This window comes from Coregonus lavaretus (genome assembly GCF_964263955.1).
Source record: "Coregonus lavaretus genome assembly, chromosome: 8".
NCBI classification, from domain to species: Eukaryota; Metazoa; Chordata; class Actinopteri; order Salmoniformes; family Salmonidae; genus Coregonus; species Coregonus lavaretus.
Window position 1 is genome coordinate 61,137,590 of NC_139995.1, and position 144,179 is coordinate 61,281,768.

At 45.4% G+C, this 144,179-nt stretch overlaps 2 protein-coding genes across 2 annotated transcripts in view; both read left to right on the top strand.

Annotated features, from left to right (window-relative positions):
- The first annotated feature begins 2,136 nt into the window (after positions 1–2,136).
- LOC311133332 (constitutive coactivator of PPAR-gamma-like protein 1 homolog) lies at positions 2,137–70,975 on the top strand. Its single transcript, XM_084166835.1, has 17 exons — positions 2,137–2,927; positions 8,658–8,904; positions 9,870–9,952; positions 11,582–11,710; positions 12,143–12,233; positions 18,186–18,295; positions 19,446–19,762; positions 30,189–30,492; positions 31,171–31,386; positions 37,416–37,587; positions 42,368–42,617; positions 45,384–45,498; positions 47,235–47,444; positions 48,945–49,149; positions 52,375–52,513; positions 55,732–55,828; positions 64,660–70,975. The coding sequence occupies exons 1-17, from the start codon at positions 2,454–2,456 to the stop codon at positions 65,110–65,112; spliced, it is 3,612 nt and encodes a 1,203-aa protein (XP_084022961.1). The 5' UTR covers positions 2,137–2,453; the 3' UTR covers positions 65,113–70,975.
- A 3,042-nt stretch (positions 70,976–74,017) lies between these two features.
- phf2 (PHD finger protein 2) overlaps positions 74,018–144,179 on the top strand; it is a 131,214-nt gene continuing 61,052 nt past the window's right edge. The window contains exons 1-11 of the mRNA XM_084167705.1: positions 74,018–74,406; positions 98,579–98,664; positions 104,254–104,365; positions 119,509–119,669; positions 123,435–123,576; positions 127,800–127,986; positions 128,260–128,422; positions 129,566–129,653; positions 129,899–130,005; positions 136,724–136,815; positions 137,697–137,786. Of these exons, the coding sequence (XP_084023831.1) occupies positions 74,309–74,406; positions 98,579–98,664; positions 104,254–104,365; positions 119,509–119,669; positions 123,435–123,576; positions 127,800–127,986; positions 128,260–128,422; positions 129,566–129,653; positions 129,899–130,005; positions 136,724–136,815; positions 137,697–137,786 (1,326 nt within the window). The 5' untranslated portion in view covers positions 74,018–74,308. The remainder of the gene's footprint in view (positions 74,407–98,578; positions 98,665–104,253; positions 104,366–119,508; positions 119,670–123,434; positions 123,577–127,799; positions 127,987–128,259; positions 128,423–129,565; positions 129,654–129,898; positions 130,006–136,723; positions 136,816–137,696; positions 137,787–144,179) is intronic.

Sequence of the window (144,179 nt, forward strand, 5' to 3'; positions counted from 1 at the left end):
CCTGCACCAGGCTGGGAAGACTGAATCTGCAATAGGTAAGCAGCTTGGTTTGAAGAAATAAACTGTGGGAGCAATTATTAGGAAATGGAAGACATACAAGACCACTGATAATCTCCCTCGATCTGGGGCTCCACGCAAGATCTCACCCCGTGGGGTCAAAATGATCACAAGAATGGTGAGCAAAAATCCCAGAACCACACGGGGGGACCTAGTGAATGACCTGCAGAGAGCTGGGACCAAAGTAACAAAGCCTACCATCAGTAACACACTACGCCGCCAGGGACTCAAATCCTGCAGTGCAGACGTGTCCCCCTGCTTAAGCCAGTACATGTCCAGGCCCGTCTGAAGTTTGCTAGAGTGCATTTGGATGATTCAGAAGAGGATTGGGAGAATGTCATATGTCATATGGTCAGATGAAACCAAAATAGAACTTGTCGTGTTTGGAGGACAAAGAATGCTGAGTTGCATCCAAAGAACACCATACCTACTGTGAAGCATGGGGGTGGAAACATCATGCTTTGGGGCTGTTTTTCTGCAAAGGGACCAGGACGACTGATCCGTGTAAAGGAAAGAATGAATGGGGCCATGTATCATGTGATTTTGAGTGAAAACCTCCTTCCATCAGCAAGGACATTGAAGATGAAACGTGGCTGGGTCTTTCAGCATGACAATGATCCCAAACACACCGCCCGGGCAACGAAGGAGTGGCTTCGTAAGAAGCATTTCAAGGTCCTGGAGTGGCCTAGCCAGTCTCCAGATCTCAACCCCATAGAAAATCTTTGGAGGGAGTTGAAAGTCCGTGTTGCCCAGCGACAGCCCCAAAACATCACTGCTCTAGAGGAGATCTGCATGGATGAATGGGCCAAAATACCAGCAACAGTGTGTGAAAACCTTGTGAAGACTTACAGAAAACGTTTGACCTGTGTCATTGCCAACAAAGGGTATATAACAAAGTATTGAGAAACTTTTGTTATTGACCAAATACTTATTTTCCACCATAATTTGCAAATAAATTCATAAAAAATCCTACAATGGGATTTTCTGGATTTTTTTCCCTCATTTTGTCTGTCATAGTTGACGTGTACCTATGATGAAAATTACAGGCCTCTCTCATCTTTTTAAGTGGGAGAACTTGCACAATTGGTGGCTGACTAAATACTTTTTTTCCCCACTGTATACTAAGGATCAGAAAGGTAATTGTGTTACAGTCCTGTTTTGACCATTTTGTATCATAGCAAAACACACAGCAACACAGTCAAAACACACACAGACAACACAGACAACACAGACAACACACACACAGACAACACAGACAACACACACACAGACAACACAGTCAAAACACACACAGACAATATGCAGACAACACAGTCAAAACACACACAGACAATATGCAAAACAACACCAGGCTCTGTCGTAGCCGGCCGCGACCGGGAGACCCATGGGACGGCGTGCAATTGGCCCAGCGTCGTCCAGGGTAGGGGAGGGAATGGCCGGCAGGGATGTAGCTCAGTTGATAGAGCATGGCGTTTGCAACGCCAGGGTTGTGGGTTCGATTCCCACAGGGGGTATGAAGAAGAAAAAAAATGTATGCACTAACTGTAAGTCGCTCTGGATAAGAGCGTCTGCTAAATGACTAAAATGTAAAATGTAAACACAGTCAAAACACAGCAACAGACAATATGCAGACAACACAGTCAAAACACAGCAACAGACAGACAACACAGTCAAAACACAGCAACAGACAGACAACACATTAGAACTCTATCGCCCTCAGGTGGTATCGAGTCCCTCAACAATAAACTGTTTTTGGAGAGAGATTGCCTGCCCCATACCTGGTTGACATGAATAGACCAGAACAGTGTATCCTTTGGGAGTTGGGCCACAATAAATACTCTACAGGACAGGAAAGCTTATCTGTGTGGGCAACTTCAGAACCTATTTCTCACCATGTTTGCTCTGTGTGCGGTTGTCATGTATCCCCATATTTAATGGATTTGACATGAAAATCATTCCTTTGCCACCCTGCTTTCATTTGAATGGCTAGGAACAACAGGTTGTCATTCATACCCACGGACTCCTCCTCTCTCTGGGGCACGGCGGTACGTGTCCTTGCGTCACCGGGCTTCTTTCTCTGCCACAGACCGACACACATCCACAGATATGGCTCTGTGAGAAGGCACATGGCGGCGGCGGCTAACCATGAACCAAAAAAATAAATCACCAAAAAACAGTTCATGCATCAGTGGCAACCCGATTTCGTTTATTTTGGATTCAACCATTGCAACAACTGCCTTAGACATACAATTGGTTTTAACTGTCACGGGGAGAGAAGCTAGCTAGCAACTTGGAACCACCCCCCCCTCTCTCTCTTCTCCAGTTTTACTGAGCTATTTTACTCGGTTTTTAAACAGTTTTTGATTGCAATCGCTCTTTTTTTAAAGACAGTCATCATGGGTGTGCAAGGTTTCCAAGAATACATAGAAAAGCACTGCCCTACTGCCGTGGTACCGGTGGAGCTCCAGAAGCTAGCCCGGGGAAGTCTCGTCGGAGGAGGCAGGCAGAGACCACCTCAGAGCCCGCTACGGCTGCTGGTTGACGCGGAGAACTGCCTCCACCGGCTCTATGGGGGCTTCTACACCGACTGGGTGAGCGGCGGGCAGTGGAACCACATGCTTGGGTACCTGGCCGCCCTCGCCAAGGCCTGCTTCAACGGTAACATTGAGCTGTTGGTGTGCTTCAATGGCGCCATGGAGAAGGGCCGTCTTCACGAGTGGGTCAAACGACAGGTGAACGAGAGACAGACGGCGCAGCAGATTGTCAGCCACATCCAGAATAAGGGGACCCCTCCGCCGAAGGTCTGGTTCCTTCCCCCGGTGTGCATGGTCCATTGTATCCGGCTGGCCCTACTCAGGTTCCACATTGGGGTAAGTTAGCTAGCCGGCCGCTCGGTGCTTTTCCTCCCAAATGTAGCTGGCTGGCTAGTTTACCTTGCTATCTAGCAAGCTAGTGTTATGGATGTTATCTAGCGAGCTGTCAACTACTAGCAGAGACTTATACTTGTCTGAATCTTAACGAACCTTTTCGCGAACTTGGATAATTGTGATGGATGGCGAACAAGCTACTGCCAGTTAGCCATGTTAACCAGGCAAGCGCAAAACTAGTAGCCTATCAAGTGAGAACTTGGATAAGGCCGGGCCTTCCTATAAATTTACTCGACACAAAAACAACGTTTAACATTGCAATCCGTGCATTTACCCAAAGTTCATGCAAGGTCAGATCGACATTTTGCACGACTTGACCTAACTAAAACTCCAGGAATTAAAACAGTAGACACGTAATTAGGTATCCAAGATAACTAGATACAATATACTTTTTTTTTTTTTGCTGCAGTCTCTCTTTCTCAGGCATTTAGTTCTTAATCAAGGAGGGCTGTACATAAAAGTACTTGTATTGTCTCTTGGTCACAGTGTAACTGAAAGTGCAATGAAAGCACAGGAACTCACTATGAATAATATAATAATAATATAATATGCCATTTAGCAGACGCTTTTATCCAAAGCGACTTAGTCATGTGTGCATACATTTTATGTACGGGTGGTCCCGGGGATCGAACCCACTACCCTGGCGTTACAAGCGCCGTGCCAATTGAGCTACAGAGGACCACATAGAACATATATACCACCTCTTAGACTTACTTTCAATGAGAATGACAGATCTACAACTTACATTTGTATGTGAATTTGGTCAGGTTGCCCAACAAGTTACAAATTGCAGCTATAAGCAAAACATACTTTTTTTTGTGTGTTCAGTATGACACTGAACAATCCACCAAATATACTATAGTTTTGTGCAATGTCTCATCCAGAAATCAATGCTCACTCCCCCCAAAATCCTAGACAAAACATTCAATCTAGACAATCATTGTATGTGTTAGGTGAGTCCATAACAAAGTTTCACTGGTGTCCTGTTCAGTGTTCGACTGAACTGGAAGTCCCACCCTTTCAGCGCTTCTATAGGCTGTCTGGAATCAGTGGCTATTGGCTGTCCCTGGGAGGCTGTCCCTGCGATTGGCTGTCCGTCCCTGGCATGGCACCGTCACTGCTGGGAGGGCTCCATGATCCTTTCCCAGCCCACAGGCCTGCTGGTTCAACTCTAGGACCCTCCCTCTCACCCTACCTTCGTCTCCGCTTCCTTCCCTGCTTCTCACCCTCCCTCTCACCCTCCCTCTCTCCCTGCTTCTCACCCTCCCTCTCACCCTCTCTCCCTCCCTGCCCCTCTCTCTCCCTGCCTCTCTCCCTCCCTTCCTCTGACCCTCCCTCCTCTCACCCTCACTGCCACCCTCTCACCCTCACTGCCTCCCTCCCTCCCTCCCTGCCTCTCACCCTCCTTCCACCCTCCCTCCCTGCCACTGACCCTCCCTGCCTCTCTCCCTCTCTCCCTCCCTTCCTCTGACCCTCCCCCCTCTCACCCTCACTGCCTCCCTCCCTGCCTCTCACCCTCCTTCCACCCTCCCTGCCACTGACCCTCCCTGCCTCTGACCGTCCCCCTGCATTTCACCCACCCTCCATGCCGCTCACCCTCCCTCCCTCCCTGCCTCTGACCCTCCCCCTGCATTTCACCCACCCTCCATGCCGCTCACCCTCCCTCCCTGCCTCTGCCTCTGACCCTGCCAGTCTGCCATGTTGCATCTCTCTGAAATGTACATATTAGACAAACTGGACCTGCATCAGGGATTCACGGAATAAAGGCCTTGCTGTAGCAACGAGCCAGACTACAGTGTTATGAAGGCCTTGCTCTAGCAACGAGCCAGACTACAGTGTTATGAAGGCCTTGCTCTAGCAACGAGCCAGACTACAGTGTTATGAAGGCCTTGCTGTAGCAACGAGCCAGACTACAGTGTTATGAAGGCCTTGCTGTAGCAACGAGCCAGACTACAGTGTTATGAAGGCCTTGCTGTAGCAACGAGCCAAACTACAGTGTTATGAAGGCCTTGCTCTAGCAACGAGCCAGACTACAGTGTTATGAAGGCCTTGCTCTAGCAACGAGCCAGACTACAGTGTTATGAAGGCCTTGCTGTAGCAACGAGCCAGACTACAGTGTTATGAAGGCCTTGCTGTAGCAACGAGCCAAACTACAGTGTTATGAAGGCCTTGCTCTAGCAACGAGCCAGACTACAGTGTTATGAAGGCCTTGCTGTAGCAACGAGCCAGACTACAGTGTTATGAAGGCCTTGCTCTAGCAACGAGCCAGACTACAGTGTTATGAAGGCCTTGCTCTAGCAACGAGCCAGAATAGGCGGAGACTCAATCAAGCTAGTCGTCTTGACTACTCTCTTATGTCATTTTCACTGGCACCGAAAGTTAAGTGTTGATAGGGGACAGAATGCGGTCAGACTATCAAATAATTGGTATACACATTACTCTTACAGAATGTCCACGTGGGCGAGGATATTGGACATTTAATCAAAGCCTATTATAATAAATAATAATAATATGCCATTTAGCAGATGCTTTTATCCAAAGCGACTTACAGTCATGTGCGCATACATTTTTACGTATGGGTGGTCCCGGGGATCGAACCCACTACCCTGGCGTTACAAGCGCCGTGCTCTACCAGCTGAGCTACAGAGGACCACCCATACGTAAAAATTGGATGATCACTTGTTTTTAACCAGGACAGAATCATTTTTAACTGACGTTTCCCTACATAACATAGGTACAGCATATCCCCTTATTGTATGGGACACTTTTAAATGTGCCTTTAGAGGCTTTGGAATTCAATACTCATCTTTAAAACAAAAGCAATTTACGTCAAAATAGTTAATCTTAAAGGAAATAGAAAGTCTAACAGTACAGATAGATAGCAATAAAAACTGTAACATAGAGGCACAGAATACGTTAGAGTAAAAACAAAAAGAAATGGAGGAACTTATTCAAGAAAGATCAAGTGTAATATATTATAAAAATAAAGCAAACTGGATGGAATATGGGGGAAAAAATGCACCAAATTATTTTGTCATTTTCAACCCAATTTTTTTTTTTTTACAGTAACTTGTTACAAATGACGGCATCATCCATGATTCACCAAACAATATTTTGAAAGAGGTAGCAAAGTACTTTAAGCATATGTTTTCATTTGTCTCCTCCATTTCCACTAACTGAAGTTAATTGTAGAGATTTTTTTTCTATTGATAATGTAAAATTAACTAAATTGTAAGGATTTTATTATATTAATAGTCTACACAGAAAGACTCATGTGAAGGCCTAATTACAGAGGGGTTACTTCTAGATGCAATTAAAGCCTTCAAGTCCAGGAAAATTCCAGGGCTGGATGGCATACCAGTTGAGGTATATCAAATATTTGTCGATGTACTCAGGTCCGTTATTAACATGTTTTAACCGCCCCTATAAAAATGGTAGACATCAGATACTCAGCAAGAAGGTCTGATTTCACTGTTACTGAAACAGGACCCAGGTGGTAAATATAAAGATCCAGTCCACCTAAAAAAAACTGGAGACCCTTTACACTTCAGTGTTGTGATGACAAAATCCTAGCAAAATGCATAGCGCATAGAATTAAAAAGGTATTGTCGGATGTTATTCATTCTAATCAGACAGGTTTTTTACAAGATAAGTACTAGAAACAATAGAACACTATGAAAAATCTGGGAAACCAGCTTGGTATTCATAGATGACTTTGAAAAGGCCTTTGATCAAGTATGACTGGAATTTATACACTGCTCAAAAAGATAAAGGGAACACTAAAATAACACATCCTAGATCTGAATGAATGAAATAATCTTATTAAATACTTTTTTCTTTACATAGTTGAATGTGCTGACAACAAAATCACACAAAAATTATCAATGGAAATCAAATTTATCAACCCATGGAGGTCTGGATTTGGAGTCACCCTCAAAATTAAAGTGGAAAACCACAGGCTGATCCAACTTTGATGTAATGTCCTTAAAACAAGTCAAAATGAGGCTCAGTAGTGTGTGTGGCCTCCACGTGCCTGTATGACCTCCCTACAACACCTGGGCATGCTCCTGATGAGGTGGCGGATGGTCTCCTGAGGGATCTCCTCCCAGACCTGGACTAAAGCATCCGCCAACTCCTGGACAGTCTGTGGTGCAACGTGGCGTTGGTGGATGGAGCGAGACATGATGTCCCAGATGTGCTCAATTGGATTCAGGGCTGGGGAACGGGCGGGCCAGTCCATAGCATCAACGCCTTCCTCTTGCAGGAACTGCTGACACACTCCAGCCACATGAGGTCTAGCATTGTCTTGCATTAGGAGGAACCCAGGGCCAACCGCACCAGCATATGGTCTCACAAGGGGTCTGAGGATCTCATCTCGGTACCTAATGGCAGTCAGGCTACCTCTGGCGAGCACATGGAGGGCTGTGCGGCCCCCCAAAGAAATGCCACCCCACACCATGACTGACCCACCGCCAAACCGGTCATGCTGGAGGATGTTGCAGGCAGCAGAACGTTCTCCACGGCGTCTCCAGACTCTGTCATGTCTGTCACATGTGCTCAGTGTGAACCTGCTTTCATCTGTGAAGAGCACAGGGCGCCAGTGGCGAATTTGCCAATCTTGGTGTTCTCTGGCAAATGCCAAACGTCCTGCATGGTGTATACCACCCTCATGGAGTCTGTTTCTGACCGTTTGAGCAGACACATGCACATTTGTGGCCTGCTGGAGGTCATTTTGCAGGGCTCTGGCAGTGCTCCTCCTTGCACAAAGGCGGAGGTAGCAGTCCTTGCGTGGAGCCCCAGATCGAGGGAGATTATCAGTGGTCTTGTATGTCTTCCATTTCCTAATAATTGCTCCCACAGTTGATTTCTTCAAACCAAGCTGCTTACCTATTGCAGATTCAGTCTTCCCAGCCTGGTGCAGGTCTACAATTTTGTTTCTGGTGTCCTTTGACAGCTCTTTGGTCTTGGCCATAGTGGAGTTTGGAGTGTGACTGTTTGAGGTTGTGGACAGGTGTCTTTTATACTGATAACAAGTTCAAACAGGTGCCATTAATACAGGTAACGAGTGGAGGACAGAGGAGCCTCTTAAAGAAGAAGTTACAGGTCTGTGAGAGCCAGAAATCTTGCTTGTTTGTAGGTGACCAAATACTTATTTTCCACCATAATTTGCAAATAAATTCATTAAAAATCATACAATGTGATTTTCTGGAGAGAAAAAAATCTCATTTTGTCTGTCATAGTTGACGTGTACCTATGATGAAAATTACAGGCCTCTCTCATCTTTTTAAGTGGGAGAACTTGCACAATTGGTGGCTGACTAAATACTTTTTTCCCCCCACTGTATGTCAGTATGTGGTCCTCTGTAGCTCGGTTGGTAGAGCATAGCGCTTGCAACTCCAGGATAATGGGTTCAATTCCCGGGACCACCCGTACGTAAAATGTACGCACTCATGTAAAATGAATGCACGACTGTAGTCGGACCATTGCTCATGGATATAGCCTAATGCAAGTCACCTTGGATAAAACCGTCTGCCAAATGGCATATATTATTATATATTAGTATTCAGTGCTTGTGTTTACTGTCGCTCATTTTAACTGGGATCCCTGTGAGTGTTTGTCTCTATGCATGGTTAGGGTGCGCTGTTAGTAACAGCATAATGTGTTTGTCTCCAGGTCGTCCAGAGTATCGAGGACCACCACTTGGAGGTGATATCTCTGTGCAGGGAGAACGGGTTCCACGGCCTGGTGGCGTACGACTCGGACTACGCGCTCTGTAACATCCCCTACTACTTCTCTGCCCACGCCCTGAAGCTGAGTCGCAACGGGAAGAGCCTGACCACCTCCCAGTACCTGATGCATGAAGTGGCCAAACAGCTGGACCTCAACCCCAAGCGCTTCGCCATCTTCGCTTCTCTTTTAGGTGGGTTGGTAACAGAGCTAACATGTATGGAGGTTGCTAACTAACATTTAGGTGGGTTGGTAACAGAGCTAACATGTATGGAGGTTGCTAACTAACATTTAGGTGGGTTGGTAACAGAGCTAACATGTATGGAGGTTGCTAACTAACATTTAGGTGGGTTGGTAACAGAGCTAACATGTATGGAGGTTGCTAACTAACTTTTAGGTGGGTTGGTAACAGAGCTAACATGTATGGAGGTTGCTAACTAACATTTAGGTGGGTTGGTAACAGAGCTAACATGTATGGAGGTTGCTAACTAACATTTAGGTGGGTTGGTAACAGAGCTAACATGTATGGAGGTTGCTAACTAACATTTAGGTGGGTTGGTAACAGAGCTAACATGTTGGGAGGTTGCTAACTAACTTTTAGGTGGGTTGGTAACAGAGCTAACATGTTGGGAGGTCGCTAACTAACATTTAGGTGGGTTGGTAACAGAGCTAACATGTATGGAGGTTGCTAACTAACATTTAGGTGGGTTGGTAACAGAGCTAACATGTATGGAGGTTGCTAACTAACATTTAGGTGGGTTGGTAACAGAGCTAACATGTTGGGAGGTTGCTAACTAACTTTTAGGTGGGTTGGTAACAGAGCTAACATGTTGGGAGGTCGCTAACTAACATTTAGGTGGGTTGGTAACAGAGCTAACATGTATGGAGGTTGCTAACTAACATTTAGGTGGGTTGGTAACAGAGCTAACATGTTGGGAGGTTGCTAACTAACATTTAGGTGGGTTGGTAACAGAGCTAACATGTTGGGAGGTTGCTAACTAACTTTTAGGTGGGTTGGTAACATCACTTCTAAGAAGGTAGGTAACTTATGGGTCGGTTTGCCAGACTGATATCAAGCCTATTGATCGCTAACGTAGAGATTTACTGTCAGTGCTAATTCTGTTAGCCTCGTGGTGTCATGCAACTGTTCTGCTTTAGGTAACCACATACTGCCTGATGAAGACTTGGCTGCCTTTCACTGGAGTCTCCTGGGTCCAGAGCATCCACTAGCATCGCTCAAGGTAAACTAACTTCACAGTCAAATGTAGTGCCAGGGAATTTGTTAGTCCCAGTAGCAGCTGAAATGATGTCTGTTGGTTGGTATCTGTTCAAACTGGCTAGTTGACGTGACCAAAACAAAAGCACAAAAAAACAACAATCTAAACGTAAAGTATAAAAAGCATTTACAATAGTTGCAATAAACTATGTCTAAACAACTCAATGTCATTTGGCCACCTTCAATTTTCAGTTTATATCCTATTTAATTATGCATTTCATGCATTTTAGTGCCTTGAATTTGCCCTCTGGTGTGACATCACAATTCATGTTAATATAAAGATTTAATGATTCCCAAATAGACAAGAACATGATTTTTTCCTCTGTTTAGTTACTTCGGTCTTTAAATCAGTAATTCTGGCATTTCAAAATGAGAAACACAATTTCTTTGTATAATGATGATAACCAAGTGTCTCGCTATTACATTTTGGGTATAACTCACATTTCACTAAACCAGATAAAAAGCAATTATCTTACTTGTATAGTGATATAATGTTTTTATATTTTGTCCCAAGACACCTTTTTTCTCTTTCATTTATTGGCGTCACCACGATGGACGTTATGTCACCCCGATGGACGTTATGTCACCCCGATGGACGTTATGTCACCCCGATGGACGTTATGTCACCCCGATGGACGTTATGTCACCCCGATGGATAATACACAACAGGCAGTCAAATGTGACTGTTAAAACAGAACTAATGACACTTTCAGAAGTTTCTGACCACTGTAAAAATGCTTTTTAAACATCAGTAATCGATCCTCATTTAAAGGATTTGAAGTGTACTTATTCCAATAACAGGGACTGTATTGTTATTTTACGACACTATCTCCCTAAAAAAAAGGGGCATCATGTCAACTACCCTATTGAACTTCAAATCTCACAAATTCCATCTGAAAACCAAGGTTATATTCATCCATCTCAATAGTGTGCTGCATAATTTGTCCTTGGCAACTAGTAAGATTTGTCCTGAAACTTTAGTCGGTACTTCGCTGCAGTCCTCCTCAACTAGGAAAGATCAAATTGCTGAAATGATATTGAAGAGCACTTTGCCCTGTGCTTTAGGATGGCGGGTGGTTGTGTTGTGCTTTAGGATGGCGGGTGGTTGTGTTGTGCTTTAGGATGGCGGGTGGTTGTGTTGTGCTTTAGGATGGCGGGTGGTTGTGTTGGGCTTTAGGATGGCGGGTGGTTGTGTTGGGCTTTAGGATGGCGGGTGGTTGTGTTGTGCTTTAGGATGGCGGGTGGTTGTGTTGTGCTTTAGGATGGCGGGTGGTTGTGTTGTGCTTTAGGATGGCGGGTGGTTGTGTTGGGCTTTAGGATGGCGGGTGGTTGTGTTGTGCTTTAGGATGGCGGGTGGTTGTGTTGTGCTTTAGGATGGCGGGTGGTTGTGTTGGGCTTTAGGATGGCGGGTGGTTGTGTTGGGCTTTAGGATGGCGGGTGGTTGTGTTGTGCTTTAGGATGGCGGGTGGTTGTGTTGGGCTTTAGGATGGCGGGTGGTTGTGTTTGGTGAAACATGCAGCCAGAGAGAGGGAGAGTTGAATGTAATCTTCACATATTTCTTGGTTTGTCTGCGCGTTGTTTGTTTGTTTTCTAGGTGCGCGCCCACCAGCTAGTGCTTCCGCCGTGTGACGTGGTGATTAAGGCAGTGGCTGACTATGTTCGAAACATGACGGACTTCTGCGACCTGGAGGCCATCGCTAACGACATCTTCAGACACTCACAGGTACACACAGACATCTTCAGACACACACAGGTACTCACAGACATCTTCAGACACACACAGGTACTCACAGACATCTTCAGACACACACAGGTACACACAGACATCTTCAGACACTCACAGGTACTCACAGACATCTTCAGACATTCACAGGTACTCACAGACATCTTCAGACATTCACAGGTACTCACAGACATCTTCAGACATTCACAAGTACTCACAGACATCTCCAGACATTCACATGTACTCACAGACATCTCCAGACACAGGTACAGAACACCTGACATAGCTATATTGAGGTACATGCATCACCTAGCAGGGTCTTCAAGCATTCACAGGTACATTACCGGAGTGCCGAGATATCAGGACTTTTTAAAAACCTTTTGTGTTGATTTATTGCTTTTGATTGAGTAACATGGCTGTTCCTGATTCCAGTCCAGGACTGATGACAAAGTTGTCCGCTTTAAGAAAGCAGTGGAATACTACTCAGCAGCCAGCAAGTCGCCACACTTCTCACCTTACCAAGGTAAGTTCGCACACCTCACCTTCTCTCCTCACCCCTCTCTCTATAGCCCGGTAGACTGAGGCAGAGAGCGAGACTGAGGCAGAGAGAGCGAGACTGAGGCAGAGAGAGTGAGACTGAGGCAGAGAGAGCGACTGACTGAGGCAGAGAGAGCGACTGACTGAGGCAGAGAGAGCGACTGACTGAGGCAGAGAGAGCGACTGACTGAGGCAGAGAGCGAGACTGACTGAGGCAGAGAGCGAGACTGACTGAGGCAGAGAGCGAGACTGACTGAGGCAGAGAGCGAGACTGACTGAGGCAGAGAGCGAGACTGACTGAGGCAGAGAGAGCGACTGACTGAGGCAGAGAGAGCGACTGACTGAGGCAGAGAGAGCGACTGACTGAGGCAGAGAGAGCGACTGACTGAGGCAGAGAGAGCGACTGACTGAGGCAGAGAGCCCGACTGACTGAGGCAGAGAGAGCGACTGACTGAGGCAGAGAGAGCGACTGACTGAGGCAGAGAGCGAGACTGACTGAGGCAGAGAGCGAGACTGACTGAGGCAGAGAGCGAGACTGACTGAGGCAGAGAGCGAGACTGACTGAGGCAGAGAGAGCGAGACTGACTGAGGCAGAGAGCGAGACTGACTGAGGCAGAGAGCGAGACTGACTGAGGCAGAGAGCGAGACTGACTGAGGCAGAGAGAGCGAGACTGACTGAGGCAGAGAGAGCGAGACTGACTGAGGCAGAGAGCGCGACTGACTGAGGCAGAGAGAGCGAGACTGACTGAGGCAGAGAGAGCGAGACTGACTGAGGCAGAGAGAGCGAGACTGACTGAGGCAGAGAGAGCGACTGACTGAGGCAGAGAGAGCGACTGACTGAGGCAGAGAGAGCGACTGACTGAGGCAGAGAGAGCGACTGACTGAGGCAGAGAGCGAGACTGACTGAGGCAGAGAGCGAGACTGACTGAGGCAGAGAGAGCGACTGACTGAGGCAGAGAGAGCGACTGACTGAGGCAGAGAGAGCGACTGACTGAGGCAGAGAGAGCGACTGACTGAGGCAGAGAGAGCGACTGACTGAGGCAGAGAGCGAGACTGACTGAGGCAGAGAGCGAGACTGACTGAGGCAGAGAGCGAGACTGACTGAGGCAGAGAGAGCGAGACTGACTGAGGCAGAGTTCGAGACTGACTGAGGCAGAGAGCGCGACTGACTGAGGCAGAGAGCGCGACTGAATGAGGCAGAGAGAGCGACTGACTGAGGCAGAGAGAGCGACTGACTGAGGCAGAGAGAGCGAGACTGACTGAGGCAGAGAGAGCGACTGACTGAGGCAGAGAGCGAGACTGACTGAGGCAGAGAGAGCGCCTGGCAGACAGGGGAACCCAAGGCAGAGAGAGCGCCTGGCAGACAGGGGAACCCGAGGCAGAGAGCGCGACTGGCAGACAGGGGAACCCGAGGCAGAGAGAGCGCCTGGCAGACAGGGGAACCCGAGGCAGAGAACCAACTAGCAGAGTAGCTCTCAGTAATGTGAGAGATTCTCCCACTCTCCCAGGCATTGTGCGCACTCTGGAATGGCTGCTAGTCTCTTTGCATACAAATAGGCTGCTTTAGAAAGGCTTCTTGCATCGCGGCTCTGGAACTAAAAACACGTCCCCCCCTCCACACTGGCCTGGAGCAGACTGGTCTAACTAGTCCCCCTCCACACTGGCCTGGAGCAGACTGGTCTAACTAGTCCCCCTCCACACTGGCCTGGAGCAGACTGGTCTAACTAGTCCCCCTCCACACTGGCCTGGAGCAGACTGGTCTAACTAGTCCCCCCCCTCCACACTGGCCTGGAGCAGACTGGTCTAACTAGTCCCCCTCCACGATGGCCTGGAGCAGACTGGTCTAACTAGTCCCCCTCCACACTGGCCTGGAGCAGACTGGTCTAACTAGTCCCCCTCCACACTGGCCTGGAGCAGACTGGTCTAACTAGTCCCCCTCCACACTGGCCTGGAGCAGACTGGTCTAACTAGTCCCCCCCCCCTCCACACTGGCCTGGAGCAGACTGGTCTAACTAGTCCCCCTCCACACTGGCCTGGAGCAGACTGGTCTAACTAGTCCCCCTCCACACTGGCCTGGAGCAGACTGGTCTAACTAGTCCCCCCCCCCTCCACACTGGCCTGGAGCAGACTGGTCTAACTAGTCCCCCCCCCCCTCCACACTGGCCTGGAGCAGACTGGTCTAACTAGTCCCCCCCCCCTCCACACTGGCCTGGAGCAGACTGGTCTAACTAGTCCCCCTCCACACTGGCCTGGAGCAGACTGGTCTAACTAGTCCCCCTCCACACTGGCCTGGAGCAGACTGGTCTAACTAGTCCCCCTCCACACTGGCCTGGAGCAGACTGGTCTAACTAGTCCCCCCCTCCACACTGGCCTGGAGCAGACTGGTCTAACTAGTCCCCCCCCTCCACTCTGGCCTGGAGCAGACTGGTCTAACTAGTCCCCCCCCCCTCCACACTGGCCTGGAGCAGACTGGTGTAACTAGTCCCCCTCCACACTGGCCTGGAGCAGACTGGTCTAACTAGTCCCCCCCCCTCCACACTGGCCTGGAGCAGACTGGTCTAACTAGTCCCCCTCCACACTGGCCTGGAGCAGACTGGTCTAACTAGTCCCCCTCCACACTGGCCTGGAGCAGACTGGTCTAACTAGTCCCCCCCCCTCCACACTGGCCTGGAGCAGACTGGTCTAACTAGTCCCCCTCCACACTGGCCTGGAGCAGACTGGTCTAACTAGTCCCCCCCCCCTCCACACTGGCCTGGAGCAGACTGGTCTAACTAGTCCCCCCCCCCCTCCACACTGGCCTGGAGCAGACTGGTCTAACTAGTCCCCCCCCCTCCACACTGGCCTGGAGCAGACTGGTGTAACTAGTCCCCCTCCACACTGGCCTGGAGCAGACTGGTCTAACTAGTCCCCCTCCACACTGGCCTGGAGCAGACTGGTCTAACTAGTCCCCCCCCTCCACACTGGCCTGGAGCAGACTGGTCTAACTAGTCCCCCCCCTCCACACTGGCCTGGAGCAGACTGGTCTAACTAGTCCCCCCCCCTCCACACTGGCCTGGAGCAGACTGGTCTAACTAGTCCCCCCCCCTCCACACTGGCCTGGAGCAGACTGGTCTAACTAGTCCCCCCCCCTCCACACTGGCCTGGAGCAGACTGGTCTAACTAGTCCCCCTCCACACTGGCCTGGAGCAGACTGGTCTAACTAGTCCCCCCCCCTCCACACTGGCCTGGAGCAGACTGGTCTAACTAGTCCCCCCCCCTCCACACTGGCCTGGAGCAGACTGGTCTAACTAGTCCCCCCCCCTCCACACTGGCCTGGAGCAGACTGGTCTAACTAGTCCCCCTCCACACTGGCCTGGAGCAGACTGGTCTAACTAGTCCCCCTCCACACTGGCCTGGAGCAGACTGGTCTAACTAGTCCCCCTCCACACTGGCCTGGAGCAGACTGGTCTAACTAGTCCCCCTCCACACTGGCCTGGAGCAGACTGGTCTAACTAGTCCCCCTCCACACTGGCCTGGAGCAGACTGGTCTAACTAGTCCCCCTCCACACTGGCCTGGAGCAGACTGGTCTAACTAGTCCCCCCCTCCACACTGGCCTGGAGCAGACTGGTCTAACTAGTCCCCCTCCACACTGGCCTGGAGCAGACTGGTCTAACTAGTCCCCCTCCACACTGGCCTGGAGCAGACTGGTCTAACTAGTCCCCCTCCACACTGGCCTGGAGCAGACTGGTCTAACTAGTCCCCCTCCACGATGGCCTGGAGCAGACTGGTCTAACTAGTCCCCCTCCACGATGGCCTGGAGCAGACTGGTCTAACTAGTCCCCCTCCACGATGGCCTGGAGCAGACTGGTCTAACTAGTCCCCCTCCACACTGGCCTGGAGCAGACTGGTCTAACTAGTCCCCCTCCACACTGGCCTGGAGCAGACTGGTCTAACTAGTCCCCCTCCACACTGGCCTGGAGCAGACTGGTCTAACTAGTCCCCCTCCACACTGGCCTGGAGCAGACTGGTCTAACTAGTCCCCCTCCACACTGGCCTGGAGCAGACTGGTCTAACTAGTCCCCCTCCACACTGGCCTGGAGCAGACTGGTCTAACTAGTCCCCCTCCACACTGGCCTGGAGCAGACTGGTCTAACTAGTCCCCCTCCACACTGGCCTGGAGCAGACTGGTCTAACTAGTCCCCCCCCTCCACACTGGCCTGGAGCAGACTGGTCTAACTAGTCCCCCTCCACACTGGCCTGGAGCAGACTGGTCTAACTAGTCCCCCTCCACACTGGCCTGGAGCAGACTGGTCTAACTAGTCCCCCTCCCCTCCACACTGGCCTGGAGCAGACTGGTCTAACTAGTCCCCCTCCACACTGGCCTGGAGCAGACTGGTCTAACTAGTCCCCCTCCACACTGGCCTGGAGCAGACTGGTCTAACTAGTCCCCCTCCACACTGGCCTGGAGCAGACTGGTCTAACTAGTCCCCCTCCACACTGGCCTGGAGCAGACTGGTCTAACTAGTCCCCCCCTCCACACTGGCCTGGAGCAGACTGGTCTAACTAGTCCCCCTCCACACTGGCCTGGAGCAGACTGGTCTAACTAGTCCCCCTCCACACTGGCCTGGAGCAGACTGGTCTAACTAGTCCCCCTCCACACTGGCCTGGAGCAGACTGGTCTAACTAGTCCCCCTCCACACTGGCCTGGAGCAGACTGGTCTAACTAGTCCCCCTCCACACTGGCCTGGAGCAGACTGGTCTAACTAGTCCCCCTCCACACTGGCCTGGAGCAGACTGGTCTAACTAGTCCCCCTCCACACTGGCCTGGAGCAGACTGGTCTAACTAGTCCCCCCCTCCACACTGGCCTGGAGCAGACTGGTCTAACTAGTCCCCCTCCACACTGGCCTGGAGCAGACTGGTCTAACTAGTCCCCCTCCACACTGGCCTGGAGCAGACTGGTCTAACTAGTCCCCCTCCACACTGGCCTGGAGCAGACTGGTCTAACTAGTCCCCCTCCACACTGGCCTGGAGCAGACTGGTCTAACTAGTCCCCCTCCACACTGGCCTGGAGCAGACTGGTCTAACTAGTCCCCCTCCACACTGGCCTGGAGCAGACTGGTCTAACTAGTCCCCCTCCACACTGGCCTGGAGCAGACTGGTCTAACTAGTCCCCCTCCACACTGGCCTGGAGCAGACTGGTCTAACTAGTCCCCCTCCACACTGGCCTGGAGCAGACTGGTCTAACTAGTCCCCCCCCTCCACACTGGCCTGGAGCAGACTGGTCTAACTAGTCCCCCTCCACACTGGCCTGGAGCAGACTGGTCTAACTAGTCCCCCTCCACACTGGCCTGGAGCAGACTGGTGTAATGATTAATGAATATTACTCCGGTGAAGCTGAACATCTCTGTCATCTGTCAGACTGTTAACCCATGGGTTCGAATCCAGGCCGCGACCGGGAGACCCATGGGGCAGCGCACAGTTGGCCCAGCGTCCTCCAGGGTAGGGGAGGGAATGGCCGGCAGGGATGTAGCTCAGTTGGTAGAGCATGGCGTTTGCAACGCCAGGGTTGTGGGTTCGATTCCCCCGGGGGGCCAGTATGAAAAATAAAATAATGTATGCACTCACTAACTGTAAGTCGCTCTGGATAAGAGCGTCTGCTAAATGACTAAAATGTAAATGTAAAATGTTAACAGGTTTAACTGAACTGAAAGGACCAGTAGAATCTCAAATGACCACAGTTAAGAAGAGAACTTGAACATTATTCTGTCAGAAGGTAGTTGAGGTACATTGCTGTGTTTAAAAGCTGTATGACCATGTCGTTTCTCTGTGTGTGTGCGCGTCTCCCCTCCAGTCAGTTTTGTGTTTGTCTGTTACGCTGTATTAACAGTGTGTGTGTGTGTGTGTGTGTGTGCGTGTGCGTGTGCGTGTGTGTGTGTGTGTGCGCGTCTCCCCACCAGTTGGACCAAACCATACAGGAGCTCCTGCAGTTCAGCCACACTATGCAGCTCTAACTCCGCCTCCTCAGACGTTCCACATTCCACGTCCTCCCCCGACTGGGAAACCTGGGGTGAGACTCCTTCAGACTACACTCTGGACCTCAAGGCCCAGTTCCACTGCATGTTTTCACTGTTCCCCTCTCATCAGGGACTGATCTGGACCTGGGACACCAGGTGGTCAGGTAGAACAAGCAGCAGGCTCCGGACCTCGTAGGGTCAGAGTTGAACAGCTCTGCTGTAGGGGATAGAGTGGCTCCGGACCTCGTAGGGTCAGAGTTGAACAGCTCTGCTGTAGGGGATAGGGTGGCTCTGGACCTCGTAGGGTCAGAGTTGAACAGCTCTGCTGTAGGGGATAGGGTGGCTCTGGACCTCGTAGGGTCAGAGTTGAACAGCTCTGCTGTAGGGGATAGAGTGGCTCCGGACCTCGTAGGGTCAGAGTTGAACAGCTCTGCTGTAGGGGATAGGGTGGCTCTGGACCTCGTAGGGTCAGAGTTGAACAGCTCTGCTGTAGGGGATAGGGTGGCTCTGGACCTCGTAGGGTCAGAGTTGAACAGCTCTGCTGTAGGGGATAGGGTGGCTCTGGACCTCGTAGGGTCAGAGTTGAACAGCTCTGCTGTAGGGGAGAGGATGGCTCCGGACCTCGTAGGGTCAGAGTTTAACAGCTCTGCTGTAGGGGATAGGGTGGCTCTGGACCTCGTAGGGTCAGAGTTGAACAGCTCTGCTGTAGGGGAGAGGATGGCTCCGGACCTCGTAGGGTCAGAGTTGAACAGCTCTGCTGTAGGGGATAGGGTGGCTCTGGACCTCGTAGGGTCAGAGTTGAACAGCTCTGCTCTATATAGTGCGTTACTTTTGACCAGAACCCAAACAATGAATGAATGGTGGATTTGCCACTGTGGGTGAAAATCCAGTACTTGAAAAAAGCGATTTATTTTAAACAGGACTCAAACAAACCTCTTAACTAGATCAGAGTGGCACACTGCTCTTAGCTAAACACTCAACCAATGCTTAGCTCACAGCTACAGACACAACTGGTTTGTGATATGCTTGTTTTGTAATATTCATATGGTGTATAAACATATATATGTGGTTATATTTTTCCACAAATGTCAAACAATCTTGCTATCTAATAGTAAAAAACGAACCCTGATTTTCAAACTCTTAGAGAAAGCTTAATGTTGGTGAGATGAGACTAACATGTTGTTGGTCCCGGTTGATCCCCAGGTCCAGCCTGCCTACACAGCCCCGCCGGTCGTAGAGCCTGGCCCGGGGACTGGCCCTAGTGGTGACCCTGGTCCTGGTCCTGCTGTCTCTGCTTCTGGTCTGGCTGTGGAGCCAGCGGTGGGGAATGCCCTGGCAGAGCAGATTCCAAGCAGCTTCGGCAACATTCCGCCTAAAGAGAAGCACACACCGCTGTACGAGAGGTCTTCTCCCATCAACCCCTCTTTTCCCCCGGGGGGCACGGTCTCCACCAGCCCCGTCTCCTCCACCAGCCCCGCCTCCTCCTCGGAGAACGAGGACAACACAGGCTTCACTGCCAAGTAGGTTTTGTTATAGTACCTATTACCCTACACATGTCAGTGCTGTTACGTTTACCATGTGAAGTCAGTACCGTTACACTACACACTGCCAAAATCAATGATGTTACGTTTACATTACCTTACATTACTATGCACTGGCAAGTCAGTTCTGTTACATGACCTACTGCCGAGTCAGCACCGTTACATGACCTACTGCCGAGTCAGCACCGTTACATGACCTACTGCCAAGTCAGTACCGTTACAATACCTGCTAAGCGCTGCCAAGTTTAACACTAGAACCGCTGGGTCTCGATGGACCGCCCCCTTCAAGCTAACGAACCGCTGGGTCTCGATGGACCACCCCCTTCAAGCTAACGAGCAGTCATTCTGACTGCAACATTCTAACAGTGTAATTAAAATATTTATTATATGCTATCGCTAAAATAATCATTTGGTTGTGTTTATGAAGGTCTTAGGTAACATTAGAATACTTAAACAAATTAAAATACACTAGCATTTTCATTAGCTTATGTTACATTTACGTCATTTAGCAGACGCTCTTATCCAGAGCGACTTACACATTGGTGCATTCACCTTATAGCCAGTGGGATAACCACTTTACAATATGTTATTTTTAATTTTATGGGGGGGTAGAAGGATTACTTTATCCTATCCCAGGTATTCTTTAAAGAGGTGGGGTTTCAAGTGTCTCCGGAAGGTGGTGAGTGACTCCGCTGTCCTGGCGTCGTGAGGGAGCTTGATCCACCATTGGGGTGCCAGAGCAGCGAACAGTTTTGACTGGGCTGAGCGGGAACTGTGCTTCCGCAGAGGTAGGGGGGCTAGCAGGCCAGAGGTGGATGAACGCAATGCCCTCGTTTGGGTGTAGGGACTGATCAGAGCCTGAAGGTACGGAGGTGCCGTTCCCCTCACAGCTCCATAGGCAAGCACCATATAATATAATATATAATAATATAATATAATATGCCACTTAGCAGACGCTTTTATCCAAAGCGACTTACAGTCATGCGTGCATACATATATATATATTTTTTTTTGTGTATTGGTGGTCCCGGGGATCGAACCCACTACCTTGGCGTTACAAGCGCCGTGCTCTACCAGCTGAGCTACAGAGGACCACCATGATCTTGTAGCAGATGCAAGCTTCAACTGGAAGCCAGTGGAGTGTGCGGAGGAGGGGGGTGACGTGAGAGAACTTGGGAAGGTTGAACACCAGACGGGCTGCGACATTCTGGATGAGTTGTAGGGGTTTAATGGCACAGGCAGAGAGCCCAGCCAACAGCGAGTTGCAGTAATCCAGACGGGAGATGACAAGTGCCTGGATTAGGACCTGTGCCGCTTCCTGTGTAAGGCAGGGTCGTACTCCGAATGTTGTAGAGCATGAACCTACAGGATCGGGTCACCGCCTTGATGTTAGCGGAGAACGACAGGGTGTTGTCCAGGGTCACGCCAAGGCTCTTTGCACTCTGGGAGGAGGACACAACGGAGTTGTCAACCGTGATGGCGGGATCATGGAACGGGCAGTCCTTCCCCGGGAGGCAGAGCAGCTCCGTCTTGCCAAGGTTCAGCTTGAGGTGGTGATCCGTCATCCACACTGATATGTCTGCCAGACATGCAGAGATGCGATTCGCCACCTGGTAATCAGAAGGGGGAAAGGAGAAGATTAGTTGTGTGTCGTCTGCGTAGCAATGATAGGAGAGGCCATGTGAGGATATGACAGAGCCAAGTGACTTGGTGTATAGCGAGAATAGGAGAGGGCCTAGAACTGAGCCTTGGGGGACACCAGTGGTGAGAGCACGTGGTGCAGAGACAGATTCTCGCCACGCCACTTGGTAGGAGCGACCTGTCAGGTAGGACGCAATCCAGGAGTGAGCCGCGCCGGAGATGCCCAACTCGGAGAGGGTGGAGAGGAGGATCTGATGGTTCACAGTATCAAAGGCAGCAGACAGGTCTAGAAGGACAAGAGCAGAGGAGAGAGCGTTAGCTTTAGCAGTGCGGAGAGCCTCCGTGACACAGAGAAGAGCAGTCTCAGTTGAATGACCAGTCTTGAAACCTGACTGGTTTGGATCAAGAAGGTCATTCTGAGAGAGATAGCAAGAGAGTTGGCTAAAGACGGCACGCTCAATAGTTTTGGAGAGAAAAGAAAGAAGGGATACTGGTCTGTAGTTGTTGACATCAGAGGGATCGAGTGTTGGTTTTTGAGAAGGGGTGCAACTCTCGCTCTCTTGAAGACGGAAGGGACATAGCCAGCGGTCAAGGATGAGTTGATCAGCGAGGTGAGGTAAGGGAGAAGGTCACCGGAGATGGTCTGGAGAAGAGAGGAGGGGATAGGGTCAAGCGGGCAGGTTGTTGGGCGGCCGGCCGTCACAAGTCGCAAGATTTCATCTGGAGAGAGAGGGGAGAAAGAAGTCAAAGCATAGGGTAGGGCAGTGTGAGCAGGACCAGCAGTGTTATTTGACTTAACAAACGAGGATCGGATGTCGTCAACCTTCTTTTCAAAATGGTTGACGAAGTCATCCACAGAGAGGGAGGAGGGGGAGGAGGATTCAGCAGGGAGGAGAAGGTGGCAAAGAGCTTCCTAGGGTTAGAGGCAGATGCTTGGAATTTAGAATGGTAGAAAGTGTCTTTAGCAGCGGAAACAGAAGAAGGAAATGTAGAGAGGAGGGAGTGAAAAGATGCCAGGTCCGCAAGGAGTCTAGTTTTCCTCCATTTCCGCTCGGCTGCCCGGAGCCCTCTTCTGTGAGCTCGCAATGAGTCATCAAGCCACGGAGCAGGAGGGGAGGACCGAGCCGGCCGGGAGGATAGGGGACATAGAGAGTCAAAAGATGCAGAAAGGGAGGAGAGGGTTGAGGAGGCAGAATCAGGAGATCGGAGGGAATAGGATTTAGCAGAGGGAAGAGATGATAGGATGGAAGAGGAGAGAGTAGCGGGAGAGATGGAGCGAAGGTTGCGACGGCACATTACCATCTGAGTAGGGGCAGAGTGAGTAGTGTTGGAGGAAAGCGAGAGAGAAAAGGATACAAAGTAGTGGTCGGGGACATGGAGGGGCGTTGCAGTGAGATTAGTAGAAGAACAGCATCTAGTAAAGATGATGTCAAGCGTATTGCCTGCCTTGTGAGTAGGGGGGGACGGTGAGAGGGTGAGGTCAAAAGAGGAGAGGAGTGGCAAGAAGGAGGCAGAGAGAAATGAGTCAAAGGTAGACGTAGGGAGGTTAAAGTCACCCAGAACTGTGAGGGGTGAGCCATCCTCAGGAAAGGAACTTATCAAGGCGTCAAGCTCATTGATGAACTCTCCAAGGGAACCTGGAGGGCGATAAATGACAAGGATGTTAAGCTTGAATGGGCTAGTGACTGTGACAGCATGGCATTCTCCACTGTAGGCTATATCTAAAAACACACACAAACACAAATTCAAGCAGCACATGTGTTGGAACGCGTTGTTAACAGATTTTAAAAAAAAAGAGAACGACTGATAATTGGCCGAGCCGATATATCGGGCTGATATTGGCCTTTTTATAGTCTGTCGGCCCTTCGCTGTCGATTTTTGCCGATAGTTCCTCTACATAGCAAAGCTGCTTTGCCAGCCGCCACTCACCGCCTGAGTCATGAGCACTGAACACTGGGAAGAGCAGCAGCTCATTCTACAACAGAAAGGTTCAGTATTGAGAAACAGATGAATTGACACAGTGACCAAAATCAAACTCCTGTTGCAAATATTAGTTTAGTTATTTCACTAATAATAAGGCTCGTCTCGACGTGCTCGGACATGCAATAAGCAAGCTAGCTAAGCAGATGTCTATGTGACCTGTTACTATGCTAGCTGGCTTGATATACATATACGTGCTAAGATATCAGATAGGAGCTAATAGCCATCTGACTTGCAGTCCAACGTTAGCTATTTACTGGTGTGTTGATCTGACCAGCCGCAATCGTATCCATAAATTGACAGTTGATGATTGTCGGAAAGAAGTGAGTGTTTTAAATTGTCTAAATGAAGGTTGGCAATAGGTTTAGCTACCTAAGGATCTTCCCGCATGTTTATGGACCTAGAGAGCTGTAGATCAGCGCGTCTGTGTGCGTTCTCACTTCTCAAACTATGGGCGGATTTGAGTCATTCAGGCACGATGTGCAGCGTCATTTCATATTTTCTCATACCGTCGCTCTTCCTGTTAGATATTATGCACATTTATGGCTTGGTAGCAAATATCATCGCCTTTGAGCTAGTTCTCATAGCAGCAGTAAACGGCAGCAAGTGATATGAGCGGAGGAGGGAGATGTGAAAGGGAGCGGAGTTACAGCCTCACTCTATCCAATCGTAGCAGTAGGATCAAGTTACAACCTACCCTAATAATTAATTAAATTAATAATGGCGCGGAGGAGATGGCTGCCGTTTCACGGGCTCCTAACCAATTGTCCTATTTTATGTGTTTTTTCGTGTTATTTGTAACTTATTTTGTACATAATGTTTCTGCCACCGTCTCTTATGACCGAAAAGAGCTTCTGGATATCAGAACATCCACTACTCACCTCGAACTGGACAAATATTTTTTTCTTTGACGAGTCGGACGCAAAGGATTTACTCCGGATACCCGACAAGGGCCAAATCCCCATCATTCGCGTGAAGAGAAGACGCAGGTCCGGGTGCCTTGTGAGAATTGGTCGGCGAGTGGGTAACCCGCCTCTACCATCCGTCCTATTGGCCAACGTGCAATCACTGGAGAATAAACTGGATGAGCTCCGTTCAAGACTATCCTACCAAGGGACATAGAAAACTGTAATATCTTATGTTTCACCGAATCGTGGCTGAACGACGAGTTAGCTGTTTTTTTCGTGCATCAGCAAGACAGAACTGCTGCCTCCGGTAAGAGAAGGGGTGGCGGTCTGTGTCTATTTGTCAATAACAGCTGGTGCGCAAAATCAAATTTTAAGGAAGTCTCAAGGTTTTGCTCGCCTGAGGTAGAGTATCTCATGATAAGCTGTAGACCACACTATTTACCAAGAGAGTTTTAATCTATATTTTCCCTAGCTGTCTATTTACCACCACAAACCGATGCTGGCACTAAGACCGCACTCAACGAGCTGTATAAAGCCAAAAGCAAACAAGAAAATGCTCATCCAGAGGTGGCGCTCCTAGTGGCCGGGGACTTTAATGCAGGGAAACTGTAATCCAATTTTCCCTAATTTCTACCAGCATGTTAAATGTGCAACCAGAGGAAAAATAAACTCTAGACCACCTTTACTCCACACAGAGACGCATACAAAGCTCTCCCTCGCCCTCCAGTTGGCAAATCTGACCATAACTCTATCCTCCTCATACAAAGCTCTCCCTCGCCCTCCATTTGGCAAATCTGACCATAACTCTATCCTCCTGATTCCTGCTTGTAAGCAAAAACTAAAGCAGGAAGCACCAGTGACTCGGTTAATAAAAAAGTGGTCAGATGACGCAGATGCTAAGCTACAGGACTGTTTTGCTAGCACAGACTGGAACATGTTCCGGGATTCTTCAGACAGCATTGAGGAGTACACCACATCAGTCACCGGCTTCATCAATAAGTGTATCGATGATGTTGTCCCCAAAGTGACCGTACATACATACCCCAACCAGAAGCCATGGATTACAGGAAACATCCGCACTGAGCTAAAGGGTAGAGCTGCCGCTTTCAAGGAACGGGACTCTAACCCGGACACTTATATGAAATCCCGAAATCCCGTTATGCCCTCAGACGAATCAACAAACAGGGAAGGTGTAAATACAGGACTAAGATTGAATCCTACTACACCGGCTCCGGCGGCAGTCGGATGTGGCAGGGCTTGCAAACTATTACGGACTACAAAGGGAAGCCCAGCCGCGAGCTGCCCAGTAACACAAGCCTATCAGACGAGCTAAATTATTTATATGCGCGCTTCGAGGCAAGCAACACTGAAGCATGCATGAGAGCACCAGCTGTTCCGGATGACTATGTGATCACGCTCGCCGTAGCCGATGTGAGTAAGACCTTTAAACAGGTCAACATTCACAAGGCTCATCACTAAGCTAAGGACACTGGGACGAAACACCTCCCTCTGCAACTGGATCCTGGACTTCCTGACAGGCCGCCCCCAGGTGGTAAGGGTAGGCAACAACACATCTACCACGCTGATCCACAACACTGGGGCCCCTCAGGGGTGTGTGCTCAGTCCCCTCCTGTACATTCTGTTCACTCATGACTGCATGGCCAGGCACGACTCCAACACCATCATTAAGTTTGTCGACAACACAACAATGGTAGGCCTGATCACCGACAATGATGAGACAGCCTATAGGGAGGAGGTCAGAGACCTGGCAGTGTGGTGCCAGGACAACAACCTCTCCCTCAACGTGACCAAGACAAAGGAGATGACCGTGGACAACAGGAAAAGGAGGGCCAAGCACGCCCCCATTCACATCGACGGGGCTGTAGTGGAGCAGGTTGAGAGCTTCATGTTCCTTGGTGTCCACATCACCAACAAACTATCATGGTCCAACAATGTAGAAAATAGCAAAAATAAAGAAAAACCCTTGAATGAGTAGGTGTTCTAAAACTTTTGACCGGCAGTGTACATATTACCTCAATTACCTGGACTACCCCGCACATTGACTCGGTACCGGTACCCCCTGTATATAGCCTCATTATTGTTATTTTATTGTTACTCTTTAATTTTTTACTTTAGTTTATTTTGTACAAAAATTAATAATCGTAACTCTTATTTTTCTTAACTGCATTGTTGGTTAAGGGCTTGTAAGTAAGCATTTCATGGTAAGGTCTACACCTGTTGTATTCGGCGCATGTGACAAATACAATTTGATCTTATTTGAACTAGCCAACTGAGTTGTTTTGAATTTCGTCCTGGCAGCTGAGTTGTTTAGAGATGCATCCTGACAGCTGAAAAAAATACATTTTCCCGATCATATGACTAAAAATACTAGTTTCTTAATCCGTAATCCGTGATCACAAATCATGACGTTACGTTGAACATTGAATAGATGTTATTTTATATTATGAAACTAACAGCAGTGGCTATATGATGTCCTTCCATACGGGCGTGACATGCTGGAGGGATGAACATTTTGTTGATCAGTAGGTTAATCTAAGTCCCAAGTGGAAGGCAAACAGATTGTTTGTCAGCTGTAGCACCATAGACTGATCAGCCAAAACAAGCCAGATCAGCTGTAGCACCATAGACTGATCAGCCAAAACAAGCCAGATCAGCTGTAGCACCATAGACTGATCAGCCAAAACAAGCCAGATCAGCTGTAGCACCATAGACTGATCAGCCAAAACAAGCCAGATCAGCTGTAGCACCATAGACTGATCAGCCAAAACAAGCCAGATCAGCTGTAGCACCATAGACTGATCAGCCAAAACAAGCCAGATCAGCTGTAGCACCATAGACTGATCAGCCAAAACAAGCCAGATCAGCTGTAGCACCATAGACTGATCAGCCAAAACAAGCCAGATCAGCTGTAGCACCATAGACTGATCAGCCAAAACAAGCCAGATCAGCTGTAGCACCATAGACTGATCAGCCAAAACAAGCTCAATACACTCCTATTGAATATACATTCACCCATATTGTGAGTAGGCCTATGCCATCTTAATTTACCAAGTTTATCAAAAGATTTACCATTCAAATAAAATGATCACCATTATGTTATGTAGTTAGATTGATTACAGTTATGTAGTTAGATTGATTACCATTATGTAGTTAGATTGATTACCATTATGTTATGTAGTTAGATTGATTACCATTATGTTATGTAGTTAGACTGATTACATTACATACATACATGACATTTGTCATTTAGCAGACGCTCTTATCCAGAGCGACTTACATACATTTTCATACTAATCTCTTCAAATTCAATACAATATTCAGGGTCTCGCGAATGAGCTGCTTAGTTTGATACACCGACCACACGGTTAACAGCTATAGGCAGTAACCTGCCCTTCAGGGTCTGGAGAACATGTTGGGAGTAGGTCAGCAACCTGATTCTGCACCGCAACGCGTCAAGAGAAAACACAGGACGGGCAGCCATTATGGTGGGAAGCCCCTCCACCTCTCTATGGAACCAGAGGGCTGTGTGTGATGGAGGAGTCTGGGCCGTAGGCTACAGGTCATGTGGTCTCAGACTGACCAACCAGACTGCAGCACACCTGAGGGATGGGGTGAGAGCAGTTCACATAGACTGACACCAGACTGCAGCACCCAACTCCTGAAGAGGTGATGGCAGCCTCGGATATCATCGACTTCCTACAGCCGCCCTTGTAGGCAGACCGAAAGCCTCATTTCAGAACAGACCAGCCTCAGTGCCATCAGAACCCCAAAGGTATCGGGTCATTGTATTTTCTGTACGGCTGCCAAAGACAAACTCGTTTTATAATGACAGCCATAACGTAATCAACAGACAGTCTTGAATCTGCAGCAGTGAAAAAAACCATTATGTTATGTAGTTAGACTGATTACCATTATGTTATGTAGTTAGATTGATTACCATTATGTTATGTAAACTCAGCAAAAAAAAAGAAACGTCCCTTTTTCAGGACCCTGTCTTTCAAAGATAAGTCGTAAAAATCCAAATAACTTCACATATCTTCATTGTAAAGGGTTTAAACACTTTCCCATGCTTGTTCAATGAACCATAAACAATTAATGAACATGCACCTGTGGAACGGTCGTTGAGACACTAACAGCTTACAGACGGTAGGTAATTAAGGTCAGTTATGAAAACTTAGGACACCAAAGAGGCCTTTCTACTGACTCTGGAAAACACCAAAAGAAAGATGCCCAGGGTCCCTGCTCATCTGCGTGAACGTGCCTTAGGCATGCTGCAAGGAGGCATGAGGACTGCAGATGTGGCCAGGGCAATAAATTGCAATGTCCGTACTGTGAGACGCTTAAGACAGCGCTACAGGGAGACAGGACGGACAGCTGATCGTCCTCGCAGTGGTAGACCACGTGTAACAACACCTGCACAGGATCGGTGCATCCGAACATCACACCTGCGGGACAGGTACAGGATGGCAACAACAACTGCCCGAGTTACACCATGAAAGCACAATCCCTCCATCAGTGCTCAGACTGTCCGCAGTAGGCTGAGAGAGGCTGGACTAAGGGCTTGTAGGCCTGTTGTAAGGCAGATCCTCACCAGACATCACCGGCAACAACGTCGCCTATGGGCACAAACCCACCGTCGCTGGACCAGACACGACTGGCCAAAAGTGCTCTTCACTGACGACTCGCGGTTTTGTCTCACCAGGGGTGATGGTCGGATTTATGTTTATCGTCGAAGGAATGAGCGTTACACCGAGGCCTGTACTCTGGAGCAGGATCGATTTGGAGGTGGAGGGTCCGTCATGGTCTGGGGCGGTGTGTCACAGCATCATCGGACTGAGCTTGTTGTCATTGCAGGCAATCTCAACGCTGTGCGTTACAGGGAAGACATCCTCCTCCCTCATGTGGTACCCTTCCTGCAGGCTCATCCTGACATGACCCTCCAGCATGACAATGCCACCAGCCATACTGCTCATTCTGTGCGTGATTTCCTGCAAGACAGGAATGTCAATGTTCTGCCATGGCCAGCGAAGTGCCCGGATCTCAATCCCATTGAGCACATCTGGGACCTGTTGGATCGGAGGGTGTGGGCTAGGGCCATTCCCCACAGAAATGTCAGGGAACCTGCAGGTGCCTTGGTGGAAGAGTGGGGTAACATCTCACAGCAAGAACTGGCAAATCTGGTGCAGTCCATGAGGAGGAGATGCACTGCAGTACTTAATGCAGCTGGTGGCCACACCAGATACTGACTGTTACTTTTGATTTTTACCCCCCCTTTGTTCAGGGACACATTATTCCATTTCTGATAGTCACATGTCTGTGGAAGGCAGCCTAAACATCACTATAAACATCAGTATAATCATCAGTAGCCTAAACATCATTATAATCATCAGTAGCCTAAACATCATTATAATCATCAGTAGCCTAAACATCATTATAATCATCAGTAGCCTAAACATCATTATAATCATCAGTAGCCTAAACATCATTATAAACATCAGTAGCCTAAACATAATTATAAAACATCATTATAATCATCAGCAGCCTAAACATCATTATGTCCGCAGTCAAAAGTAGTCTGTCAGCTCGTGTTTACATGGTGTGCATCTTCACACAATGGCATTCAGTTGGATCATGTCCATGTTACATAAACAATATCCTAAACCCTGCCATGTCAGTAACATTATTTTACCTTCTACATTACTCACTGGCAAGTCAGCACTGTTACAATACAGCAAGTCAAGTCAAAACCGTTATTATACATTATCCTAATACATTATCATATTCCTATCCTCTCAAAACCGTTATTATACATTATCCTAATACATTATCATATTCCTATCCTCTTGTTCCTATAGTCATGTAAGTGACCATAAAGGAGGATGGGACAAACCATCAGAGAGCACGGCAGAGGGGGAGCTGGGAGGATGGGACAAACCATCAGAGAGCACGGCAGAGGGGGAGCTGGGAGGATGGGACAAACCATCAGAGAGCACGGCAGAGGGGGAGCTGGGAGGATGGGACAAACCATCAGAGAGCACGGCAGAGGGGGAGCTGGGAGGATGGGACAAACCATCAGAGAGCACGGCAGAGGGGGAGCTGGGAGGATGGGACAAACCATCAGAGAGCACGGCAGAGGGGGAGCTGGGAGACCAAACCAAGGTATGGTTCAACAGAGTCTGATAAAACAAACAGTCATCTTACATCATAGCATGATGTTTACAATGAACGACGGTAGTGTCAGTTCCAAATAAAGTGAAATGCCTGGAGATCCGATGTACAGCCTTCAGAAAGTATTCAGACCCCTTCACTTTTCCACATTTTGTTACGTTACAGCCTTATTCTAAAATGGATTCAATAAATACAAATCCTCATCAATCTACACACAATACCCCATAACGATAAAGTGAAAACAGGTTTTTAGACATTTTTGCCAATGTTTTTTTCTGATGAAATTCTCTATTGAATGAACATATTTTCAGAAACATTGAATTAAATAATAATTTTAAGGATGAACACCCTATAATTTGAACACATTTGTAAAAACATAATGCCATTTTGACATTATGGGGTATTGTGTGTAGGCCAGTGACAATCTCAATTTAATAAATTTAAATTCAGGCTGTAACACAACAAGATGTGGAAAAAGTCGAGGGGTATGAATACTTCCTGAAGGCAGTGTTTTTAGTAAATATTCTGTTATCAGTCATATGGATGTTTGGTTCCATCTCAACCCGGAGGTTTTGATGTGACGACTAGTAGGCTGTAGAAAACTATTTGAAACAGCACTATCTGAACTCGTCCAATGAGAACCCTGACAGCCCTCTTCTCCCCTCCCAGGCTGTCCCAACGGTGACCTCTCCTGTGGGTCAGGGCTTAGAGGTCATGGGTCATCTGAACGCCCAGATCCCGTCTTTGCTGTCAATGCCAACCAGGAACCACATGGACATCACTACCCCCCCGCTCCCCACAGTGGCTCCAGAGGTCCTCAGAGTGGCCGAGCACAGACACAAGAAGGGCCTAATGTACCCCTACATCTACCACATCCTTACTAAGGTACCCCTACATCTACCACATCCTTACTAAGGTACCCCTACATCTACCACATCCTTACTAAGGTACCCCTACATCTACCACATCATTACTAAGGTACCCCTACATCTACCACATCCTTACTAAGGTACCCCTACATCTACCACATCATTACTAAGGTACCCCTACATCTACCACATCCTTACTAAGGTACCCCTCTATTTACCACAACCAACATCTACCAAGGTACCTCTACATTTACCACAACCTACATCTACCATATTCTAAGGTATCCCAACATCTACCATATTCTAAGGTATCCCAGCATCTACCATATTCTAAGGCATCCCAACATCTACCATATTCTAAGGTATCCCAACATCTACCATATTCTAAGGCATCCCAACATCTACCATATTCTAAGGTATCCCAGCATCTACCATATTCTAAGGCATCCCAACATCTACCATATTCTAGGGTATCCCAGCATCTACCATATTCTAGGGTATCCCAACATCTACCATATTCTAAGGTATCCCAGCATCTACCATATTCTAAGGTATCCCAACATCTACCATATTCTAGGGTATCCCAGCATCTACCATATTCTAAGGTATCCCAACATCTACCATATTCTAGGGTATCCCAGCATCTACCATATTCTAAGGTATCCCAACATCTACCATATTCTAAGGTATCCCAACATCTACCATATTCTAGGGTATCCCAGCATCTACCATATTCTAAGGTATCCCAACATCTACCATATTCTAAGGTATCCCAGCATCTACCATATTCTAGGGTATCCCAACATCTACCATATTCTAAGGTATCCCAACACCTACCATATTCTAAGGTCAGGGTATAGCCTAATGCATTAGCAATACACATATTTTACTCATTCTTTTAAGATGGCATCATAGCATGAAGATGATGATCATCTTTTCTGATTTTGTTTTTATTTATTTCAAGTAAATTGTAGCGGTTACTAGCATGTCTAAGTAATGTCTGGTGGCTAGCTGTCCTTTCCATCCTACAGGATGGTATGTTAACAGTCTGTGTTGTGTAGTGTGTGTGTGTGTGTGTGTGTGTGTGTGTTGTGTAGTAGCTGTGTGTGTGTGTGTGTGTTGTGTAGTAGCTGTGTGTGTGTGTGTGTGTGTGTGTAGTGTGTGTGTGTGTGTGTGTGTGTGTGTGTGTGTGTGTGTTGTGTAGTAGCTGTGTGTGTGTGTGTGTTGTGTAGTAGCTGTATGTGTGTGTGTGTGTGTGTGTGTTGTTACAGTGTAACTATACTGTACACAAATGTAAACGCAACATGCAACAATTTCTAAGATTTTACTGAGTTACAGTTCATACAGTGAGGGAAAAAAGTATTTGATCCCCTGCTGATTTTGTACGTTTGCCCACTGACAAAGACATGATCAGTCTATAATTTTAATGATAGGTTTATTTGAACAGTGAGAGACAGAATAACAACAACAAAATCCAGAAAAACGCATGTCAAAAATGTTATAAATTGATTTGCATTTTAATGAGGGAAATAAGTATTTGACCCCTCAGCAAAACATGACCTAGTACTTGGTGGCAAAACCCTTGTTGGCAATCACAGAGGTCAGACATTTCTTGTAGTTGGCCACCAGGTTTGCACACATCTCAGGAGGGATTCTGTCCCACTCCTCTTTGCAGATCTTCTCCAAGTCATTAAGGTTTCGAGGCTGACGTTTGGCAACTCGGACCTTCAGCTCCCTCCACAGATTTTCTATGGGATTAAGGTCTGGAGACTGGCTAGGCCACTCCAGGACCTTAATGTGCTTATTCTTGAGCCACTCCTTTGTTGCCTTGGCCGTGTGTTTTGGGTCATTGTCATGCTGGAATACCCATCCACGACCCATTTTCAATGACCTGGCTGAGGGAAGGAGGTTCTCACCCAAGATTTGACGGTACATGGCCCCGTCCATCGTCCCTTTGATGCGGTGAAGTTGTCCTGTCCCCTTAGCAGAAAAACACCCCCAAAGCATAATGTTTCCACCTCCATGTTTGACGGTGGGGATGGTGTTCTTGGGGTCATAGGCAGCATTCCTCCTCCTACAAACACTGCGAGTTGAGTTGATGCCAAAGAGCTCGATTTTGGTCTCATCTGACCACAACTCTTTCACCCAGTTCTCCTCTGAATCATTCAGATGTTCATTGGCAAACTTCAGACGGCCCTGTATATGTGCTTTCTTGAGCAGGGGGACCTTGCGGGCGCTGCAGCATTTCAGTCCTTCACGGCGTAGTGTGTTACCAATTGTTTTCTTGGTGACTATGGTCCCAGCTGCCTTGAGATCATTGACAAGATCCTCCCGTGTAGTTCTTGGCTGATTCCTCACCGTTCTCATGATCATTGCAACTCCACGAGGTGAGATCTTGCATGGAGCCCCAGGCCGAGGGAGATTGACAGTTATTTTGTGTTTCTTCCATTTGCGAATAATCGCACCAACTGTTGTCACCTTCTCACCAAGCTGCTTGGCGATGGTCTTGTAGCCCATTCCAGCCTTGTGTAGGTCTACAATCTTGTCCCTGACATCCTTGGAGAGCTCTTTGGTCTTGGCCATGGTGGAGAGTTTGGAATCTGAATGATTGATTGCTTCTCTGGACAGGTGTCTTTTATACAGGTAACAAGCTGAGATTAGGAGCACTCCCTTTAAGTGTGTGCTCCTAATCTCAGCTCGTTACCTGTATAAAAGACACCTGGGAGCCAGAAATCTTTCTGATTGAGAAGGGGTCAAATATATATATTTCCCTCATTAAAATGCAAATCAATTTAACATTTTTGACATGCGTTTTTCTGGATTTTGTTGTTGTTATTCTGTCTCTCACTGTTCAAATAAACCTTAAAATTATAGACTGATCATTTCTTTGTCAGTGGGCAAATGTACAAAATCAGCAGGGGATCAAATACTTTTTTCCCTCACTGTATAAGGTAGCCCTAATCTATGGATTTCACATGACTGGGAATACAGATAACCATCTGTTGGTCACCTTTAAAAAAAGAAAGGTAGGTGCGTGGATCAGAAAACCAGTCAGTATCTGGTGTGACCATTTCTCTTTCACATAGAGTTGATCAGGCTGTTGATTGTGGCCTGTGGAATGTTGTCCCACTCCTCTTCAATATCTGTGTGTAGTTGTTGGATATTGGCAGGAACTGGAACACGCTGTGGTACACGTCAATCCAGAGCATCCCAAACATGCTCAATGGGTGACATGTCTGGCGAGTACGCAGGCCATGGAAGAACTGGGACATTTTCAGCTTCCAGGAATTGTGTACAGATCCTTGCGACATGGTGCCGTGCGTTATCATGCTGATGGCGGTGGATGAATGGCATATCAATGGGCCTCGGGATCTCGTCATGGTGTCTCTTGTGCATTCAAATTGCCATCGATAAAATGCAATTGTGTTCGTTGTCCGTAGCTTATTCCTGCCCATACCATAACCCCACCGCCACCATGGGGTACTCTGTTCACAATGTTGACATCAGCAAACTGCTCGCCCACATGACGCCAAACACATGGTCTGCGGTTGTGAGGCCAATTGGATGTACTGCCAAATTCACTAAAATGACGGAGGCAGCTAATGGTAGAGAAATGAACATTCAATTCTCTGGCAACAGCTCTGGTGGATATTCCTGCAGTCAGCATGCCAATTGCACACTCCCTTATAACTTGAGACATCTGTGGCATTGTGTTGTGTGACAAAACTGCATATTTTTGTGGCATTTTATTGTCCCCAGCACAAGGTGCACCTTTGTAATGATCATGTTGTTTAATCAGCTTCTTGATATGCCACACATGTCAGGTGGATGGATTATCTTGGCAAAGGAGAAATGCTCACTAACAGGGATGTAAACAAATTTGTGCACACAATTTGAGATAAATACGCTTTTTGTGCGTATGGAACATTTCTGGGATCTTTTATTTCAGGTCATGAAACATGGGACCAACGCTTTACATGTTGTGTTTTTGTTCAGTGTGTTTGTTAGTGTGTTAATGGGGTGTGTGTTGTGTGTTAGTTTAGTGTGTTAATGGGGTGTGTGTTGTGTGTTAGTTTAGTGCCAAATATAAGGGGTTAACACACCATCTCCATATACAGAGTGTACAAAACATTAAGAACACCTGCTCTTTCCAAGACAGACTGACCAGGTGAAAGCTGATCATCCCTTATTCACTTCAATCAGTGTAGATGAAGGGGAGGAGACAGGTTAAATAAGGATTTTCAAGCCTTGAGGCAATTGAGGTATGGATTGTGTATGGATTGTGCCATTCAGAGGGTGAATGGGCAAGACAACACATTTAAATGCGTTTGAACGGGGTCTGGTAGTAGGTGCCAGGCGTATCGGTTTGTGTCAAGAACTGCAACGCTGCTGGGTTTTTCACGCTCAACAGTTTCCTGTGTGTAACAAGAATGGTCCACCACCCAAAGGACATCCAGCCAACTTGACACAACTGTGGGAAGCATTGGAGTCAACATGGGCCAGCATCCCTGTGGAACGCTTTCGACACCTTGTTGAGTCCATGCACCCGACGACTTGACGCTGTTCTGAGGCCAACTCAATATTAGGAAGGTGTTCCTAATGTTTTGTACACTCAGTGTATACTTCCATTAGTTTTTTAAACTGGTACCCGGCTACCTTCAGACTAGTCTTGTGAGGCTTGTGGGCAAAACAACCGACATGTACGTTGTTCGTGAGAGACTCACCTTTCCACAGAGGGGTCATATTAGTGTGTAGCTCAAACTGTTCAGACAGAAGTTGGCAGGTGATCGGATGTACCGACTTCAAACGAGTCCCGTGACGCTTTGTGGGAAGCTACAGATGTTTTCCACGAGAAGACCGATTTTCAGGATGTCTCATGGTCTGACAAACACCTCTCTAGCTCTGTCACCTTTCACCGCAGATGCTGAAGGCCGACATTGGCGGATGCAGTAGATTGAGACGTAACCCATGCAAAAAAAAAACATATATCTCTAGCTTAAACTGTCAGATTTTAATGGAGACCTTTTGTTATTATGCTAATTTGATTGATGCAGGGCCGTTGACATCGACTCTAGGGTTTTTTTAACAGTGTGTGTTGTGTTTTCAGGGGGTTTTAACAGTGTGTGTTGTGTTTTCAGGGGGTTTTAACAGTGTGTTGTGTTTTCAGGTTTTTTTTAACAGTGTGTGTTGTGTTTTCAGGGGGGTTTTAACAGTGTGTGTTGTGTTTTCAGGGGGTTTTAACAGTGTGTGTTGTGTTTTCAGGGGGTTTTAACAGTGTGTGTTGTGTTTTCAGGGGGTTTTAACAGTGTGTGTTGTGTTTTCAGGGGGTTTTAACAGTGTGTGTTGTGTTTTCAGGTTTTTTTTAACAGTGTGTGTTGTGTTTTCAGGGGGTTTTAACAGTGTGTGTTGTGTTTTCAGGGGGTTTTAACAGTGTGTGTTGTGTTTTCAGGGGGTTTTAACAGTGTGTGTTGTGTTTTCAGGTTTTTTTTAACAGTGTGTGTTGTGTTTTCAGGGGGTTTTAACAGTGTGTGTTGTGTTTTCAGGGGGTTTTAACAGTGTGTGTTGTGTTTTCAGGGGGTTTTAACAGTGTGTGTTGTGTTTTCAGGGGTTTTTTAACAGTGTGTGTTGTGTTTTCAGGGGGTTTTAACAGTGTGTGTTGTGTTTTCAGGGGGTTTTAACAGTGTGTGTTGTGTTTTCAGGGGGTTTTTAACAGTGTGTGTTGTGTTTTCAGGGGGTTTTAACAGTGTGTGTTGTGTTTTCAGGGGGTTTTAACAGTGTGTGTTGTGTTTTCAGGTTTTTTTTAACAGTGTGTGTTGTGTTTTCAGGGGGTTTTAACAGTGTGTGTTGTGTTTTCAGGGGGTTTTTAACAGTGTGTGTTGTGTTTTCAGGGGGTTTTAACAGTGTGTGTTGTGTTTTCAGGGTTTTTTTAACAGTGTGTGTTGTGTTTTCAGGGGGTTTTAACAGTGTGTGTTGTGTTTTCAGGGGGTTTTAACAGTGTGTGTTGTGTTTTCAGGGGGTTTTTAACAGTGTGTGTTGTGTTTTCAGGGAGAGATAAAGCTATCCGTCACCATTGAGGATGAGGCCAACCATGAGCTCCCGTCAGCAGTGCAGCTGTTCAGGCCCATCCGGCAATATGTTTACGGGGTTCTCTTCAGCCTGGCTGAAGCCAAGAAGAAGGCTGATAGACTAGCCATGAGGCGCAACCGTCTGCCTGAATGTAAGACACTGCTACCTACCTACACTATACTACTAATGGAAGACACTGCTACCTACCTACACTATACTACTAATGGAAGACACTGCTACCTACCTACACTATATTACTAATGTAAGACACTACTACCTACCTACACTATACTACTAATGTAAGACACTACTACCTACCTACACTATACTACTAATGGAAGACACTGCTACCTACCTACACTATACTACTAATGGAAGACACTGCTACCTACCTACACTATACTACTAATGGAAGACACTGCTACCTACCTACACTATACTACTAATGGAAGACACTACTACCTACCTACACTATACTACTAATGGAAGACACTGCTACCTACCTACACTATACTACTAATGGAAGACACTGCTACCTACCTACACTATACTACTAATGGAAGACACTGCTACCTACCTACACTATATTACTAATGTAAGACACTACTACCTACCTACACTATACTACTAATGGAAGACACTGCTACCTACCTACACTATACTACTAATGGAAGACACTGCTACCTACCTACACTATACTACTAATGGAAGACACTACTACCTACCTACACTATACTACTAATGGAAGACACTGCTACCTACCTACACTATACTACTAATGGAAGACACTGCTACCTACCTACACTATATTACTAATGTAAGACACTACTACCTACCTACACTATACTACTAATGGAAGACACTGCTACCTACAGTGGGGGAAAAAAGTATTTAGTCAGCCACCAAATCTTTACCAACAGTCCTTGATTACCAATCAATTAGGCATGAAAGTCTTTGCAAGACATGTTTTTAAAGTTGTATTGTGTACACAGAAGCCCCTTCAGTGACTCAACAGACAAGTGATTCCTTTCCTTTGTCCACTGGCTTTGCATCAGTGAAAAAAACTCTCTCTGCATTTGCATTGTGAGAAGGAATAGCAAAGAGAAACTGTGCAATCTTCAGTAGCTCTGAATGAAAATCTATGCTTTTGGATCTTTCAAAATATTTGGTCCACTTCTTGTGTGCTTGCTGATTACTGAACTCTCTATCACTGTTACACCTTTCTGTGAATTTCTTCAGGTTGGTGACCTGATCAAAGCACTTTGCATCATCAATTGGCACCCCCCTTTTCTCCCAGGTGTTTGATGCAGGCTTCTATGTCATTCCAGTCAGGTGTCTCACTCAGATCCATCCATATGAAAGAGGAGATCTCCTCCGTGGGTGCCGTCCATTTCTCCAGATACTCCAGGCATGAACTGTACAGACCCTGTACTTGAGCACTGAAATGGTCACAATTCTTACCAAGTCCATCCTTGTGCTTTTGTGCCAATAGTCCCTTAACTTTAAGGGACATGAAGTTATTGGTCTTGCGTTCAAGAAGCATGGTGTGGACTTTGTTCAAAAGATTCTTCACTTCCACAATTGAATTGCTCTCCCTTTCCATCTCCTGAATGTGTGAATGAAACACACACACGAGTGAGTGCATGTGCCAGAGGTACATTTCACTGAACTCATCTTCAAAAAACCTCTTGATCAAGGAGGGTGTTATTTCCTGTGACAAAAATAATGCTTTCAAGGCTGGAAACAACTGTAGCAGCCTCTCAATACCTGGGAATAATGACAGACATCGCGTCTTGCTGTGAGAAAGGAGACTTCTGTATTCAACATCAACAAATTCACAGTACTCCTTCAGATTCTCTGTGCGCACAGTGTAGATGTGAAAGTATTGACATATTTTGAAGATGATGTTCTCAATATCGACATCTAGTGTGTCTGCCCCGTAATTAACACATCTAGTGTGTCTGCCCCGTAATGAACACTAATGTCCAGGACGAGTGCTGGGCAGCCCACGCCGATTAAAGACTTGTTCTGCAATGACTTCTTTAAGTTTGCGAAAACATTATTTCCTTCTTCATCACGCCGGATTCCCCCGAACATTGTATTGCAGTTGTCACCTGTAAATGCAATACATTTTGAAATAATCCCATTATTTTCCAGTGTTTCTTTGATGTATCGTATCAGCTGTCTCATTTGGTGTGTTTTTAACTTCTGACTAATTTACTTTGCACGCCACCGTTCTTCCAATCAAAATACTGAATAAGCAGAGGGAATATTTTCCCAGCACCCTGATTGCTCCCATCAGTAGAAACACCACAGTATGTCTTCCGGTGCTTTCAGAGCCATGTTGACAGAATGTGGTGCTATCACAGCGTTAACAATTGCTTCGGTACGAGCGCTTGAAAATGTTCGCGCAGTCTCGGAATCAGGGAAAGCCTTTTTTAACAAGGCAGACGTGCAGTCCATTGATCTGTAGCTATTGTAAGGATCCGACGGCGAGCGAGTAAACTGCCTCTCCCATCAATCCTATTAGCCAATCTTCAATCATTGGAGAACAAATTGGATGACCTAAGATTACGGTTATCCTACCAACGGGACATTAAAAGCTGTAATATCTTATGTTTCACCGAGTCGTGGCTGAACGACGACATGGATAACATACAGCTAGCGGGATATACGCTACATCGTCAGGATAGAACGGCTGACTCCGGTAAGACAAGGGGTGGCGGTCTGTGTATATTTGACAGCTGGTGCAAAAAAGTCTCAAGGTTTTGCTCGCCTGAGGTAGAGTATCTCATGATCAGCTGTAGACCACACTATTTACCAAGAGTTTTCTTCTATATTTTTCGTAGCTGTTTATATACCACCACAAACCAATGCTGGCACTAAGACTGCACTCAATGAGCTGTATAAGGCCATAAGTAAACAGGAAAACGCTCATCCAGAGGCAGCGCTCCTAGTGGACCGGGACATTAATGCAGGGAAACTTAAATCCGTTCTACCTAATAGCTAGCTACCATGCAGTAAATGCTGAAGTATGAATCTGCAGGTAGCTAAAGCTAACCAACTAGGTTCAATGCTAGCTAGCTTGCTAATATTAGGCTATAACTAGCAATGCAAATGTCTTTTTGAGATACAAATAATGTTACTACACCGATCATACTCTTAACGTTAGCTAGCGAGCCAGAAAGTTAACATTCGCTAGCTAGCTAACAGTACTCTTTAACTTACAATGAAAACGACTTTCTGACAAAATTAGAAACGTATAATATCTGAAAATGTATCTAGACTCTTACTCGTATTACCGTGCATTCAGAAAGTATTCAGACCTCTTGACTTTTTCCACATTTTGTTAAGTTACAGCCTTATCCTAAAAGATATATATTTTTAAATGTCCTCATCAATCTACACTCCCTATAATGACAAAGCAAAAAAAGGGTTTTTGAAATTTTAGCAAAAAAACAAGCAAACTGAAATAGTCTTCTTGGGTATGACGCTACAAGCCTGGCACACCTGTATTTGGGGAGTTTCTCCCATTCCTCTCTGCAGATCGTCTCAAGCTCTGTCAGGTTGGATGGGGAGCGTAGCTGCACAGCTATTTTCAGGTCTCTCCAGAGATGTTCGATCGGGTTCAATTCCGGGCTCTGGCTGGGCCACTCAAGGACATTCAGAGACTTTTCCCGAAGCCACTCCTGCGTTGTCTTGGCTGTGTGCTTAGGGTTGTTGTTTTCATCAAGGATCTCTCTGTACTTTGCTCCGTTCAGCTTTCTATCGATCCTGACTAGTCTCCCAGTCCCTGCCGCTGAAAAACACCCCCACAGCATGATGCTGCCACCACCATGCTTCACCGTAGGGATGGTGCCAGGTCTCCTCCAGACGTGACGCTTGGCAGTCAGGCCAAAGAGTTCAATCTTGGTTTCATCAGACTAGATAATCTTGTTTCTCATGGTCTGAGTCCTTTAGGTGCCTTTTGGCAAACTCCAAGCGGGCTGTCATGTGCCTTTTACTGAGGAGTGGCTTCCCTCAGGCCACTCTACCATAAAGGCCTGATTGGTGGAGGGCAGCAGAGATGGCTGACCTTCTGGAATGTTCTCCCATCTCCAGAGAGGAACACTGGAGCTCTGTCCCCCGATTGCTCCGTTTGGCCGGGCGGCCAGCTCTATGAAGAGTCTTGGTGGTTCCAAACTTCATCCATTTAAGAATGATGGAGGCCACTGTATTTTTTGTGACCTTCAATGCTGCATAAATGTTTTGGCACCCTTCCCCAGATCTGTGCCTCGACACAATCCTGTCTCGGAGCTCTACAGACAATTCCTTTGACCTCATGGCTTGGTTTTTGCTCTGACATGCACTGTCAACTGTGGGACATTATATAGACAGGTGTGTGCCTTTCCAAATCATGTCCAATCAATTTAATTTACCACAGGTTGACGCCAATCAAGTTGTAGAAACATCTCAAGGGTGATCAATGGAAACAGGATGCACCTAAGCTCAATTTTGAGTCTCATAGCAAAGGGTCTGAATACTTATGTAAATAAGGTATTTCTGTTTTTATAAATTAGCAAATAAAATCTAAAAACCTGTTTTCGCTTTGTCATTATGGGGTATAGATTGATGAGGAAATTGTTTTAATAATTACAGATGGCATACAAGTTTGTTATTAAGGCACATGAAAGTTTACATGTTCCAGAAGCCATTTCTGCCCCAAAACGCATTGTTGATAAACCATTTTTTTTTTAAACACTTCAAATGCCTCTCCTGTGAAGTAGTGATGTGCGACATGCGCCTAACTTCCTGAAACGGGTCACATTTCCTAATTTCTCTCCAGACCTCCCTGTGGTACTGAAGGAGTGGGCGGCCTACAAGGGGAAGTCTCCCCTCATCCCAGAGCTGGGTTAGAGATCAGGGTTCATGTTATTCATGTTGTGTTTCAGACCCCCCCGTGGTAGTGAAGGAGTGGGCGGCCTACAAGGGGAAGTCCCCACACACCCCAGAGCTGGTGGAGGCCCTGCCTTTCAGAGAGTGGACCTGTCCTAACCTGAAGAAGCTGTGGCTGGGCAAGTCTGTGGAGGAGAAGAATGGGAGGATGAGAGCCTTCCTGGCCTGTATGAGGTCAGACTCCCCAGCCATGCTCAACCCAGCCTGCGTTCCCACACAACTCTTGGTTCTCTGCTGTGTGTTGAGGTGAGGAGGGGAACACACGCACATATTGACAGGCAGACAAATGATGTGTAGTTTTCTGCTGAATGTGTAATGTATTGTTCTGTGTTGAGAGATGACGGTTGTAATGTATTGTTCTGTGTTGAGAGATGATGGTTGTAATGTATTGTTCTGTGTTGAGAGATGATGGTTGTAATGTATTGTTGTGTTGAGAGATGACGGTTGTAATGTATTGTTCTGTGTTGATGGATGTAATGTATTGTTATGTTGAGAGATGACGGTTGTAATGTAATGTATTGTTCTGTGTTGAGAGATGATGGATGTAATGTATTGTTCTGTGTTGAGAGATGACGGTTGTAATGTATTGTTCTGTGTTGAGAGATGATGGATGTAATGTATTGTTCTGTGTTGAGAGATGATGGTTGTTGTAATGTATTGTTCTGTGTTGAGAAATTATGGATGTAATGTATTGTTCTGTGTTGAGAGATGATGGTTGTAATGTGTTGTTCTGTGTTGAGAGATGATGGTTATAATGTGTTGTTCTGTGTTGAGAGATGATGGTTGTAATCAATCACATTTATTTATAAAGCCCTTTTTACATCAGCAGATGTCACAAAGTGCTTATACAGAAACCCAGCCTAAAACCCCAAACAGCAGCAATGCAGATGTAGAAGCACGGTGGCTAGGAAAAACTCCCTAGAAAGGCAGGAACCCTAGGAAGAAACCTAGAGAGGAACCAGGCTCTGAGGGGTGGCCAGTCCTCTTCTGGCTGTGCCGGGTGGAGATTATAACAATACATGGCCATTAAGGCCAGATTTTTTCTCCAAGATGTTCAAACGTTCATAGATGACCAGCAGGGTCAAATAATAATCACAGTGGTTGTAGAGGTTGCAACAGGTCAGTACATCAGGAGTAAATGTCACTTGGCTTTTCATAGCCGGGCATTTAGAGGTTGAAATAGCAGGTGCGGTAGAGAGAGAGAGTTGAAAACAGCAGGTCTGGGACAAGGTAGCACGTCCGGTGAACAGGTCAGGGTTCCATAGCCGCAGGAAGAAGAGTTGAAACTGGAGCAGCAGAACGACCAGGTGGACTGGGGACGGCCAGGAGTCATCAGGCCAGGTAGTCCTGAGGCATGGTCCTAGGGCTCAGGTCCTCCGGGAGGGGAGGGAGAGAGGGAGGGAGAGAGAATTAGAGGGAGCATACTTAAATTCACACAGGACACCAGATAAGACAGGAGAATTACACCAGATATAACAGACTGACCCTAGCCCCCTGGCACATAGTAATGTATTGGTCTGTGTTGAGAGATGACGGTTGTAATGTAATGTATTGTTCTGTGTTGAGAGATGATGGTTATAATGTATTGTTCTGTGTTGAGAGATGATGGTTGTAATGTATTGTTCTGTGTTGAGAGATGATGGATGTAATGTATTGTTCTGTGTTGAGAGATGATGGTTGTAATGTATTGTTCTGTGTTGAGAGATGATGGATGTAATGTATTGTTCTGTGTTGAGAGATGATGGATGTAATGTATTGTTCTGTGTTGAGAGATGATGGATGTAATGTATTGTTCTGTTGAGAGATGATGGTTATAATGTATTGTTCTGTGTTGAGAGATGATGGTTGTAATGTATTGTTCTGTGTTGAGAGATGATGGATGTAATGTATTGTTGTGTGTTGAGAGATGATGGTTGTTGTAATGTATTGTTCTGTGTTGAGAGATGATGGTTATAATGTATTGTTCTGTGTTGAGAGATGATGGATGTAATGTATTGTTCTGTGTTGAGAGATGATGGTTATAATGTATTGTTCTGTGTTGAGAGATGATGGTTGTAATGTATTGTTCTGTGTTGAGAGATGATGGATGTAATGTATTGTTCTGTTGAGAGATGATGGTTATAATGTATTGTTCTGTGTTGAGAGATGATGGTTGTAATGTATTGTTCTGTGTTGAGAGATGATGGATGTAATGTATTGTTGTGTGTTGAGAGATGATGGTTGTTGTAATGTATTGTTCTGTGTTGAGAGATGATGGATGTAATGTATTGCTCTGTGTTGAGAGATTATGGTTGTAATGTATTGTTCTGTGTTGAGAGATGATGGATGTAATGTATTGTTCTGTGTTGAGAGATGATGGATGTACTGTATTGTTGTGTGTTGAGAGATGATGGATGTAATGTATTGTTCTGTGTTGAGAGATGATGGATGTTGTAATGTATTGTTGTGTGTTGAGAGATGATGGTTATAATGTATTGTTCTGTGTTGAGAGATGATGGATGTACTGTATTGTTGTGTGTTGAGAGATGATGGATGTAATGTATTGTTCTGTGTTGAGAGATGATGGATGTTGTAATGTATTGTTGTGTGTTGAGAGATGATGGTTATAATGTATTGTTCTGTGTTGAGAGATGATGGATGTAATGTATTGTTGTGTGTTGAGAGATTATGGATGTAATGTATCGTTCTGTGTTGAGAGATGATGGATGTAATGTATTGTTCTGTGTTGAGAGATGATGGATGTTGTAATGTATTGTTGTGTGTTGAGAGATGATGGTTATAATGTATTGTTCTGTGTTGAGAGATTATGGATGTAATGTATTGTTGTGTGTTGAGAGATTATGGATGTAATGTATTGTTGTGTGTTGAGAGATGATGGATGTAATGTGTTCTGTGTTGAGAGATGATGGTTGTAATGTATTGTTGTGTGGAGAGATGGTCATTGTATGGAAGAGCAGATCAGACAGTTCCTGTATGTTGTCATGCTGTATTTGACCTTCTGTTCTGCTCTAGGTTTATGTTGCAATGGCCAGGAGTAAGAGTTTTGCGTGGTAAGGAACTTGACGCGTTCCTATCCCAAGCACTTTCTCCTAAACTGTATGAGCCTGAACAGCTGCAGGAACTCAAGGTGATTTTGTAGTGAGTCTGAGGAGTGTTCTGGAACTACCCAGTGCTAGACAGGGTGTTCTGGAACCACCCAGTGCTAGACAGGTGTGTTCTGGAACCACCCAGTGCTAGACAGGTGTGTTCTGGAACCACCCAGTGCTAGACAGGAGTGTTCTGGAACCACCCAGTGCTAGACAGGAGTGTTCTGGAACTACCCAGTGCTAGACAGGGTGTTCTGGAACCACCCAGTGCTAGACAGGAGTGTTCTGGAACCACCCTGTGCTAGACAGGAGTGTTCTGGAACTACCCAGTGCTAGACAGGAGTGTTCTGGAACCACCCAGTGCTAGACAGGAGTGTTCTGGAACTACCCAGTGCTAGACAGGAGTGTTCTGGAACCACCCAGTGCTAGACAGGTGTGTTCTGGAACCACCCAGTGCTAGACAGGTGTGTTCTGGAACCACCCAGTGCTAGACAGTGGTATTCCACTATTCTTTCACACCCACATTAACAATACTCCTGGACCAGGGTTCCAAAACATTGATAACTACCCAGGTTTTCACAGAATGACCTGATTCCGGGAATTTTCCAAACAGGATTTCTGGAAAACCTGGTAATTTTGGGAAAGTTATGGGAATTTTCCAACCCTATCCTGGACTAAACAGCAATTGCTGTGGAGGTTATCTTCTGTAGTCCAGTAGGATGCGTACTCTGGGTCCAGGAAACGGGCACCATGAGTTTGACAACATATCAGATCCTCCCAACGCTCCGCTGGGCTGTTCTGAGTTGGTCCATTTGAACATCTTTCTCAGAGAGGGCTGATGAGGCTCTAGGCTGGTTCCACATGACACTTCATATTGTCACAACGATAACATGCTTAACAACCTTAAACATCAACCAGCTGCTTCTGTTCTGCTAGTCTGTGTGTGTGGCTCTGTCATCTGTGGCTGGCTATCTGTGTGTGGTTGGCTGGCTGTGTGGTTGGCTGGCTGGCTATGTGACTGACTGGCTGTGTGTGGTTGGTTGGGTGTGGCTGGCTGGGTGTGGCTGGCTGGCTGGCTGTGTGGTTGGTTGGCTGGCTGTGTGTGGTTGGTTGGCTGGCTGTGTGGTTGGTTGGTTGGCTGTGTGTGGTTGGCTGGCTGGCTGTGTGTGGTTGGCTGGCTGGCTGGGTGTGGTTGGTTGGTTGGCTGGCTGGGTGTGGTTGGCTGGCTGGCTGGGTGTGGTTGGTTGGTTGGCTGGCTGGGTGACTGGTTGGCTGGTAGATTGTCAGCTAGTGTCCTGTGTGTTGGCAGACTGGGTGAATGGGCTGCTACCTCTGTGCTTGCACTGCTTTGCTCTGTGGGATGCTGTTGATGGGGGATTTATTACTGTAGCTTATGCAACTCAGTGGTTCTCTATCCTCTTCTGGGGAACACTTAGAGGGTACACCTTTTTGTTTTAGCCCAGCACTATCACACCTGATTTAACTGACCCAAGGGTTTGATGATTCGCTAGATGAATCAAGTGTGTTATTGCTGGACTAGAGCAAAAACCTGCACCCCTTTGGTGGGGTCCCCCAGGAGTTTATCTGAGATCCCTAGGAATAGTTCCGGTAACTTTCCCCAAATTCCCAGGGTTTCTCCTGGAGTTCCTGCAGATTCCCTCCTGATTCCAGGAATCTTACAATCAGGATTCTGGAACACCTGGGGATTTTGGGGAAGTTACCAGAATACTTAGTTACTGTCACTGTGAGTTGTTCTATAACTAGTCTCTCCCTGTAGATTGATAACCTGGACCCTCGCGGCGTCCAGCTGGCTGCTCTCTTCATGAGCGGCGTGGACATGGCCTTATTGGCCAACGACGTGTGTGGCCAGCCAATCCCCTGGGAGCACTGCTGCCCCTGGATGTACTTTGATGGCAAGCTGCTGCAGAGCAAACTGATCAGGGCCATTCGGGACAAGGCCCCGCTCATCGACCTCTGTGATGGTCAGGTATCTACACAGAGACAAACCCAGTCCCATTCTAGTCTAGCTCTTTAACCAAGACCAGTCCCATTCTAGTCTAGGATCTTTAACCAAGACCAGTCCCATTCTAGTCTAGGATCTTTAACCAAGACCAGTCCCATTCTAGTCTAGGATCTTTAACCAAGACCAGTCCCATTCTAGTCTAGGATCTTTAACCAAGACCAGTCCCATTCTAGTCTAGGATCTTTAACCAAGACCAGTCCCATTCTAGTCTAGGATCTTTAACCTCAGGCATCCCTGAGGAGAGGTTTGAACAACCTTTAACTTCAACCATCCACCTCTGTCCCCTCTCTCTCTGTTTCCTCTCTGTCCCCTCTCTCTCTGTTTCCTCTGTCCCCTCTCTCTCTGTTTCCTCTCTGTCCCCTCTCTCTCTGTTTCCTCTCTGTGCCCTCTCTCTGTTTCCTCTGTCCCCTCTCTCTCTGTTTCCTCTCTGTCCCCCCTCTCTCTGTTTCCTCTCTGTCCCCCCTCTCTCTGTTTCCTCTCTGTCCCCCCTCTCTCTGTTTCCTCTCTGTCCCCTCTCTCTGTTTCCTCTCTGTCCCCCCTCTCTCTGTTTCCTCTCTGTCCCCTCTCTCTGTTTCCTCTCTGTCCCCTCTCTCTCTGTTTCCTCTCTGTCCCCTCTCATCTCTGTTTCCTATCTGTCCCCCCTCTCTCTGTTTCCTCTCTGTCCCCCCTCTCTCTGTTTCCTCTCTGTCCCCTCTCTCTGTTTCCTCTCTGTCCCCTCTCTCTCTGTTTCCTCTCTGTCCCCTCTCTCTCTGTTTCCTCTCTGTGCCCTCTCTCTCTGTTTCCTCTGTCCCCTCTCTCTCTGTTTCCTCTCTGTCCCCTCTCTCTCTGTTTCCTCTCTGTCCCCTCTCTCTCTGTTTCCTCTGTCCCCTCTCTCTCTGTTTCCTCTGTCCCCTCTCTCTCTGTTTCCTCTCTGTCCCCTCTCTCTCTGTTTCCTCTCTGTCCCCTCTCTCTCTGTTTCCTCTGTCCCCTCTCTCTCTGTTTCCTCTCTGTCCCCTCTCTCTCTGTTTCCTCTCTATCCCCTCTCTCTGTTTCCTCTCTGTCCCCTCTCTCTGTTTCCTCTGTCCCCTCTCTCTCTGTTTCCTCTCTATCCCCTCTCTCTGTTTCCTCTCTGTCCCCTCTCTCTGTTTCCTCTGTCCCCTCTCTCTGTTTCCTCTGTCCCCTCTCTCTGTTTCCTCTCTGTCCCCCCTCTCTCTCTGTCCCCTCTCTCTCTGTTTCCTCTCTCTGTGTTTCCTCTCTGTCCCCTCTCTCTCTGTTTCCTCTCTGTCCCCTCTCTCTCTGTTTCCTCTCTGTCCCCTCTCTCTCTGTTTCCTCTCTGTCCCCTCTCTCTCTCTCTGTTTCCTCTCTGTCCCCTCTCTCTCTGTTTCCTCTCTGTCCCCTCTCTCTCTGTTTCCTCTCTGTCCCCTCTCTCTCTCTCTGTTTCCTCTCTGTCCCCTCTCTCTCTCTCTGTTTCCTCTCTGTCCCCAGGTGGATCAGGTGAACAAGGTGAAGAAAATGAGGCAGAGCATCCTGGAGGGGCTTAACTTCTCCCGCCCCCCCCACCCCATGCCTTTCCCCCCCCCTCCTCCCCCCCACCCCCACGCCATGCCTTTCTACCCCCCAGGGGGAGCCTTCTACCCCCCACCCCACATGATGCCGCTACAGGGCAGGAGCAGGGGCATGGGCATGCCTGGTAAGAGACCAATCATTTATACTAATTTCCAGATTGTAGTGTACATAGAGACCACTATGTAGTGCTCTCCATCATGGGGTTCTCCATCATGGGGCTCTCCATCATGGGGCTCTCCATCATGGGGCTCTCCATCATGGGGCTCTCCATCATGGGGTTCTCCATCATGGGGCTCTCCATCATGGGGCTCTCCATCATGGGGCTCTCCATCATGGGGTTCTCCTGAGTGGCGCAGTGGTCTAAGAGATCCTGGTTCGAATCCAGGCTCTGTCGTAGCCGGCCGCGACCGGGGGACCCATGGGGCGGCGCACAATTGGCCCAGCGTCGTCCAGGGTAGGGGAGGGAATGGCCGGCAGGGATGTAGCTCAGTAGGTAGAGCATGGCGTTTGCAACGCCAGGGTTGAGGGTTCGATTCCCACGGGGGGCCAGTATGGAAAAAAAATTATAAAATGTATGCACTCACTAACTGTAAGTTGCTCTGGATAAGAGCGTCTGCTAAATGACTAAAATGTAAAATGGGGTTTCTATGTAGTATTATGGTTATTCTGTCCTCTGTTATTAGACTTCACCTGATCTACTGTGTAGCCTAATCTACTAGCCATGTTTATCTGATTATGTTCTGAACCACTCCATAAAGAAGTTCCCTTGCCATAAAAATACAGTTCTATCTATCGTCTATGTTACTATGGAGACTACTATGCATAAATTACACTGAACAAAAACATAAACGCAACATGTAAAGTGTTGGTCCCATGTTTGAAATGAATAAAAGATCCCAGAAATGTTCCATACGCACAAAAAGCTTATTTCTCTCAAATGTTGTGCACAAATTGATTTACACCCCTGTTAGTGAGCATTTCTCCTTTGCCAAGATAATCCATCCACCTGACAGGTGTGGCATATCAAGAAGCTGATTAAACAGCATGATCATTGCTGAGGAGTATTTCTGTCTGTAAGAAAGCCGTTTTGTGGGGGAAACTCATTATGATTGGCTGGACCTGGCTCCCAAGTGGCTGCGCCCCTGCCCAGTCATGTGAAATCCATAGATTAGGGCCTAATGAATTTATTTAAATTGACTGATTTCCTTTATATGAACTGTAACTCAGTAAAATCTTTATTGTTGCATGTTGGGTTATATTTTTGTTCAGTAGAAGTACATTACTAAATAGATATGTCTATAAGTACATACAGTGAGGGGAAAAAAGTATTTGATCCCCTGCTGATTTTGTACGTTTGCCTACTGACAAAGAAATGATCAGTCTATAATTTTAATGGTAGGTTTATTTGAACAGTGAGAGACAGAATAACAACAAATAAATCCAGAAAAACGCATGTCAAAAATTTTACAAATTGATTTGCATTTTAATGAGGGAAATAAGTATTTGACCCCCTCTCAATCAGAAAGATTTCTGGCTCCCAGGTGTCTTTTATACAGGTAACGAGCTGAGATTAGGAGCACACTCTTAAAGGGAGTGCTCCTAATCTCAGCTTGTTACCTGTATAAAAGACACCTGTCCACAGAAGCAATCAATCAATCAGATTCCAAACTCTCCACCATGGCCAAGACCAAAGAGCTCTCCAAGGATGTCAGGGACAAGATTGTAGACCTACACAAGGCTGGAATGGGCTACAAGACCATCGGCAAGCAGCTTGGTGAGAAGGTGACAACAGTTGGTGCGATTATTTGCAAATGGAAGAAACACAAAATAACTGTCAATCTCCCTCGGCCTGGGGCTCCATGCAAGACCCCACCTCTTTAAGGAATACCTGGGATAGGATAAAGTAATCCTTCTACCCCCCCCTTACCCCAACCCCCCCCCCCCCCCCCCCAAAAAAATAAAATAATAATAATAATAAAAAATTGAATTGAAATATATACATAAATAAAAGTTTAATAACAAATTATAAATAAAATATGAATAAAATAGGAAGATAAAAAAAAAAGTACAAGAATTAAAAATAAATAAAAAAAGAACTTTGTAATGTGGTTATCCCACTGGCGATAAGGTGAATGCACCTATTTGTAAGTCGCTCTGGATAAGAGCGTCTGCTAAATGACGTAAATGTAAATCTCACCTCGTGGAGTTGAAATGATCATGAAAACGGTGAGGAATCAGCCCAGAACTACACGGGAGGATCTTGTCAATTATCTCAAGGCAGCTGGGACCATAGTGACCAAGAAAACAATTGGTAACACACTATGCCGTGAAGGACTGAAATCCTGCAGCGCCCGCAAGGTCCCCCTGCTCAAGAAAGCACATATACAGGGCCGTCTGAAGTTTGCCAATGAACATCTGAATGATTCAGAGGAGAACTGGGTGAAAGTGTTGTGGTCAGATGAGACCAAAATCAAGCTCTTTGGTATCAACTCAACTCGCCGTGTTTGGAGGAGGAGGAATGCTGCCTATGACCCCAAGAACACCATCCCCACCGTCAAACATGGAGGTTGAAACATTATGCTTTGGGGGTGTTTTTCTGCTAAGGGGACAGGACAACTTGACCGCATCAAAGGGACGATGGACGGGGCCATGTACCGTCAAATCTTCGGTGAGAACCTCCTTCCCTCAGCCAAGGCATTAAAAATGGGTCGTGGATGGGTATTCCAGCATGACAATGACCCAAAACACACGGCCAAGGCAACAAAGGAGTGGCTCAAGAAGAAGCACATTAAGGTCCTGGAGTGGCCTAGCCAGTCTCCAGACCTTTTTTTAATCCCATAGAAAATCTGTGGAGGGAGCTGAAGGTTCGAGTTAGTTGCCAAACGTCAGCCTCGAAACCTTAATGACTTGGAGAAGATCTGCAAAGAGGAGTGGGACAAAATCCCTCCTGAGATGTGTGCAAACCTGGTGGCCAACTACAAGAAACGTCTGACCTCTGTGATTGCCAACAAGGGTTTTGCCACCAAGTACTAAGTCATGTTTTGCAGATGGGTCAAATACTTATTTCCCTCATTAAAATGCAAATCAATTTATAACATTTTTTACATGCGTTTTTCTGGATTATTTTGTTGTTATTCTGTCTCTCACTGTTCAAATAATAAATAAATCATGTCTTTGTCAGTGGGCAAACGTACAAAATCAGCAGGGGATCAAATACTTTTTTCCCTCACTGTATATTGTTCACCATAAAGGCGGACCAGTATTATACTCAGATTTCTCTTAACTTTCTTAGAAGTTTTATTTCACAACCTCTCTGTGTGTGTCCCTACTGTTGGTCCGTGGTCTGCAGGCCTGCCAAGCATGTCCTCCCAGGGCGGGAAGCTGGAGATAGCGGGCACGGTGGTGGGCCAGTGGGCTGGCATCAGACGGGGCCGAGGTAGAGGAGGCTTCCCCATCCAGGTGGTCTCTGTCGGGGGACCAAGCAGAGGGTAAGAGGTCATACAATAACTTTTGTAGTGATTCTTATGTTGATGCTGTAAATATAATTTGTTGGTCTGTGGTGTGTAATGACGAGCAACCAGATGCCGCACTTGACACATGTATGGAATTGCTTATTCCAGTTACTAATAAGCATGCACCCATTAAGAAAATGACTGTAAATACTGTTAAATCCCCTTGGATTGATGAGGAATTGAAAAACTGTATGGTTGAGAGGGATGAGGTAAAAAGAATGGCAAATAAGTCTGGCTGCACAACCGATTGGCAAACGTACTGCAAATTGAGAAATCATGTGACTAAACTGAATAAAAGGAAGAAGAAACTCCACTATGAAACAAAGATAAATGACACAAAGAATGATAGTAAAAAGCTTTGGAGCAGCTTTAATGAAATGTTGGGCAAAAAGGCAAACTAAGCTCCATCATTCATTGAATCAGATGGCTCATTCATCACAAAACCCACTGATATTGCCAACTACTTTAATGATTTTTTCATTGGCAAGATTAGCAAACTTAGGCATGAAATGCCAGCAACAACGCTGACACTACACATCCAAGTATATCTGAACAAATTATGAAAGACAAGATTTATACTTTTGAATTCTGTAAAGTGAGTGTGGAAGAGGTGAAAAAAGTATTGTTGTCTATTAAAAATGACAAGCCACCGGGGTCTGACAACCTGGATGGAAAATTACTGAGGATAATAGTGGATGATATTGCCACTCCTATTTGCCATATCTTCAATTGAAGCCTACTAGAAAGTGTGTGCCCTCAGGCCTGGAGGGAAGCAAAAGTCATTCCGTTACCTAAGAATAGTAAAGCCCCCTTTACTGGCTCAAATAGCCGACCAATCAGCCTGTTACCAACCCTTAGTAAACTATTGGAAGAAATGGTGTTTGACCAGATACAATGCTATTTTACAGTAACCAAATTGACAACAGACTTTCAGCATGCTTATAGGGAAGGACATTCAACAAGCACAGCACTTACACAAATGACTGATGATTGGCTGAGAGAAATTGATGATAAAAGATTGTGGGGGCTGTTTTGTTAGACTTCAGTGCGGTTTTTGACATTATCGATCATAGTCTGCTGATGGAAAAACGTATGTGTTATGGCTTTACACCCCCTGCTATATTGTGGATAACGAGTTACCTGTCTAACAGGACACAGAGGGTGTTCTTTAATGGAAGCCTCTCCAACATAATCCAGGTAGATTTAGGAATTCCCCAGGGCAGCTGTCTAGGCCCCTTACTTTTTTGAATCTTTACTAACGACATGCCACTGGCTTTGAGTAAATGTATGCGGATGACTCAACACTTCACACGTCAGCAACTACAGTGAGTGAAATGACTGTAACACTTAACAAAGAGCTGCAGTTAGTTTCAGAGTGGGTGGCAAGGAATAAGTTAGTCCTAAATATTTCAAAAACTAAAAGCATTGTATTTGGGACAAATCATTCACTAAACCCTAAACCTCAACTAAATCTTGTAATGAATAATGTGGAAATTGAACAAGTTGAGGTGACTAAACGGCTTGGAGTAACCCTGGATTGTAAACTGTCATGGTCAAAACAACAGTAGCTAAAATGGGGAGAAGTCTGTCCATAATAAAGCGCTGCTCTGCCTTCTTAACAGCACTATCACCAAGGCAGGTCCTACAGGCCCTACTTTTGTCGCACCTGGACTACTGTTCAGTCGTGTGGTCAGGTGCCACAAAGAGGGACTCAGGAAAATTACAATTGTCTCAGAACAGGGCAGAACAGGGCAGCACGGCTGGCTCTTAAACGTACACGGCTGAACAGTAGTCAAAGTAGAGGAGAGATTGACTTCATCACTACTTGTTTTTGTAAGAAGTGTTGACCAGCTGAATGCACCGAGCTGTCTGTTTGAATGACTGGCACACAGCTGACACCCATGCATACCCCACAAGACATGCCACCAGAGGTCTCTTCACAGTCCCCAAGTCCAGAACAGACAATGTTATAGAGCCATGACTTCATGAAACTCTATTCCACATCAGGTAACTGATGCAAGCAGTAGAATCAGATTTAAAAGAAACAGGTAAAAATACACCTTATGGAACAGCGGGGACTGTGAAGAGACACACACCGGTACAGAAACACACACACACACACACACACACACACACACACAAGCGCTAGCACGCGCACTCTAAACACACGCTCATTGTGATATTGTTGTATGGTGGTATTATACATGTTGTATTGTAGATATGTAGTGGTGTAGTAATGTTATATGATGGACTGTTTTATATTTTGTTTTACATGTAATGTAAGTGCCTTAATGTGTTTGGACCCCAGGAAGAGAAGTAGTAATGGGGATCCCTAATAACATTTTACATTTAAATACAAATACTTGTCTGTCTGTGGGAACAGGGTAAGGGGCTGTCCATGATTTGTCTAAATGCTGTCTTTTACATAAAATGTGTCACATTTTTCTCAGCTGGTTGTGTGTTTCTAAACTGGTTGTGTGTTTCTAAACTGGTTGTGTGTTTCTAAACTGGTTGTGTGTTTCTAACTGGTTGTGTGTTTCTAACTGGTTGTGTGTTTCTAAACTGGTTGTGTGTTTCTAAACTGGTTGTGTGTTTCTAAACTGGTTGTGTGTTTCTAAACTGGTTGTGTGTTTCTAACTGGTTGTGTGTTTCTAACTGGTTGTGTGTTTCTAAACTGGTTGTGTGTTTCTAAACTGGTTGTGTGTTTCTAAACTGGTTGTGTGTTTCTAAACTGGTTGTGTGTTTCTAAACTGGTTGTGTGTTTCTAACTGGTTGTGTGTTTCTAACTGGTTGTGTGTTTCTAAACTGGTTGTGTGTTTCTAACTGGTTGTGTGTTTCTAAACTGGTTGTGTGTTTCTAAACTGGTTGTGTGTTTCTAACTGGTTGTGTGTTTCTAAACTGGTTGTGTGTTTCTAAACTGGTTGTGTGTTTCTAAACTGGTTGTGTGTTTCTAACTGGTTGTGTGTTTCTAACTGGTTGTGTGTTTCTAACTGGTTGTGTGTTTCTAACTGGTTGTGTGTTTCTAACTGGTTGTGTGTTTCTAAACTGGTTGTGTGTTTCTAAACTGGTTGTGTGTTTCTAAACTGGTTGTGTGTTTCTAACTGGTTGTGTGTTTCTAACTGGTTGTGTGTTTCTAAACTGGTTGTGTGTTTCTAACTGGTTGTGTGTTTCTAAACTGGTTGTGTGCTCCCTAGGCGTCTGCGGGGTGTGATCTCCACTCCTGTCATCAGGACCTTCGGTCGAGGAGCCAAATACCCCCTCAGAGGCTTCAAGAGCCAGGGAACATACCAGGTGGGACAGGGCACATACCAGGTGGGACAGGGCACATACCAGGTGGGACATGGGACATACCAGGTGGGACAGGGCACATACCAGGTGGGACATGGGACATACCAGGTGGGACAGGGCACATACCAGGTGGGACAGGGCACATACCAGGTGGGACAGGGGACATACCAGGTGGGACAGGGAACATACCAGGTAGGACAGCTCGTTGATGAGAGAGGTCGAGGAAGAATGGCAAGAATCGTGCAAGTTAACAGGTGGGCCACAAACGGGCAAATAACTGCGCGGTACAACAGCGGCCATTGTCACGGATGGGCTATTGCAGCAGACGACCACACCGGGTTCCACTCCTATCAGCTAAAAACAAGAAGCGACTCCAGTGGGCACATGATCACCCACACTGGACAATTGAGGAGTGGAAAAACATTGCCTGGTCAAGAGGCAAAGGGAGGTCCGACCCGGTCCTAGATGGGTGTACCTAATAAACTGTCCACCGAGTGTACACAATAACAGAACTAACTATATCCATAAAAATGATGCCAGCTGATTCATGATTTCGACTGGATGAGAAACGCTGCTTGCCTGTCTGTCTCGTCCAGACTCCCGTTCATTACTATGGGACAGCTGGAGATCGAATTTGAATATTGAAACAATGTTGCAAATGTCGGAGAGACAGACAGCAAGGTTTATACAAATCTCAGCTGTTAAAAATGAAATGTTATTCTGAAAGAAATGTGAGAATTTCTAGATGCTTTTTATAGTGGAGATCAAGTTTATAAATAGCCTGGCTGGGCTGATGAGACGGTGGATTGGGCAGTCAGATGGAACAGAGTAAATAGGCATTTTAACGTCATAGATTTAGCCGTTGGTAACTTGTGGAATGGACACCGGCTGGAATCCGGTTTTAACCAATCAGCATTCAGGATTAGACCCACCCGTTGTATAAATAATGAATAATGGGTTGACATTGATGCTGCATTGTTAAAACACATGGGGGTGCTCTTCTATAATTAATATTAATACATGAATATGTATTGTCTCAGGCTGCAGCATGGGGGTGCATTGTGTGATATGTCATTACAGTGTTCTGTGTGATATGTCATTACAGTGTACTGTGTGATATGTCATTAGTGTACTGTGTGATGTCATTACTGTGTGATATGTCATTACAGTGTACTGTGTGATATGTCATTACAGTGTTCTGTGTGATATGTCATTACAGTGTACTGTGTGATATGTCATTAGTGTACTGTGTGATGTCATTACTGTGTGATATGTCATTACAGTGTACTGTGTGATATGTCATTACAGTGTTCTGTGTGATATGTCATTACAGTGTTCTGTGTGATATGCCATTACAGTGTACTGTGTGATGTCATTACAGTGTACTGTGTGATATGTCATTACAGTGTACTGTGTGATATGTCATTAGTGTACTGTGTGATGTCATTACTGTGTGATATGTCATTACAGTGTATTGTGTGATATGTCATTACAGTGTACTGTGTGATATGTCATTAGTGTACTGTGTGATGTCATTACTGTGTGATATGTCATTACAGTGTACTGTGTGATATGTCGTTACAGTATACTGTGTGATATGTCATTACAGTGTACTGTGTGATATGTCATTACAGTGTACTGTGTGATATGTCATTACTGTGTGATATGTCATTACAGTGATCTGTGTGATATGTCATTACAGTGTACTGTGTGATATGTCATTACAGTGTACTGTGTGATATGTCATTACAGTGTACTGTGTGATATGTCATTACAGTGTACTGTGTGATATGTCATTGCAGTGTGCTATGTCATTGTAGTGTGCTGTTTGATGTGTCATTAGTGTTTTGTGTGATGTGTCATTACAGTGTACTGTGTGATATGTCATTACAGTGTTCTGTGTGATGTGGCATCACAGCGTTCTGTGTGATATGTCATTACAGTGTACTGTGTGATATGTCATTATAGTGTACTGTGTGATATGTCATTACAGTGATCTGTGTGATATGTCATTATAGTGTACTGTGTGATATGTCATTACAGTGTACTGTGTGAAATTTCATTACAGTGTACTGTGTGATATGGCATTACAGTGTACTGTGTGATATGGCATTAGTGTACTGTGTGATATGGCATTAGTGTACTGTGTGATATGGCATTACAGTGTACTGTGTGATATGTCATTACAGTGTACTGTGTGATATGCCATTGCAGTGTGCTGTGTGATATGTCATTGCAGTGTGCTGTGTGATATGTCACTGCAGTGTACTGTGTGATATGTCATGACAGTGTACTGTGTGATATGTCATGACAGTGTACTGTGTGATATGTCATGACAGTGTACTGTGTGATATGTCATTAGTGTACTGTGTGATATGTCATGACAGTGTACTGTGTGATATGTCATGACAGTGTACTGTGTGATATGTCATGACAGTGTACTGTGTGATATGTCATGACAGTGTACTGTGTGATATGTCATGACAGTGTACTGTGTGATATGTCATGACAGTGTACTGTGTGAGATGTCATGACAGTGTACTGTGTGAGATGTCATGACAGTGTACTGTGTGATATGTCATGACAGTGTACTGTGTGATATGTCATGACAGTGTACTGTGTGATATGTCATGACAGTGTACTGTATGAGATGTCATGACAGTGTACTGTGTGAGATGTCATGACAGTGTACTGTGTGATATGTCATGACAGTGTACTGTGTGATATGTCATTACAGTGTACTGTGTGATATGTCATTACAGTGTACTGTGTGATATGTCATTACAGTGTACTGTGTGATATGTCATTACAGTGTACTGTGTGATATGTCATTACTGTGTGATATGTCATTACAGTGATCTGTGTGATATGTCATTACAGTGTACTGTGTGATATGTCATTACAGTGTACTGTGTGAAATGTCATTACAGTGTACTGTGTGATATGTCGTTACAGTGTACTGTGTGATATGGCATTACAGTGTACTGTGTGATATGTCATTACTGTGTGATATGTCATTACAGTGATCTGTGTGATATGTCATTACAGTGTACTGTGTGATATGTCATTACAGTGTACTGTGTGAAATGTCATTACAGTGTACTGTGTGATATGGCATTACAGTGTACTGTGTGATATGGCATTAGTGTACTGTGTGATATGGCATTACAGTGTACTGTGTGATATGCCATTGCAGTGTGCTGTGTGATATGTCATTGCAGTGTACTGTGTGATATGTCATTACAGTGTACTGTGTGATATGGCATTACAGTGTGCTGTGTGATTTGTCATTGCAGTGTACTGTGTGATATGTCATTGCAGTGTGCTGTGTGATGTGTCATTAGTGTTTTGTGTGATGTGTCATTACAGTGTACTGTGTGATATGTCGTTACAGTGTACTGTGTGATATGTCGTTACAGTGTACTGTGTGATATGGCATTACAGTGTACTGTGTGATATGTCATTAGTGTACTGTGTGATATGTCATTACAGTGTACTGTGTGATATGTCATTACAGTGTACTGTGTGATATGTCATTAGTGTACTGTGTGATATGTCATTACAGTGTACTGTGTGATATGTCATTACAGTGTACTGTGTGATATGTCGTTACAGTGTACTGTGTGATATGGCATTACAGTGTACTGTGTGATATGTCATTACTGTGTGATATGTCATTACAGTGATCTGTGTGATATGTCATTACAGTGTACTGTGTGATATGTCATTACAGTGTACTGTGTGAAATGTCATTACAGTGTACTGTGTGATATGGCATTACAGTGTACTGTGTGATATGGCATTACAGTGTACTGTGTGATATGGCATTAGTGTACTGTGTGATATGGCATTACAGTGTACTGTGTGATATGCCATTGCAGTGTGCTGTGTGATATGTCATTGCAGTGTACTGTGTGATATGTCATTACAGTGTACTGTGTGATATGTCATTACAGTGTACTGTGTGATATGGCATTACAGTGTACTGTGTGATATGCCATTGCAGTGTGCTGTGTGATATGTCATTGCAGTGTACTGTGTGATATGTCATTACAGTGTACTGTGTGATGTGTCATTACAGTGTACTGTGTGATATGGCATTACAGTGTACTGTGTGATATGGCATTACAGTGTACTGTGTGATATGTCATTACTGTGTGATATGTCATTACATTGATCTGTGTGATATGTCATTACAGTGTACTGTGTGAAATGTCATTACAGTGTACTGTGTGAAATGTCATTACAGTGTACTGTGTGATATGGCATTACAGTGTGATATGTCATTACATTGATCTGTGTGATATGTCATTACAGTGTACTGTGTGAAATTTCATTACAGTGTACTGTGTGATATGGCATTACAGTGTACTGTGTGATATGGCATTAGTGTACTGTGTGATATGGCATTAGTGTACTGTGTGATATGGCATTACAGTGTACTGTGTGATATGGCATTACAGTGTGATATGTCATTACATTGATCTGTGTGATATGTCATTACAGTGTACTGTGTGAAATTTCATTACAGTGTACTGTGTGATATGTCATTACAGTGTACTGTGTGATATGTCATTACAGTGTACTGTGTGATATGCCATTGCAGTGTGCTGTGTGATATGTCATTGCAGTGTGCTGTGTGATATGTCACTGCAGTGTACTGTGTGATATGTCATTGCAGTGTACTGTGTGAAATGTCATGACAGTGTACTGTTTGAAATGTCATGACAGTGTACTGTGTGAAATGTCATGACAGTGTACTGTGTGATATGTCATTAGTGTACTGTGTGATATGTCATTACAGTGTACCGTGTGATATGTCATTACAGTGTACTGTGTGATATGTCATTACAGTGTACTGTGTGAAATGTCATTACAGTGTACTGTGTGATGTCATTACAGTGTACTGTGTGATGTCATTACAGTGTACTGTGTGAAATGTCATTACAGTGTACTGTGTGATATGGCATTACAGTGTACTGTGTGATATGGCATTACAGTGTACTGTGTGATATGGCATTAGTGTACTGTGTGATATGTCATTGCAGTGTACTGTGTGATATGTCATTACAGTGTACCGTGTGATATGTCATTACAGTGTACCGTGTGATATGTCATTACAGTGTACCGTGTGATATGTCATTATAGTGTACTGTGTGATATGCCATTACAGTGTACTGTGTGATATGTCATTGCAGTGTACTGTGTGAAATGGCATTACAGTGTACTGTGTGATATGGCATTACAGTGTACTGTGTGATATGGCATTACAGTGTACTGTGTGATATGGCATTAGTGTACTGTGTGATATGTCATTGCAGTGTACTGTGTGATATGTCATTACAGTGTACCGTGTGATATGTCATTACAGTGTACCGTGTGATATGTCATTACAGTGTACCGTGTGATATGTCATTATAGTGTACTGTGTGATATGCCATTACAGTGTACTGTGTGATATGTCATTGCAGTGTACTGTGTGATATGTCATTACAGTGTACTGTGTGATATTTCATTACAGTGTACTGTGTGATATGTCATTACAGTGTACCGTGTGATATGCCATTACAGTGTACTGTGTGATATGGCATTACAGTGTACTGTGTGATATGTCATTACTGTGTGATATGTCATTGCAGTGTACTGTGTGATATGTCATTACAGTGTACTGTGTGAAATGTCATTACAGTGTACTGTGTGATATGGCATTACAGTGTACTGTGTGATATGGCATTACAGTGTACTGTGTGATATGGCATTAGTGTACTGTGTGATATGGCATTACAGTGTACTGTGTGATATGCCATTGCAGTGTGCTGTGTGATATGTCATTGCAGTGTACTGTGTGATATGTCATTACAGTGTACTGTGTGATATGGCATTACAGTGTACTGTGTGATATGCCATTGCAGTGTGCTGTGTGATATGTCATTGCAGTGTACTGTGTGATATGTCATTGCAGTGTGCTGTGTGATGTGTCATTAGTGTTTTGTGTGATGTGTCATTACAGTGTACTGTGTGATATGGCATTACAGTGTACTGTGTGATATGGCATTACAGTGTACTGTGTGATATGTCATTACTGTGTGATATGTCATTACATTGATCTGTGTGATATGTCATTACAGTGTACTGTGTGAAATGTCATTACAGTGTACTGTGTGAAATGTCATTACAGTGTACTGTGTGATATGGCATTACAGTGTGATATGTCATTACATTGATCTGTGTGATATGTCATTACAGTGTACTGTGTGAAATTTCATTACAGTGTACTGTGTGATATGGCATTGCAGTGTGCTGTGTGATATGTCATTGCAGTGTACTGTGTGATATGTCATTGCAGTGTGCTGTGTGATGTGTCATTAGTGTTTTGTGTGATGTGTCATTACGGTGTACTGTGTGATATGGCATTGCAGTGTGCTGTGTGATATGTCATTGCAGTGTACTGTGTGATATGTCATTGCAGTGTGCTGTGTGATGTGTCATCAGTGTGTTGTGTGATATGGCATTACAGTGTACTGTGTGATATGGCATTACAGTGTACTGTGTGATATGTCATTACTGTGTGATATGTCATTACATTGATCTGTGTGATATGTCATTACAGTGTACTGTGTGAAATTTCATTACAGTGTACTGTGTGATATGGCATTACAGTGTACTGTGTGATATGGCATTAGTGTACTGTGTGATATGGCATTACAGTGTACTGTGTGATATGGCATTACAGTGTGATATGTCATTACATTAATCTGTGTGATATGTCATTACAGTGTACTGTGTGAAATTTCATTACAGTGTACTGTGTGAAATTTCATTACAGTGTACTGTGTGATATGTCATTACAGTGTACTGTGTGATATGTCATTACAGTGTACTGTGTGATATGCCATTGCAGTGTGCTGTGTGATATGTCATTGCAGTGTGCTGTGTGATATGTCACTGCAGTGTACTGTGTGATATGTCATTGCAGTGTACTGTGTGAAATGTCATGACAGTGTACTGTTTGAAATGTCATGACAGTGTACTGTGTGAAATGTCATGACAGTGTACTGTGTGATATGTCATTAGTGTACTGTGTGATATGTCATTACAGTGTACCGTGTGATATGTCATTACAGTGTACTGTGTGATATGTCATTACAGTGTACTGTGTGAAATGTCATTACAGTGTACTGTGTGATGTCATTACAGTATACTGTGTGATGTCATTGCAGTGTACTGTGTAATATGTCATTACTGTGTACTGTGTGATATGTCATTACAGTGTACTGTGTGATATGTCATTACAGTGTGTTCTGTGTGATATGGCATTACAGTGTGTTCTGTGTGATATGGCATTACAGTGTACTGTGTGATATGGCATTACAGTGTACTGTGTGATATGTCATTACAGTGTGTTCTGTGTGATATGTCATTACAGTGTACTGTGTGATATGGCATTACAGTGTGTTCTGTGTGATATGGCATTACAGTGTGTTCTGTGTGATATGGCATTGCAGTGTACTGTGTGATATGGCATTACAGTGTGTTCTGTGTGATATGGCATTACAGTGTACTGTGTGATATGTCATTACAGTGTACTGTGTGATATGGCATTACAGTGTACTGTGTAATATGTCATTACAGTGTACTGTGTGATATGGCATTACAGTGTACTGTGTGATATGGCATTACAGTGTGTTCTGTGTGATATGGCATTACAGTGTGTTCTGTGTGATATGGCATTACAGTGTGTTCTGTGTGATATGGCATTACAGTGTGTTCTGTGTGATATGGCATTACAGTGTACTGTGTGATATGGCATTACAGTGTGTTCTGTGTGATATGGCATTACAGTGTGTTCTGTGTGATATGGCATTACAGTGTACTGTGTGATATGGCATTACAGTGTGTTCTGTGTGATATGGCATTACAGTGTACTGTGTGATATGGCATTACAGTGTACTGTGTGATATGGCATTACAGTGTACTGTGTGATATGGCATTACAGTGTGTTCTGTGTGATATGGCATTAGTGTACTGTGTGATATGGCATTACAGTGTACTGTGTGATATGGCATTACAGTGTGTTCTGTGTGATATGTCATTACAGTGTACTGTGTGATATGGCATTACAGTGTACTGTGTGATATGGCATTAGTGTACTGTGTGATATGGCATTACAGTGTACTGTGTGATATGGCATTACAGTGTTCTGTGTGATATGTCATTACAGTGTGTTGTGTGATATGTCATTACAGTGTACTGTGTAACAGTAGTATACCAAAGCATTGTCTCTGGCACCCATCCCCCCCCCAGCAGGTTTTATACATTAGAATCCACTAATTATGGTTGTTATTGACTCTGAGCCTGTCTTTGTTTTTCGCTGTTCCCCAGTAGAACAGCCTAGCATCTGACTTTATCCCCGTTTCTGCATGATACGAAAGGCTTTCTCTCGTCAGTCATAAATTAATGAATTCGCTTTTTCTCCCAGTTCTTTGAGGTTCTGTATAAGATGCTGGAATATAAGTCATTTCATGCTGTTCTGCCCTTGGTGTAGTGCTGATCTGTACTTAGTGATATAAATATTCCTTGTTTCTTCTCCCACCCACCATCTTTCTCTCCCTCCCTCCCCTTTCTCTCCCTCCCTCCCTCCCCTCTCTCTCCCCTCCCTCCCCTCTCTCTCCCCTCCCTCCCCTCTCTCTCCCTCCCTCCCCTCTCTCTCCCCTCCCTCCCCTCTCTCTCCCCTCCCTCCCTCCCCTCTCTCTCCCCTCCCTCCCCTTTCTCTCCCTCCCTCCCCTCTCTCTCTCCCTCTCTCCCCTCTCTCTCCCCTCCCCTCTCCCCACCAGAGTAAGCCTGCCTACTCCTTAGCCAGTGAGGTGAAGGAGAGGAAGAAGCTCAAGACGGAGGAGAAGGAGAAATCCCCCGTTCTGCTGTCCTCTGACGGGTCCACTACGGAGAATGGACTGGAGGAGAGGGAGGAGGAGGGAGTGGAGGAGAGGGAGGAGGAGGGAGTGGAGGAGAGGGAGGAGGAGGGAGTGGAGGAGAGGGAGGAGGAGGGACTGGAGGAGAGGGAGGAGGAGGGAGTGGAGGAGAGGGAGTTGGAGCAGCTGAAAGGTCAGGCTGCGGAGGAGCGAGAAAGCAGGGCTCCGAATATCCAACCAGAAAGTGCCTTTAGCAGCGACTCCAAGATGTGCAATACTAACCCCCATCTAAATGCACTAAACACAGGCAGCGCCTGTCTCAGAGACGCAGCAGAACCTCTGAGCGCCGCCGACTCTGTCTTGCAAACAGAAGAGTAAAAATAAAAAAATATTTTTGTAGAGAAGGACAAGTGAGAGGGTCTATGTAAGGAATATCTGGAAGCCTACCATCACTGTTACATATTTATGCATCCCAAATGGCTCCCCATGCAGTGCACTGCTTTTGACCAGAGACCCCAGGGTTATACTTCCCAGAGGGCTCTGGTCTAAAGTAGTGCACTACGTAGGGAACAGGGTGCCATTTGGAAGACATCCATCTTTTCCTCTCGGTAGAGAAAACATGAGGACATGAAATTCAGACCCCTTTTCGATGATGTCAGCCAGATAAAAACCAGAATTATGAGGATTTCTCCTTTTAATAAGCCGAGTGATATGACCAGACCAGTCCTAAACAGAATAAATACTACTACTATAAAGAGCACTATGCCAGTCAGTCCACTCTACACTCTCTCCACTGATATCAACATGATACTACCATGATACAACCATGGGGCCGTGTCCCAAATGTGACACCCTATTCCCTATATAGTGCACTACTTTTGACCAGGGACCATAGGGTTGACAAGAGCGTTTGACAGGGACCATAGGGATAATTATACTTCCCACAGGGCTCTGGTCAAAAGTAGTGCACTATATAGGGAATAGGGTTCCATTTGAGACACGATCCCATGTCTCAGACTAGTAAAGAGAACGTTCATTTTTATCATTTTTCTTAAGCTAATTCTGAAGCCGGAACTACAATGCTTTTGTCTCTTTTAGTTCCTTATAGGTTGAGATGCTCTTCCAGTACTTACTTGGCGCCATATATTTGCCATTGTAACTTTGTTGTCACAGTAAATAACGTTTTGAGACTTAAACAACCGAGAAGCGGATAGAGCCACAGATTGCTTCCCAAATGGCACCCTAGTCCCTATATAGTGCACTACTTTAGACATAGATAGATGAAAATTGATAGATTTATTTGATAATTTAAAACACAACCACACGTGGATAATGCATTTAAAAATCATGAAAACGTATTTCCATTGTGGTCCTCTTAAATAAATACAACAAGTAATTGAAAAAGAAATATAGGTTACAATTGTAGCAACTGGCTAGATCAGTCTGTTTAGATCTGCTAGATCCAGTCTGTTTAGATCCACTAGATCCAGTCTGTTTAGATCCGCTAGATCCAGTCTGTTTAGATCCACTAGATCCAGTCTGTTTAGATCCACTAGATCCAGTCTGTTTAGATCCACTAGATCCAGTCTGTTTAGATCCACTAGATCCAGTCTGTTTTAGTTATTCTTGAAGCCTCCAGCAGATGGGAGGCCACGGTCTTGAGGATCTGGAAGTTCATAGCTGTACGGTAGAGGGTCAGAGGAGGTGGTGGTCACTCTGGTCAGAGGAGGTGGTGGTCACTCTGGTCAGAGGAGGTGGTGGTCACTCTGGTCAGAGGAGGTGGTGGTCACTCTGGTCAGAGGAGGAGGTGGTCACTCTGGTCAGAGGAGGAGGTGGTCACTCTGGTCAGAGGAGGTGGTGGTCACTCTGGTCAGAGGAGGTGGTGGTCACTCTGGTCAGAGGAGGAGGTGGTCACTCTGGTCAGAGGAGGTGGTGGTCACTCTGGTCAGAGGAGGAGGTGGTAGTCACTCTGGTCAGAGGAGGAGGTGGTCACTCTGGTCAGAGGAGGAGGTGGTCACTCTGGTCAGAGGAGGAGGTGGTCACTCTGGTCAGAGGAGGTGGTGGTGGTCACTCTGGTCAGAGGAGGAGGTGGTCACTCTGGTCAGAGGAGGAGGTGGTCACTCTGGTCAGAGGAGGAGGTGGTCACTCTGGTCAGAGGAGGAGGTGGTCACTCTGGTCAGCATGTCCAAGGGCAGGCAGGCAGTTCCATGTCATCAAGGCGTCCCCCGTCGTCTGTATTGGGGATCTGAGATGAAGTTTGATCTTCCCTCAGAGTACAGCCCGCTCCTTATAACATCAGAAGCAATGAAAAAGCCGTCCCACTGACAACTCTGCATGCATAGCCTACAGTCCTCCTCTTGGGTCGCCGTTGGTGGAAAACCAGTAATGTCACCCTTGATACAAGTCAGTATTCGACGTCCATCAATGTCTGAGGACGTCGGGAGATGACATGGAAACCGGCCACTAGGGGCAACAGTGAGCACTGCTACCTTCAAGTAGGTTTCGGTTTTGCTAGGACGTTGTGGACGGGGATGGTGGATGGGCCTAACCTTGATTCCAAAGGTTGCAAGTTCGAATCCAGCGATAGAAAGTTGTTTTAGATTTTTTAGTTTTAAGCCTATCCCAAACCTTTACCCTTAACCATTCGGAATTAATGCCTAACCTTAAGATTTTGGAGTTCATGCCTAAAGTTAACCTTAAACACTTCGAAATTTGACAGAAACATGGATGAACGTCTAATTGTGATGTGAGACTGAGACCTAGTTGGGAAAACAACCCAAAGCCAGTAGGTGTAATCTGAATAAAGCATTTTCATACATTTATGATATCAAGACTTGATCTGCACTCATTTAGCAATTAAAAAACAAAACGTTTGCCACTAGGCAACAATGATTTGAAAGTAATAACAATAATAATTTATTCAACTTGAACAGCACTATTCATTACATACAGAAATCTTAGTGCTGTAGAGAAACTACAAAAAAACAACATAATTAATCATCATGAGTAGATTGATGGTCAAGAGACTTACGGGTTGAGAAAGTTCATGGCTTGAGTGAGGTCAGCGGAGGGAGGAGTCGGTTAAAGGGGAGAGCCGGCAGCAGGCAGCACGTTGTCATCGCGGTGTCTTGCCATCCATGGCTTTGTAGTAGGACTCAGTCAAATCAAGTTAGTGTTCCGTACTAGCCACTGGACTAGCTAGCTAGCGACTACTACCGAAACACAGCACCCACTTGGGCGACGCTACGGCAGTCACGAGGCGCCAGAAAGCACACCCCACGCTTCGGGAGTAGCCTTACAATTTATGCCCCGTTCACATCGTGACGTTTCATTACGCCGTACTTCTAATATCGTTCCGCTACAGGACGGAGAGCGTAGAGCACAATGCAAGACTAGTCTTTCGTCAGGGATCACATTTATTTTGGGAGATTGTAAAATATGTCATTTTCATTCAAGACAGGAGAAACATATTGTTTCAGTTGATAATAAAACAGGTTTTGTTTAGTACATTTTTCATCAACTTGTTTCTATATCTTTCTAGCAAGTCAAATATATTTTACAGAGCAGCTATCTTACACAGCAGCTAGCTAGCTAAAAGCTAGGCTATACTGTAGCTAGCGACCTCCACCTAATAATTATCAAAAAAACTGTCATTTCCATCATAATAAACTAAAACAGGAGGCAACAGTCAAAGTATAATTGGTTTAACAGCCCATGTGTATTATTTTTAACATACTATTACAAAAGTACTCACTTATAGGAATGGGTAATTGTTTCCAAGTTGCTAGCTATCCCATAAACGCATCGTTGAAAACCACATCTTCTTCTGTGGTTTGGTAACTTTGTGTTCTTCGAAGGGACTGAAGAAGACGCACAGTGTTTGGAAAAATTCAAATTATGCAGTGTCCATCTCGCAACGGCGCCTTTAACCTCAAGGGGCCGTTGCAAATCCACTCTGTTGTGGACGGTCCCCATTCAAATGAATGACATCCAGCCCAATGTAGCAGAGTGCTTACGGTTAATGTGAATGGGGCATTAGCCCCCCATACAGTCATGGCCATCTATCATCTCTGTACACCTCTGTATTCAGGCTTCTCTCCATCCTCAACCTCCGGACAGTTGGCATAATTGAATCAAAACATTACATGCTAGCCAGCTAACATTAGCTAGCCAAAAACCAACCGCCAACAAATATTACAAATATTTACAAAATGTACAGGAGCTTTCTGCCTAGGCTGCTAATAGGGCACCATGGCAACTATAGTAGTGCACTATAAGGAATAGGGTGCTATTTGGGACGCATTCCACCCAGAGTCATCACAGTTACAGCCAATAGGATATATATATATATATATACAGTGCCTTCAGAAAGTATTCACAACCCTTGACTTTTTCCACATTTTGTTGTGTTACAGCCTGAATTTAAAATAGATTAAATTGAAATGTTTTGTCACTGGCCTACACACAATACCCCATTATGTCAAAGTGGAATTATGTTTTTTTTTTTTTATATATTTACAAATTCATAAAAAATGAAAAGCTGAAATGTCTTGAGTTAGTAAGTATTCAACCCCTTTGTTATGACAAGCCTAAATAAGTTGCATGGACTCTGTGTTCAATAATAGTGTTTAACATGATTTTTGAATGACTACCTCATCTCTGTATCCCACACATTCAATTATAGGTAATGTCCACAGGAGGCTGGTGGCACGGGCTCGTGGTAATGGATGGAGCAGAATGACTGGAATGGTACATGGTTTCCATGGTTTCCATGTGTTTGTTGCCATTCCATTTGCTCCGTTTCAGCCATTATTATGAGCCGTCCTCCCCTCAGGAGCCTCCACTGGTAAGGTCCCTCAGTCGAGCAGTTTATTTCAAACATAGATTTAACCACAAAAAACAGGGAGATTTTTCAATGCCTTAGCAAAGAAAGGCGCCTATTGGTAGATGGGTAAAAAAAATGCAGACATTGAATATCCCTTTGAGCATGGTGAAGTTATTAAGCACACTTTGGATGGTGTATCAATACACCCAGTTACTACAAAGATACAGGTGCCCTTCCTAACTCAGTTGCCGGAGAGGAAGGAAACCGCTCAGGGATTTCGCCATGAGGCCAATGGTGACTTTAAAACAGTTACAGAGTTTAATGGCTGTGATAGGAGAACTGAGGATGGATCAACAACATTATATTTACTCCACAATACTAACCTAATTGACATAGTGAAAAGAAGGAAGCCTGTACAGAATACAAATATTCCAAAACATGCATCCTGTTTGCTATAAGGCACTAAAGTAAAACTGCAAAAAATATGGCAAAGAAATGAACTGTTTGGGGCAAATCCAACACGTCACTTAGTACCAATCATATTATCAAGCATGGTGGTGGCTGCATCATGTTATGGGTATGCTTGTCAAGGACTAGGGATTTTGTTATGATGAAATGAAACGGAATAGAGCTAAGCACAGGAAAAATCCTAGAGGAAAACCTGGTTGTCTCCTTTCCAACAGACACTGGGAGACAAATTCACCTTTCATCGGGACAATCACGTGAAACACAAGGCCAAATATACACTGGAGTTGCTTACCAAGACGATATTGAATGTTCCTGAGTGGCCTAGTTAAATTTTTGACTTAAATCGGCTTGAAAATCTATGGCAAGACTTGAAAATGGCTGGCTAGCAATGATCAACAACCAACCTGACAGAGCTTGAAGAATTTTAAAAATAAAAATGTGCAAATATTGTACAATCCAGGTGTGCAAAGCTCTTAGAGACTTACCCAGAAAGACTCACAGCTGTAATCGCTGCCAAAGGTGATTCTAACATGTATTTATTTTCCATAAATTTTTTACAAATGTTTTAATCTTTCTTCCACATTGACATTAGACTATTTTGTGTAGATCGTTGACAAAAAAAAATCACAATTAAATCCATTTTAATCCCACTTGGTAACACAACAAAATGTGGAGAAAGTCAAGGGGTGTGAATAATTGCTGAAGCCACTGTATGTTATATACCATTAGATTATATACATATATTAACGTATATACAAGGTTATATATAGGGCTCTGATCACAGTGGTTCGTATATTGTGTTCAGATCTGCAGACGTTGTTTAAATTATTAATTACTGTAGTAGATTAAAACTCCTGCATCTTCAGTTACCTAGCCTATATGTCATACTTTAGCTATTATAAAATAAACATTTCAAGAAATAAACTGTTATTAAAAACAAATCAAAAAGATGCTAAAAGTTCAACCAACCAACCAACCCTGATGTTGTGTGTGTCAAACCGCCATGCGTCAGCGATCAACGTGGTTTCCTTGACGATCAAACATAGTTACTACTTCTATCTGTTTCAGCTCGACTTCCTGCATGGTTCACAATTTTTAAAGCTGTGTAGTTATGATGCATGTTGTCCTTTTCCCCCCTGGCCTGACGCACTGTGGCCACTGGCTCATCCAAATAAAGAGGTGATTGGTCAGTGAGTCAGTCCTTCAATGCATTACCAAGCTGTTTATAACTGTTATAGTCACCAATCAAATGATCTGCTCTAACCTTTTAAATGTACCGTGATATTGGATAAAAAATAAAAAAAATAAAAAAAAGACTACATTATCTATTCTAGCCACTTTGAATATTATTAATAACCCTGGTGTACTACTCATTACGGTAAACATGATGACTGTGCTCTGCCGTTTTTCTGCTACATTCATATTAGTAACACATCTCTCTGGATTCTCAAACTATGGAACCCTGTTCCCTATGTGGTGCACTACTTTTGAATGCTGGGAGATTCAGCATCACCTTTTGTGTTTTACTTTTTTTTTTAAACATGTTGACTTTGACTGTTCTCTGTTGCCAGGGGGGAGGAGAGTTGTGATATGGGTCAAGTGGGACTCTGTAAAGTAGTGTCCTATGGGCCCTGGTCTAAAGGAGTGTCCTATGGGCCCTGGTCTAAAGGAGTGTCCTATGGGCCCTGGCCTAAAGGAGTGTCCTATGGGCCCTGGCCTAAAGGAGTGTCCTATGGGCCCTGGTCTAAAGGAGTGTCCTATGGGCCCTGGTCTAAAGGAGTGTCCTATGGGCCCTGGTCTAAAGTAGTGCACTACGTAGGGAATAGGGTGCCGTTTGGGACACAAGTCATATATAAAACCCTGTTATAAAAAGCTTTGATCTGAACAAGCCCCTTTATGTAGCTGAGATGTGTCGGCACGATGCCCGTCCCTCAGAGAGACTTTAGCATAAAGCAAGTAAATTTGGATGTTTACTTTTAGTGTTTAATTCAGACTTATTGTACTTCTGTTACCAGAATCATTAATAACTACTTTTCCATGTAATTCTCCTCCTGAAGCTTTTCGTCACACCTTAGTGAACAGAGAAACGGTGTACCCCCCAGCCACCCTGCAAGAGCTATATAGGATACCTGTATGTAAGAGCTATTTAGGATACCTGTATGTAAGAGCTATATAGGATACCTTGAAGTAAGTTGACAAGAGTTTTCTGCCAAACTCATGGGTTGTAAAAGAATGAACTACTGCTGGGTTGGAGATTGTTGATTGTGGTGTATTTGAAGGCAATTGAATGCAACTTACAATGCTTAATAAAAGTATATTATTTTAGTATAACTTCAATGTATATGTGCTTTTTTATTGTCATATAATACATCCTATCATTGGGGGTTTTGCCTATCTGTTTTTTTTGTGATCAATCTTTGACATTTTTCACAAAGTATAACAAAAAGAGATAATATACATTATGATACAATTCAACTATACAACACAGTAATACCGTTGTTATCGTCACCATCAGGGTTTGACCCTGACCTGTGTAGCAGGGTCATTCATCATAATACAAAGTATCAATGTCATTTTAAATGTACAGTAGCTATTCACATCTATCCACTGTAGCTATTTTATTTATTTATTTATTTCACCTTTATTTAACCAGGTAGGCCAGTTGAGAACAAGTTCTCATTTCCAACTGCGACCTGGCCAAGATAAAGCAATGCAGTGTGATTTAAAAACAACAACAACACAACTATCCAGTCAGTGAAACAATCGGATGACCGTTATTCATTTGTAATGATCTAAGGAAAAGTCAGTTGCACTTCAAACCACTAATGATAATATCAGTCTCTACCCCCATTTGATCTCATAGTGTGTCTTAGCCCAAGATGTGTTCTTAAGGAGCCTTCCACTATTCCTTAAGGACCTAGTATCTTTATTTTCAGAGGTAGACTTGCTCTGACAGCCAAAGCAGCCAAATACTCCATCTAAACGTGAATCGTTCTCAATTGCGGTACGGTTCTAGAAACATAAAGCCCTTAACTTTCATATCACATCAAAATAATTTCACAAATGCAAAATATACACTTACTGCGCTGTTTTTTAACCGGCTTTATCACAGTTGCAGCGGACGCGTTTCTGGCCGCCTTCCATTATTCCACACAGGTGTTAGGAGCACGCTAGATAGCTCATTAGCACAGGTGGTCCCTCTGTCTTCTGTCGGGCTTCGTAAACGCTGTAACATGGCGATGTGGCTGCGTGGGAGCACAAACACTAACCCTATAAATGTGTGTATCAATTTAACCTTTTTTTTTATATATATATTATTTCTGGCTGAAATGAAAGATAAGGTCCTTCTGCATTCAAAACCGTCCTGCAAGCGATGCGTGTTAATGTTCTGACCGAGCTTCGGGGCTCTTAGCAAAACTCCCCAGTACAGAAGACGTCTAATGTAATGGAACTGAAAGTCATGATCAAGGGCTAAGTGTGTCAATGCCACAAACTGGAAAATAGATTGTCTTTTACTTCGTTTTGATCCATCACTTTTATTAGATTTAATAAATAAAAAAATTCTGAAATGGATAATTACATTTTGATATTGCCTTTTTGTTGTTGCATGCAGCTCAGTACAAACAGAGGACAATGGGGATAAACAGTTGATGTGATCTTTATTTTAGATTACATAATATATTTACATGAATTCAAACGGATTGATATAAGACAAATATAGATTATATATGGATGCATTATAATCATGAGAACGGTTGGCTCCATCTCATCTCCGTTATGTTCCTCGGTGATACGGACACAATCCGTATTTGATCGAGCAGGTAAAAATCGGTAAATTTCTCTACCGACAACCGTACGAACGCTTAACGGTTTGGAACGTCCCGGGATCCCCGCTGAAACAGCTGCACCGTTCACGAGATTCATTAATCTGATGCGAGCCAGCGACGACGAATTCACGGTTTTCCACGCTGACGTAACAGATATTACAATGCAACAACGATAGAGTTTCTGTTGGTTTATGAGCGGCTCAATACTGTACAGGGACCAGGGGGCAGGAAAACAATGATGCCCTTCAGGAACGTTATCGACCTCGGCACTACATCCTCAGCACGATAACCAACTCAATGCAACATCAGCGGATGGTGGATTTTGGGATTTAAATTCACGTCCAGCGGAACGGGCTAGCTTCTGCTTGTGGAAGATTTTCATATTGTATTTTGTTGCAGGAGAGTTCCTGCTCCGGCTCTCCCTCCTATCCAACGTTGTTGTGAATGATCAAACATGGCGACTGTACCAGTATATTGCATCTGCAGATTGCCGTACGACGTTACTCAGTTTATGATCGAATGTGATGCCTGCAAGGACTGGTTTCACGGAAGGTAATTGTTTGAACCTATTGGGGTGATTTTGTGTCCGTTTGCATTGTATTTTGTAGTGTGTTTTTCGCGTTTGACAGCTTTATGTTGAACATTCGCTGTCCACATCTGAATTGCAACAAGAGCGAGGCCGCTTGAAGAAGGCGGAGTTAAATATAGATGACTCGGGTTGTGACATTAGCGCTAAAATATTTTTGCGAACAATGTAGTCATATAAATATTTAAGTGTGTGTTTGGATAATTCTGTTTGTATTTACATAATCGTTTCGCAGCTATATCTCGTGTGGCTACGGTAGCGTTGTTGTGGCGAGGCAGCGACCGACCGTAGGACAGAACGGAACAGTCGGTGTCTGAACCGACAGCCGCGACGCTGCACTTTTCAATCTACTTCATGTTCACATTGACCCGCGGATAAAATCACAACGTACAATGGTGTTTTATTTGTCCGTTTATTGTTTTATTGCTTGGTGACGTTCTAAAAGCGTTTAGAAAAGTAGGAGCCCAACTCTCCTGTGACAATAGCCCGCTCCCCTCCAGCCAGGCGGGTTGAATACCAGCCCGTTGATAGCCGACTAAACTCAACCGCACCGTTTAGATGGAGTTGTGCAGCGACTAGTGTGGGCGGACTGGAGTTCCGATGTCACATCAAATTACGTTTTTATTTTTAAAAAACTACGGATTTCAGCCCCCAAAGAATAACCGGTATTTACACAGGATAATGTCATGTGTAAATGCGTGCTTTTCTTTGGGTGCTGAAACCCCTCGTTTTTGATAACTTAAATGTGATGTGACATCGGAAGTCCAGTCCGCCCACACTAGTCGCTGCACAACTCCATCTAAATGGTGCGGTTGACTTTAGTCGGCTAGCCCATTGATAGACATTGCAGCGTTGTCTAGATTTTTACTGGGAAAATGTCTAGATTTTTACTGGGAAAATGTCTAGATTTTTACTGGGAAAATGTCTAGATTTTTACTGGGAAAATGTGCAAATTACTTGAAGATTACATCTTCACGGCGTGTATTTGAAACCACTCTATTCGCGGATAATAATGCAGGTCTGCCGCTTTTTTTTTTATTGATCCATTTTGATTTTGTTTTGATGTCCTTTGTACGTTTTAATGGCCCATTATAGGGCAGTCATCCCTTACTAGTGGTGGGAATCGGATCATTTTCTATTTCGATCACTTATTGCAAACAGAAAATAGTAAACTGGCGTTTCAAATCAAAGGAAGATATTTACGCGCGTTAACGTTAACCCTTTTGTGCAAGGCTGGATAGATACAACGTATAATTCCGTGTCCCGCTGCCTGCTACAATGTACTGGATCATCGGCCGAACATTCGTTTAGAATAAATGTATCTCTCAAATATCATCGATACGAGTTTAGCGATGCCTTATTATTTGTGTGATTTGTAAGTTGCTCTGGATAAGAGCGTCTGCTAAATGACGTAAATGTGTGAATATCACGAAACTTGGCGGATACGAGAAAGCATCAAAGCAATGCAGGTCCACCCGGAGGTCTCAGCTGAGATATTGTGCTTATTTATGGACGCGGTCTAGTCTGATGATGATGGCACATTAGCTATTGTCCCTAGCTTGACACTGTTGAATCTACTAGCCTAATAGCCCATAATATGGTCTCTATAATTCACTCTTCATACTAAGGGTTTGCCCTTACAGAACTAGCTAGATACAATATCTTATTAAACTACTATTACGCTACGTGGGCTAGGCTATTAGTTCATCATGCATGCCTGGTACTGTGCATACTTAATAGCTGATAAGTGATCAATGTATTTACATAATTGATTGATCAGGTCAGACATGATGATCCCTGTCCCCTCTCCCTCTCTCCTGCATCTCCTTTGCTGTCTGTCTGTCTGTCTGTCTGTCTGTATGTCTGTATGTCTGTCTGATTACTACATGATTTAATGTACTGGGAAGACTGGGACTATTGACAGTAGAGCAGGGTGTTCATGGTAGACACACTAACCTGGTCTGGCTTGCAGCATCAAGCTAAACCAATATGGACGTTTCAGTTTCTCCACTGTATCACATTTGTAGACCATGATGAGATATTACATTGAATTGAGCTGATGTGAGGTGTGGGCAGCTTCCCTATCAGTTTATGTTTACCCATGGTTGTTTGCTCTTTTTTTATTTATTGTTTTTACAGTTTCTGTCATAAATAGAGTTGGAGTTGTAATCTCCCTTGGCCTGCAGTCTACGCTACGGTCTCTGTCAGTGTCCGGCTGCTCTCAGTAACATTACATCAATATTCTGTCATAATGACATGATTTAGAGCTATGAACCACGTCTATCAGATCAGACGCGTTATTGTTTCGTCAGATTACAGTAGCATGTTGCTTTGCTTTCCGTTTCAATCCTAAAACACTGCTACATCTGTTAACTCTCCTGGCCGTTTCGTTGGGGAGTGAGACGGGGTAGGCTGAGGTCTGCCGTGTCCGGCTGCTCTCACTAACATTGCATCGTAATGTTCTATCTATCATAATGACATAAGGCTGTTATTGACATGTATTAAAGGCTATTACTGCAAATTAAGCACATTAGACTAGCCTATATGAACCATCAAGGCCTATCCGATCTGACATGTTACTGATGTTTTAATTAGTGTGTTATGCAGTGTGACCATAGGCCTAATAAGATGGGATATGAACCCGTGTCTCCCATTGGGGGAAAAAACAACGTCTTGACCATTAGACCAAGATAAAATTGTCTTATGGCTTATGGTCATACAGATTTGGAAGTCGCAGGCGGGGCTACGTCATGACGTGACCATGAGCAACCGTGACCGACTCATGTCCACTACACAAATTCATGGCGAACAGAGACAGTACCTTCCGAAAGTATTCATACCCCTTGATTTAAATCTGTGTCAGTCTGTTCACTCCCACCTGTCAGTTAAAATGATGTCTCAGAAAATACAGTTTTATAATATTTACAGGATTAGTTGTTACAGCCTGAATTCAAAATTCAAAATTGATTAAATAGTATTTATTTCTCCCCCATCTACACACAATACGCCATAATGACAAAGTGAAAACATGTATTTTCGAAATTTTTGCTAATTTATTGAAAATGAAAATATATAGAAATATCTCATTTATGTACAGTGCCTTGGAAAAGTATTCATCCCCCTTGGCGTTTTTCCTATTTTGTTGCATTATGACCTGGAATTTAAATGGATTTTTATTTGGATTTCATGTAATGGACATACACAAAATAGTCCAAATTGGTGAAGTGAAAATAAAAAAATAACTTGTTTCAAAAAATTCTAAAAACCCATTTGCGACCAAGCTTTAACTTCCTGACTGATGTTGCTTCAATATATCCACATAATTTTCCTTCCTCATGATGCCATCTATTTTGTGAAGTGCACCAGTTCCTCCTGCAGCAAAGCACCCCCACAGCATGATGCTGCCACCCCCGTGCTTCACGGTTGGGATGGTGTTCTTCGGCTTGCAAGCAACCTCCTTTTTCCTCCAAACATAACGATGGTCATTATGGCCAAACAGTTCTATTTTTGTTTCATCAGACCAGAGGACATTTCTCGAATAAGTACGATCTTTGTCCCCATGTGCAGTTGCAAACCGTAGTCTGGCTTTTTTATGGCGGTTTGGGAGCAGTTGCTTCTTCCTTGCTGAGCGGCCTTTCAGGTTCTGTCGATAGATACTTTTGTACCTGTTTCCTCCAGCATCTTCACAAGGTCCTTTGCTGTTGTTCTGGGATTGATTTGCACTTTTCGCACCAAAGTACGTTCATCTCTAGGAGACAGAACGCGTCTCCTTCCTGAGCGGTATGACGGCTGCGTGGTCCCATGGTGTTTATACTTGCGTACTATTGTTTGTACAGATGAACGTGGTACCTTCAGGCGTTTGGAAATTGCTCCCAAGGATGAACCAGACTTGTTGAGGTCTACAATTTATTTTCTGAGGTCTGATTTCTTTTGATTTTCCCATGATGTCAAGCAAAGAGGCACTGAGTTTGAAGGTAGGCCTTGAAATACATCCACAGGTACACCTCCAATTGACTCAAATGATGTAAATTAGCCTATTAGAAGCTTCTAAAGCCATGACATCATTTTCTGGAATTTTCCAAGCTGTTTAAAGGCACAGTCAACTTAGTGTATGTAAACTTCTGACCCACTGGAATTGTGATACAGTGAATTATAAGTGAAATAATCTGTCTGTAAACAGTTGTTGGACAAATTACTTGTGTCATGCACAAAGTAGATGTCCTAACTGACTTGCCAAAACTATAGTTTGTTAACAAGAAATTTGTGGAGTGGTTGAAAAACTAGTTTTAATGACTCCAACCTAAGTGGATGTAAACTGTCATTTTTTGAGTCTATCTGGGTAAGTCTCTAAGAGCTTTGCACACCTGGATTGTACAATCTTTTCATATTATTATTATAAGTTAGGTCAAGTTGGTTGTTGATCATTGCTAGACAGACATTTTTAAGTCTTGCCATAGATCTTCCAGCCGATTTAAGTCAAAACTGTAACTAGGCCACTCAGGAACATTCAATGTCGTCTTAGTAAGCAACTCCAGTTTAGATTTGGCCTTGTGTTTTAGGTTATTGTCCTGCTGAAAGGTGAACTCATCTCCCAGTGTCTGTTGGAAAGCAGACTGAACCAGGTTTTCCTCTAGGATTTTGCCTGTGCTTAGCTCTATTCCGTTTCTTTTTATCCTAAAAACCTCCCTAGTCCTTGCCGATGACAAGCAATACCTATAACATGATGCAGCCACCACCATGCTTGAAAATATGAAGAGTGGTACTCAGTGATGTGTTGTGTTGGATTTGCCCCAAACATAACACTTTGTATTCAGGACATAAAGTTAATTTCTTTGACACATTTTCTGCAGTTTTACTTTGGAGCCTTATTGCAAACAGGATACATGTTTTGGAATATTTTTTATTCTGTACAGTGGTATTTTCACTCTGTCATTTAGGTTAGTATTGTGGAGTAACTACAATGTTGTTGATCCATCCTCAGTTTTCTCCTATCACAGCCATTAAATCTGTAAATGTTTTAAAGTCAACATTGGCCTCATGGTGAAATCCCTGAGCGGTTTCCTTCTTCTCCGGCAACTGAGTTAGGAAGGACGCCTGTATCTTTGTAGTGATTGGGTGTATTGATGCACCATCCAAAGTGTAATTAATAACTTCACCATGCTCAAAGGGATATTCAATGTCTGCATTTTATTGTATTTTTACCCATCTAACAATACTACCAAGCAAAAGAGCAGTAACTGCATATTTGGTCAAAAATTAGTTATTTATATTTTTTTATACATTAAATGCATGCTTTATCATGTGAACAAATATCCTGCCTCCATTGTGTTATGGAGAAAATGGGGGTGTCATATTTGCAGTAACTGCAAAGAGTTAAGTTATAACCACATCTCCAATGATCTGCCTATAATTCATTTGGCTGGACAAGAAAAAAAGTTTGAAGTAATCTTTCTCAGTTTCACTCTGAGCAGTTACTGCTGTTTTGCTTAATAGGGCAGAATAGGTGCCCTTCTTTGCGAGGCGTTGGAAAACCTCCCTGGTCTTTGTGGTTCAATCTGTGTTTGAAATTCACTGCTCGACTGAGGGACCTTACAGATAATTGTATGTGTGGGGTACAGAGATGAGGTAGTCATTCAAAAATCCTGTTAAACACTATTATTGCACACAGTGAATCCATGCAACTTATTATGTGACTTGTTAAGCATTATTTTACTCCTGACCTTATTTAGGCTTTCCATAACAAAGGGGTTGAATACTTATTGACTCAAGACATTTCAGCTTTTCAGCTTTTTTAATTTGTAAATTAAAAAAAAAACATAATTCCACTTTCACATTATGGGGTATTGTGTGTAGGCCAGTTTCACACTGTAGGCCAGTGACACACTGTAGCTTTGTTTGACTGATGGTTGTTATGACAGTGGGTTAGCCTACAGCCCTCAAACTCAACTCTGGACCTCACAGCCAGTTCCACTGTTCCCCTCTAATCAGGGACTGATTTAGACCTGGGACACCAGGTGGGTGATTCCCCTCTAATCAGGGACTGATTTAGACCTGGGACACCAGGTGGGTGATTCCCCTCTAATTAGGGACTGATTTAGACCTGGGACACCAGGTGGGTGATTCCCCTCTAACCAGGGACTGATTTAGACCTGGGACACCAGGTGGGTGATTCCCCTCTAATCAGGGACTGATTTAGACCTGGGACACCAGGTGGGTGATTCCCCTCTAATTAGGGACTGATTTAGACCTGGGACACCAGGTGGGTGATTCCCCTCTAATCAGGGACTGGTTTAGACCTGGGACACCAGGTGGGTGATTCCCCTCTAATCAGGGACTGATCTAGACCTGGGACACCAGGTGGGTGCAATTAATTATCAGGTAGGACAGAAAACCAGCAGGCATCAGACCTCATAAGGTAAGAGTTGAATACCATCTGGCCTATAGGCTATGTGAAACACTTGATGAAAGTAGGATCTTTGCTGAGAACGAGATGAAGCTCTTGTTGTTATTATGTTGATCTGCACTGAAGCATTGATAAACAAACACTAAACCATAGTTTGGTGCTCTGCCGAGGTCTGTAGTTTGGTGCTCTGCCGAGGTATGTCGTTTTGGTGCTCTGCCGAGGTCTGTCGTTTTGGTGCTCTGCCGAGGTCTGTCGTTTGGTGCTCTGCCGAGGTCTGTAGTTTGGTGCTCTGCCGAGGTCTGTAGTTTGATGCTCTGCCGAGGTCTGTAGTTTTGGTGCTCTGCCGAGGTCTGTCGTTTGGTGCTCTGCCGAGGTCTGTAGTTTGGTGCTCTGCCGAGGTCTGTCGTTTGGTGTCGTTTGGTGCTCTGCCGAGGTCTGTAGTTTGGTGCTCTGCCGAGGTCTGTAGTTTGGTGCTCTGCCGAGGTCTGTCGTTTTGGTGCTCTGCCGAGGTCTGTAGTTTGGTGCTCTGCCGAGGTCTGTCGTTTTGGTGCTCTGCCGAGGTCTGTCGTTTGGTGCTCTGCCGAGGTCTGTCGTTTTGGTGTTCTGCCGAGGTCTGTCGTTTGGTGCTCTGCCGAGGTCTGTCGTTTGGTGCTCTGCCGAGGTCTGTCGTTTTGGTGCTCTGCCGAGGTCTGTCGTTTTGGTGCTCTGCCGAGGTCTGTTCTGTCATCCAGTCAACACATCCAACACAGGCTGTATCAGAGTAGGAGTGCTGATCTAGGAACAGGTGTCCCCTGTCCATGTAATCTTATTCATTGTGATCTAAAAGGCTAAACTGATCCTAAATCAGCACTCCTACACTTGAGATGCTTTCTACATACGGCCACTGGTCTGTCATTCAGTGATCACATCCAACATATTTTATTGTGTTGCAATGCACTCCCCTAACCCAGACGACGCTGGGCCAGTTGTGCGCCGCCCTGTGGGACTCTCGGTCATGGCCGGTTGTAACACAGCCTGGGATGGAACCAAGGTCTGTAGTGACGCCTCCAGCACTGCGATGCAGTGGCTTAGACCGCTGCGCCACTCGGGAGGCCGCAATGCACTTTCAATAAAGTTCCTACCAGTCAGTCTGTCATATAAATATTACAAAACATTAATCAAAGTAAGTTTGAGTGATTGATTGAGTAAACCTGATCCAGCCAGAACGGTCCATAGGGCAAGAGCCTAAACCTGGTCCAGCCAGAACGGTCCATAGGGCAGGAGCCTAAACCTGGTCCAGCCAGAACGGTCCATAGGGCAGGAGCCTAAACCTGGTCCAGCCAGAACGGTCCATAGGGCAGGAGCCTAAACCTGGTCCAGCCAGAACGGTCCATAGGGCAGGAGCCTAAACCTGGTCCAGCCAGAACGGTCCATAGGGCAGAAGCCTAAACCTGGTCCAGCCAGAATGGTCCATAGGGCAGGAGCCTAAACCTGGTCCAGCCAGAACGGTCCATAGGGCAGGAGCCTAAACCTGGTCCAGCCAGAACGGTCCATAAGGCAGAAGCCTAAACCTGTTTTTGTAGGGTGAGGAAGCTTGGACTGGCTGTTGGCTAATAGACACATGGTTAATTCTACTGTAGGGTGTGTTGCTCCACATGGACAGATGGGTCTCAAAATCATTATCATTGTTATCAGAGCATTTAATACAGGTATTGATTAAAACAGGTATTTATTAAAACAGGTATTGATTGCTATGCTGACGCCCTCTTTTGACTTTGTTTCAGCTGTGTTCACGTAGCCTAGTATCTCTGTGTGTTTCAGCTGTGTTCACGTAGCCTAGTATCTCTGTGTGTTTCAGCTGTGTTCACGTAGCCTAGTATCTCTGTGTGTTTCAGCTGTGTTCATGTAGCCCAGTATTTCTGTGTGTTTCAGCTGTGTTCACGTAGCCTAGTATCTCTGTGTGTTTCAGCTGTGTTCATGTAGCCCAGTATTTCTGTGTGTTTCAGCTGTGTTCATGTAGCCCAGTATCTCTGTGTGTTTCAGCTGTGTTCATGTAGCCTAGTATCTCTGTGTGTTTCAGCTGTGTTCATGTAGCCTAGTATCTCTGTGTGTTTCAGCTGTGTTCATGTAGCCTAGTATCTCTGTGTGTTTCAGCTGTGTTCACGTAGCCTAGTATCTCTGTGTGTTTCAGCTGTGTTCACGTAGCCTAGTATCTCTGTGTGTTTCAGCTGTGTTGGTTCAAAGTTACACCTTTGTAAACAGAAGGTGTAACTTAGACTAACAGTGAAATATTTACGGGTTCTTCCCAACAATGCAGAGAATTTTTTTTTTTAAACAAGAGGAATAAATACACAATGAGAAACAATAACTTGGCTATATACACAGGTTACCAGTACCGAGTCGACGTGCAGGGGTACGAGGTAATAACTTGGCTATATATACAGGTTACCAGTACCGAGTCGACGTGCAGGGGTACGAGGTAATAACTTGGCTATATATACAGGTTACCAGTACCGAGTCGACGTGCAGGGGTACGAGGTAATAACTTGGCTATATATACAGGTTACCAGTACCGAGTCGACGTGCAGGGGTACGAGGTAATAACTTGGCTATATATACAGGTTACCAGTACCGAGTCGACGTGCAGGGGTACGAGGTAATAACTTGGCTATATATACAGGTTACCAGTACCGAGTCGACGTGCAGGGGTACGAGGTAATAACTTGGCTATATACAGGTTACCAGTACCGAGTCGACGTGCAGGGGTACGAGGTAATAACTTGGCTATATATACAGGTTACCAGTACCGAGTCGACGTGCAGGGGTACGAGGTAATAACTTGGCTATATATACAGGTTACCAGTACCGAGTCGACGTGCAGGGGTACGAGGTAATAACTTGGCTATATACAGGTTACCAGTACCGAGTCGACGTGCAGGGGTACGAGGTAATAACTTGGCTATATATACAGGTTACCAGTACCGAGTCGACGTGCAGGGGTACGAGGTAATAACTTGGCTATATATACAGGTTACCAGTACCGAGTCGACGTGCAGGGGTACGAGGTAATAACTTGGCTATATATACAGGTTACCAGTACCGAGTCGACGTGCAGGGGTACGAGGTAATAACTTGGCTATATATACAGGTTACCAGTACCGAGTCGACGTGCAGGGGTACGAGGTAATAACTTGGCTATATATACAGGTTACCAGTACCGAGTCGACGTGCAGGGGTACGAGGTAATAACTTGGCTATATATACAGGTTACCAGTACCGAGTCGACGTGCAGGGGTACGAGGTAATAACTTGGCTATATATACAGGTTACCAGTACCGAGTCGACGTGCAGGGGTACGAGGTAATAACTTGGCTATATATACAGGTTACCAGTACCGAGTCGACGTGCAGGGGTACGAGGTAATAACTTGGCTATATACAGGTTACCAGTACCGAGTCGACGTGCAGGGGTACGAGGTAATAACTTGGCTATATATACAGGTTACCAGTACCGAGTCGACGTGCAGGGGTACGAGGTAATAACTTGGCTATATATACAGGTTACCAGTACCGAGTCGACGTGCAGGGGTACGAGGTAATAACTTGGCTATATACAGGTTACCAGTACCGAGTCGACGTGCAGGGGTACGAGGTAATAACTTGGCTATATATACAGGTTACCAGTACCGAGTCGACGTGCAGGGGTACGAGGTAATAACTTGGCTATATATACAGGTTACCAGTACCGAGTCGACGTGCAGGGGTACGAGGTAATAACTTGGCTATATATACAGGTTACCAGTACCGAGTCGACGTGCAGGGGTACGAGGTAATAACTTGGCTATATATACAGGTTACCAGTACCGAGTCGACGTGCAGGGGTACGAGGTAATAACTTGGCTATATATACAGGTTACCAGTACCGAGTCGACGTGCAGGGGTACGAGGTAATAACTTGGCTATATATACAGGTTACCAGTACCGAGTCGACGTGCAGGGGTACGAGGTAATAACTTGGCTATATATACAGGTTACCAGTACCGAGTCGACGTGCAGGGGTACGAGGTAATAACTTGGCTATATATACAGGTTACCAGTACCGAGTCGACGTGCAGGGGTACGAGGTAATAACTTGGCTATATACACAGGTTACCAGTACCGAGTCGACGTGCAGGGGTACGAGGTACAGTGAGCTCCAAAAGTATTGGGACAGTGACTTTTTTTGTTGTTTTGGCTCTGTACTCCAGCACTTTAGTGCAGACTGTCAGCTTTAATCTGAGGGTATTTTCATCCATATCAGGTAAACCGTTTAGAAATTACAAATGTCAAAACATTTAAATTCCTAAACAAAATCACGACTATGACAGTCATTCGTTTATTGGACAAAAATGCTCACGTTAAATCCGTCTATGATCGTCATGAAGCTTCACTTGTGTGTCCCAGTCTTCATAGTACTTTCGCTTTGGTCTTCCAACAACATGCGGGAGGTAACCGCACGGTAGCGGCTGTAACTGCGACGTGAGTAGGCTATATTCAGGAGCCTATATCCCCTGTATAGCCCCCGTCCCCTAATCTGCAGGGTGAGCTCATAAATGCGCTGCCACTGAATGTTTCAGAGATATGAAGTTATGATGCTGCGTGTATTTCATCAAAATGTTCCCAGTCAAACAACCAATGATACTGCACTGCTCTGGTCCTGTTCCCAGTCAAACAACCAATAATACTGCACTGCTCTGGTTCTGTTCCCAGTCAAACAACCAATAATACTGCACTGCTCTGGTCCTGTTCCCAGTCAAACAACCAATAATACTGCACTGCTCTGGTCCTGTTCCCAGTCAAACAACCAATAATACTGCACTGCTCTGGTCCTGTTCCCAGTCAAACAACCAATAATACTGCACTGCTCTGGTCCTGTTCCCAGTCAAACAACCAATAATACTGCACTGCTCTGGTCCTGTTCCCAGTCAAACAACCAATAATACTGCACTGCTCTGGTCCTGTTCCCAGTCAAACAACCAATAATACTGCACTGCTCTGGTCCTGTTCCCAGTCAAACAACCAATAATACTGCACTACTCTGGTCCTGTTCCCAGTCAAACAACCAATAATACTGCACTGCTCTGGTTCTGTTCCCAGTCAAACAACCAATAATACTGCACTGCTCTGGTCCTGTTCCCAGTCAAACAACCAATAATACTGCACTACTCTGGTTCTTTTCCTGTGTTTGGTCCGGACTGCGTTCTCACCTGCAGCGAACCGCACCATGGTACGAATTTAATCGGACCGACACCACCCTTTCTAAGCGAACCACAGTGTGTTGTTTAATGCACTCCTGAAAGCAGATAGAGTGCCCACAACAGTCCAAACGAACCAAAGTAAGGTTTGGAAAAAACGCTCCAAACCCAATTTGGTGTGAAAGCCCCCTCGGTTAATATCCCTCTAGAGTCCAAGCCGGGGGAGGGCAAAAATGAAAACCCAAAGCAGACTAAACTCTTTGTTCCTTTAAAAACCTGCTGTATGTAAAATATTGTGTGCTATAGCTTGGAAAATAAATAAATATGACTCAGGATGTCAACATGATGTTTGTTTCCAACATAAGGGCTGTTTTCCTAAAGAAATGAAATCTGCTTGGTGTTTTGTTTCCTTGCCACAATACTAACGAGTATCCCTGGTATGGTCCCGGCCCTAGTGAAAACACTGAATCCTACTCATTTTGATTCCTTCTCCTTTGTTTGGAGCCGATTTCGCCATCGGCCAGAGCGGGGCACCTGGCTCACACCAAAACGAATGCAATCACTTTTCACCCGGTTCAAACTCCCGTCACCGGGTAACCCTGGCCAGATAACGGATCCCTGTTATTTCATCGCCCCCAACGCTGTCAAAGGATCACGGCCGTTTGAGACGGAATAGCCCAAGCTATACGGATTGACCAACTATGATTTGCACGCCCTGCCGAAGGACACAATCATGGGGTGAGTATACCGGTAGCTAGACCATAGACTGCTGGTTATGTATGTTTTGATAATCATTATCACCATCATCGCTAGCATAGCTGACGTTAGCTAGCTACCTAACTACCTACTTAACGAGCTTTGCTAGCTAACTACCTAACTAGCTAGCTGGCTAACGTTAGCCTACCTCAATACTACTCAGATGTTGTCTTGGAAACATGTTAACATTTCAAAAGAAGGAAAATAATTAGTAGGAAACGTTTTGTCATGGTTGTGACGTCCCCAGATTGACTTTCGATGCGGTATAACTTTAGCCAGCTAACTAAGATTGAGGGGACCGCCGTATTTTACCTAGTTAGCATTGCTAGCTATTTTTGACGAACTTCGCTAGTTACAGTAATGGCAACATTGCCATCTCTCTAAAGTAAATTTGACAACATCATAATATGGCAAATTTGTTTCCTGCTAATTATTTGCCTACTTTAGCAATGTTATCGTATTTCCATGCCACTCTTAGTGTAATTTAGACAAAACAGTCACATTAGCCTCCGAGGTGCAACCTAGGGGTGTGCGGAGGACTCGGACAAAACAAGTATTGGAAACGGATATGGGCCATTTACTGGATACGATTATGATTGGAGTCATGTGGGAGGTTCTATGCGCTCTAAATAACTTAACTGGCTAGTTTGCCTGTCTGTAAAGAGAAGGGCGGGTTGTACGTTGATCCTCCTGCTCTGATTGGATAGAGTGAAGCCGTATTCTCTGTCCACTCGCTTCATAATTTCACCGATCACTTTTCCTCAAATGTTTTCACTATGATCATTTAGATTGCTGCTGCCTGCTTGTATGATAAATCACATGGCGAGGGTGTTTGCTATCAATCTGCATAATATCTAACAAGCGGGGCAAGGGTAGGGAAAGAAGATGAGATGCTGACTGACAGACAATTTGGCTGCCGCTGTAAATTGAGGACACACACACCCCTCCGCACGCTGCTCCTAATCTGCAGTTTTTTTGCAGGGAGGTATTTTGCCAAAATCTATTTAGGCATATTTAAAACACTTCAGTATTCATGATCACGTGTATCATCTGATCCGACTATCAATGTCCATGTCTGCACACCCCTAGTGCAACCCATGTCTAAATGCCCTCCTGAGTGGCCCTCCTGAGTGGCGCAGTGGTCTAAGGCATTGCATCGCAGTGCTAACTGTGCCACTAGAGATCCTGGTTCGAATCCAGGCTCTGTCGCAGCCGGCCGCGACCGGGAGACTCATGGGCGGCGCACAATTGGCCCAGCGTTGTCCAGGGTAGGGGAGGGAATGGCTGGCAGGGATGTAGCTCAGTTGATAGGGCATGGCGTTTGCAACGCCAGGGTTGTGGGTTCGATTCCCATGGGGGGCCAGTATAAAAAAAATACGTATTCACTAACTGTAAGTCGCTCTGGATAAGAGCGTCTGCTAAATGACTAAAATGTAAATGTAAATGTAAATATTGGATGTCACAGTTGGTTCCATAGTGTAACGGCGTCACCGGCCTGAATCGAATCCAATCTGGAGCCAGTCAGTCTACACCTGTAAAGCACAGAATTGGCTTCCAAACCAGATTACGTTATTTCTCAAGCTACAGTATGTTTATCATTGAGGGATGATGACAAATAGTTGACCCTGTTTTTTCTGTTAGACAAAGTGCAGAGTTCTGTGCCAGACTGATCCCCTGGTCATGAACGGATACCGGGAACCGGGACCTACCAGAAGGAGCAAAGGTGGGTATCATAATATGTCCAGCAATGTGAGTGGAATGGTTTAGAATAATTTAATTCACTGTTAAATTGCGGTTTTCACAGCTTGTCAGTCAAGACCTCAGAATAAAGGTGTAATGTGACACAAAAGAACACACCATCATGAGGCATCTGATAGTGACCCGAGTTACTGCCTTGATGACGCAGACGGCTTCATCAACAACGACAGGTAACGTGTTTTATTTTACATTTTAAGTCATTTAGCAGACGCTCTTATCCAGAGCGACTTACAAATTGGATGTGAAAAGTTGTATTAAAAAAGACCCAACTTGATAAACTAGTAGGCTAATTCCCCAGCTAAGCAGATACAACTAGTAGAGTCATTCTGGTTGTGAAGTGCATTAGCAAAAAGCTTTGTCCTTGCTTTAGAACAAAATTATATTTACCACTTGGCTGTCTAATACATCACCCTGTCACAGGCCCTACCAGTCAACACCACCTCATAAGACTGCCTGCTGCAGTTGTTAGAGAGATGTCCAGTTTGCAGCTGAACATGGAGAAGACCAGCAAGGGGGTCCTCGTCAGCACCATGCAGACATTCCTATGAATGGAACAGTCAGCCACATGTTGACGAGTATCCGGCCAGCAACCTTCACCTGTCAGCGGCAACATCTTTCACTGTCTCATCATTTGTACAAATACAGAAGGTAACCCACTTCATTACTTTTGATACATTTGATAACCCAATTGTGAAACATCAATTTTGTAAACTGACATTATTTGTTACTTATTTTCTACTTCTTAGATGCATATAATGTCCAGGGTATAACCTAGCCTGGTGGAACCAGCCTGATCACTGTGTTCCCATATAATGTCCAGGGTATAACCTAGCCTGGGGGAACCAGCCTGATCAATGTGTTCCCATATAATGTCCAGGGCATAACCTAGCCTGGTGGAACCAGCCTGATCACTGTGTTACCATATAATGTCCAGGGTATAACCTAGCCTGGGGGAACCAGCCTGATCACTGTGTTACCATATAATGTCCAGGGTATAACCTGCCCTGGGGGAACCAGCCTGATCACTGTGTTCTCCATATAATGTCCAGGGTATAACCTAGCCTGGTAGAACCAGCCTGATCACTGTGTTAACATATAATGTCCAGGGTATAACCTAGCCTGGGGGAACCAGCCTGATCACTGTGTTCTCCATATAATGTCCAGGGTATAACCTAGCCTGGGGGAACCAGCCTGATCACTGTGTTACCATATAATGTCCAGGGTATAACCTATCCTGGGGGAACCAGCCTGATCACTGTGTTACCATATAATGTCCAGGGTATAACCTAGCCTGGTGGAACCAGCCTGATCACTGTGTTACCATATAATGTCCAGGGTATAACCTAGCCTGGGGGAACCAGCCTGATCACTGTGTTACCATATAATGTCCAGGGTATAACCTAGCCCGGTGGAACCAGCCTGATCACTGTGTTACCATATAATGTCCAGGGTATAACCTAGCCCGGGGGAACCAGCCTGATCACTGTGTTACCATATAATGTCCAGGGTATAACCTAGCCTGGGGGAACCAGCCTGATCACTGTGTTCTCCATATAATGTCCAGGGTATAACCTAGCCTGGTAGAACCAGCCTGATCACTGTGTTACCATATAATGTCCAGGGTATAACCTAGCCTGGGGGAACCAGCCTGATCACTGTGTTCTCCATATAATGTCCAGGGTATAACCTAGCCTGGGGGAACCAGCCTGATCACTGTGTTACCATATAATGTCCAGGGTATAACCTATCCTGGGGGAACCAGCCTGATCACTGTGTTACCATATAATGTCCAGGGTATAACCTAGCCTGGTGGAACCAGCCTGATCACTGTGTTACCATATAATGTCCAGGGTATAACCTAGCCTGGGGGAACCAGCCTGATCACTGTGTTACCATATAATGTCCAGGGTATAACCTAGCCCGGGGGAACCAGCCTGATCACTGTCTTACCATATAATGTCCAGGGTATAACCTAGCCTGGGGAACCAGCCTGATCACTGTGTTACCATATAATGTCCAGGGTATAACCTATCCTGGGGGAACCAGCCTGATCACTGTGTTACCATATAATGTCCAGGGTATAACCTAGCCTGGTGGAACCAGCCTGATCACTGTGTTACCATATAATGTCCAGGGTATAACCTAGCCTGGGGGAACCAGCCTGATCACTGTGTTACCATATAATGTCCAGGGTATAACCTAGCCTGGGGGAACCAGCCTGATCACTGTCTTACCATATAATGTCCAGGGTATAACCTAGCCTGGGGAACCAGCCTGATCACTGTCTTACCATATAATGTCCAGGGTATAACCTAGCCTGGGGAACCAGCCTGATCACTGTGTTACCATATAATGTCCAGGGTATAACCTAGCCTGGTGGAACCAGCCTGAGATCACTGTGTTCCATATAATGTCCAGGGTATAACCTAGCCTGGTGGAACCAGCCTGATCACTGTGTTCCCATATAATGTCCAGGGTATAACCTAGCCTGGTGGAACCAGCCTGATCACTGTGTTCCCATATAATGTCCAGGGTATAACCTAGCCTGGTGGAACCAGCCTGATCACTGTGTTCCCATATAATGTCCAGGGTATAACCTAGCCTGGTGGAACCAGCCTGATCACTGTGTTCCCATATAATGTCCAGGGTATAACCTAGCCTGGGGAACCAGCCTGATCACTGTGTTCCCATATAATGTCCAGGGTATAACCTAGCCTGGGGGAACCAGCCTGATCACTGTGTTACCATATAATGTCCAGGGTATAACCTAGCCTGGTGGAACCAGCCTGATCACTGTGTTACCATATAATGTCCAGGGTATAACCTAGCCTGGTGGAACCAGCCTGATCACTGTGTTACCATATAATGTCCAGGGTATAACCTAGCCTGGTGGAACCAGCCTGATCACTGTGTTACCATATAATGTCCAGGGTATAACCTAGCCTGGGGGAACCAGCCTGATCACTGTGTTACCATATAATGTCCAGGGTATAACCTAGCCTGGTGGAACCAGCCTGATCACTGTGTTACCATATAATGTCCAGGGTATAACCTAGCCTGGTGGAACCAGCCTGATCACTGTGTTACCATATAATGTCCAGGGTATAACCTAGCCTGGTGGAACCAGCCTGATCACTGTGTTACCATATAATGTCCAGGGTATAACCTAGCCTGGGGAACCAGCCTGATCACTGTGTTCCCATATAATGTCCAGGGTATAACCTAGCCTGGTGGAACCAGCCTGATCACTGTGTTCCCATATAATGTCCAGGGTATAACCTAGCCTGGGGAACCAGCCTGATCACTGTGTTCCCATATAATGTCCAGGGTATAACCTAGCCTGGTGGAACCAGCCTGATCACTGTGTTACCATATAATGTCCAGGGTATAACCTAGCCTGGGGAACCAGCCTGATCACTGTGTTCCCATATAATGTCCAGGGTATAACCTAGCCTGGTGGAACCAGCCTGATCACTGTGTTCCCATATAATGTCCAGGGTATAACCTAGCCTGGGGGAACCAGCCTGATCACTGTGTTACCATATAATGTCCAGGGTATAACCTATCCTGGGGGAACCAGCCTGATCACTGTGTTACCATATAATGTCCAGGGTATAACCTAGCCTGGTGGAACCAGCCTGATCACTGTGTTACCATATAATGTCCAGGGTATAACCTAGCCTGGTGGAACCAGCCTGATCACTGTGTTACCATATAATGTCCAGGGTATAACCTATCCTGGGGGAACCAGCCTGATCACTGTGTTACCATATAATGTCCAGGGTATAACCTAGCCTGGGGAACCAGCCTGATCACTGTGTTCCCATATAATGTCCAGGGTATAACCTATCCTGGGGGAACCAGCCTGATCACTGTGTTCCCATATAATGTCCAGGGTATAACCTAGCCTGGGGAACCAGCCTGATCACTGTGTTCCCATATAATGTCCAGGGTATAACCTAGCCTGGGGGAACCAGCCTGATCACTGTGTTCTCCATATAATGTCCAGGGTATAACCTAGCCTGGGGAACCAGCCTGATCACTGTGTTACCATATAATGTCCAGGGTATAACCTAGCCTGGGGGAACCAGCCTGATCACTGTGTTCCCATATAATGTCCAGGGTATAACCTAGCCTGGTGGAACCAGCCTGATCACTGTGTTACCATATAATGTCCAGGGTATAACCTAGCCTGGTGGAACCAGCCTGATCACTGTGTTATCATATAATGTCCAGGGTATAACCTAGCCTGGGGGAACCAGCCTGATCACTGTGTTACCATATAATGTCCAGGGTATAACCTAGCCTGGGGGAACCAGCCTGATCACTGTGTTACCATATAATGTCCAGGGTATAACCTAGCCTGGGGGAACCAGCCTGATCACTGTGTTACCATATAATGTCCAGGGTATAACCTAGCCTGGTGGAACCAGCCTGATCACTGTGTTCTCCATATAATGTCCAGGGTATAACCTAGCCTGGGGAACCAGCCTGATCACTGTGTTACCATATAATGTCCAGGGTATAACCTAGCCTGGTGGAACCAGCCTGATCACTGTGTTACCATATAATGTCCAGGGTATAACCTAGCCTGGTGGAACCAGCCTGATCACTGTGTTACCATATAATGTCCAGGGTATAACCTAGCCTGGTGGAACCAGCCTGATCACTGTGTTACCATATAATGTCCAGGGTATAACCTAGCCTGGGGAACCAGCCTGATCACTGTGTTCCCATATAATGTCCAGGGTATAACCTAGCCTGGGGAACCAGCCTGATCACTGTGTTACCATATAATGTCCAGGGTATAACCTAGCCTGGGGGAACCAGCCTGATCACTGTGTTACCATATAATGTCCAGGGTATAACCTAGCCTGGTATAACCTAGCCTGGTATAACCTAGCCTGGTATAACCTAGCCTGGTATAACCTAGCCTGGTATAACCTAGCCTGGTATAACCTAGCCTGGTATAACCTAGCCTGGTATAACCTAGCCTGGTATAACCTAGCCTGGTATAACCTAGCCTGGTATAACCTAGCCTGGTATAACCTAGCCTGGGGGAACCAGAATTAGTTGGGTTTAGTCTGACGTGTTCAAACTTCAACATAGTACCTGTTTGTGTGTTCAGATATCACCTATCCTAACTGCCATTGGTAATAGAACAGTGACTATGTGTGTCAGATATCACCTATCCTAACTGCCATTGGTAACAGAACAGTGACTATGTGTTCACAGAAACATGTATGGAGTCAGCACATGGAGACTTGCAAGATGATGTGATGAAGTCCAGACTGACAGACGGGCTTGATACTGATGTCTCTGAATGGAGAGAGACTTGGCACTCTGACAGACGGGCTTGATACTGATGTCTCTGAATGGAGAGAGACTTGGCACTCTGACAGACGGGCTTGATACTGATGTCTCTGAATGGAGAGAGACTTGGCACGCAGCATTAAAATTTTACTAGACAAAACTTTTACTTGTATTGTCTTTTTTTATATATTGAATTGAAATGGTATCAGTCAATATGGGGAGGGAGAAACCCTGTGTGTTCTGCACCAGGATCAGGGAACTCCTGCTGTGTACGAGACACCACACAGGAAGGTATAACCACTCTGACGTGTTACCAAGGTAACCCCATTACCACCACACAGGAAGGTATGACCACTCTGACATGTTACCAAGGTAACCCCATTACCACCACACAGGAAGGTATAACCACTCTGGGTGGCAGGTAGCTTAGTGGTTAAGAGCGTTGTGCCAGTAACCGAAAGGTTGCTGGTTCTAATCCCCGAGCCAACTAGGTGAAAAATCTGTCGATGTGCCCTTGAGCAAGGCACTTAACCCTAATTGCTCCTGTAAGTCGCTCTGGATAAGAGCGTCTGCTAAATGACTAATTATTATTATTATTAATTTATTATTATTATTATTATTATTATAATTATTATTACCACCAGACAGGAAGGTATAACCACTCTGACATGTTACCAAGGTAACCCCATTACCACCACACAGGAAGGTATAACCACTCTGACGTGTTACCAAGGTAACCCCATTACCACCACACAGGAAGGTATGACCACTCTGACATGTTACCAAGGTAACCCCATTACCACCACACAGGAAGGTATAACCACTCTGGGCGGCAGGTAGCTTAGTGGTTAAGAGCGTTGTGCCAGTAACCGAAAGGTTGCTGGTTCTAATCCCCGAGCCAACTAGGTGAAAAATCTGTCGATGTGCCCTTGAGCAAGGCACTTAACCCTAATTGCTCCTGTAAGTCGCTCTGGATAAGAGCGTCTGCTAAATGACTAATTATTATTATTATTAATTTATTATTATTATTATTATTATAATAATTATTATTACCACCAGACAGGAAGGTATAACCACTCTGACATGTTACCAAGGTAACCCCATTACCACCAGACAGGAAGGTATGACCACTCTGACGTGTTGCCAAGGTTTTGCCATTATCACCAGACAGTATCTGTATCGGCTGGGAATGACAATGAAAGATGAAAGCTGCACGTTGTTATATTAACAGAACACTGCTTCTATGGTATCACAGTGCCTTCAGAACATTTTCACACCCCTTGACTTTTTCCATATATTTATTGTTACAGCCTGCATTTAAAATCTGTTAAATTGAGTTTTTTTTGTCGCTGGCCTATACACAATACCCCATAATGTCAAAGTGGAATTATGTTTTTAGACATTCTTTACAAATTAATTTAAAATGAAAAGCTGAAATTTCTTGAGTCAATAAGCATTCAACCCCTTTGTTACGGCAAGCCTAAATAAGTTCAGGAGTAAATATGTGCTTAACAAGTCACATAATAAGTTGCATGGACTCACTTGTGTGTGCAATAATAGTGTTTAACATGATTTTTAAGTGACTACCTCATCTCTGTACACCACAAATACAATTATCTGTAAGGTCCCTCAGTTGAGCAGTGAATTTTAAACAGATTCAACCACAAAGACCAGGGAGGTTTTCCAATGCCTCGCAAAGAAGGGTACCTATTGGTAGATGGGTAAAAATAAAAAGTAGACATTGAATATCCCTTTGATCATGGTGAAGTTAATAATTACACTTTGGATGGTGTATCAATACACCCAGTCACTACAAAGATGCAGGCGTCCTTCCTAACTCAGTTGCTGGAGAGGAAGGAAACCGCTCAGGGATTTTACAATGAGGCCAATGGTGACTTTAAAATAGAGTTTAATGGCTGTGATAGGAGAAAACTGAGTTACTCCACAATACTAACCTAAATGACAGAGTGAAAAGATGGAGGCCTGTACATGATAAAAATATTCCAAAACATTAATCCTGTTTGCAATAAAAGGCACTAAAGTAAAACTGCATAAAATCTGGCAAATAAGTGAACTTTGTCCTGAATACAAAAGCATAATGTTTGGGGCAAACACAACACATCACTGAGTACCACTCTCCATATTTTCAAGCATGGTGATGGCTGCATCATGTTATGGGTATGCTTGTCATCGGCAAGGACTAGGGAGTTGTTTAGAATAAGAAGAAACGGAATGGAGCTAAGCACAGGCAAAATCCCAGAGGAAAACCTGGTTCAGTCTGCTTTCCAACAGACACTGGGAGACAAATTCACCTTTCAGCAGGACAATAACCTAAAACACAAGGCCAAATATACACTGGAGTTGCTTACCAAGATGACATTGAGTGTTCCTGAGTGGCCTAGTTTCAGTTTTGGTGTAAATCGGCTTGAAAATCTATGGCAAGACTTGAAAATGGCTGTCTAGCAATGATCAACAACCAACTTGACAGAGCTTGAAGAATTTTAAAAATAATAATGTGCAAATATTGTACAATCTAGGTGTGCAAAGCTTTTAGAGACTTTTTGAGTGATTCTGACATGTATTGACTCAGGGGTGTGACTACCTATGTAAATTAAATATTTCTGTATTTCATTTTCACATACATCTGTCTGCCTGTAGTTATTGAACTCAACCTGCAGGAGGTTTGTTTGTTGTGATTGGGGAAACAGATGGGTGTCTTGGTGGTGTCACGGCTGCCAGCATTTCTTGAGGAGCAAGCCAAAATACGAAGCCAAATCAGCAGTTCCCCTTTAATGTATTTCTCTGTTGTTTCAGCTGTGTTTTATTATATACAGTGGCTTGCGAAAATATTCACCCCCCTTGGCATTTTTCCTATTTTGTTGCCTTACAACCTGGAATTAAAATGGATATTTTTGGGAGTTTGTATCATTTGATTTACACAACATGCCTACCACTTTGAAGATGCAAAATATTGTTTATTGTGAAAGAAATAAGACCAAAAAAAAGAAAAGTTGAGGGTGCATAACTATTCACCCCCCCCCCCCCCCCCAAAAGTCAATACTTTGTAGAGCCACCTTTTATAGCAATTACAGCTGCAAGTCTCTTGGGGTATGTCTCTATAAGCTTGGCACATCCAGCCACTGGGATTTCTGCCCATTCTTCAAGGCAAAACTGCTCCAGCTCCTTCAAGTTGGATGGGTTCCGCTGGTGTACAGCAAACTTTAAGTCATACCACAGATTCTGAATTGGATTGAGGTCTGGGCTTTGACTAGGCCATTCCAAGACATTTTAATGTTTCCCCTTAAACCACTCAAGTGTTGCTTTAGCAGTATGCTTAGGGTCATTGTCCTGCTGGAAGGTGAACCTCCATCCCAGTCTCAAATCTCTGGAAGACTGAAACAGGTTTCCCTCAAGAATTTCCCCATCCATCATTCCTTCAATTCTGACCAGTTGCCCAGTCCCTGCCGATGAAAAACATCCCCACAGCATGATTCTGCCACCACCATGCTTCACTGTGGGGATGGTGTTCTCTGGGTGATGAGAGGTGTTGGGTTTGCGCCAGACATAGCGTTTTCCTTGATGGACAAAAAGCTCAATTTTAGTCTTATCTGACCAGAGTACCTTCTTCCATATGTTTGGGGAGTCTCCCACATGCCTTTTGGCGAACACCAAACGTGTTTGCTTATTTTTTTCTTTAAGCATTGGCTTTTTTCTGGCCACTCTTCTGTAAAGCCCAGCTCTGTGGAGTGTACGGCTTAAAGTGGTCCTATGGACAGATACTCCAATCTCCGCTGTGGTGCTTTGCAGCTCCTTCAGGGTTATCTTTGGTCTCTTTGTTGCCTCTCTGATTAATGCCCTCCTTGCCTGGTCTGTGAGTTTTGGTGGGTTTGTTGTGGTGCCATATTCTTTCCATCTTTTAATAATGGATTTAATGGTGCTCCGTGGGATGTTCAAAGTTTCTGATATTTTTTTACAACCCAACCCTGATCTGTACTTCTCCACAACTTTGTCCCTGACCTGTTTGGAGAGCTCCTTGGTCTTCATGGTGCCGCTTGCTTGGTGGTGCCCCTTGCTTAGTGGTGTTGCAGACTCTGGGGCCTTTCAGAACAGGTGTATATGTACTGAGATCATGTGACAGATCATGTGACACTTAGATTGCACACAGGTGGACTTTATTTAACTAATTATGTGACTTCTGAAGGTAATTGGTTGCACCAGATCTTATTTAGGGGCTTCATAGCAAAGGGGGTGAATACATATGCACCTACCACTTTTCCGTTATTTATTTTTTAGAATTTTTGAAAAAAGTTATTTTTTAAAATTTCACTTCACCAATTTTGACTATTTTGTGTATGTCCATTACATGAAATCCAAATAAAAATCCATTTAAATTACGGTTTGTAATGCAACAAAATAACCCTAACCTTGTGGTGTCTTTTATAAATATAAATAAATATGCCATTTAGCAGACGCTTTTATCCAAAGCGACTTACAGTCATGCGTGCATACATTTTTTTTTGTGTATGGGTGGTCCCGGGGATCGAACCCACTACCTTGGCGTTACAAGCGCCGTGCTCTACCAGCTGAGCTACAGAGGACCAGAGTGCCTTTTGCAAGGCACTCTAGCCTGTGTATTTCTCTGTGTGTTTCAGTTGTGTTATATTATATAGCCTGTGTATTTCTCTGTGTGTTTCAGCTGTGTTGGTGTGGATGAGGATGAGGCTCCAGATATTGACATCTACCACTGTCCCAACTGCGAGAAGACAGATGGAAAATCCACCAGTAAGTCTTTCTGTCTGTCTCTCTGGCTGACACAACACAGGGTTTTATTCATTAGTGCAGAGCAAATAAAACAAGAGTTTCTTATTGGAGAAGTTCAGGAAGTCTTTCCCCATTCAGGTCCGTTTGGTTCGGACCCTAACCCTGTGGTGTCTAGTCAATAGGACCCTGACCCTGTGGTGTCTAGTCAATAGGACCCTGACCCTGTGGTGTCTAGTCAATAGGACCCTGACCCTGTGGTGTCTAGTCAATAGGACCCTGACCCTGTGGTGTCTAGTCAATAGGACCCTGACCCTGTGGTGTCTAGTCAATAGGACCCTGACCCTGTGGTGTCTAGTCAATAGGACCCTGACCCTGTGGTGTCTAGTCAATAGGACCCTGACCCTGTGGTGTCTAGTCAATAGGACCCTGACCCTGTGGTGTCTAGTCAATAGGACCCTAACCCTGTGGTGTCTAGTCAATAGGACCCTGATGATGTTATTTAGTTAGGGCCCTAACCCTGTGGTGTCTAGTCAATAGGACCCTGATGATGTTATTTAGTTAGGACCCTAACCCTGTGGTGTCTAGTCAATAGGACCCTGATGATGTTATTTAGTTAGGACCCTAACCCTGTGGTGTCTAGTCAATAGGACCCTGATGATGTTATTTAGTTAGGACCCTAACCCTAACCCTGTGGTGTCTAGTCAATAGGACCCTGATGATGTTATTTAGTTAGGACCCTAACCCTGTGGTGTCTAGTCAATAGGACCCTGATGATGTTATTTAGTTAGGACCCTAACCCTGTGGTGTCTAGTCAATAGGACCCTGATGATGTTATTTAGTTAGGACCCTAACCCTGTGGTGTCTAGTCAATAGGACCCTGATGATGTTATTTAGTTAGGACCCTAACCCTGTGGTGTCTAGTCAATAGGACCCTGATGATGTTATTTAGTTAGGACCCTAACCCTGTGGTGTCTAGTCAATAGGACCCTGATGATGTTATTTAGTTAGGACCCTAACCCTAACCCTGTGGTGTCTAGTCAATAGGACCCTGATGATGTTATTTAGTTAGGACCCTAACCCTGTGGTGTCTAGTCAATAGGACCCTGATGATGTTATTTAGTTAGGACCCTAACCCTGTGGTGTCTAGTCAATAGGACCCTGATGATGTTATTTAGTTAGGGCCCTAACCCTGTGGTGTCTAGTCAATAGGACCCTGATGATGTTATTTAGTTAGGGCCCTAACCCTGTGGTGTCTGGTCAATAGGACCCTGATGATGTTATTTAGTTAGGGCCCTAACCCTGTGGTGTCTGGTCAATAGGACCCTGATGATGTTATTTAGTTAGGGCCCTAACCCTGTGGTGTCTAGTCAATAGGACCCTGATGATGTTATTTAGTTAGGGCCCTAACCCTGTGGTGTCTAGTCAATAGGACCCTGATGATGTTATTTAGTTAGGACCCTAACCCTGTGGTGTCTAGTCAATAGGACCCTGATGATGTTATTTAGTTAGGGCCCTAACCCTGTGGTGTCTGGTCAATAGGACCCTGATGATGTTATTTAGTTAGGACCCTAACCCTGTGGTGTCTAGTCAATAGGACCCTGATGATGTTATTTAGTTAGGATCCTAACCCTGTGGTGTCTAGTCAATAGGACCCTAACCCTGTGGTGTCTGGTCAATAGGACCCTGATGATGTTATTTAGTTAGGGCCCTAACCCTGTGGTGTCTAGTCAATAGGACCCTAACCCTGTGGTGTCTGGTCAATAGGACCCTGATGATGTTATTTAGTTAGGGCCCTAACCCTGTGGTGTCTAGTCAATAGGACCCTGATGATGTTATTTAGTTAGGACCCTAACCCTGTGGTGTCTGGTCAATAGGACCCTGATGATGTTATTTAGTTAGGGCCCTAACCCTGTGGTGTCTAGTCAATAGGACCCTGATGATGTTATTTAGTTAGGACCCTAACCCTAACCCTGTGGTGTCTAGTCAATAGGACCCTGATGATGTTATTTAGTTAGGGCCCTAACCCTGTGGTGTCTAGTCAATAGGACCCTGATGATGTTATTTAGTTAGGATCCTAACCCTGTGGTGTCTAGTCAATAGGACCCTGATGATGTTATTTAGTTAGGGCCCTAACCCTAACCCTGTGGTGTCTAGTCAATAGGACCCTGATGATGTTATTTAGTTAGGACCCTAACCCTGTGGTGTCTAGTCAATAGGACCCTGATGATGTTATTTAGTTAGGGCCCTAACCCTGTGGTGTCTAGTCAATAGGACCCTGATGATGTTATTTAGTTAGGGCCCTAACCCTGTGGTGTCTGGTCAATAGGACCCTGATGATGTTATTTAGTTAGGGCCCTAACCCTGTGGTGTCTAGTCAATAGGACCCTGATGATGTTATTTAGTTAGGGCCCTAACCCTGTGGTGTCTAGTCAATAGGACCCTGATGATGTTATTTAGTTAGGACCCTAACCCTGAGGTGTCTAGTCAATAGGACCCTAACCCTGTGGTGTCTAGTCAATAGGACCCTGATGATGTTATTTAGTTAGGACCCTAACCCTGTGGTGTCTAGTCAATAGGACCCTGATGATGTTATTTAGTTAGGACCCTAACCCTGTGGTGTCTAGTCAATAGGACCCTGATGATGTTATTTAGTTCGGACCCTAACCCTGTGGTGTCTAGTCAATAGGACCCTGATGATGTTATTTAGTTAGGGCCCTAACCCTAACCCTGTGGTGTCTAGTCAATAGGACCCTGATGATGTTATTTAGTTAGGACCCTAACCCTGTGGTGTCTAGTCAATAGGACCCTGATGATGTTATTTAGTTAGGGCCCTAACCCTGTGGTGTCTAGTCAATAGGACCCTGATGATGTTATTTAGTTAGGGCCCTAACCCTGTGGTGTCTGGTCAATAGGACCCTGATGATGTTATTTAGTTAGGGCCCTAACCCTGTGGTGTCTAGTCAATAGGACCCTGATGATGTTATTTAGTTAGGGCCCTAACCCTGTGGTGTCTAGTCAATAGGACCCTGATGATGTTATTTAGTTAGGACCCTAACCCTGTGGTGTCTAGTCAATAGGACCCTAACCCTGTGGTGTCTAGTCAATAGGACCCTGATGATGTTATTTAGTTAGGACCCTAACCCTGTGGTGTCTAGTCAATAGGACCCTGATGATGTTATTTAGTTAGGACCCTAACCCTGTGGTGTCTAGTCAATAGGACCCTGATGATGTTATTTAGTTCAGACCCTAACCCTGTGGTGTCTAGTCAATAGGACCCTGATGATGTTATTTAGTTAGGGCCCTAACCCTATGGTGTCTAGTCAATAGGTCCCTGATGATGTTATTTAGTTAGGGCCCTAACCCTGTGGTGTCTAGTCAATAGGACCCTGATGATGTTATTTAGTTAGGGCCCTAACCCTGTGGTGTCTAGTCAATAGGACCCTGATGATGTTATTTAGTTAGGGCCCTAACCCTGTGGTGTCTAGTCAATAGGACCCTGATGATGTTATTTAGTTAGGGCCCTAACCCTGTGGTGTCTAGTCAATAGGACCCTGATGATGTTATTTAGTTAGGACCCTAACCCTAACCCTGTGGTGTCTAGTCAATAGGACCCTGATGATGTTATTTAGTTAGGACCCTAACCCTGTGGTGTCTAGTCAATAGGACCCTGATGATGTTATTTAGTTAGGACCCTAACCCTAACCCTGTGGTGTCTAGTCAATAGGACCCTGATGATGTTATTTAGTTAGGACCCTAACCCTGTGGTGTCTAGTCAATAGGACCCTGATGATGTTATTTAGTTAGGGCCCTAACCCTGTGGTGTCTAGTCAATAGGACCCTAACCCTGTGGTGTCTAGTCAATAGGACCCTGACCCTGTGGTGTCTAGTCAATAGGACCCTGATGATGTTATTTAGTTAGGACCCTAACCCTGTGGTGTCTAGTCAATAGGACCCTGATGATGTTATTTAGTTAGGACCCTAACCCTGTGGTGTCTAGTCAATAGAACCCTGATGATGTTATTTAGTTAGGACCCTAACCCTGTGGTGTCTAGTCAATAGAACCCTGATGATGTTATTTAGTTAGGACCCTAACCCTGTGGTGTCTAGTCAATAGGACCCTGATGATGTTATTTAGTTAGGGCCCTAACCCTGTGGTGTCTAGTCAATAGGACCCTGATGATGTTATTTAGTTAGGGCCCTAACCCTGTGGTGTCTAGTCAATAGGAACTTGATGATGTTATTTAGTTAGGACCCTAACCCTGTGGTGTCTGGTCAATAGGACCCTGATGATGTTATTTAGTTAGGACCCTAACCCTGTGGTGTCTAGTCAATAGGACCCTGATGATGTTATTTAGTTCGGACCCTAACCCTGTGGTGTCTGGTCAATAGGACCCTGATGATGTTATTTAGTTAGGGCCCTAACCCTGTGGTGTCTAGTCAATAGGACCCTGATGATGTTATTTAGTTAGGGCCCTAACCCTGTGGTGTCTAGTCAATAGGACCCTGATGATGTTATTTAGTTAGGGCCCTAACCCTGTGGTGTCTAGTCAATAGGACCCTGATTATGTTATTTAGTTAGGGCCCTAACCCTGTGGTGTCTAGTCAATAGGACCCTGATGATGTTATTTAGTTAGGACCCTAACCCTGTGGTGTCTAGTCAATAGAACCCTGATGATGTTATTTAGTTCGGACCCTAACCCTGTGGTGTCTAGTCAATAGGACCCTGATGATGTTATTTAGTTAGGACCCTAACCCTGTGGTGTCTGGTCAATAGGACCCTGATGATGTTATTTAGTTAGGACCCTAACCCTGTGGTGTCTGGTCAATAGGACCCTGATGATGTTATTTAGTTAGGGCCCTAACCCTGTGGTGTCTAGTCAATAGGACCCTGATGATGTTATTTAGTTAGGACCCTAACCCTGTGGTGTCTGGTCAATAGGACCCTGATGATGTTATTTAGTTAGGACCCTAACCCTGTGGTGTCTAGTCAATAGGACCCTGATGATGTTATTTAGTTCGGACCCTAACCCTGTGGTGTCTGGTCAATAGGACCCTGATGATGTTATTTAGTTAGGGCCCTAACCCTGTGGTGTCTAGTCAATAGGACCCTGATGTTGTTATTTAGTTAGGGCCCTAACCCTGTGGTGTCTAGTCAATAGGACCCTGATGATGTTATTTAGTTAGGGCCCTAACCCTGTGGTGTCTAGTCAATAGGACCCTGATGATGTTATTTAGTTAGGGCCCTAACCCTGTGGTGTCTAGTCAATAGGACCCTGATGATGTTATTTAGTTAGGACCCTAACCCTGTGGTGTCTGGTCAATAGGACCCTGATGATGTTATTTAGTTAGGGCCCTAACCCTGTGGTGTCTGGTCAATAGGACCCTGATGATGTTATTTAGTTAGGACCCTAACCCTGTGGTGTCTGGTCAATAGGACCCTGATGATGTTATTTAGTTAGGACCCTAACCCTGTGGTGTCTAGTCAATAGGACCCTGATGATGATTGATTTCATTAGTGACTTAAGAAAAAATACATATACCCAATACATAGGTGTTTTGTTGTTTTTGCTAATGGTGTTTGTGTGTGTTAATATTTTTGTTTTGTTTCAGTGAAAAACAAGAAACGGACTAAACATGACATGGGGCAGAGAGGAGACGTCAGGGCTGTTCAGAACGGCAGTCAGGTCTTCATTAAGGAGCTACGCAGTCGCACCTTCCCCAGGTAAACAACCGACTGTGTGTGTGTGTACTAATACATTTCAGACAGGTTAATCAGACTGTACTAATACATTTCAGACAGGTTAATCAGACTGTACTAATACATTTCAGACAGGTTAATCAGACTGTACTAATACATTTCAGACAGGTTAATCAGTCTGTACTAATACATTTCAGACAGCTTAATCAGACTGTACTAATACATTTCAGACAGGTTAATCAGACTCTACTAATACATTTCAGACAGGTTAATCAGACTGTACTAATACATTTCAGACAGGATAATCAGACTGTACTAATACATTTCAGACAGGTTAATCAGACTGTACTAATACATTTCAGACAGGATAATCAGACTGTACTAATACATTTCAGACAGGTTAATCAGACTGTACTAATACATTTCAGACAGGTTAATCAGACTGTACTAATACATTTCAGACAGGTTAATCAGACTCTACTAATAAATTTCAGACAGGTTAATCAGACTGTACTAATACATTTCAGACAGGTTAATCAGACTGTACTAATACATTTCAGACAGGTTAATCAGACTGTACTAATACATTTCAGACAGGTTAATCAGACTGTACTAATACATTTCAGACAGGTTAATCAGACTGTACTAATACATCTCAGACAGGATAATCAGACTGTACTAATACATTTCAGACAGGTTAATCAGACTGTACTAATACATTTCAGACAGGTTAATCAGACTGTACTAATACATTTCAGACAGGTTAATCAGACTGTACTAATACATTTCAGACAGGTTAATCAGACTGTACTAATACATCTCAGACAGGATAATCAGACTGTACTAATACATTTCAGACAGGTTAATCAGACTCTACTAATACATTTCAGACAGGTTAATCAGACTGTACTAATACATTTCAGACAGGTTAATCAGACTGTACTAATACATTTCAGACAGGTTAATCAGACTGTACTAATACATTTCAGACAGGTTAATCAGACTGTACTAATACATCTCAGACAGGATAATCAGACTGTACTAATACTTTTCAGACAGGTTAATCAGACTGTACTAATACATCTCAGACAGGATAATCAGACTGTACTAATACATCTCAGACAGGATAATCAGGCTGTACTAATACATCTCAGACAGGATAATCAGACTGTACTAATACATCTCAGACAGGATAATCAGACTGTACTAATACATCTCAGACAGGATAATCAGACTGTACTAATACATCCCAGACAGGATAATCACATTTCCCAGTTCTGAGTTTCCAGTTGTTTTGAACTCACTGAAATCAGATTTCCCAGTTCTCCGTTTCCAGTTGTTTTGAGCGCGGCAGAAGTCATGCTGGATTGACAGCATGGCCAATGTTGAATGTTAATCCGTTTAAGCTTGGAAAATAGACCCTTAAACCCAGACTTGGGACCACACACCCTCTCCGCTGAATAGCAGGCTAGTGGTTGCTTTGCAATGCTTGCAGTTAGCCACTGATTCCTTCCAAACCACTCATTGTTGAATTTGCGATTTCCATCTTGTTGTGTAATGTTTATGTCTAATGGCCGATGAGCACCAATACGTTTTATCTAAAGTTTCTCTTCATAATTTCTCTTCATATGACAAGGATTAAAAAGGATTTGCCAGTAGATTGTCGACTTGATTCTTGATGATGACTGCTAACAGCCACTAGCAGCCTGATCAGTTGGGGCAATGGCATACATACACTATATATACAGCAGTATGTGGACACCCCTTCATATTAGTGGATTCGGCTATTTCAGCCACACTCGTTGCTGACAGGTGTATAAAATCGAGCACACAGCCATGCAATCTCCATAGACAAACATTGCCAGTAGAATGGCCTTACTGAAGAGCTCAGTGACTTTCAACGTGGCACCGTCATAGGATGCCACCTTTCCAACAAGTCAGTTTGTCACGTTTCTGCCCTGCTAGAGCTGCCCCGGTCAACTGTAAGTGCTGTTATTGTGAAGTGGAAACGTCTAGGAGCAACAACGGCTCCGCCACGAAGTGGTAGTCCACACAAGCTCACAGAATGAGACCGCTGAGCAGAGCATGGAAATCCCGCTCATCGCTCATGGAGCAGCACCGCTCCGGTGCTCCACTTCCTTTCCAACCGCTCCGCTAAAAATCGCTCCTCGCTCACAGGGAAAAAACTGCCACTCTAAATTCGCTCCATTAATTAAAATCACAATTTAACCAACCCATCTACAGTCGTGGTCAAAAGTTTTGAGAATGACACAAATACTAATTTTCACAAAGTCTGCTGCCTCAGTTTTGATGATGGCAATTTGCATATACTCCAGAATGTCATGAAGAGTGATCAGATGAATTGCAATTAATTGTAAAGTCCCTCTTTGCCATGAAAATGAACTTAATCCCCCAAAAAACATTTCCACTGCATTCCAGCCCTGCCACAAAAGGACCAGCTGCCATCATGTCAGTGATTCTCTCGTTAACACAGGTGAGAGTGTCGACGAGGACAAGGCTGGAGATCACTCTGTCATGCTGATTGAGTTAGAATAACAGACTGGAAGCTTTAAAAGGAAGGTGGTGCTTGAGATCATTGTTCTTCCTCTGTTAACCATGGTTACCTGCAAGGAAACACGTGCCGTCATCCTTGCTTTGCACAAAAAGGGCTTCACAGGCAAGGATATTGCTGCTAGTAAGATTGCACCTAAATCAACCATTTATCGGATCATCAAGAACTTCAAGGAGAGAGGTTCAATTGTTGTGAAGAAGGCGTCAGGGCGCCCAAGAATGTCCAGCAAGCGCCAGGACCGTCTCCTAAAGTTGATTCAGCTGCGGGATCAGGGCACCACCAGTGCAGATCTTGCTCAGGAATGGCAGCAGGCAGGTGTGAGTGCATCTGCATGCACAGTGAGGCGAAGACTTTTGGAGGATGGCCTGGTGTCAAGAAGGGCAGCAAAGAAGCCACTTCTCTCGAGGAAAAACATCAGGGACAGACTGATATTCTGCAAAAGGTACAGGGATTGGACTGCTGAGGACTGGGGTAAAGTCATTTTCTCTGATGAATCCCCTTTCTGATTGTTTGGGGCATCCGGAAAACACTTTGTCCAGAGAAGACAAGGTGAGCGCTACCATCAGTCCTGTGTCATGCCAACAGTAAAGCATCCTGAGACCATTCATGTGTGGGGTTGCTTCTCAGCCAAGGGAGTGGGCTCACTCACAATTTTGCCTAAGAACACAGCCATGAATAAAGAATGGTACCAACACATCCTCCGAGAGCAACTTCTCCCAACCATCCAAGAACAGTTTGGTGACGAACAATGGCTTTTCCAGCATGATGGAGCACCTTGCCATAAGGCAAAAGTGATAACTAAGTGGCTCGGGGAACAAAACATCGACATTTTGGGTCCATGGCCAGGAAACTCCCCAGACCTTAATCCCATTGAGAACTTGTGGTCGATCCTCAAGATTTTTTATTTTTAAGAGGCGGGTGGACAAACAAAAACCCACAAATTCTGACAAACTCCAAGCATTGATTATGCAAGAATGGGCGGCCATCAGTCAGGATGTGGCCCAGAAGTTAATTGACAGCATGCCAGGGCGGATTGCAGAGGTCTTGAAAAAGAAGGGTCAACACTGCAAATATTGACTCTTTGCATAAACTTAATGTAATTGTCAATAAAAGCCTTTGACACTTATGGAATGCTTGTAATTATACTTCAGTATACCATAGTAACATCTGACAAAAATATCTCATAACACTGAAGCAGCGAACTTTGTGAAGACCAATACTTGTGTCATTCTCAAAACTTTTGACCACGACTGTATTTTTGTGACTACCTGGACCTACCATTTGGTTTTGAAGTATTGAAACCAAACCATATGATTTGAATGAAAAGTATTTTAATAAACAACACTGAAAAGGTGACTGTAAGAAGCGCTCATAATTTCAAATAGTCTACATGTCATATTAAACAGCTTATAGACACTCTAAATAGGTCAGGAGACAGACAGGGAGCCTAAGAGGAATGAAAATTAATTATTTAGGCTATTTTATTTCAATTCTATAACCTACAAATAAATGAATTATGAAGCATTTGCAAGTGTGACAATAGGCTGGCAGGGACATTAAGCGCTCAGCATTTAATCAACATTTTGTTGTATTAAATCATTATAGTCTATAAATTGCACATACAGGCTGTGACTTAGAATTAATTAAAAATTAAACGAAAAATGCCTTATTAGGCTCCATCTACATCCTTTGAATTCATTTTTAGAAACACGAGTTTGTCCAGTCTGTGGCTTCAGGCTCATGCGATGGTGGAGAGCAGGCCAGCAGTGGATCATATCCTCTCCATGGTGCCTGGAGAGCAGGCCAGCGGTGGATCATATCCTCTCCATGGTGCCTGGAGAACAGGCCAGCAGCGGATCATATCCTCTCCACGGTACCTGGAGAGCAGGCCAGTGGTGGATCATATCCTCTCCATGGTACCTGGAGAGCAGGCCAGCAGTGGATCATATCCTCTCCATGGTACCTGGAGAGCAGGCCAGCAGCGGATCATATCCTCTCCACGGTACCTGGAGAGCAGGCCAGCAGCGGATCATATCCTCTCCACGGTACCTGGAGAGCAGGCCAGCGGTGGATCATATCCTCTCCATGGTACCTGGAGAGCAGGCCAGCAGTGGATCATATCCTCTCCACGGTACCTGGAGAGCCGGCCAGCGGCGGATCATATCCTCTCCATGGTACCTGGAGAGCAGGCCAGCAGCGGATCATATCCTCTCCACGGTACCTGGAGAGTAGTCCAGCGGCGGATCATATCCTCTCCACGGTACCTGGAGAGTAGTCCAGCGGCGGATCATATCCTCTCCACGGTACCTGGAGAGTAGTCCAGCGGCGGATCATATCCTCTCCACGGTACCTGGAGAGCAGGCCAGCGGCGGATCATATCCTCTCCACGGTACCTGGAGAGCAGGCCAGCAGCGGATCATATCCTCTCCACGGTACCTGGAGAGCAGGCCAGCGGTGGATCATATCCTCTCCACGGTACCTGGAGAGCAGGCCAGCAGCGGATCATATCCTCGCCACGGTACCTGGAGAGCAGGCCAGCGGCGGATCATATCCTCTCCACGGTACCTGGAGAGCAGGCCAGCGGTGGAGAATATCCTCTCCACGGTACCTGGAGAGCAGGCCAGCGGTGGAGAATATCCTCTCCACGGTACCTGGAGAGCAGGCCAGCGGTGGAGAATATCCTCTCCATGGTACCTGGAGAGCAGGCCAGCAGTGGATCATATCCTCTCCACGGTACCTGGAGAGCCGGCCAGCGGCGGATCATATCCTCTCCATGGTACCTGGAGAGCAGGCCAGCAGCGGATCATATCCTCTCCACGGTACCTGGAGAGTAGTCCAGCGGCGGATCATATCCTCTCCACGGTACCTGGAGAGTAGTCCAGCGGCGGATCATATCCTCTCCACGGTACCTGGAGAGCAGGCCAGCGGCGGATCATATCCTCTCCACGGTACCTGGAGAGCAGGCCAGCAGCGGATCATATCCTCTCCACGGTACCTGGAGAGCAGGCCAGCAGTGGATCATATCCTCTCCACGGTACCTGGAGAGCAGGCCAGCAGCGGATCATATCCTCTCCATGGTGCCTGGAGAGCAGGCCAGCAGCGGATCATATCCTCTCCATGGTGCCTGGAGAGCAGGCCAGCAGCGGATCATATCCTCTCCATGGTGCCTGGAGAGCAGGCCAGCAGCGGATCATATCCTCTCCACCCCTGCAGAGCCACTGGGGACGCTAAACTCCCTTCGGGCCTCTCTTGCCAGGATGGGAAGGGATGCGTAGGTTTTCTTTTCTGTAGGTAGGCCTAAAGGTTTTTAGGTAAAACAACCCTATCAAAATGGAAAGCTCATTGACAGAGGGATTGTGCCAGGTCTATTGGGCCAAAATCAATGATGGCCTTTAGTATAGACAATAGAACAAAAATGAACTAAATATTTTAAGAGATCAGATTTTTTGTTTAGAAATAGTTTGCTACAATGACACACTTAGTTATCTACCCACCTCATTCCTTTCTTTTAGCATGTGCACACAGCATGCTTTTGGGATTATTTATTATTATTACAATTATTTAGTGAACTCCATGACAGTAGCTAAAGCACTATATAACCCTATAACCTGGACACCCACCTGAGCGACCCATACACCAAAGAGAAGTTCCCATCTCTTTTATGGACCTGCTGTGAATATGCAGCCTAAACAGAGAAATAAATGCGGTCAGAGACCTACTTGAGCAGCACCGCCCCCTCAAGATTCTGAGCCTGCCTGGCAGGGTTGGTCCTACAAAGCCAGAGCCCCCTGATGGGAGAGCATAATATACAAGGAAATTCTCAAAGCTGCTAATGAGAACCTTGACGACCTTTTACCTAGCCGGTGGGGATTCCGGTGGGGTACGCCCACCCAGGTAGTGGCAGTGCTGGCAACACTGGCTGCAGTAACCCATGGGGAGGGGGTCACACTCGGACAATCAGAGAGGGGGTTTATCATTGTGGCCCAGGTGGCACAAAATAATCAAAGGTCTGACCGCATGGAGATGCTTGGGAAAATGGTTACAACAGGGGATCAGAGTGTTTGTGTCTCAGGTGAAGAGGGTGGATCTGATCTCCATCACCTAGGACTTGACATAGATTAAGTAGATTAATCAAATCTCACATTGTTATCAATTTCTGCTCAATCTGCATGCTTTCTCAATCAGCTTTAACTGTATGTGCACTCGTAAATCAAGTTATTTCTCGAGTTGGGCTCTGGGATATAACAGCCGTTGAGTATCTGATTTTATGGTGGATTGTGGAGGAGGGGGGTTGAGTGTGTTGGAGTATGTGAGTATGTGCGTGTGTGCTTGTCTGGCATCTGTTGTGGGGGGGGTGGGGATGTTGGGGGGGAGGGGGGGTATGGGATGGACCACGGGAATTATTTTCTAGGATAATAATTGCTTGTCAATGAATTAAATGTAATACAATGGCAATCCGGGTTATATGTTAGAATCCTACGCGTGGACTGCCGACATTATTACGCATATTAATTGATAATGATGGAAAATAGGATATGCATAATTTAAAAAAAATAGTTATATAGATATATATATATATATATATATATATATATACAGTGGGGAGAACAAGTATTTGATACACTGCCAATTTTGCAGGTTTTCCTACTTACAAAGCATGTAGAGGTCTGTAATTTTTGTCATAGGTACACTTCAACTGTGCGAGACGGAATCTAAAACAAAAATCCAGAAAATCACATTGTATGATTTTTAAGTAATTAATTTGCATTTTATTGCATGACATAAGTATTTGATACATCAGAAAAGCAGTACTTAATAATAATTACAGAGATCATACGTTTCCTGTAGGTCTTGACCAGGTTTGCACACACTGCAGCAGGGATTTTGGCCCACTCCTCCATACAGACCTTCTCCAGATCCTTCAGGTTTCGGGGCTGTCGCTGGGCAACACGGACTTTCAGCTCCCTCCAAAGATTTTCTATTGGGTTCAGGTCTGGAGACTGGCTAGGCCACTCCAGGACCTTGAGATGCTTCTTACGGAGCCACTCCTTAGTTGCCCTGGCTGTGTGTTTCGGGTCGTTGTCATGCTGGAAGACCCAGCCACGACCCATCTTCAATGCTCTTACTGAGGGAAGGAGGTTGTTGGCCAAGATCTCGCGATACATGGCCCCATCCATCCTCCCCTCAATACGGTGCAGTCGTCCTGTCCCCTTTTCAGAAAAGCATCCCCAAAGAATGATGTTTCCACCTCCATGCTTCACGGTTAGGATGGTGTTATTGGGGTTGTACTCATCCTTCTTCTTCCTCCAAACACGGCGAGTGGAGTTTAGACCAAAAAGCTCTATTTTTGTCTCATCAGACCACATGACCTTCTCCCATTCCTCCTCTGGATCATCCAGATGGTCATTGGCAAACTTCAGACGGGCCTGGACATGCGCTGGCTTGGGGACCTTGCAGGGGGACCTTGCATGCGCTGCAGGATTTTAATCCATGACGGCGTAGTGTGTTACTAATGGTTTTCTTTGAGACTGTGGTCCCAGCTGTCTTCAGGTCATTGACCAGGTCCTGCCGTGTAGTTCTGGGCTGATCCCTCACCTTCCTCATGATCATTGATGCCCCACGAGGTGAGATCTTGCATGGAGCCCCAGACCAAGGGTGATTGACCGTCATCTTGAACTTCTTCCATTTTCTAATAATTGCGCCAACAGTTGTTGCCTTCTCACCAAGCTGCTTGCCTATTGTCCTGTAGCCCATCCCAGCCTTGTGCAGGTCTACAATTTTATCCCTGATGTCCTTACACAGCTCTCTGGTCTTGGCCATTGTGGAGAGGTTGGAGTCTGTTTGATTGAGTGTGTGGACAGGTGTCTTTTATACAGGTAACGAGTTCAAACAGGTGCAGTTAATACAGGTAATGAGTGGAGAACAGGAGGGCTTCTTAAAGAAAAACTAACAGGTCTGTGAGAGCCAGAATTCTTACTGGTTGGTAGGTTATCAAATACTTATGTCATGCAATAAAATGCAAATTAATTACTTAAAAATCATACAATGTGATTTTCTGGATTTTTGTTTTAGATTCCGTCTCTCACAGTTGAAGTGTACCTATGATAAAAATTACAGACCTCTACATGCTTTGTAAGTAGGAAAACCTGCAAAATCGGCAGTGTATCAAATACTTGTTCTCCCCACTGTATATAGAGGTGAAAGCATTGGAAATGCTTTTGGCGGTTAATCTGCTTCTGTTTTGTGGGTGGCACTGTGTGCTGTTTTCGATGGATGGGTCCTGGCCTCTCGGGGCCTTAGGGATACGGAGGGACGTGGGTGGGATGCTGATCACTGGGATGACGGCTCAACTTGGGATGGGGAGGGGCTTTAGCAGGGGAATTAGTGGAGAACAATTGAAGGGTTACTCCGTAGCAATGCAAATATCACGGGACAGCTATATGGACACTCAATCATTACGGTATTTTTTATTGGTAAATTTACAAACATATATAATGATGAATAGACTTGAAACTTGTATCTCATTATGGTGTATGGTGAAATAAGTATATCCAGTTATAATTGTAATGGCTTAGCTGATAATAACAAAAGAAGAACAATATTTACATGGCTCAAAGAGAAGGAATATAATATCTATTGTATACAGGAAACTCATTCAACAATTCGAGAGGAAGTAGCGTGGGAAAAAGAATGGGGGGGGGGGGGGGGGGATATACTTCTCCCATGGGCAAAGAAATTCAAAAGGGGTGATGATATTAATTAATAGTAATTTCGATCCGAATGTGCAAATTGTCCAAATAGATACGCAAGGTAGATGGATTATTTTAATTATGTTATTGGACCATAAACAGATATGGCTCATTAACCTTTACGGACCAAATAATGATGATCCACAATTCTTTGACAATATATATAATACATTATCAAGCCTGCAAGCAACTCAAGACAATATTATTATGGTGGGGGATTATAATACTGTTTTAAATAGCTCAATGGACCGTAAAGGAAATCACACCACAAACAATCACCCACATGCTCTTAAGGAAATTGTGAATGTCATGGATACATTAGAACTAATGCCTCTCTTCCCATCCTGGCAAGAGAGGCCCGAACGGTGTTTAGCGTCCCCAGTGGCTCTAAACTCCTGAGTGGCGCAGTGGTCTAAGGCACTGCATCGCAGTGCTAACTGTGCCACTAGATCCTGGTTCGAATCCAGGCTCTGTCGCAGCCGGCCGCGACCGGGAGACTCATGGGCGGCGCACAATTGGCCCAGCGTCGTCCAGGGTAGGGGAGGGAATGGCCGGCAGGGATGTAGCTCAGTTGATAGAGCATGGCGTTTGCAACGCCAGGGTTGTGGGTTCGATTCCCATGGGGGGCCAGTATAAAAAAAATATGTATTCACTAACTGTAAGTCGCTCTGGATAAGAGCGTCTGCTAAATGACTAAAATGTAAATGTAAATGTAACTAGTAGATATATGGAGGCTTAAATATACTGATCTAGTGAGATATACATGGCGGAGACTGAATCAAGCTAGTCGTCTTGACTTCTTTCTTATCTCATTCTCGTTGGCACCAAAAGTAAAAAAAAATGTTGATAGGGGACAGAATGCGGTCGGACCATCATATAATAGGCATATACATTACTCTTACTGAATTTCCACGTGGGCGAGGATATTGGAAATTTAATCAAAGCCTATTGGATGATAATTTATTTATAATTAGAACAAAGGAATTTATAACTGACTTTTTCCAACATAACATAGGTACAGCGAATCCCCTTATTGTATGGGACACCTTTAAATGTGCCTTTAGAGGCCATGCAATTCAGTACTCATCTCGAAAACAAAAGCAATTTAGGTCAAAAGAGTTTATACTAAGAAAGGAAATAGAAAGTCTAACAGAACAGATAGATGGCAATAAAAACTGTAACATAGAGGCTCAGAATAAATTAGAGGAAAAACAAAAAGAAATGGAGAAACTTATTCAAGAAAGATCAAGTATAATATATTATAAAAATAAAGCAAACTGGATGGAATATGGGGAAAAATGCACAAAATTCTTTTTTAATCTTCAACATAGGAATGCTACCAAAAAGAACTTAATGAAACTGGTTACAATTGACGGAGTCCCCCATGATTCACCAAATGATATTTTGAAGGAGGAAACAAAGTACTTTAAGCATATGCTTTCATTTCAGTCGCCTCCATCTCCTCTAACTGAAGCTAATTGTAGAGATTTTTTTTCTATTGATAATGTAAAATTAACAGCCATACAGAAAGACTCATGTGAAGGTGAAATTACAGAGGAGGAACTTCTGGATGCAATTAAAGACTTTAAGTCCGGGAAAACTCCAGGGTTGGATGGCATACCAGTCGAGGTATACCAAACCTTTTTTGATATACTAAGAGGACCGTTATTAGCATGTTTTAACCACTCCTATGTAAATGGTAGATTATCTGACACTCAAGAAGAAGGTCTGATCTCATTATTACTGAAACAGGATACAAGTGGAAAATATAAAGATCCAGTCCATTTACTAAATTGGAGGCCCCTTACACTTCAGTTTTGTGATGCAAAAATCCTAGCAAAATGTATAGCGCATAGAATTAAAAAGGTAATTATTCATTCTAATCAGACAGGTTTTTTACATGGAAGATACATTGGAGATAATATAAGGCAAGCATTGGAAACAATAGAACACTATGGAAAATATGGGAAACCAGGCCTGCTATTCATAGCAGACTTCGAAAAGGCATTTGATAAAGTTCGACTGGGGTTTATATACACTGCTCAAAAAAATTAAGGGAACACTTAAACAACACATCCTAGATCTGAATGAATGAAATAATCTTATTAAATACTTTTTCCTTTACATAGTTGAATGTGCTGACAACAAAATCACACAAAAAGTATCAATGGAAATCAAATGTATCAACCCATGGAGGTCTGGATTTGGAGTCACCCTCAAAATGAAAGTGGAAAACCACACTACAGGCTGATCCAACTTTGATGTAATGTCCTTAAAACAAGTCAAAATGAGGCTCAGTAGTGTGTGTGGCCTCCACGTGCCTGTATGACCTCCCTACAACGCCTGGGCATGCTCCTGATGAGGTGGCGGATGGTCTCCTGAGGGATCTCCTCCCAGACCTGGACTAAAGCATCCGCCAACTCCTGGACAGTCTGTGGTGCAATGTGGCGTTGGTGGATGGAGCGAGACATGATGTCCCAGATGTGCTCAATTGGATTCAGGTCTGGGGAACGGGCGGGCCAGTCCATAGCATCAATGCCTTCCTCTTGCAGGAACTGCTGACACACTCCAGCCACATGAGGTCTAGCATTGTCTTGCATTAGGAGGAAACCCAGGGCCAACCGCACCAGCATATGGTCTCACAAGGGTTCTGAGGATCTCATCTCGGTACCTAATGGCAGTCAGGCTACCTCTGGCGAGCACATGGAGGGCTGTGCGGCCCCCCAAAGAAATGCCACCACACACCATGACTGATCCACCGCCAAACCGGTCATGCTGGAGGATGTTGCAGGCAGCAGAACATTCTCCACGGCGTCTCCAGACTCTGTCACGTCTGTCACATGTGCTCAGTGTGAACCTGCTTTCATCTGTGAAGAGCACAGGGCGCCAGTGGCAAATTTGCCAATCTTGGTGTTCTCTGGCAAATGCCAAACGTCCTGCACGGTGTTGGGCTGTAAACACAACCCCCACCTGTGGACGTCGGGCCCTCATACCACCCTCATGGAGTCTGTTTCTGACCGTTTGAGCAGACACATGCACATTTGTGGCCTGCTGGAGGTCATTTTGCAGGGCTCTGGCAGTGCTCCTCCTGCTCCTCCTTGCACAAAGGTGGAGGTAGCAGCCCTGCTGCTGGGTTGTTGCCCTCCTACGGCCTCCTCCACGTCTCCTGATGTACTGGCCTGTCTCCTGGTAGCGCCTCCATGCTCTGGACACTACGCTGACAGACACAGCAAACCTTCATGCCACAGCTCGCATTGATGTGCCATCCTGGATGAGCTGCACTACCTGAGCCACTTGTGTGGGTTGTAGACTCCGTCTCATGCTACGACTAGAGTGAAAGCACCGCCAGCATTCAAAAGTGACCAAAACATCAGCCAGGAAGCATAGGAACTGAGAAGTGGTCTGTGGTCACCACCTGCAGAACCACTTCTTTATTGGGGGTGTCTTGCTAATTGCCTATAATTTCCACCTGTTGTCTATTCCATTTGCACAACAGCATGTGACATGTATTGTCAATCAGTGTTGCTTCCTAAGTGGACAGTTTGATTTCACGGAAGTGTGATTGACTTGGAGTTACATTGTGTTGTTTAAGTGTTCCCTTTATTTTTTTGAGCAGTGTATAAATGCCTGGAGCATTTCAATTTTGGAGAATCTCTTATAAAATGGGTCAAAATCATGGATAGCAACCCTAGGTGTAAAATAGTAAATAATGGCTATTTCTCAGAATATATATATTTAAATGCATTCTGGGCCGGGCATGCCCTGAGCTGGTGAAGTGAGCGCTACTGGAGCGAAATTGGAGCGGGCGAGAAGGGTGATGCTCTAGCCTTTGGGAATCTTGCTCCACACTCCAGTCAAATTGGGAACGTGCCGCTCCTCTCTGCTCCTCCGAGCTCCTGAGTGGCGCAGTGGTCTAAGGCACTGCATCGCAGTGCTAACTGTGCCACTAGAGATCCTGGTTCGAATCCAGGCTCTGTCGCAGCCGGCCGCGACCGGGAGACTCATGGGCGGCGCACAATTGGCCCAGCGTCGTCCAGGGTAGGGGAGGGAATGGCCGGCAGGGATGTAGCTCAGTTGATAGAGTAAGTCGCTCTGGATAAGAGCGTCTGCTAAATGACTAAAATGTAAATGTAAAAATAGAGCATGGCGTTTGCAACGCCAGGGTAGCGGGTTCAATTCCCATGGGGGGCCAGTATAAAAAATATGTATTCACTAACTGTAAGTCGCTCTGGATAAGAGCGTCTGCTAAATGACTAAAATGTAAATGTAAATGTAATGCTCCAGCTCCACTCCTCTCTGCTCCTCTCCTCTCCGCTCCTCTCTGCTCCAGCTCCACTCCTCTCCTCTCTGCTCCAGCTCCACTCCTCTCCGCTCCTCTCTGCTCCAGCTCCACTCCTCTCCGCTCCTCTCTGCTCCAGCTCCACTCCTCTCCACTCCTCTCTGCTACAGCTCCTCTCCTCTCCACTCCTCTCTGCTCCAGCTCCACTCCTCTCTGCTACAGCTCCACTCCTCTTCGCTCCTCTCTTCTCCAGCTCCACTCCACTCCTCTCCACTCCTCTCCACTCCTCTCCACTCCTCTCTGTCCAGCTCCACTACTCTCCACTCCTCTCTGCTCCACTCCTCTCCGCTCCTCTCTGCTCCAGCTCCACTCCTCTCTGCTCCAGCTCCACTACTCGCCACTCCTCTCTGCTCCACTCCTCGCCACTCCTCTCTGCTACAGCTCCTCTCCTCTCCACTCCTCTCTGCTCCAGCTCCACTCCTCTCCACTCCTCTCCGCTCCACTCCTCTCTGCTCCAGCTCCTCTCCTCTCCACTCCTCTCTGCTCCAGCTCCACTCCTCTCCGCTCCTCTCTGCTCCAGCTCCTCTCCTCTCCGCTCCTCTCTGCTCCAGCTCCACTCCTCTCCGCTCCTCTCTGATACAGCTCCATTCCTCTCCACTCCTCTCTGCTCCTCTCCTCTCCACACCTCTCTGCTCCAGCTCCACTCCTCTCCACTCCTCTCTGCTACAGCTCCACTCCTCTCCGCTCCTCTCTGCTCCAGCTCCACTCCTCTCCACTCCTCTCCGCTCCTCTCTGCTACAGCTCCATTCCTCTCCACTCCTCTCTGCTCCTCTCCTCTCCACACCTCTCTGCTCCAGCTCCACTCCTCTCCACTCCTCTCTGCTCCAGCTCCTCTCCGCTCCACTCCTCTCCGCTCAACTCCTCTCCACTTCTCTCTGCTCCAGCTCCACTCCTCTCCACTCCTCTCCGCTCCTCTCTGCTCCAGCTCCACTCCTCTCCACTCCTCTCCGCTCCTCTCTGCTCCAGCTCCACTCCTCTCCTCTCCGCTCCTCTCTGCTCCAGCTCCACTCCTCTCCGCTCCTCTCTGCTTCAGCTCCTCTCCTCTCCGCCCCTCTCTGCTACAGCTCCTCTCCTCTCCGCTCCTCTCTGCTCCACTCCTCGCCGCTCCTCTCTGCTCCAGCTCCACTCCTCTCCACTCCTCTCCGCTCCACTCCTCTCCGCTCAACTCCTCTCCACTCCTCTCTGCTCCAGCTCCACTCCTCTCCACTCCTCTCTGCTACAGCTCCTCTCCTCTCCGCTCCTCTCTGCTCCACTCCTCGCCGCTCCTCTCTGCTCCAGCTCCACTCCTCTCCACTCCTCTCCGCTCCACTCCTCTCTGCTCCACTCCTCGCCGCTCCTCTCTGCTCCAGCTCCACTCCTCTCCACTCCTCTCTGCTCCAGCTCCACTCCTCTCCGCTCCTCTCAATACAAAAGTATTGGTTCCTGCGTTTCACTGTTAGTCTACACCTGTTGTTTACGAAGCATGTGACGAATACAATTTGATTTGATTTGACTGTTATTTCCTCAGCTCGGAGGACATTGTGGTGAAGCTGAACGGCAGTCAGCTGACTATGGACTACGTGGAGGAGTTTGGTTTTAACGAGCCGATCCTGGTCCTGAAGAAGGACGGTCTGGGCATGTCCATGCCTGCTCCTACCTTCTACATCAGTGATGTGGAGAACCACGTTGGTAAGTATAGTCCTGTCTCTGTCTACTGCTTTAACTAACAGCTTTAGTAATACTGGGGATGTCCACGTCTGCTCCTACCTTCTACATCAGTGATGTGGAGAACTACAGGGAGCTCCAACAGTCCTGGGACACATGTTGTGTCTCCAGCACTTTGGATTTGAAATGATACAATGACTATGAGGATGAAGTACATACTGTCAGCTTTAATTTGAGGGTATTTTCATCCATATCGGATGAACCGCTTAGAAAATTACAGCACTTTTTGTACATAGTCCACCCATTTTAGGGGACCAAAAGTATTGGGATAAATTCACTTACACTATATATACAAAAGTATGTGGACACCCCTTTAAATTAGTGGATTCGCTATTTCAGCCATACCCGTTGCTGACAGGTGTATAAAATTGTGCCATGCAATCTCCATAGACAAACATTAGCAGTAGAATGGCCTTACTGAAGAGCTCAGTGACATTTTGGGGAAGTCCTGTTTCAGCATGACAACGCTCCGTGCACAAAGGGAGGTCCATATAGAAATGGTTTGTCATGATCGGTGTGGAAGAACATGACTGGGCTGCACAGAGCCCTGACCTCAATCCCATCGAACACCTTTGGGATGAATTGGAACGCCAACTGCGAGCCATGACTAATCGCCCAACATCAGTGCCGACCTCACTAATGCTCTTGTGGCTGAATGGAAGCAAGTCCCTGCAGCAATGTTCCAACATCTAGTGGAAAGCCTTCCCAGAAGAGTGGAGGCTGTTATAGCAGCAAAGGGGGGACCAACTCCATATTAATGCCCATGATTTTGGAATGAGATGTTCGACGGGCAGGTATCCACATACTTTTCGTCATGTAGTGTATATGTGTATTAAAGTAGTCAAAAGTGTAGTATTTGCTCCCATATTCATAGCACGCAATGATTACATCAGGCTTGTGACTCTATACATTTGTTTGATGCGTTTGGCGTTTGTTTTGGTTGTGTTTCAGATTATTTTGGGACCAATAGAAAATAATGGTAAATAACGTATTGTGTCATTTTGGAGTCACTTTAATTGTAAATAAGAATAAAATATGTTTCTATATACACTGCTCAAAAAAATTAAGGGAACACTAAAATAACACATCCTAGATCTGAATGAATGAAATAATCTTATTAAATACTTTTTTCTTTACATAGTTGAATGTGCTGACAACAAAATCACACAAAAAATATCAATGGAAATCAAATGTATCAACCCATGGAGGTCTGGATTTTGAGTCACCCTCAAAATTAAAGTGGAAAACCACACTACAGGCTGATCCAACTTTGATGTAATGTCCTTAAAACAAGTCAAAATGAGGCTCAGTAGTGTGTGTGGCCTCCACGTGCCTGTATGACCTCCCTACAACGCCTGGGCATGCTCCTGATGAGGTGGCGGATGGTCTCCTGAGGGATCTCCTCCCAGACCTGGACTAAAGCATCCGCCAACTCCTGGACAGTCTGTGGTGCAACGTGGCGTTGGTGGATGGAGCGAGACATGATGTCCCAGATGTGCTCAATTGGATTCAGGTCTGGGGAACGGGCGGGCCAGTCCATAGCATCAATGCCTTCCTCTTGCAGGAACTGCTGACACACTCCAGCCACATGAGGTCTAGCATTGTCTTGCATTAGGAGGAACCCAGGGCCAACCGCACCAGCATATGGTCTCACAAGGGGTCTGAGGATCTCGTCTCGGTACCTAATGGCAGTCAGGCTACCTCTGGCGAGCACATGGAGGGCTGTGCGGCCCCCCAAAGAAATGCCACCCCACACCATGACTGACCCACCGCCAAACCGGTCATGCTGGAGGATGTTGCAGGCAGCAGAACGTTCTTGACAGACACAGCAAACTACGCTGACAGACACAGCAAACCTTCTTGCCACAGCTCGCATTGATGTGCCATCCTGGATGAGCTGCACTACCTGAGCCACTTGTGTGGGTTGTAGACTCATGCTACCACTAGAGTGAAAGCACCGCCAGCATTCAAAAGTGACCGAAACATCAGCCAGGAAGCATAGGAACTGAGAAGTGGTCTGTGGTCACCACCTGCAGAACCATTCCCTTTATTGGGGGTGTCTTGCTAATTGCCTATAATTTCCACCTGTTGTCTATTCCATTTGCACAACAGCATGTGAAATGTATTGTCAATCAGTGTTGCTTCCTAAGTGGACAGTTTGATTTCACAGAAGTGTGATTGACTTGGAGTCACATTGTGTTGTTGAAGTGTTCCCTTTATTTTTTTGAGCAGTGTATTTCTACATTAATGGGGATGCTACCATGATTAATGATAGTCCTGAATTAATCGTGAATAATGGTGCGTGAGAAAGTTGCTGAGGCTCAACGATCATACCCCCAAGACATGCTAACCTCTCACCATTACAATAACAGGGGCGTTTAGCATTTGGGGGGTATGATATTTACAGTGAGGAAAAAAAGTATTTGATCCCCTGCTGATTTTGTACGTTTGCCCACAGACAAAGACATGATCAGTCTATAATTTTAACATGCGTTTTTCTGGATTTTTTTGTTGTTCTGTCTCTCACTGTTCAAATAAACCTACCATTAAATGTATAGACTGATCATTTCTTTGTCAGTGGGCAAACGAACAAAATCAGCAGGGGATCAAATACTTTTTTCCCTCACTGTATGCCTCTAACTTTCTCACTCATCATTATTCACGATTCATTCAATAGTGGGTGCAGTTCGTGAAGCAACACCTTTAGTACTGTTTTTGATCTCAGAGATTCTTTCTCATCTATTGTATATAGAGTATATTTCAAATGTATTGTATTATCAACTAGTTAATTTTGTTTCTTTTGATATTTAATGTAACTATGTATGTTTTAATTGTTTTAATCCATCATATTTCAGTCATAAATTAAATCACTCATGTTTCCTACAGTATTTTATGTAGAACTACACTGTACTATCAGGAACCACCAGAGGGCGCTATTGCCTGCTGTTTAGAACTAGGGCTCTGATGACATCCAGACACGCTGCACCACTTCTGCCTCAGATAGAACAATGAGACATACATTTCACCGGATGTTTAAATGTGAAGCATCTGCTTGGCGTTTCCACTCACTACCAAATATGGTAGTGAGAGGAAGCCCAGGGGCCGGCAGTGGGAGAAGGTGGAAGGAGATGGATTTTGGGTGACATTCTGCACATTTTCTCATCTATTAAACATTTGATCTCAATACAGTTTTCTGGTCCCAAAACTACAGTATGTAATGAACAGAGTGGACTAAGTTTAGTAGACTTTAGCCTTTGCCAAAGTTTTAAAAAATTAAATTGTTTAGGACCTCAAGGGCGAATTGGGTTATATTATTGTACAAGTGCACTTCAGAGTAGGCGTTCCCTAACAGAAATATGCAAATACATGCTAGAATGCGCCAATAGGATCTCACTAGCTCGTACTTGGCTCTGCCCACCACCTTGCTTCATCTGCCCACTATGACTCATTTGTTCCCATTGAAAATTACAGGCTGTGGTCTATCTTGGTTTAGTTATAAAACATCTTTGCTTCTGCTGCTCCCAGCTGAGTGTCCACTGTGGTGATCTCATCAACTCACTGTTTTTCACTGAGCAGCCTAGTTAGCAACACAGGCCTGTTGATCTAATCAACTCACTGTCATCTAAAGACATGCTCACTATTTTATTTTATTTTATTCATAATGAACGTAATATTTAATGTTCTGCATATTCTGCATGTTGTTATTAACCCCTTTGTTGTGTGTTGTAGGTCCAGATGTGGGTGTGGATGTAATTGATGTGACCAAGCAGACTGACAGTAAGATGAAGCTCAAGGAGTTTGTAGATTACTACTACAGCACCAACAGGAAGAAAGTGTTAAATGTTATCAACCTCGAGTTCTCTGACACACGGTAAACATAGCTTTGTCTAATTCATGTAAATGTTTATCATCAGCATGTTAATGATACTGTAATTATGTAATATTCATGTTTTTTTTATTTTATTTAACCAAATTAGTCTGGTTGAGATAGAAATCTATTTTTCAAGAGAGACCTGAAACGTGATCTATTTTTGTTGAACGGAAACTGTCTATCCCAGTAGCTAACTGTCTATCCCAGTAGCTAACTGTCTTTCCCAGTAGCGAACTGTCTTTCCCAGTAGCGAACTGTCTTTCCCAGTAGCAGACTGTCTTTCCCAGTAGCGGACTGTCTTTCCCAGTAGCTAACTGTCTATCCCAGTAGCTAACTGTCTATCCCAGTAGCTAACTGTCTATCCCAGCTAACTGTCTATCCCAGTAGCGAACTGTCTTTCCCAGTAGCGAACTGTCTTTCCCAGTAGCAGACTGTCTTTCCCAGTAGCGGACTGTCTTTCCCAGTAGCTAACTGTCTATCCCAGTAGCTAACTGTCTATCCCAGTAGTGAACTGTCAATCCCAGTAGTGAACTGTCTATCCCAGTAGCTAACTGTCTATCCCAGTAGCTAACTGTCTATCCCAGTAGTGAACTGTCAATCCCAGTAGTGAACTGTCTATCCCAGTAGCTAACTGTCTATCCCAGTAGTGAACTGTCTATCCCAGTAGTGAACTGTCAATCCCAGTAGTGAACTGTCTTTCCCAGCTAACTGTCTATCCCAGTAGCTAACTGTCTATCCCAGTAGTGAACTGTCAATCCCAGTAGTGAACTGTCTTTCCCAGCTAACTGTCTATCCCAGTAGCTAACTGTCTATCCCAGTAGCTAACTGTCTATCCCAGTAGCTAACTGTCTATCCCAGTAGCTAACTGTCTATCCCAGTAGTGAACTGTCTATCCCAGTAGCTAACTGTCTATCCCAGTAGTGAACTGTCTTTCCCAGCTAACTGTCTATCCCAGTAGTGAACTGTCAATCCCAGTAGCTAACTGTCTATCCCAGTAGTGAACTGTCAATCCCAGTAGTGAACTGTCTTTCCCAGCTAACTGTCTATCCCAGTAGTGAACTGTCAATCCCAGTAGTGAACTGTCTTTCCCAGCTAACTGTCTATCCCAGTAGCTAACTGTCTATCCCAGTAGTGAACTGTCAATCCCAGTAGTGAACTGTCTTTCCCAGCTAACTGTCTATCCCAGTAGTGAACTGTCAATCCCAGTAGTGAACTGTCTATCCCAGTAGCTAACTGTCTATCCCAGTAGTGAACTGTCTATCCCAGTAGTGAACTGTCAATCCCAGTAGCTAACTGTCTAACTGTCTATCCCAGTAGTGAACTGTCTATCCCAGTAGCTAACTGTCTATCCCAGCTAACTGTCTATCCCAGTAGCTAACTGTCTATCCCAGTAGCTAACTGTCTTTCCCAGCTAACTGTCTATCCCAGTAGATAACTGTCTATACCAGTAGCTAACTGTCTATCCCAGTAGTGAAATGTCTTTCCCCAGTAGCTAACTGTCTGTCCCAGCTAACTGTCTAACTGTCTATCCCAGTAGCTAACTGTCTGTCCCAGCTAACTGTCTAACTGTCTATCCCAGTAGCTAACTGTCTTTCCCAGTAGTGAACTGTCTATCCCAGTAGCTAACTATCTATCCCAGTAGCTAACTGTCTAACTGTCTATCCCAGTAGCTAACTGTCTATCCCTGTAGCTAACTGTCTATCCCAGTAGCTAACTGTCTATCCCAGTAGTGAACTGTCTATCCCAGTAGCGAACTGTCTATCCCAGTAGCTAACTGTCTATCCCAGTAGCTAACTGTATATCCCAGTAGCTAACTGTCTATCCCAGTAGCTAACTGTCTAACTGTCTATCCCAGTAGCTAACTGTCTATCCCAGTAGCTAACTGTCTATCCCAGTAGCTAACTGTCTATCCCAGTAGCTAACTGTCTATCCCAGTAGCTAACTGTCTATCCCAGTAGCTAACTGTCTATCCCAGTAGCTAACTGTCTATCCCAGTAGTGAACTGTCTTTCCCAGTAGTGAACTGTCTATCCCAGTAGCTAACTGTCTATCCCAGTAGCTAACTGTCTATCCCAGTAGCTAACTGTCTATCCCAGTAGCTAACTGTCTATCCCAGTAGCTAACTGTCAATCCCAGTAGTGAACTGTCTTTCCCAGTAGTGAACTGTCTATCCCAGTAGCTAACTGTCTATCCCAGTAGTGAACTGTCAATCCCAGTAGTGAACTGTCTTTCCCAGCTAACTGTCTATCCCAGTAGCTAACTGTCTATCCCAGTAGTGAACTGTCAATCCCAGTAGTGAACTGTCTTTCCCAGCTAACTGTCTATCCCAGTAGCTAACTGTCTATCCCAGTAGTGAACTGTCAATCCCAGTAGTGAACTGTCTTTCCCAGTAGCTAACTGTCTATCCCAGTAGTGAACTGTCAATCCCAGTAGTGAACTGTCTATCCCAGTAGTGAACTGTCAATCCCAGTAGTGAACTGTCTATCCCAGTAGCTAACTGTCTATCCCAGTAGCTAACTGTCTATCCCAGTAGCTAACTGTCTATCCCAGTAGCTAACTGTCTATCCCAGTAGCTAACTGTCTATCCCAGTAGCTAACTGTCTATCCCAGTAGCTAACTGTCTATCCCAGTAGTGAACTGTCTATCCCAGTAGTGAACTGTCTATCCCAGTAGCTAACTGTCAATCCCAGTAGTGAACTGTCTATCCCAGTAGCTAACTGTCTATCCCAGTAGTGAACTGTCAATCCCAGTAGTGAACTGTCTATCCCAGTAGTGAACTGTCAATCCCAGTAGTGAACTGTCTATCCCAGTAGCTAACTGTCTATCCCAGTAGTGAACTGTCTTTCCCAGCTAACTGTCTATCCCAGTAGTGAACTGTCAATCCCAGTAGTGAACTGTCTATCCCAGTAGCTAACTGTCTATCCCAGTAGTGAACTGTCTTTCCCAGCTAACTGTCTATCCCAGTAGTGAACTGTCAATCCCAGTAGTGAACTGTCTTTCCCAGCTAACTGTCTATCCCAGTAGTGAACTGTCAATCCCAGTAGCTAACTGTCTATCCCAGCTAACTGTCTATCCCAGTAGCTAACTGTCTATCCCAGTAGCTAACTGTCTATCCCAGTAGCTAACTGTCTATCCCAGTAGTGAACTGTCTATCCCAGTAGCTAACTGTCTATCCCAGTAGTGAACTGTCTTTCCCAGCTAACTGTCTTTCCCAGCTAACTGTCTATCCCAGTAGCTAACTGTCTATCCCAGTAGCTAACTGTCTATCCCAGTAGTGAACTGTCTTTCCCAGCTAACTGTCTATCCCAGTAGTGAACTGTCTATCCCAGTAGTGAACTGTCTTTCCCAGCTAACTGTCTAACTGTCTATCCCAGTAGTGAACTGTCTTTCCCAGCTAACTGTCTAACTGTCTATCCCAGTAGTGAACTGTCTATCCCAGTAGTGAACTGTCTTTCCCAGCTAACTGTCTAACTGTCTATCCCAGTAGTGAACTGTCTTTCCCAGCTAACTGTCTAACTGTCTATCCCAGTAGTGAACTGTCTTTCCCAGCTAACTGTCTAACTGTCTATCTCAATGACATTATTAAATTGTACTCTTCTTTTAGAATGGACAGTATAGTGGAGAGCCCTCAGATCTATTTATGTTTCTAACCATGGTATGGTTGTTTTGGTCTCTCACTTTCTCTCTCAATCTCACTTTCTCTCTCAATCTCTCTCTCTCCTCTCTCTCTGTCTCTGTCTCTCTCTCACTCTCTCACTCTCTCTCTCCTCTCTCTCTCTCTCTCTCTCTCTCTCTCTCTCTCCCCTCTCTCTCTCTCTCTCTCACTCTCTCTCCCCTCTCTCCTCTCTCTCTCTCTCCCCTCTCTCTCTCACTCTCTCTCTCTCTCCCCTCTCTCCTCTCCCTCTCCCCTCTCTCCCTCTCCCCTCTCTCTCTCTCTCTCTCTCTCCCTCTCCTCTCTCTCTCTCTCTCTCTCTCTCTCTCTCTCTCTCTCTCTCTCTCTCTCTCTCTCGCTCCCCTCTCTCTCTCTCTCGCTCCCCTCTCTCTCTCTCTCGCTCCCCTCTCTCTCTCTCTCTCTCTCTCTCTCTCTCTCTCTCTCTCTCTCTCTCTCTCTCTCTCTCTCTCTCTCTCTCTCTCTCTCTCTCTCTCTCTCTCCCCTCTCTCTCCCTCTCCCCTCTCTCCCTCCCCTCTCTCTCTCTCTCTCTCCACCCTCGCTCACTCGCCCAGGATGGACAGTATAGTGGAGAGTCCTCAGATTGTGCGGAGGTTGTCGTGGGTAGAGAACTACTGGCCAGACGACGCTCTCCTGGGGAAACCTAAAGTCACTAAGTACTGTCTGATCTGTGTTAAAGACAGCTACACCGACTTCCACATCGAGTGTGGAGGGGCCTCCGTCTGGTACCACGTACTCAAGGTATAATATCCTTATTTATTCATTCACTTTATTTATCCAGGTAGGTTATTAAAGAACATATGTCTGTGCAGCCAGTGTGCAGCTTGCAGTAGGATGAACAAGGAGGTGTCCTGATGCAAGGTTGTTATGATGAACTTAAACTAAGGGTGCCTCTCTATTCCCTATATAGTGCACTACTTTTGACCACAGTGCTCTGTAGCAGGACACTACAACTAACCATGAACAATCACAACTATGATAAACTTGTCCTGATATGGCTGTTGTTGTTTACAGGGAGAGAAGATCTTCTTCCTGATCAAGCCCACGTCCGCAAACCTATCGCTGTATGAGCGCTGGAGGTCCTCAGCCAATCACACTGAGATGTTCTTCGCCGACCAGGTGGACAAGTGTTACAAGTGCACTCTGAAGCAGGGACAAACCCTATTCATACCGTCAGGTTAGTGCACTCTGAGGTAGTGATCATACCATCAGGTTAGTGATCTCTGAAGCAGGGACAAACCCTATTCATACCATCAGGTTAGTGCACTCTGAGGTAGTGATCATACCATCAGGTTAGTGCACTCTGAGGTAGTGATCATACCATCAGGTTAGTGCACTCTGAGGTAGTGATCATACCATCAGGTTAGTGCACTCTGAGGTAGTGATCATACCATCAGGTTAGTGCACTCTGAGGCAGTGATCATACCATCAGGTTAGTGAACTCTGAAGCAGTGATCATACCATCAGGTTAGTGCACTCTGAGGTAGTGATCATACCATCAGGTTAGTGAACTCTGAAGCAGTGATCATACCATCAGGTTAGTGCACTCTGAGGTAGTGATCATACCATCAGGTTAGTGCACTCTGAGGCAGTGATCATACCATCAGGTTAGAACCACACTAGCCCAGACAGGGCCCAAATCAAACATGTTATTGTAGTTTGATGTTGTTAGCAGAACAGTCTCATTGGGAATGGAAGTGTAACACTGAACGCTGTTGATGTCATTTGTTGATTGGTGTGTATGTATTGTGTTGGTGTGTATGTAATGTGTTGGTGTATTGAATGGTGTGTATGTAATGTGTTGGGGTATTGAATGGTGTGTATGTAATGTGTTGGTGTATTGAATGGTGTGTATGTAATGTGTTGGGGTATTGAATGGTGTGTATGTAATGTGTTGGGGTATTGAATGGTGTGTATGTAATGTGTTGGGGTATTGAATGGTGTGTATGTAATGTGTTGGGGTATTGAATGGTGTGTATGTAATGTGTTGGGGTATTGAATGGTGTGTATGTAATGTGTTGGGGTATTGAATGGTGTGTATTCCAGGCTCTGTCGTAGCCGGCCGCGACCGGGAGACCCATGGGGCGGCGCACAATTGGCCCAGCGTCGTCCAGGGTAGGGGAGGGAATGGCCGGCAGGGATGTAGCTCAGTTGGTAGAGCATGGCGTTTGCAACGCCAGGGTTGTGGGTTCGATTCCCACGGGGGGCCAGTATGAAAAAATTAAACAAATAATGTATGCACTCACTATCTGTAAGTCGCTCTGGATAAGAGCGTCTGCTAAATGACGTAAATGTAAATGTATTCTGTGCCGCGTTCCAGGTTGGATCAATGCAGTTCTGACTCCAGTGGACACTCTGGCCTTCTCTGGACACTTCGTCCACAACCTGAGTGTTGAGATGCAGATGAGGTGAGAACTTTAACTGACGTTATAAAACATCAGGAGGATACTTTTAATACAAGAAAAAAACCTTCAGGTGTGAGGTCACAACTTTTATCTTCCAGTTAAAGCACATTGTTTATCTGAAGTCATGATTCATCTCTATAGTGTGTTGTACCATATGTGTCGTCGTCTCTATAGTGTGTTGTACCATATGTGTCGTCATCTCTATAGTGTGTTGTACCATATGTGTCGTCATCTTCTCCCTCTTCCAGAGCGTACGAGGTGGAGAAGCGTTTGAAGGTGAACTGTCTGACTCCGTTCCCCAACTTTGAGACGGCCTGCTGGTACGTGGGACGTCACCTGTTGGAGAGATTCAAAGGTACACTAATTATTTTATACCTTTTCTCCCCTTCATGTCTGTTAGGTTTTTACTTCACGTCTGTTAGGTTTTTACTTACATTTTACATTTACATTTTAGTCATTTAGCAGACGCTCTTATCCAGAGCGACTTACATGAGCAATTAGGGTTAAGTGCCTTGCTCAAGGGCACATCGACAGATTTTTCACCTAGTCGGCTCGGGGATTAGAACCAGCAACCTTTCGGTTACTGGCACAACGCTCTTAACCACTAAGCTACCTGCCGCCCTACTTCACGTATGTTAGGTTTTTACGCCATGACTATTTAGGGTTCACCCCATAACTGCCTGTGTGTCGCTTGACGACTTTTATGGTTTTACTTCACAGCTATTTGGGTTTTAATCCACGACTATTTGGGTCTGTGACTACTGACTAGCGTTGTGATGCGTTTCCTGTTCTCCTGGTGGTGAATAGCGTGTGTTCTTCCTACGGTCTGCTCAGCAGATGAGGAGTTGGATGCTCTAATATTATTATTGTCATTAAACGTCTGCGTGGCGTCGTTCACAGATGATTAGGTTCAAAAGGCCTGGCACAGGCACAATCACTAGCTCAATTACTGCTCTCTCTGTGTTGTAACTCCTCTCAGCTGGCCACAGAGCTCTGTTTACATTTCCACTGGATGCCTTTTCTCTGTCTGCTGTAATATGGTCAGATTGCCTTCTTAAGATAACATTGCCAACTTACTGTACGGCAGCGTCCAAAATGCCACCCTATTCCCTACATAGTGCACTACTTTTGACCAGGTCCCACAGGGCTGGTAGTGCACTATGTAGGGAATAGGATGCCATTTGGGATGCAGGCTATTAAGACCACAGTGGTTTCTTACCCATTATTCTCTTATGGAGAATAGTTATGTCCAGGTCATATCTATCTCTACATCAGGGATCATTAGAACAGGAGTGTATTTAGTGAGATGAGCATTGCTCATAGAAATATAATTAATAGAGCTGATGTTATCCCCAGTTTTATAGGATAGATATCACATCTGTTCCAAACAATACATTCTATCTATTCTGCAACTCTCCTGAACTGGTTGATGCCCCACCTCCTCCTTGACTAACCCCACCCAGCAGGGTTCCATCTCCTATTAACTAGCTGCAGACTGACTGGGTATCTCTGGCTATCAGTGTAGAGACAGCCTTCACTCACACACAGACAGCAGCTAGAGACAGCCATCACACACACAGCAGCTAGAGACAGCCTTCACACAGACAGACAGCAGCTAGAGACAGCCATCACACACACAGCAGCTAGAGACAGCCTTCACACAGACAGACAGCAGCTAGAGACAGCCTTCACTCACACACAGACAGCAGCTAGAGACAGCCTTCACTCACACACAGACAGCAGCTAGAGACAGCCATCACACAGACAGACAGCAGCTAGAGACAGCCATCACACACACACAGACAGCAGCTAGAGACAGCCTTCACTCACACACAGACAGCAGCTAGAGACAGCCATCACACAGACAGACAGCAGCTAGAGACAGCCTTCACTCACACACAGACAGCAGCTAGAGACAGCCATCACACACACAGCAGCTAGAGACAGCCATCACACAGACAGCAGCTAGAGACAGCCATCACACAGACAGACAGCAGCTAGAGACAGCCTTCACTCACACACAGACAGCAGCTAGAGACAGCCATCACACAGACAGACAGCAGCTAGAGACAGCCATCACACAGACAGACAGTAGCTAGAGACAGCCATCACACACACAGACAGCAGCTAGAGACAGCCTTCACAAAGACAGACAGCAGCTAGAGACAGCCTTCACACACAGACAGCAGCTAGAGACAGACTTCACAGAGATAGCAGCTAGAGACAGCCTTCACACAGATAGCAGCTAGAGACAGACTTCACTCACACACAGACAGCAGCTAGAGACAGCCTTCACTCACACACAGACAGCAGCTAGAGACAGCCATCACACAGACAGACAGCAGCTAGAGACAGCCATCACACACACAGACAGCAGCTAGAGACAGCCTTCACAAAGACAGACAGCAGCTAGAGACAGCCTTCACACACAGACAGCAGCTAGAGACAGCCTTCACACAGACAGCAGCTAGAGACAGCCTTCACAGAGATAGCAGCTAGAGACAGCCTTCACACAGATAGCAGCTAGAGACAGCCTTCACAGAGATAGCCTTCACACAGATAGCAGCTAGAGACAGCATTCACACACAGACAGACAGCAGCTAGAGACAGCCGACAGACAGACAGCAGCTAGAGACCCTTCACACAGACAGCAGCTAGAGACAGCCTTCACTCACAGACAGACAGCAGCTAGAGACAGCCTTCACTCACACACAGACAGCAGCTAGAGACAGCCATCACACACACAGCAGCTAGAGACAGCCATCACACAGACAGCAGCTAGAGACAGCCATCACACAGACAGACAGCAGCTAGAGACAGCCTTCACTCACACACAGACAGCAGCTAGAGACAGCCATCACACAGACAGACAGCAGCTAGAGACAGCCTTCACTCACACACAGACAGCAGCTAGAGACAGCCATCACACAGACAGACAGCAGCTAGAGACAGCCATCACACAGACAGCAGCTAGAGACAGCCATCACACACACAGACAGCAGCTAGAGACAGCCTTCACAAAGACAGACAGCAGCTAGAGACAGCCTTCACACACATACAGCAGCTAGAGACAGCCTTCACAGAGATAGCAGCTAGAGACAGCCTTCACAAAGATAGCAGCTAGAGACAGCCATCACACAGACAGACAGCAGCTAGAGACAGCCATCACACACAGACAGCAGCTAGAGACAGCCTTCACAAAGACAGACAGCAGCTAGAGACAGCCTTCACACACAGACAGCAGCTAGAGACAGCCTTCACACAGACAGCAGCTAGAGACAGCCTTCACAGAGATAGCAGCTAGAGACAGCCTTCACACACAGACAGACAGCAGCTAGAGACAGCCTCCACACAGACAGACAGCAGCTAGAGACAGCCAACAGACAGACAGCAGCTAGAGACCATTCACACAGACAGCAGCTAGAGACAGCCTTCACTCACAGACAGACAGCAGCTAGAGACAGCCTTCACTCACAGACAGACAGCAGCTAGAGACAGCCTTCACTCACAGACAGACAGCAGCTAGAGACAGCCTTCACACAGACAGCATCTAGACACAGCCTTCACACAGATAGCAGCTAGACAGCCTTCACTCACAGACAGACAGAAGCTAGAGACAGCCTTCACACAGACAGCAGCTAGAGACAGCCTCCACACAGACAGCAGCTAGAGACAGCCTTCACAGAGATAGCAGCTAGAGACAGCCTTCACACACAGACAGACAGCAGCTAGAGACATCCTTCACTCACAGACAGCAGCTAGAGACAGCCTTCACACAGACAGCATCTAGACATAGCCTTCACACAGATAGCAGCTAGAGACAGCCTTCACACAGACAGCAGCTAGAGACAGCCTTCACACAGACAGCAGCTAGAGACAGCCTTCACACAGACAGCAGCTAGAGACAGCCTTCATACAGACAGCAGCTAGAGACAGTCTTCACACAGACAGCAGCTAGAGACAGCCTTCACAGAGATAGCAGCTAGAGACAGCCTTCACACAGACAGCAGCTAGAGACAGCCTTCACAGAGATAGCAGCTAGAGACAGCCTTCACACAGACAGCAGCTAGAGACAGCCTTCACACACAGACAGACAGCAGCTAGAGACAGCCTTCACACAGACAGCAGCTAGAGACAGCCTTCACACAGACAGCAGCTAGAGACAGCCTTCACACAGACAGCAGCTAGAGACAGCCTTCACAGAGACAGCAGCTAGAGACAGCCTTCACACAGACAGCAGCTAGAGACAGCCTTCACACAGACAGCAGCTAGAGACAGCCTTCATACAGACAGCAGCTAGAGACAGTCTTCACACAGACAGCAGCTAGAGACAGCCTTCACAGAGATAGCAGCTAGAGACAGCCTTCACACAGACAGCAGCTAGAGACAGCCTTCACACACAGACAGACAGCAGCTAGAGACAGCCTTCACTCACAGACAGCAGCTAGAGACAGCCTTCACACATACAGCATCTAGACATAGCCTTCACACAGATAGCAGCTAGAGACAGCCTTCACACACAGACAGACAGCAGCTAGAGACAGCCTTCACACAGACATCAGCTAGAGACAGTCTTCACACAGACAGCAGCTAGAGACAGCCTTCACAGAGATAGCAGCTAGAGACAGCCTTCACACAGATAGCAACTAGAGACAGCCTTCACACACAGACAGACAGCAGCTAGAGACAGCCTTCACTCACAGACAGACAGAAGCTAGAGACAGCCTTCACACAGACAGCAGCTAGAGACAGCCTTCACACAGACAGCAGCTAGAGACAGCCTTCACACAGACAGCAGCTAGAGACAGCCTTCACACAGACAGCATCTAGACACAGCCTTCACACAGACAGCAGCTAGAGACAGCCTTCACACACAGACAGACAGCAGCTAGAGACAGCCTTCACTCACAGACAGCAGCTAGACAGCATCTAGACACAGCCTTCACACAGAAAGCAGCTAGAGACAGCCTTCACACACAGACAGACAGCAGCTAGAGACAGCCTTCACTCACAGACAGCAGCTAGAGACAGCCTTCACACATACAGCATCTAGACATAGCCTTCACACAGATAGCAGCTAGAGACAGCCTTCACACACAGACAGACAGCAGCTAGAGACAGCCTTCACACAGACAGCAGCTAGAGACAGTCTTCACACAGACAGCAGCTAGAGACAGCCTTCACAGAGATAGCAGCTAGAGACAGCCTTCACACAGATAGCAACTAGAGACAGCCTTCACACACAGACAGACAGCAGCTAGAGACAGCCTTCACTCACAGACAGACAGAAGCTAGAGACAGCCTTCACACAGACAGCAGCTAGAGACAGCCTTCACACAGACAGCAGCTAGAGACAGCCTTCACACAGACAGCAGCTAGAGACAGCCTTCACACAGACAGCATCTAGACACAGCCTTCACACAGACAGCAGCTAGAGACAGCCTTCACACAGACAGACAGCAACTAGAGACAGCCTTCACACAGACAGACAGCAGCTAGAGACAGCCTTCACACAGACAGACATCAGCTAGAGACAGCCTTCACACAGACAGACAGCAGCTAGAGACAGCCTTCACACACAGACAGACAGCAGCTAGAGACAGCCTTCACACACAGACAGACAGCAGCTAGAGACCGCCTTCACACACAGACAGACAGCAGCTAGAGACAGCCTTCACACACAGACAGACAGCAGCTAGAGACAGCCTTCACACAGACAGACAGCAGCTAGAGACAGCCTTCACAAAGACAGACAGCAGCTAGAGACAGCCTTCACACAGACAGCAGCTAGAGACAGCCTTCACACAGACAGCAGCTAGAGACAGCCTTCACACAGACAGACAGCAGCTAGAGACAGCCTTCACACAGACAGACAGCAGCTAGAGACAGCCTTCACACAGACAGACAACAGCTAGAGACAGCCTTCACACAGACAGACATCAGCTAGAGACAGCCTTCACACAGACAGACAGCAGCTAGAGACAGCCTTCACACAGACAGACAGCAGCTAGAGACAGCCTTCACACAGACAGTAGCTAGAGACAGCCTTCACACAGACAGACAGCAGCTAGAGACAGCCTTCACACAGATAGACAGCAGCTAGAGACAGCCTTCACACAGACAGCAGATAGAGACAGGCAGCCAGCAAGGCAAGGAGGCAACAGGGTTGTATTCACAAACCGAACGGAAGCAAACGGGCTGAAACAGGATGGGACCTGCCCGAATCTGTCCAATAAGAAATACCTGTTTTCATTTTCCGTTTGCAAAACGTTTTGCTATGGTGTGTACTAATGAATATGACCCAGCTAGAAGCATGAATCTGATTTAAACGGCCTTAAGCTTGAAGTAACTTGTTCCAGGATGCGCTAATCAGATGTTATAGGGATTATTTTCTGTTATTGAACCAGAATGGATCCAGTTTCAACAGCGTTGTGGAGGAAAGAAACAGAGTTATATTTTCCCTGCTGTGTATGAAATTTGCGGTGACAAGGCTCTCTGAAACGTGATAATGTAGATGTGTTGTGATTGGTTAAATACTGACAGCAGTTAGGCTAGAGGGAGCTATTCTCTGACAATAGAAATAGGTTTTTATGAAACATTTCATTTCTGTACGGCTCCTGACTTTAGCTCTATCAATGTTCTTACAGTGAATGAACAGAATCCGAGATGTTTTAGTCAATTACTTCAACCTTTATTTTATCACATTGTCCCATTGAGGTAAAAGACCTCTTTACCAAGGGAGAGCTGTCAGACCTCTTTACCAAGGGAGAGCTGTCAGACCTCTTTACCAAGGGAGAGCTGTCAGACCTCTTTACCAAGGGAGAGCTGTCAGACCTCTTTACCAAGGGAGAGCTGTCAGACCTCTTTACCAAGGGAGAGCTGTCAGACCTCTTTACCAAGGGAGAGCTGTCAGACCTCTTTACCAAGGGAGAGCTGTCAGACCTCTTTACCAAGGGAGAGCTGTCAGACCTCTTTACCAAGGGAGAGCTGTCAGACCTCTTTACCAAGGGAGAGCTGTCAGACATGTCTGAGGTTGTCAACATCTGATCTAACAGTATGCTGTATTGTTGCAGGTCTACACAAGGCCAACAGACAGCCAGCTCCTTACCTGGTCCATGGAGCTAAGATCATCAACGGAGCTTTCAGGGCCTGGACTAAGAAACAGGCAAGTTTGGTTTCCTCCATCACATCTACATAACACATCTATTACACCTATATAACCTCAAATACCTGCTACACTACATGACCAACAGTATGTGGACACCTGCTCATCAAACATCTCATTCCAAAATCATGGGCATTAATATGGAGTTGGTCCCCCCTTTGCTGCTATAACAGCCTCCAATCTTCTGGGAAGGCTTCCCACTAGATGTTGGAACATTGCTGTGGGGACTTGCTTCCATTCAGCCACAAGAGCATTAGTGAGGTCGGGCCCTGATGTTGGGCGATTAGGCCTGGCTCACAGTCGGCGTTCCAATTCATCCCAAAGGTGTTCAATGGGGTTGAGGTCAGGGCTTGGTGCAGGCCAGTCAAGTTCTTCCACACCGATCATGACAAACCATTTCTGTATGGATCTCGCTTTATGCTCGGGGGCATCGTTATGCTGAAACAGGAAAGGGCCTTCCCCTAACTGTTGCCACAAAGTTGGAAGCACAGAATCGTCTAGAATGTCATTGTATGCTATAAGATTTCCCTTCACTGGAACTAAGGGGCCTAGCCCGAACCATGAAAAACAGCCACAGACCCATTATTCCTCCTCCACCAAACTTTACAGTTGGCACTATGCATTCAGAAAGGTGGCATCCTATGACGGTGCCACATTTGAAAGTCACTGAGCTCTTCAGTAAGGCCACTCTACTACCAATGTTTGTCTATGGAGATTGCATGGCTGTGTTCTCGAATTTTATACACCTGTCAGCAACGGGTGTGGCTGAACTAGCTGAATCCACTCATTTGAAGGGGTTGTCCACATACTTTTGTATATATGGTGTATAACCTGAAAATAAATCCATACTAACCGTGTCGTCACCGTGTCCTCCCCTGCAGGCCCTGTTAGAGCACGAGGATGAGCTCCCAGAGAACATGAAGCCCACTCAGCTCATCAAGGACCTGGCCAAGGAGATCCGGATCTCAGAGGTACGACCCTTACCCTGCCCTGTTCTGATCTGATCTGATCTCGACCCTTACCCTGCCCTGTTCTGATCTGATCTGATCTCGACCCTTACCCTGCCCTGTTCTGATCTGATCTGATCTCGACCCTTACCCTGCCCTGTTCTGATCTGATCTGATCTCGACCCTTACCCTGCCCTGTTCTGATCTGATCTGATCTCGACCCTTACCCTGCCCTGTTCTGATCTGATCTCGACCCTTACCCTGCCCTGTTCTGATCTGATCTGATCTGATCTCGACCCTTACCCTGCCCTGTTCTGATCTGATCTGATCTCGACCCTTACCCTGCCCTGTTCTGATCTGATCTGATCTCGACCCTTACCCTGCCCTGTTCTGATCTCGACCCTTACCCTGCCCTGTTCTGATCTGATCTCGACCCTTACCCTGCCCTGTTCTGATCTGATCTGATCTCGACCCTTACCCTGCCCTGTTCTGATCCGTTCTGTTCTACTGGGCAGGTTGTTGTAGAGAGTAGGAATGTAACGATTCACCGATACGCATCTTCCCCTGTTCAAGTGTTTATGAGTGCATCGGCCCACGGGACACCAAACCAATCCGAATGTAGCATGCATCGGTCCACGGGACACCAAACCAATCCGAATGTAGCATGCATCGGTCCACGGGACACCAAACCAATCCGAATGTAGCATGCATCGGTCCACGGGACACCAAACCAATCCGAATGTAGCATGCATCGGTCCACGGGACACCAAACCAATCCGAATGTAGCATGCATCGGTCCACGGGACACCAAACCAATCCGAATGTAGCATGCATCGGTCCACGGGACACCAAACCAATCCGAATGTAGCATGCATCGGTCCACGGGACACCAAACCAATCCGAATGTAGCATGTATCGGTCAGAAAATCGATTCAAATGTCACGAATCGCCTGTTTTCTGTGGTTGTTGTTGTGTTGCTTAAATTACTTTCTTTCTACCTTCCCGAAAATATCTCTCATCTTCTGTGACAATTGATGCGTCCTCTTCTTCAGTGTTGAACATGTAGTTATGTTGACAGTCATTGATCGAACAACCCCAGGCAATATCAATATTTGATCAATATCAAACTGTGAGCAGCTTCTCACGCTGACCAACGAGAGGTAGGCCGATTCCTGATCTCGCACTTCTGTGTGTCATCTTCAGTATTCAAACGTTTGTAAAAAATGGCTTGCACAATATTAGGCTATATTAGTTGAGTGACAGCCAATGTCATTTTGCTAGGTTATTTCTATCAAATGCGCTGAAAATTGTGATAATGGTGTTTTTACCGGAATACAAGTAGTGTAAGCTATCGCTGGAGACACTCAACTGGCTACCCCTGCTGATCGGGACTTACTTTAGATGGAATTTGATTGTTCAGGTTCACCAACAGCAATAGTTTTAATAGTTTTGCTTTAAACAATCTGTGTATTTGGTCATTTTTAGATATACAGGGTAAAGTTGATTAATTTCATAGCGAGGACAGCAATCACTTTTTGCTACCTGCACTGCGTGGTCGACTTGAGAGAAGAAAAGATGCTCACTCTGAGCCAGTCAACATCCAAACGGTCCAAACCATTCCATTATGAGACGGGGGGTGAAATCCAAAGGTGTGCTATATATTAATTGGCAATGTCATAGCACATTTTTTAAGATAAATATTTATACACTACTAGCTCTAACACTTATAATCTGCAAAAATGACAAATTAATTAGAGGTTGATTTTAGATCAAAAGTCGGGGGGGGTCGTTCCCCCCCTAACTGATAGTGGTCTGGTAGATTCCCTGTTTCCCCCCTAACATCCCCCTAACTGATAGTGAGGTGGTAGATTCCCTGTTTCCCCCCTAACATCCCCCTAACTGATAGTGGTCTGGTAGATTCCCTGTTTCCCCCCTAACATCCCCCTAACTGATAGTGGTCTGGTAGATTCCCTGTTTCCCCCCTAACATCCCCCTAACTGATAGTGGTCTGGTAGATTCCCTGTTTCCCCCCTAACATCCCCCTAACTGATAGTGGTCTGGTAGATTCCCTGTTTCCCCCCTAACATCCCCCTAACTGATAGTGGTCTGGTAGATTCCCTGTTTCCCCCCTAACATCCCCCTAACTGATAGTGGTCTGGTAGATTCCCTGTTTCCCCCCTAACATCCCCCTAACTGATAGTGGTCTGGTAGATTCCCTGTTTCCCCCCTAACATCCCCCTAACTGATAGTGGTCTGGTAGATTCCCTGTTTCCCCCCTAACATCCCCCTAACTGATAGTGGTCTGGTAGATTCCCTGTTTCCCCCCTAACATCCCCCTAACTGATAGTGGTCTGGTAGATTCCCAGTTTCCCTTATGGCTCAGCTCAGGTGATTACATACACAATAGACATACATAATATAGACGCACACTCAGATCCATCTCAGAGAGGCCCAGTTCAGACAGATCCATCTCAGACAGATCCATCTCAGACAGATCCATCTCAGACAGATCCATCTCAGACAGATCCATTTCAGACAGATCCATCTCAGACAGATCCATTTCAGACAGATCCGTCTCAGACAGATCCATCTCAGACAGATCCGTCTCAGACAGATCCATCTCAGACAGGCCCAGCTCATGAACTCCATCAGCAGCAGATTTTATTTTAGAATGATGATTGTGTTTATGCAACATATGTTAGTGTCTCAAATTGTATCGCATTTGTATATATTAAGGATCCCCATTAGTTCCTGCCAAGGCAGCAGCTACTCTTCCTGGGGTTTATTATGGATCCCCATTAGTTCCTGCCAAGGCAGCAGCTACTCTTCCTGGGGTTTATTAAGGAACCCCATTAGTTCCTGCCAAGGCAGCAGCTACTCTTCCTGGGGTTTATTATGGATCCCCATTAGTTCCTGCCAAGGCAGCAGCTACTCTTCCTGGGGTTTATTATGGATCCCCATTAGTTCCTGCCAAGGCAGCAGCTACTCTTCCTGGGGTTTATTATGGATCCCCATTAGTTCCTGCCAAGGCAGCAGCTACTCTTCCTGGGGTTTATTAAGGATCCTCATTAGTTCCTGCCAAGGCAGCAGCTACTCTTCCTGGGGTTTATTAAGGATCCTCATCAGTTCCTGCCAAGGCAGCAGCTACTCTTCCTGGGGTTTATTATGGATCCCCATTAGTTCCTGCCAAGGCAGCAGCTACTCTTCCTGGGGTTTATTAAGGATCCCCATTAGTTCCTGCCAAGGCAGCAGCTACTCTTCCTGGGGTTTATTATGGATCCCCATTAGTTCCTGCCAAGGCAGCAGCTACTCTTCCTGGGGTTTATTATGGATCCCCATTAGTTCCTGCCAAGGCAGCAGCTACTCTTCCTGGTGTCCAGCAACACTGAAACATGCATGAGAGCATCAGCTGTTCCGGATGACTGTGTGATCACGCTCTCCATAGCCGATTTGAGTAAGACCTTTAAACAGGTCAACATTCACAAGGCCGCAGGGCCAGACGGATTACCAGGACGTGTACTCCGAGCATTCGCTGACCAACTGGCAAGTGTCTTCACTGACATTTTCAACCTCTCCCTGACTGAGTCTGTAATACCAACATGTTTCAAGCAGACCACCATAGTCCCTGTGCCCAAGGACTCTAAGATAACCTTCCTAAATGACTACCGACCCGTAGCACTGACGTCTGTAGCCATGAAGTGCTTTGAAAGGCTGGTCATGGCTCACATCAACACCATTATCCCAGAAACCCTAGACCCACTACAATTTGCATATCGCCCCAACAGATCCACAGATGATGCAATCTCTATTGCACTCCACACTGCCCTTTCCCACCTGGACAAAAGGAACACCTATTTGAGAATGCTGTTCATTGACTACAGCTCAGCATTCAACACCATAGTGCCCTCAAAGCTCATCACTAAGCTAAGGATCCTGGGACTAAACACCTCCCTCTGCAACTGGATCCTGGACTTCCTGACGGGCCGCCCCCAGGTGTTAAGGGTAGGCAACAACACATCTGCCACGCTGATCCTCAACACGGGGGCCCCTCAGGGGTGCGTGATCAGTCCCCTCCTGTACTCCCTGTTCACCCATGACTGCGTGGCCAGGCACGACTCCAACACCATCATTAAGTTTGCCGACGACGCAACAGTGGTAGGCCTGATCACCGACAACAACGAGACAGCCTATAGGGAGGAGGTCAGAGACCTGGCCGTGTGGTGCCATGACAACAACCTCTCCCTCAGCGTGACCAAGACAAAGGAGATGATTGTGGACTACAGGAAAAAGAAGAGGACCGAGCACGCCCCCATTTTCATCGAAGGGGCTGTAGTGGAACAGGTTGAGAGCTTCAAGTTCCTTGGTGTCCACATCACCAACAAACTATCATGGTCCAAACACACCAAGACAGTCGTGAAGAGGGCACAACAACACCTTTCCCCCTCAGGAGACTGAAAAGATTTGGCATGGGTCCTCAGATCCTCAAAAGGTTCTACAGCTGCACCATCGAGAGCATCCTGACTAGTTGCATCACTGCCTGGTATGGCAACTGCTCGGTCTCCTACCGCAAGGCACTACAGAGGGTAGTGCGTACGGCCCAGTACATCACTGGGGCCAAGCTTCCTGCCATCCAGGACCTCTATACCAGGCGGTGTCAGAGGAAGGCCCTAAAAATGGTCAAAGACTCCAGCCACCCTAGTCATAGACTGTTGTCTCTTCTACCGCACGGCAAGCGGTACCGGAGCGCCAAGTCTAGGTCCAAGAGGCTTCTAAACAGCTTCTACCCCCAAGCCATAAGACTCCTGAACATCTAATCAAATGGCTACCGAGATTATTTGCATTGCCCCCCCCACCCCTCTTTTACGCTGCTGCTACTCTGTTTATTATCTATGCATAGTCACTTTAACTCTACCCACATGTACATATTACCCCAATTACCTCGACTAACCGGTGCCCCCGCACATTGACTCTGTACCGGTACCCCCTGTATATAGCCTCCCTACTGTTATTTTATTTTACTGCTGCTCTTTAATTATTTGTTACTTTAACTTTTAATTTTTTTATATTGTATTTTTTAGTGATTTTTCTTTTGGTATTCTTTCTTAAAACTGCATTGTTGGTTAAGGGCTTGTAAGTAAGCATTTCACTGTTGTATTCGGCGCATGTGACAAATAACATTTGATTTGATTTGAAGATTTAGTTGAGGTTTAGTGAATGATTTGTCCCAAATACAATTATTTTAGTTTTTGAAATATTTAGGACTAACTTATTTCTTGCCACCCAATCTGAAACTGACTGTAGCTCTTTGTTAAGTGTTGCAGTGATTTCACTTGCTGTGGTAGCTGACGTGTCTAGTGTTGAGTCATCCGCATACATAGACACTCTGGCTTTACTCAAAGCCGGTGGCATGTCGTTAGTAAAGATTGAAAAAAGTAATGGGCCTAGACAGCTGCCCTGGGGAATTCCTGATTCTACCTGGATTATGTTGGAGAGGCTTCCATTAAAGAACACCCTCTGTGTTCTGTTAGACAGGTAACTCTTTATCCACATCATAGCAGGGGGTGTAAAGCCATAACACATACGTTTTTCCAGCAGCAGACTATGATCGATAATGTCAAAAGCCGCACTGAAGTCTTAACAAAACAGCCCCCACAATCTTTTTATCATCAAGTTCTCTCAGCCAATCATCAGTAATTTGTGTAAGTGCTGTGCTTGTTGAATGTCCTTCCCTTATAAGCGTGCTGAAAGTCTGTTGTCAATTTGTTTACTGTAAAATAGCATTGTATCTGGTCAAACACAATTTTTTCTAAAAGTTAACTAAGGGTTGGTAACAGGCTGATTGGTCGGCTATTTGAGCCAGTAAAGGGGGCTTTACTACTCTTAGGTAGCGGAAAGACTTTTGCTTCCCTCCAGGCCTGAGGGCACACACTTTCTAGTAGGCTTAAATTGAAGATATGGCAAATAGGAGTGGCAATATCGTCCGCTATTATCCTCAGTAATTTTCCATCCAAGTTGTCACACCCAGGTGGCTTGTCATTGTTGACAGACAACAATAATTGTTTAACTCTTCCACACTCACTTTACGGAATTCAAAATTACAATGTTTGTCTTTCATAATTTGGTCAGATATACTTGGATGTGTAGTGTCAGCGTTTGTTGCTGGCATGTCATGCTTAAGTTTGCTAATCTTGCCAATGAAAAAATCTATTAAAGTAGTTGGCAATATCAGTTGGTTTTGTGATGAATGAGCCATCTGATACAATGAATGATGGAGCTCAGTTTGCCTTTTTGCCCAAAATTTCATTTAAGCTGCTCCAAAGCTTTTTACTATAATTCTTTATGTCATTTATCTTTGTTTCATAGTGTAGTTTCTTCTTCTTTTTATTCAGTTTAGTCACATGATTTCTCAATTTGCAA

Coding starts and splice junctions, on each gene's coding strand:
- LOC311133332 (XM_084166835.1), top strand. CDS start 2,454: ATGGGTGTGCAAGGTTTCCAAGAATACATAGAAAAGCACTGCCCTACT. Junction 18,296..19,445: donor CCCCGACTGGGAAACCTGGG/GTGAGACTCCTT, acceptor GTTGATCCCCAG/GTCCAGCCTGCCTACACAGC. Junction 31,387..37,415: donor TCTACCACATCCTTACTAAG/GTACCCCTACAT, acceptor TTGTGTTTTCAG/GGAGAGATAAAGCTATCCGT.